The following is a 144,179-nucleotide window of genomic DNA, read 5'->3' as shown; positions in this document are numbered from 1 at the left end:
AGGACCTTCAAAGTGACTGATGAGAGCTAGGGGCATAAATACGAGCCCCTATCGCCACTACAACATCACTTTTACAGACGTTGTGGTGGTGATAGGGACTGCGCCTTATGTGCAAGGCAGGGTTAAGCCACTTAACGTGGCTTAACGCTGCCTTGTACATAAGGCCCCCTTTCACGCTATGGTTAGCCTGAAAGGGGAGGGCAGTGGGAGTTGTGGTGGGCGTTCCACCGTAACACCCATTGTATTTGACATAGCCCCCTATGTACAAGGGTGGCATACATAGGAGACAGCGCCAAAATTAAGACCAGGAAAACCCTGGGCTTAAGTTGAGAACTTGACTTTCTATTATTGTTCTGAAAAATGGGAAAACCTTCCTGTTGTATCATTGATCCTGTGTTGATGTTGAGTGCCTCAGGTGCCAAAAATCATCCAGTGGCAAGAAGGCGCATGTGGTGTTAGTAATGTGCACCTTGCAAGATTTAGTAAAATAAGGTACTACTTCAACTAAGTTTATCTTTTTTCAATCTCGCTGATTAGACAGACCACTGTACTTCTTAAGTCTTAGTAGTTAAAAAACCAAGGAAACTAGTGAAATTATTTTATTAGTTTATAGAAAAGTAAGTGCCGAACCTTTCAATTCCAAGACCTTCACTGAAAGTTGATTGAAAGCTCGGTCTTTCGACCCACCTTGAACTGCTTCTAGTGAAGTATAGAGCTAGACAGCACTACTGTCATGTCTAAATATACTATTCTCTCATTTTATTTTATTAATCTGGATGAAAAGGCTCTTGTTCAGGACTCCATTCTTTTGTTTATTTGAATTGTTGATCCAATAGTGAAACAATGACTCATTGCCTTGTCTACCAACACGTGTTCCACCCATGTGCCAGTACAGCTTGGGTTTTTTCAAGGCAAAGGCTGCTTAATTGCACATACAACCAGGGCTTTAAGTGGATGAAAAAACTGAGGGGTTTCTCAAAGGGGTGTGGCCATTATAATTAATGGCGTGGCTTAACAACACAATAAGCTAAAAATCTATACTTAGCATAGTGTGCTGCCCGATTTGTATTTTGCTGTTTCTCTCGTTGTAGCCAGAAATATAATACAACAAGTAACATCATACCTACAATAACTCAGGACTATTCGCTTTGTCAGTGGTTGTTAGTAGCATAAGATAAATAGGCAGCAACTATGGCTTGTATATAATATTGAAACAGCTTCCACTTAAAGCCCTGGTGACACCACGAAAATGTTGCTGCTCCTGAGTTTCAAAAAGAGAAGGGAAATCCAGAGAGCAAATTACTATCTTTAAAGGATTTCCCTTCCCCTACAACGCTCACCTGGCATGACGTCATGCCGTAACTTCTCCACTAGTGAGAAATGAGCAGTGTGAGTATGAGCGTATCAATGTGCCTGCTGTCACTGCAGTCCGGAAAAAAACGCATCGCCTGTGACAGGGCACAAAATGGAGCCCGATAGAGTACAGTTTCGAGCCACCCTTTAATAAACTGCCGGTGCTCAGCACCGGTGAGACCCAGCCCACTTAAAGCCCTGCATACAACGTATACATTTTGTGAATAAAAAAGTATTACATTGTTGTTATAAAAACATAACCCCAGTAAGCCCTGGAAAAGGAGTGAGTACACATGACAAATAATTTAGGTACGCAAATCATGTTGGGTAAAGTCTCACATCAAAAATAAGGGGCATATCTATCAAATATTCACGCAGCGCAATGCAGCAAACCTCCTTTTTGCTCTGTGTGAAAAGGAGAGATAAGGAATGTGTCATACTACTGCCTAGAATCAAAGCAGGTACACTTGCACCATGATGCAAGGGTGACTTCACTGTAGCCAGGATTGTTTTTGTAGAGGAAGGGACTCCTTCCTTCATAAAAACAATCCTCTGAGGAATTTATCTCTTTCTACGTGTACTGCAGAGGGCACTGCACATAGAAAGAGGAAAAATAAGCCAATTTCTCCTAGTTAAGCCTCTCTGGGGAGGCGTACCATTTTCACGCATTCCCATGTTCACCACTAATGGTAAATCTGAGAAAGCACCAAAATCCATGGATGGAGGCATGGGAACACCCATGCTCCACCCATGGGAGGCCTCTCTGGGGTGTAGTAATGCAAGACAGCGACTGGCGTTGTATTGCATTACTCCACATTTACTAAGCCATGCAGGGCTATGCAAGGTAGCCTTGAGTGGCTTGACAAATGTTGTTCTAGGTTTTGAGTCACCCTTGCATACCCTTGCGTGGCACAAGGGCAATGCAAAACCATGATAATTATGGCCCTTAGCCTCTCAGGTGGCTAAAACTCGTATTATTAATTACTGAATCTCCTCGTTCTAAGACTAAAACCTCAAACAAAGCCATATCATAAAGATGAGGGTCAGACATCAGGGAAGTATTTTAGTTGCTGCATGTTTACATCTTTTATTGAAGCATGATTTGGACTTGCAAGATCTTTTTCAATGTTACAACATTTTTGTTTGCTGTTTTGTTACCCACACACACACATGGTATGTATCTGAAAAGTATGAAGGCGCAGCGCCAACATCAGCCATGAAAGCGATTTCGGCATTGTCCTTGTTCTTTACCAAGCACTTGTATGTGGGTGAAATGATGCCCATAGAGGAAAGGAATGATTTAACCTGGCCAGTCTCATCTGATCATGACTGTGGCCTTTAACTCCCACATCTTGTAGATAAGTTATCTACAAATGTTCTCTCTAGGAATGCAATATTAATCGTCATTTTAAAGGATGTTTTTTCTTATATTGAGACACTTGGGCTAAATGGTTGTTTCCATAATGTGGGATTTATAGTTCTATTATTCATCTGCTCATTTCCTGTGGTAAATATTGTGTAGGATTTTCCTGGCTACCTAGAGAGCAAAAAGGGACACTAAACCATCATTCCTGGCAACCACACCATCCACGCTGCCTTGACATATTAAACCATCATTCCTGGCAACCACACCATCCACGCTGCCTTGACATACTAAACCATCATTCCTGGCAACCACACCATCCACGCTGCCTTGACATATTAAACCATCATTCCTGACAACTACACCATCCACGATGTCTTGACATATTAAACCATCATTCTGACAACTACACCATCCACGATGTCTTGACATATTAAACCATCATTCCTGACAACTACACCTTTCCCTGCAACATCTTGTTATAAATACAACGTGCATTTGTAAAGTGAGCATTCACTGCAAAGGGTATCTTGGTGCTCAATAACAGACATTTATTATTAACCAACTCAATGGTACTCATTTTATTGATCTCAGAAAGATGATCGGCTGAGTGGACCTGCAAGAATTTGTACCTGTGACCATGAGGTCAAGCCAGGACCAAACAGTGGATGCATTATTCCACTAAGCCACTAGACTCAGCCTATCCCCACATACCCCATATACTCAGGAATACTCTTCCAAACACACTATTTGAAAGCACTTCCCTATTTCATTGTTGTTAGAAGTTGGGTTGTTGGTTGACTGTTGTGTGAGCCCTTGTCAAGGAACAGCCACAAGCCTTTGCAGAGTGACCAACAAAAAGTCACTAAATTAACCTATGCTTAACCCTGGGTTGTTTTGCACAAAAAGTAGTCAGGCTTAATTTAGAGAAAATGCGTAAAGTATTTATGCAACACACAAACAGTAATAAAGTGAAAACACAACACAAGAAAAAACCCAAACCATTTTAGAGTAAATTCTAATTTCTTAAGGTCTTTTTGAAATTTTGTGACCTTTGCTTGCATCAGTGAATCCTTGTATTAATAAGGAGCTTACTGAATACAAGGATTCACTGATGCAAGCAAAAGTCACAAAATTTCAAAAAGACCTTAAGAAATTTGAATACAAACAAGTGTATCCCTACTCAGATCCGGACTACACTGCTCCACGCAGAGATGCTAATAGATCAGACGATTCAGATAGTAACTTCTCAAACAGCAGTACATCTAGCAACTATGGCCGAAAACAGAGAGGGCGACGAGGAGGCAGAGGTAGATCAAACTACCAAAATCAACAACAGAGATGGCCACAATATGGGGCACCCAACAATGGCCCTCCTCCCCCCTTTTCTTCCAACCACAGCCACAATTTCCAATGATGGGCTGGAACCCATTTATGCAGCCCCAATATCCCCAAAATCAACATCAAATGCCTTTTATAGAGAGAGGCGGGAGGGGAAGAGGAAGGAGAAGAGGCAACAGCCAAGTAACCTGGGAAGTGGAGGATCCTGTGGGGAACCATACCAGGAGCAAGTCATCAGCACCGGGCACGAGTGCGCAGGGAGTCTAATAACCAATCTCTCTGACAAAACCCTGAGCCTGTCGCAAACCAAGGTACTAGAGAAAGGCCTAGGATTCGTACCAACTGCGAGACCTGATAAGTTCAAACTCCATTGTGAACTATCAGAGTTCTTCAGGAAATTAAAACTCAAGGCTTTCTTTGAGTCTACTGTGGACTCAACAAATGACATTACACCTAGCGCAGATACCAACTTAAGATTGAAATCAACGTTTTTTCCACCTCCACACACAGTCCCTGCCAAAATAACAGCATTTAAACAGGCAGTATTCAATGACATGGAAACTTTAACCACACCTACTCCATTTAGGAATTTCTCAACTTCTGAGTACCAGGCACTCGAAGACCTTAAAAATGACAAATCAATAACAATTAAACCAGCGGATAAGGGCGGTGGCTTGGTGATCCAGAACACCCAGGATTATGACAAAATGTGTCGGGATCTCCTGGATAATAGAACAAACTACACCCCGCTCTCTATAGACCCTACCCCAGAACTGAAAGAACGCATCCATAACATGGTCAAGGATGCAGAAGAGAATGACCAGATTTCCAGACACGAGGCAGCATATCTCACGGCAGGAGGCAGTACAATCCCATATTTCTATACTCTGGCCAAAACGCACAAAAACGAAACTCCTCCACCGGGCAGACCTATTGTGTCGGGTATCGGCTCTGTGCTCGAACCTCTTTCCACTTTTTGTGATCACTACCTTAAACCACTCATACAAAATACATCCACGTACCTGAGAGACACAAAAAACCTCCTACAATTACTAGAACAAATCACCTTCCCTGAAGGTTCCATCACCCTGGCTACTCTTGACATCGAGAGCCTTTACACGAGTATCCCACAGGACGACACCTTTAGAGTCATAGGAACAGCTTTAGACTCTATCCCCTGGGAATACCAAACGCCCAAAGAATTCATACTGCAATGTGCGACCATGGCTCTGAAAGAAAATTACTTCGAGTACCAAGGAAAGCTTTTTCTTCAGTCTACTGGAACTTCCATGGGCAGTATCTTTGCTCCTAGTGTAGCGGGGCTGTATGTCTACAATTTTGAGACTAAACATATACTGCCCACTAATAATCCCTTTATCTCCTCCATAGGATTATGGAGGAGGTATATCGATGACATCATCCTTATCTGGAAAGGGGACGAGAGAGAACTCGAAGAGTTCTTCAGGTGGATCAATACCCTTGATCCTTACCTGAAATTTACACCCTGCTCAAGTAAACAGTCAGTGGTATTTTTGGATGTGGTGATCACAGTACAAGGAACGCTTCTAACAACTAGAACTCATTATAAACCATCTGCAAAGAACAACCTCCTTGAGTTCTCCAGTCATCACCCCAGACCCCTCAGAGAAAACCTGCCCTACGGGCAGTACCTTCGGATACGCAGGAACTGTAGCGACATCAAAGACTACAAAATACAAGCTGGGGATCTTACAAACAAACTCAGAGCAAGAGGCTATCCCAATAAAATCCTGGAGAAAGGAAATAAACGTGCCAGGAACCAACCACGTGAAGCACTTCTGGAGGATAACATCAGGGAACCAGCAGAGATTCCCCTTACCTGTGTGACAACTTATAGTTGTTTATCTGACGCCATGAAAAAGTCCATCAACAAACACTGGAAGATAGTGACAAGCAACAAGAGGACCTGGGAAAAACCTCTCTTTTCGTTAAAAAAAGGCAGAAGTCTAAAAGACTCCTTGGTGCACACGCGTCCGAAAGGACCAGTGTCAAACTCTCACGTTGAAAGATCCGTCACAAACGTGTGGGGTCTACCACCTATTGTCGGGCACTATCCCTGTTCCAACTGCAGTGTGTGTCACTTGACCACACACACTAAAGAACTCTCCTTAGAACCAGGCAAGACTTGGACACAAAGGACACACACTAACTGTAATTCCACCAACGTTGTTTACTTGATCACGTGCCCCTGTCTAAAAAGATATGTGGGCATGACCACTCGCAAGGTAAAACAACGAATCTGCGAGCATCGCAGCAACATCAGATGTCGCAAGATCACAACAAGTATGAGTGAGCATTTTCTCCAAAATAATCACCCTACAAATGATTTACATTGGACCATCATAGAACAAAAGGAACAACGCTGGGTCTATATATTGGGTACCCATCGCGATAGCCTTAACGATCAAATTCCCTGGAGCTCGGTACTGAAGCGGTAACAATTGTGATGGGCTACACAACCACCTCGCTTGCCCTTCTTTGTTACAGAGGGAATTTTACAAAACACTGAACGCTTTGCCCTGCAATTTGCTAATCAGTAACATTGCTTACCTTTGCCTATTATTGGGACATCCTTACTCAAGACTGAAAATTTCGTTTTTAATATTTGAATTACTTTTTTGCCAGTTCCACTTTTTGCTCCTGTAGTATGGCGCTGTGTAATTCCACCTTTACCAGTCAAAAGCATCTAATTATATCGCTCTCCCGATCCAAAAAAACTGATCACAAAAACCAATGTAGTTTATTTCGATTAAATAAAGTTAATGAAGTTCATTTCCATCCTGAGTTCCAAGCCTCTTCTTGGCCGGACTCTCTGATAGGTCCCTATGACTCACATGCTCACTATCCAAGCCTCACAGTGATGCTGTAACCTGATTGGCTGCCTCTCCCAAGCCTCACTTTCAGTCCTTCCAGGGATTGGCTATTAGGTAATGAAGTTCATTTCCATCCTGAGTTCCAAGCCTCTACTTGGCCGGACTCTCTGATAGGTCCCTATGACTCACATGCTCACTATCCAAGCCTCACAGTGATGCTGTAACCTGATTGGCTGCCTCTCCCAAGCCTCACTTGCAGTCCTTCCAGGGAGTGCCTATTCCGCCTAGGTCAGCAGCCGCCGCCCCTGTCAGCACCACACTTTAGCTTTCTTCCACCACTGCCCCATATCCGCGGGGTCCGGTAGCAGGAGACGTTAGGTGCAAAACGGGTGGCAAGCGTTGCGGGCGTAAGATCTCCAGACCACCCTCACTTCCAATCAGATAAGTAATCTGCGCACACTCTTTCCTTTGTTTTAACTCAGTTTTTCGCCTTTCTTGTTATCCCTCCACAGGGTGTGCCATTGTCGCTCCCCCCCCCTTCCCGAGACCCATAGGGTGTGGATCTTGTGCATTACAAGTGAGAACCCTGTCCAGTATTTGTCAATTAATTCTTTTTTGACGCCATACTTTACATCACCTTTTGCCCCATTTTCGGGGTAGTTTGATCGCCTAACCACGAGTGTTGTGTTACCGGCCGATCTGTCCAACGGCCATTTCTACGTGACATAGTGCATGTTTCTACGCTGTTCCCACCTATAGGACGGCGTTTTCTTGCACTAAAATAGCGTTTATGGCACCATGATCACCTTCTCAGTAGTCTCAAGCACGTCCACACAGAGTTTTTATGCTGCAAAAAACCCTTGAGATAGATCGCACTAACTGTGTGTTGTTTGTCTTTTGTGTACGTATGTCCTTTTCTTTCAGACAGTACAGGGACCTCAAATTGAAGGTTTCCCATCACTTTTGTTTGTTTTTTGCACTTTATTTTACACACTTGTTTTTAACTTTCACGTCCTATGGTAAGGGTGGGCCTTAGCGCGCCCATACCGCCGAGGTACACCACCTGACGGTCCTGATGAAAGCCCAGTAAATGACACATAGACGGGCAGAAACATGTTGACCCCACTTTAAGTGGAAACAACCGAGTCATTAACTGGTAAGTTTCCCACACATATTTTACTTATGTCAAACTGACTCTTTTGTTGTTTTACAAGATTTAACAGGGGGACCAAGAGTGCCCTTTTCCCTCTCTCTCAATTTGTTATTACTGGAGGCAGGATTAGCAGAGCTCATGAAACAAAATACCCTGGTGTGGGGCGGGCCAATGGGGAGAATGTTGGAGTGGATGTGACAGTGACCTGTACCACCCAACTGCTGTTGTTCTTTAACATGAAGGAGCTGGGCCTCGGGGGGCGCTAAAGGGAGCACTGCGGAATGGCTGGCTGACTAGGCAGCTCTGCCAGACGGCTCCTTTATTTACATAAATAGCGCACATTCAGCTACGGATTCTTATGCCAGAGCAGAAATTACAGTACCGGAAGATGAACGGCACACAATGATGTAACTATCTACGCCGTCAGTAAAGCGGAACGGGAGGATTCTGCCCGTAAAGATTGCCGTTGATCACGACCGGAGCAGGCAAGATGGCGACTACCCGGGAACAGGCGGAGTAAGCGGCGATTAGAACTCCCGGTCAACTCCCTACAGAGACGCACAGATGCACGGACACAGTTCTGTGAGTAACCGCGAGGTTGAAATGCGGGAGCAAAAGCCACATTAGACAGTACGGACTGGACTACGCCGAGAGAGATAATCGCAAGTGCGCTGTAAGTTACTGGCGGCTCTCCTGTGGCTTGTTTGTACACGTCCTGTTTCTGTATAATAATCCTGGCACCCGATCAGCGATCACTATACGACTGTGTTTAGAAATACCATGATTGGTGAAGAAACTATATTGATGGCTGTACTAGCGCAGAGCAGTTCTAGCTAAACGCGACAATATATGTGTAAAGGCGCGAAGAAGGATCGCTAAGATGGCGGCGCCCAGAACAGTACAGTACGATGGCGTTGCGATCTACATGTGTACGAGGCATACTGATGCGCCACGGAAGTGTCTGCTGGTAATGTTTGGAGTGTTATGCAATTTCTGGACAGCCCCCGACACTCGTCGTGGATCTGTTGTGGGCTGAAAATCAAGGCTAGCTGGACACAGGGGCCTGAATGGCCGACGGCATACGCACTAACTGCGATACAACACAATTCATGAGGTGTCACTGCCGCTACAGGCTATATATCACCAGCTTCAAGGCAATAACAGCTCTACAACCCCGTCCGCCATTGTGTCTGTGTCGGATCAAGGTCACGCGGAAAAACGTATAGTCTGCAACGGCGCGGGAACATGGCGGCACCCGCTGATTGACACTACGAACGCAAATAGCGCTTTGTCATGACATGTACAAACGCTATACCTAGAGCATAGCTGTAACGTGGAATGATAGACTAATCTGTGTTGTTGGATGTTGCTCTGTAGCGCACAACGCCTCTGAGACCCGCAACTTGCACAACCGACAAGTAGTGGCGGCCATTTCGGTACCCACAGGTCATACATGCAGGCAGTCGCCACATATTCAAATGTCAACAACTGTAGAGCACACAGCCAGTTCACTACGGAAATATACGTGGCAGCAACAACCCATGCACTGAACGCCCAAGCACCATCGACACGAGTACATCCTATGCGTGGCAAAACCTAACGATCACAAATGCAAAATGTCTTCCGGAAATTGACTGCACAAATCGATCACAACTTTAGGTGCCGTGGAACCTGTGATACTCACGACACCTACCACTGCGCTATAATCCAGTACAGCACCATACGGCACGCCATATACACCAACATAGGTGTCAGGAAATATTTGCGGACACCACCGACACAGCACTGTAGAGGGTAAAGCTCCAAGACCACAGGAAACCCTGACAGGCAACAACTAGAACTTAACTTTGAGCGACGACGACCAACTGGAGGGGTGCACTAAAAATCACAGCACCACCCACTTTTATATACCCCAGAGCAGCGCCACAAAGCGCGATACCTACACCAACTTGCAGTCAGGGAGTACTAGCAGTCACGACCGACGCGGCGCTGTAAGAGGCAAAGCTACAACAGCATGGGGAAACCTGACAAGCAACAACAAAAGCTTAACTTTGAGCAGCGACGCACGACTAGAGGGTTGCACCCGCATTCGAAACCGAAACTGAGCATACACCACCCAAAGGCATGGAAGCTATGCTGAAGGCAATACAAGATAGTCTGCAAGATATGCATGGTAAAATGGACCATTTAACGACACGCATGGACACCATGGCGGCGAAAGTGGATAGACATGGCGAACGCCTAGACGAAGCCGAGACCCGGATTTCAGCAGTGGAGGATGAATCACGTGCAAGCACATCTAAATGCACGGGCTTCTAGAAGATTCTAGAAGTAATAAAGTCTAAATCTGAAGATTTGGAAGCGAGATCACGTCGCAATAACGTACGCATAGCGGGCGTGCCGGAGTCGACGAACATAGGAAACATGGAGGCATATGTGGAGGAAATGTGGCTCGCCCTATTTGGCAAAGACAAGCTGTCCCACGTATTCATTGTGGAAAGAGCACATAGAACACTATCACCACGACCGCCACCGGGAACGCCACCAAGGCCGATAGTGGCCCGCATATTGAACTACCGAGACAGAGATGCGATATTGCGAATGGCGAGAGAGCAGAAAGATCTTCACTTCCAGAACAATAAGCTTGAATTCTATCCTGACTACACACAAGCAGTCCAGCAAGCTCGTTAAGAATTCAACGGAGCAAAGGCAAAACTACGTGAACTGCAAGTGGAATATGCCATGCTATACCCGGCGAGGCTGAAAGTGTCCTGGGAAGGTAAACCCACTTTACTCACCACTCCTAAAGCAGCGAACGACTTCATAAAGAAAATTATAAAGCATCGCAAAGACTGTCAACGTCCACAGCAGGGCCAAGAGGAAGACGAACAATAAGTGGTATATAAATTCCACCTCTAGCAGCATCTGGGGTAAGAAAATACTGACTAAATATCGCCAACACCCCTTCCCACGGTGTGTAGTGAGACGCAGACAATTTCCATGTGGGTAAGTTCTGGCTGTCTTTCTACATTGACTATCACTGAGCGTGTCGACCGCACTGTTGAGATAAATGAGATGCTCGAACTAACTAGTACACGCAACCTGTTATGGATCAAGTTCATGTTACGATCCAGTCACAATGTCGGACCTCTGACGTAATGGGGCACACTGTCCAAATGCTCTAAAATGCACTGTTATGATATGTGATGCAAATAGTATATATCAAGGTCAATGGCGTTTTACCTACCTAATGAGTCGTCCCTAACGATCAATGCTCAATGGTCGATAAAGGAGAGGAAAATGATGATGTTGGCTAACGGTGATGCACACCTAGCACCCTTACGAACTATGTATACAAAAAGCACCCGGGTACTTCTTTCATGATAACGGTCCCGTGCACTAATTGTTTTATAACCGAGGCACAATGGGTTGGACACTACAACATTATACTTACTGAAGGAGCATACTCCTCTTCTTATTGAGTAATGAGACTGCCTCGAGAACTACATGTACATCGCAGAAGGTGCAGTATAGCACACTACACACTATTGTTATATCAATGTAAATATCTGCACAGACACATGGCTTCGGTTTTCAGTTAAAACTGTGTACGACATCACTGTTGAGAGCGGGTATGGTACAAATTGTCCTACGACATCACTGACTTTCAGAGTTGGTGAAATCATTACACACAGAAGAGATATACAAGGCTGGAATTTAGTGGCTGTATAAGACAAAATAGCCGTCCACATCCGCTAGTTCGGATGGTGACGTGCAGTCCAGGCGGACCCCCCATGGGTGTTCTCCGACACAGTTTTTATGCAATTGGGATGTTCACTGAGGGTATGGCATCAGCAGGATTGGGCTGCTGTTGTGGGGTGGGGGGGAAGGGGGGATTGTTACTGTTATTTATAGATCAGACTACTTGAGATGCATTGCCTACATCCAATCAAGACACTATTATCAGAATGTAAGCAGAAACCTACTGCACTGTGACCGTAATGTACCGTGGACCCTCCAGTATCTGGGTGTGTTGACACTTCTACATGTTTGTGGCACTGTCTATGACTAGTCCTGTACTTCCGAATGTCCTGTCATGGAACGTGAGAGGTTTCACAAACCCCATAAAAATGTGTCACATATTCGCTTGTCTAGACAGATGGCACATCGACATTGTCATGTTTCAGGAAACACATGAATCCCCGCACTCATATGCACAAGTGGGGAGACGGTGGGCTGAATCGATGCATTGCTCCAAATATTCATCCTATGCCAGGGGAGTTTCCATATTGGTTAAAAAGGGCACGAATTTCAGAGTAGACACAACATTACTGGACACTAATGGAAGATATGTGTTAGTGAGGGGTAAAATCCGAGGCAGGCAGATAACAATGGTGAACACATATGGACCAAACACAGACTCACCAGAATTCTTCCAGGACATCTGGCAACACTTAAGCACTGATGCTGATCACATACTACTATGGGGAGGCGATTTTAATATTGCACTAGACGACACAGTTGACAGGTCAGGAAACACGATAGAACGCCACACGCGTGCAAGAACCAAGCTACTGGATATCATGCGCGACCTGGCCCTAAAGGACCTCTGGAGAGCGCGATACCCAGAGGTCAGCGAAGCTACACATACATCAGTACAACACGGTAGCTGGTCAAGAATAGATTACTGGCTAGGTTCAGAAGACGTTTTGCTATGGACACACGCCATAAAACACATGCCCAAAACATTATCAGACCACAACCCCATCAAACTGTCATTAAACATCCCGGAGTATATACCACCACCATACAGTTGGTGTTTCAATACCACTGCAATCACAGATCCCCTATATGTGGACACCATTGGCAAAGCGATTAAGGAATACTTCCGACTTAATGCTGCAACCACGGAAGACACAGGGCTCCTATGGGAAGCATTCAAGGCAACAATACGGGGGGTTTGCATTAGCACAACTGCTGGTATTTTAAAAGACATAAGAACGCAAATCTCACATTGCGAATCCTCACTCCGCAACTTGGAACGTCAATATGAACTGACCCCGACTCCAGCCATACTGAGTGACATTAGAAACGGGCTCACGGAACATCAAATATTTGCAGCAGACGAAATCAAGTATTTAAGCAAAAGACATGTGGCTAGATCATACGGAGAAGGAGGCAGACCAGGCAGAGCTCTAGCCACTAAAATATGCACTGGACACAAGCAACACATAATCACACAGACTGTTGAGACAGACGGAGTAATACACACGGATCAGGCGGGCATACTACGGAGCTTTGTGCATACCTATCAGGACTTATACACATCGCGCCCAGTTGCCACACAACGAGAAACACTACAATACCTAGATGATATCGCTATCGCCTGGTTGTCTGATAATCAGCGGAAGTATCTAGCCCTACCACTAACGGTGGAGGAGGTTACAGACGTCATAAAATCACTGCCGAACGGTAAAGCTCCGGGTCCAGACGGATTCACGTGTGAATTCTATAAAACTTTCAGTGACTTGCTGTCGCCGTATCTGGTTGACATGTTCGGGGAGGCGCTCGAAGCGCAGATACTTCCACCCACACTGCGAGAAGCGATGATAATAGCATTACTTAAACCGGGTAAAGATCCGGACGCCTGCAACTCCTATCGCCCTTTATCCCTGATAAATGTAGATTCAAAAATTTTGGCTAAAGTCCTTGCTACCCGTTTGCAACCGCTCATGACCTCACTAGTCCTTCCCGACCAATCAGGATTCATCCCATCTCGAAACACCACACACAATACAAGAACGCTCTTTGCCACAGCGCATTACCTCTCACCGACTACGAAAGCAGCAGCGATTATGCTAGACGCTGCGAAAGCGTTCGACTCCATTGAATGGTCATATTTGATAACGATTTTGCACAGAATGGGCTTTCCTAGGATATTTATTCAGTGGGTGCAATTACTTTACACCAAGCCATTGGCTAGAATTAAAATAAATGGGTACGTATCAGAATCAATTAATATAGAGAGAGGGACAAGGCAGGGTTGCCCCCTTTCTCCCCTACTGTTCGCACTGGCACTGGAGCCGCTAGCCTGCATAGTGCGACAGAAACATCACCACCTAGCAATTCAATTCCCTAGCAGACCATTGCACATCTCGCTGTATGCAGATGACATGCTCTTATACGTCAAAGACCCGGCTGTTAACCTGGACCCACTCCTAAGAGTATACATCAAATATGGGGGGCCTACAAATCAACTGGGACAAATCCTCTATATTTCCACTAACTGCCTCCACGCGACAACACCCGTCGGAATATCCGCTAGAATGGCAGACAGACCCTATAAGACATCTGGGCATTTGGTTTCACCGCGACCCTGAAGTGGTTATCAGAACCAACTATGGCAGCACGATTGATGCTCTCGAAGACAAAGTCAAAAGATGGATCCAACTCCCGCTGTCACTAGCAGATAGGATGGCGATTGTAAAAATGGTGATACTCCCTAAACTCCTCTACCTTTTTAATATTATTCCGATTCAGCCCCCGAGGGAGGTATTCAAACGCATTACGACCATGGTCCTGAAGCTGATATGGGCAGGCAAGAAAGCGCGCATAAAATTGGACACATTAACACTGCCCGTTCACAAAGGGGGTTGGGGTGTGCCAGACTTTTGGTTATATTATCTATGCGCTCAAGCCCAATACGCAACACACTTGTACCACAGCACTCCATATCTAACACATGTGGCGGTGGAGGAAGGTGACGCTGCTCCAGTCCCACTGGATGCCATAATCACGCATATCAGACCCCCACTTCATAATAATGACATAAACACAATTGACACTACAAACTCAGCTTGGAGAACACTGGGCCAAATGATGCACAAACTGCCTCTCTATGCTCCGGCACTACCCCTTCATCACCACCCAAATCTGTCTGTCACGAGTGAAGAAGTGGGCATGAAAATTTTAAAACAAGTAGGTTTATGTACAATGGGTGATATCTATAAAGACGGTGCCTTTATTACTGACTAAGACTTAACCTTTATACATAACCCGACAATGCTTTTCCGCTTTACACTCCACAGACTTAAGGGGGCGTTAAAACAGCACTACCCGACCTTCCCAGAAGAGCCACCGACTATAGACACCCTGCAGCTATTGATCACCTCCCCGAATACATCACATTTGGTTTCACGTTTATATGTACAAGCACAGACGGAATTAGATCATAGAGCGACTAAGGCGCTAGACAGGTGGAACGGAATACTTGCCACACCTCTCACGGAAAAAGAATGGGAAACAACATGCACACTCACGAAAATGCTCACGCCAAACGGCAATCTGCGCATAATCCACTTCAAATACCTACACCAGGTATATTACACACCAGCCCAGCTATATAAATACGGCTTACGTGAGGAGGCACGTTGCAAGAGATGCGGTCATGACCAAGCAGATTTTATCCACCTGGCCTGGAACTGCGAGGAAGATACAGGCCTATTGGGTAGAAATAGTGGCGAAGCTGACCACAATGGTAGGTGTACCACTGGAATGCACGATTACGAACTGTCTTCTGGGAATACTGCATAATGTAAAGGCCGCAAAACGCAAATTCAGTGTCATAGCATTATTATTGGCCAAAGGCAGAGTCTCTATATGCTGGGACAGCCCAAACACACCCCATGTTAAACAATGGTTGACGGACATGTCATATTGCCAAGACACCCTTAGGACATACGAGGAGTCACTTCCCACTAGATCCAGGCCCAAGGACTACTGGGCATATTTCACGAATTATTTGAACACACAATTGGAAGATTGAGAGACACAAGGGCCACATGACTTAAATTGTAAAATAACCTATTTGCAGATGTATAGAGGTTTCGACTACAACACGGCTCTGATTTGTGGGTTTGGGTGTGGAATGCGGTAGTGGGCTGATCTGGTTATGTTATATAAATGTTATTTAAAAAAAAAACAGTCAAAACTGAGACCAAAGGATATTGTAAACGCGGCCAGCCCACAGTGGTTGTAGGCGACTTGCTGTGTAACCCACCAACTGTTGGTTGTAATATTGGCGTTTTCTTTTTTTTCTTTTATTCTTGCTTTCTTGAACGCAATGACACGCTGCCGGCCTATTTCAGGTTGTGGGCGCTAAGCTGTGTATCTTATGCAAATACCAACAATAAAGGTCTTGGAACAAAAAAACAAAAAAACAAAAAAAAAGGAGCTGGGCCTCAGGGAGGAGTCTTACAGCTTCCTTACACATTAAGGAAGCTGCAAGAGTAGGCAGGAAAGGCCTCTGCGGCCTGTACTTACATTGCCTGTGCCTTGCCCCTGCCCGGAGTCCCTGGGCACTGCGTCACGTTCGAAATTGATGCCATCAGTGAAGAAATAAGTAAATTACTGGGAAGAACAGAATGCATGGATGTTAACTTCAAAAGTTAGTGGTGAGACCTGACCATGGGACATTGGGGAAGGGTATTTATGCAAAGTGGCTGTTAGTGCCTTCGTTTCAACAGCCTTCAATGCATCTTGGTCACAATTGCATTTAATGAATTTTTCTAAAAGGCATAAATTATGACTAAGGAATAGAGGTATTAAAGGCTGCTGAAATTGGTGCAGGCTCTCATGGCAAGTGGACTCTGGTACTTTGAGGGCAGGCAGGATGGAAAGAGCAAGGAGATTTGTTTTGGGAGGAATGATGTCTTTGTTTCCTAAATCGTAGTAGGGGGTGCTCTGGCGTGAGGCGCCAGGGATTGTTGACCCAGGGTTGGGGGTGTATCGGTGTGGTGCGAGGGTTGGTGGCTGAGGCAGGCACTTCTTTTGATGTCTGGAGGGTTTTAGTGGAATATTTCTGGGGGGCTTGGTTAAAATTTGAATAGGGGTGGGTGAGGATCCGAGGCACACAGGAATGTGTGAACTTGCTGAAAAAAATACTCCGGGGCCACACATGATGCAGAAGACCCTGCCCCCACACCCCAACCACTTTCCTTCTTATGCCTCTTGAGCATCTGATTGACACTGACTAGGTCATCTGATTTTGTTCTGACACTGATGTTATGGCACAAAGGCATCTGATTGCGCACTGACTGACAGTGCATTGCGGAAGGAGAACTGAGGTCACTGGAAAAGCATGGTATGGATTGTGGGCAACTCAGCCATTGCATGTACATTGTGCTCCACCACTAGTGCACTTGCACTTTTCCACTTACAAGTTGTGCGTGGATGATGGCACAGGGCATCTGATTGTGCACTGAATCTCCCTGGCGTAAGGTGAGCACAATGCCTGAAGGAAAAGTAGTGATATCTTCACTGAGAGTGGAATCAGAGTGAACAAACACAATGTACAATTGTGTTTACGCAGACACATTTCACAGGGCTGCAGAATGGAACAGTCATGCGGGCCTATTTGTGTACTTACACTTTTTATTTATTGATGATGTATTTTCTTAGGTGTTGCTGTTGCCCATTGGTTAATTTGAAGCACTAATTGCTGAGCATAGTAGGCACTTTCTTAATTGCATGAAGGAATATAATAGACTGCACGGGGTGTGGAGACTAGGAGTGCAAGATGCTGATAGTGACAGCAGAGAGTGCAGGTGGCATAACTGGACACGGTCATTAATTGGGTACTGGCACTGGGATCAAAGGGCATATTTGCAAGGGGATTGCAGCACCAGAACATCGCTTTTTTTTACATTGCATTGGTCTGCCAGCCAAAACAAAATGGTGGTCATTGACATTTGAACAAAAAATTTGAATTTCCAAGACCCAGTGACTTTTGCATGGGACTTTTTCCATTGATACTAACCAGTGCAGGGTTTAAGGCTAAGCCCATATGCTCTCCTGGATATGTGGACAAACAGTAGATGAGAAGGAAGAATAGCTACTTGACAGGGTTGATCAGAAAGGAAAGAGCATACTCTTGTGAGAAACCTCAACGAGATTGAGTGCCATGCGTAATGCTGCCAAGACAAGCAGTACCTAAGCAATGGTGACATTTGTCTATTTATTTATTTAGAGTCTTGTAAAGCACCCGAATCACCCTCTAAAGGGTATATCCGCTATAGAGGGCCAGGGAATGAGATCAGAAAAGTGTGGTTCTCCTAATATGTGAAGTGGAGAACGATTCAGTACTGTGACTTGATATGAAACTTGCCCGGCGAGGGTGCAGAATGTTATGCTCTTCGACAGGGCAATAACGTTAGATGGTACAAGTCAAGTCATAATTTATTGTTTGATTAAATAAAATCATTACAATTCCCCCCATATAAATAAAAAACATACAAAGAAATATCATTAGATGGTACCGACTGTCCCAACAGCTTGCTATAAATTTCAGTTTGCAAATTAGAGCAATAAATGCTTCTTTCTGATGGGTTGACATATGTTTTTCAGAAGTGGTGAGAAAACAAGTATGAAGCTTGCGGCAAAGGATCATTTAATACATTTATCCATAATCCAAAAGAGGGTAATACAAGTAACTCTTTAAGTATTTAAATATTTATGGGTTAGAAGTTCTATGGGGGACGAGCATGGATGGATCCCTTTCAATTCTAAATAAGTGCAGTGGTCTCTTCACAGAAGAGTGGTATAAAATGCTTTGGTTCTTGGGTTGGCCACAAAAAGGCTAACCAGATAACTGCTGGGTGGAGAGACGAATATCATTGGGTCGATTGCTATCAATGCTCACTTGGCGGCAGGCGATCTTCTATCAAGATAATATCACAGTGATGTGCTTAATTGAGCAAAGGAACCGAGGCTAACATCTTTTGGGCGCTGCAGTTCTCATAAAAGATGGGCAATACTTCCTTAGTGATAACAGAGGCAATAGTGTACCTTGTGGCAAAACATATTTTATGGTAGTTTATTATATTGTGATTACGGACCCTATGCTCTTTCACCTGGGCTATGTAAGCAGAAAGATTTTCTGCAGTATGGCCAACATGCAACGACTAGATTTTTAGGAACTGATTTGATTTAGGTCCAAGCTAGTATTTCTTCACTGTTTATGACAGAGCACTGTCTGAAGCCGAGGTCTCGCAGTTATTCAACAATTGCAATCGGGCCAAGGGTGAAGAAATGAGCACTAATGGCTATTTTGAAACAAAGGTGACAGACATCTATTTTACAGTGTCATATTAGAACTTCGCTCTGGAGTATTTAACTTCTCAGTGACTTTTAATTTTATAACACACTTTTTTTGTTTAATTCTATAAAAGTTGAAGCTTTATCAGAAGAGCCTGCAAATAAAATATTATTTTGGCAGAAGAAGCTGGTGCTCCCTCCTTTGTGCGAGGATAAACATTCACTGTCGCTGACATCGTCACAAGGTGTGTTCCTTTTCCAGACTCTGTTATTTTGTGTGAGGTATCCCCGTGACGGCTTCTTGGCAGCAATGACAGCGCTAGTTACCGTAACCATTGCAGTCCCGCCTCAGTAGGAACAGGGCCCACCGCGTGCTCGTGGAAGCGTCACTGGGTGTAGTTAGACAGGGATGGACAGCTTTCAGTGAGTCGGGAAGGAGATTTTCAGTCAGAACTATAATTTTTGTGCATGGACCGATGCTTATGACTCAACCGTTAATTATCATGAAAAGAAGCTGAGGACGCGCGCATTATGAAGTGAGGTAGAGAGCTTGGTGTTTTTGTAGACAGCTCGTTAAATGTTAACCAGACATTCTTCCGTGATGAGCCTCTTTGAAGGTGATCATTGACTACCGTGTAGTACGGGTGAAACGTGATGCTCTTTCCCAATATCCTGCAGACAGCGGTCGAAGTGCGCATAGAAAAGTATGGAAGCTGTAATCCTGAGTGCAGTGGGGGGAGGGGTCAGTGAGTGTGGGGTGGGTTCAAAGATGTCGCTAGAAAGAGCAAAATAGGGGCAGATGTACTACTTCTGGCGCATCTCCGCTAATCAGCAGGTATGCGCCAGAAGACCTGCGACGCATCTGCCCACCCGTGCACCACCACCGATGCTCTGCATTTAGAATGCGGCGCACCGTGGCGCACGGATTGGCAGATGCGTGTCGCATTCCCCCACTGGAAAGGCGGCGCATTGCTGGAGTTGCATCGCAAGCGCGATGCAGCTCCAGCAAGGCTCGGGGTGCCCCTATGGCTAACATGCTGCTTCAATCCTTACGATTTGACGCAGCATGGCCATAAAAGTGACTGAGTGAAATCTTGTAGATTTCATTCAGCCACTTTTGCGAGGCGTTCCTGCGCCGGAACGCCCCCCCTTTGCTGGCACAACAACATGTGGCTCAGGGCTTTACAACGTGACGCATCTCCCTAGATGTGTCACGTTGTAAATATCCCGCAGCATGGCGCTGCCTTTGCGCCGCCGCTGGGTCACAAAAGTGACGCAACAGTGGCGCAAATGTGGCGTGAGGGGCTTGTAAATCTCCCCCCATGTCTCTATTTTGCTGGCCTTTTGCCAAAGGTGACTGCATATAAAATATAATGCACAAACCTTAAATGAAAAATAAATGCAACTTAAATGTATCTGTGGGAAAGGCACTTTTCTGGTAGGAAAGCTCATTGGATAATGCTATCACTTCAGATGTCTGTCAGTGTGACAGAATGGTCACCGATTTGAGTCCTAGTCGGAGCACTGGCGAAATAGTGATGCATGCATAGTGTTAAAACGTCCAAGCCTGTAACAGATCGCACTGTGACTATGTGCCATTAGTTTAAAAAAACATAGTACACACTGTACAAGGTTGCACACAGTAGAAATAGAATTTCGAAAAATTTACAAAATGATTGCTAGCTTCACTTTTGACCAGTTTGTCTCCCATAGATTGTGCCCTCCTAAATGTTATCTGTGGCCTCCTTGAAGTGGTGAAGACAAAACGTTTGGGAGAAGTCCCACCCTAAGGCTGACAGGTCTAACAGCTGGACTCTTGCGCTATTTTCGCCCTATGAATTGTCCGGACATACTTAACTTTTTAACCTGATTCTTGACCACCCGGTTATACCAAAGGGGATGATGGACGGAGCGTTTGAGCAAATCAAACACTCACCCCCAGTCAATTGATCTGGGTTTAATCCATCATCATTCTTTAGCTCACTCCACCACCCCAGTTCAGACATGGCCCTATGCAAATCAGTCTGACCCTGCGCCTCATGGGAACAGTCCAGCCTGAACTGCCAAGCCATGTCTTCCCTGGACCGGAAACAAGCATCCTTGGACCGGTTTCGGGTTCATAACCCTGATCAGCCAGGCTATTTTGAATCCAGTGGCAAAGTGAGCAAGGGACCCACGTCTGGGCATACCCTGCCACACTTAGGGCGAACAAAGCAATACCAAAGGGGATGATGGACAGAGCGTTTGAGCAAATCAAACACTCACCCCCAGTCAACTGATCTGGGTTTAATCCATCATCATTCTTTAGCTCACTCCACCACCCCAGTTCAGACATGGCCATATGCAAATCAGTCTGACCCTGCGCCTCATGGGAACAGTCCAGCCTAAACTGCCAAGCCATGTCTTCCCTGGACTGGAAACAAGCATCCTTGGACCGGTTTCGGGTTCATAACCCTGATCAGCCAGGCTATTTTGAATCCAGTGGCAAAGTGAGCAAGGGACCCACGTCTGGGCATACCCTGCCAACTTAGGGCGAACAAAGCAATAACAAAGGGGATGATGGGCGGAGCGTTTGAGCAAATCAAACACTCACCCCCAGTCAAGTAATCTGGGTTTAATCCATCATCATTCTTTAGCTCACTCATGACCACCCCGAGCACCTTTTTAAACACCTATTTTTTTTAAAATGGCTGAACGGATTTACACCAAATAATGAAAAGCACAAATTCCGTGTAAAGATGTAACTTTCTGCTTTGGTATACTTTTGTACGGCCATTTTTTTCTGCGGCTGTGATATAACTTTCCTCTAGGTATTACCTTGGGAAATCAAATCTTTTGGACCAATCCTCTCATGTTGTACACTGCTTGACAAATCACCCCGAACCTTTCCAGGAAGCTGAAGTGAATGAACTTTGAGAACATTTGTGAAAGGGTCCCAAAGTTAATAGCGAAACAAAAAACACTCTTCCTATGGGAACACTGACCTAACTATAACGACACAGTAGAGACCTCCACCACTGTATAATATATAATTACGCAATAGAGGGAGCCACAGCACCTCTGTAGTTATTTTTAAATCAGACTTTCTATTGAAAAAGCATTTTTGTTTTCCTAACAAGACTGGCCTGTTAGACAAATTAGAACTCTGGTTTCTTCTTGGCCGGTTTTGTGCAGATTAGTGAAGTGGGTTATTACACCATACTTGCCAGTAAAATAGCTCTTTATTCAAGGAAGTACTTCTACATGGATTGATGTAAACCCTTTCAGTAGTTTGTTAGAAAATTTGTGTTGAAAAAATATTGCAGTCCAGACATAAAGAAGTTAGAGTTTAGAGCTTTTTGAACTATTCATTGGAGGATCATCCACAAATTTGCAAATGTATTAAGGATTCACAAATACGATTTTAAAAAAAAGGCACACTATTAGAGGAAGGAGTGTTTTTTCTTCTCCCATCCTCGAATTTGGCTGCTGATTTATGATTCTGCTGTTCTCAAACTGCCTGGCCTTCCTAAAAAAATGTGTTGTGGCCACCATTACCCAACATGGTGGACCGGGCACTGTGCTGGGAAAAAGAAAAAAAAGGACATAAGGGGACAAGATTAACCTAATCTAACTCCCAGGCCAAGGTATAGTGAGGCATCTTCCCTGAAATAAAATAATTGTTTTAAAAAATGATTTTCTGGGAGGATTTAAGTCTCCTAAAAATATTAGTGAATTCGGGACTTTACCTGGGTCCCACTGACTGTCCTGGGCCTCAGGATTCATGAATGTTGCAGAGAATCACCAACTCTGTTAAAAATAAAACATAGTATTCAGTGCATTGCAGCTGTGCTTGGCCAATGGCCACACATAGGGGTTGGCCACACATGGTGGGGTGGAAGTGGGGCCTGAGTACAGTATAAGCCCTGTGGCTGTGCGCTGGGGTGGAGAGGTGGGCACAAGGCCTAGCCAGACCCTGGGCTAATGTCCAGCTCAATTGCACACAGCCACATGCAATGCACTGTGTGTGTTGCCACCCGTAGAGGGTTAGGAAGAGCGACTGCAGGAGTTGAAGACTTATGGCCAATCCTTTAATGCAAATGGCTAAAAGCCATGCACAGTAGTTAGCCTCCCGCTGCTTCCCACAGAGGGTTGGGCTCTGTCCCTGTGGCCAAATCTCAGCCACCTGCTGCGCCAACCCCCCTGCACAACCAAAGAATGTTCTCTGCAAAAGTTGACTGATAGTGGAGGGTTGTGTTACAAAAGAGGGGTTAACCCAATAAAGTCACTGGGACCTGGGTGCTAGATAGTACATACAAAAGGGGGTCCCAGTATACAATGTCAAAGTCACACCAAATATATATACAATCAAATAAGACAACATGAAAGGAATAGATTAACACATTGTTGTTTAATCACAATGTGTCTTAGATTTCATATATTGTTAATACAATTGTATTAGTGCCCCAAAGGAAGGGAGAGTGGGGGGGTGTAAAGTGAAAAGGAAGGAGTGTGCAAAATCGATCATTTATACATGACATAAAATCAGAACATGAAAATACAAGGAAACCACATCATTCTGGCTTCAAACTAGAGCCAGTGTACGAAATACAGCAATCAATGTTGTATATTATTTCGGCAACCATGCTATGAGCGCACTTATTAATAATGAAAATGCTGGTAGCGTATGCTGGTTAGGGGTTATATATGTCGACGTTTCGTCCCCAACGTGACAAGTTAGGTACAGATGCGACCTTAAAATCAGGTCTTCATCAGGACAAAGGGATGATGCGGGGCAATTGATTCTGAAAGTGAAGTGAAATCTATGTAAAAAAAGTGAACACTTTGGAAATCAAATTAAAAAGGCGCACACAGCGCTGTAAAGTCAAAAGCCAATTACCATGGACAATTGGGCCAGCCGGCTCACAATTCGAATTGGAGAGCAGTAGGAAACCTGTAGAGATCAGGGTGAGATCATGATTACTCACTAGAACCAAGTGCTTGATAAACAAACCACAATTGACTCTGCATTAGGATAGCCAAAGACTTACTTCAAAATATCTCACAATACCGTCAAAGACGTGATGATAACTTCATACCAGATGCCATCAAGGTCATCTCATTTCTGAAAACAAATTGCGTGTGGTTCAGTGATAAAATACTGCTCTAGTTGCTAAAGGGTTGCTGGAGGGTTGGGCACACGAACTCCTGGATGCAGTGTATGATAAAAGAAAACCAGTATTCACTTAAAAAACAAAAGTGAAAGTGAAGTTTTGGTTAGCTACAGTTATATAACATCAACGTATGTTTAGAAAAACAGGCTCACGTTTTGGTTAGGTGCACAATTCATACACCACGCAGCAGCATTGCACACCAAAAATCGCACACCGCATGCAATGCTTATGAACTCACAATCTTTTAACCAATCAATACCAATACCTAAAAGCAAAATATAGTTAAACAACAACACATAATGAAACCAGATAACAATGCTACATTAAAACCCATCTTATTCTAAGAGGTATGGGCAATGTGATATATCATCTCATCTGTAAGTTGACTTACAACATTTTTGATTGCATCAGTTTTATTAGAGGTCTGGTATTGAGCATTGCTTTTAGTGTGTGTGTTATTTTTTTGTATGGCTGTTGTATTTCGATTTTGCTTAAATACCCTTTAAAACAAATAAATAACATGGTATTACAAATATATATGGATGCACACAGGGAAATATGCTATTTTCTACCAAGGATGAGGGGAATTATGGCACACTCAAGGTTTCGTCTCTCCTTAGTCAACGCCCCTTCTAACACTCATAAAACGTAATCCTTAAAAACACTAGAGATTCTCTGAAAACTGACCCATGGTTCTGGCTCAAATATGCAAAACCACTGAAATTCACCTTTGAATGCTATAACTCCCATTGTCCACTATGTTTAACTGTTGTTTATCTTATTTGAGCCTGAACCATAACTTAGTGCCTAATTTAGAGTTTCGGTGGATGGGTTACTCTGCTACAAGTGTATTGGATAGCATATCTGCCTTATTACAATTGCATTTTATTCAAAGGCACTTACAACGCGGACTGGAAAATCCTCTGTTTTTATATGTGGTTTTTAAAGTTGCTATATATGTGTGTGTGTGTAAATATATATATATGTGTGTGTGTGTGTGCATGTATATATATATATATATATATATATATATATATATATACATATATATATATATATATATATATATATATATATATATATATATAGATTGCCAAATTGAATAAAGAGTTGGAGGAAATGGGTGAACCAGAAACATTGGAAAATTTAGGGATTTACTTGAAAAAAAGACTGAAGAAGGAAGAAGATGTAATCCGGGAACGGAAGGCGTTCAAATTCCACTGAGATAGGTGCGATCATAAGTGCGGCAGGATTTTTATTTTCGCGCGCAAATATGAAAACATGAAATCAGGCAAAACAGGATCAAAAGCTGCAAACAAAACAGACATGGCCATGTCAGGAATGCAAGTAGAGCTAACATCAGCCTCAGTTGCAAGTTCGGCTGCTGAAAGTGAGCATGAACAAGACAGCCAAAGAACAAACAGAAAGGGGGCAGCCAGAAGATTTTCACTAAGAGAGGAGGTGGATTTTTTTATGTCAGGAGCGCCTGCAGACACTACGGCCCCGGAAAAACATGCCAATCGTGCGCCAATGCAAGCAGCAAACGCAGGGAGAGACGGAAAGCCAGCAGGCGCAGAAAACAACAGCAATCAGAGACAGCCAAAGCGTCAACAGAAATTCTTTGGGCGCAAATAAGTCCGGATGCCACTGAATTACCTCCGAAGACAGTGATAAACTTAACAGAGGTGGTGCTTAACAAGGCAGAAGAGCAGTTGTTAGCTCTAGGGCTGTCCTTTTGTCCTGAGAGCTCTTTCAATTACGCAGCAATCAGGGTGGATATTTATAAAGGAGTGTGGAAATTGAAACTCCAGAAGTTCTTTAAATTTATTTATTTATTTATTTATTTATTTTTACAATTTATAGAGCGCAACGAATGCCCGTGGGCGTCTTGGCGCTATTAAACAAAGCAACACAAAAGAGAACACAAAGGCATCGTGTGGCAAGGACAATATGACTTCACAATCCGAGGCGGAATGCGCAGGAGTGCCAAATACAAGTGAGCAGCAATTGTCAAGTGTACTTGAATCACTTTTGGAGGAAGGGGATGTGTCTCTTTCTGTGCAAGATTTACCACCTTCACCGACTTTGGTAAAATCTGGGATCCAAACTCCGTTCAAACCTGGGATCCAAACTCCGTTCAAACCTCCCTCCACCTTTTATCCAATCATGTTGAAAGACACAATTGACAGCTTCCAGGAACAAGTGGTGCAAGATCTGAAAAATCTAAACAAAAAAATTCAAAGCACCATAGATGGTAATACTAAGAAAAGGAAAGATACCAGGGAACTCCAATATTATCAATTAATGACTAAACTCAGCAAGAATCATGAAATAGTCGGATAAAGGTGGCAATGTGGTTTTATGGAAGCGCGAAAACTATGTCCACGAAGCAATGACTCAGTTAAATGACATTGATTGTTACAGTCAGAGTTGCAAACAAAATCTGGTGGCAACCCATGGGAACTATAATCTTAAATTATCAGCCTGGAGAAATACAGGATTATTATCTATGGATGAGTACAAATATTTGAAAAACAATAGTCCTGTAACCCCTATTTTGTACTTCATCCCGAAGATCCATAAGGATGTGATAAATCCCCCAGGTAGGCCGATAATTTCGGCTAGAAACAGCATCTTTGAACGTACCTCAATGTATCTAGACTTCTTTCTTCAACCTCATGTTCAATCCTTGAAGTCCTATATTTGTGACACAGGAGATTTTATACAAAAAATATTGAATTTTAATTGGTGTGAAGATTTTTTGTTAATTACCCTTGATGTTACATCTTTATATACGTCAATTAGATATAAGAACGGCCTTAGAGCCGTAGGATATTACCTGGCAAGTAGGGGCCCTGAATACAGCAATCATATTAACATGTTGGTAAGTATGATAGAGAGCTGCTTAACCAACAACATTTTTATGTTCCAGAATAATTACTACTAACAGGCAAGAGGTGTTGCCATGGGAGCCAGCTTCTCTCCCAGTTATGCTTGCCTGCATATGGGCTGGTGGGAGGAGCTGGTTCTCATTAAACACCAGAACACAGTGGTCCAACATGTAAGGGCCTGGTGGAGGTTTATTGACAATCTCTTTTTAGTTTGGCAAAGTACAAGAGATGAGGCAGAAAGATTTATTGAAAACATTAACACAAATGATCTCAATCTCAATTTCAGTGCCTGCATTAGTGAAAAAGAGGTCAATATTCTGGACATGGAGATATTCATTGAACAGGGCAAACTAGAAACCTGGGTACATCGAAAACCGACTGCAGGGAACTCTGTTCTTCATGCCAGTAGTGTTCATCCAGGGCACCTAATCCAAAGCATCCCCTACTGGGAGCTATTACGATTAAAACGTATCTGTAGTAGTGAACAGACCTTACAAGTAGCCCAGGAACAATGCATAAAGGGATTTCAACAAAGAGGGTACAGCAAGAAATGTCAAGATAAGGCCCTTTCCAAAAGTAACTTAGTTCCCAGAAATGAACAAGTAACATCAAAACTGAGAGATGGAACAACGAATAAACCTGATGACAATTTTAGATTCATCCTAAGATTTAATAAACAAGAAGGTGTGGTTCGAAAGATTATAAAAAAGAATTGGCACCTGGTTAAACAGGATCCATTCATAGGCAAGACGGTTCCCCCACACCCGGCAATAACATCCCGCCGTGGAAAATCCATGAAGGACACTCTAGTTAAAAATGACCCTTGTGGTCCATTAATCAAAAATACATGGCTGTCACAACGAACAGGCTTCATTAAATGCAAGACCTTTAAGGCATGCCAACACGGGGTGTCTACGACCAAATACAAAACACCATTTAGTGAAAGGGAGTTTGCTATTGACAAGGCATTAAATTGCAAAACAGACCATGTAATTTACATACTGGAGTGTCCTTGCAATCTAAAATATGTTGGGAGTACTGTCTTACAAGGCCACAAAAGAGTGTTACAGCATATACGAGCAATCAAAAATAATGACCCTTCATATCCAGTGGTGTGCCACTTTATTGAAATACACAAGGGTGATACCAAGGACCTGCGATATTATTTAATAGATTCCGTCCCTATTTCTAAAAGGGGTGGGGATCGAATGAAAGCCCTTAGGAAATTGGAAATGCAGTACATTCTTAATTTAGATACCAAGCACCCGGGGGGCTTGAACGCCACCGAGGAGTTATGGTCCAGCCTTGAAACATAAATGTACTTAAGTTGGGTGGCAATAGACCTTAGGATGAAACTGTATCATTAATTAGTTGGTCAAATAGAATAGTAAAGGTGACATTTGTATAGGTGCTACAATTTTATATAGTTAACATTTTGGGTGTTTATAGGTGTATATTTAGTCTGATATTTATGTCTTTATTTATTAAATGAACTTTGATAATAGATATCCATATACATATATATTAATTATTTATAAATTTATATATTGATATATTTATATATTTATTATACTGTACAGTGTACATATGTCAGTTAGTTTGCTTGGTTCTTGACCATAGGTCTGGTTTTACCAAAGAACAATACATTGAACTCCTTCTTAAATAATTGATGAAATGAACCAAATGAACTCTTTATTGGTATATAGAAACTTGATATATTTTAGGCGAGTATGAAAAGCCTATGTTTTGATAGTTTCTTTTTCTTCTCTTTACTTTCTTCTCTTTTTTTCTTTTTCCCCTTAGATCTTTAAATTAATTTTGGAACTTGAATATAAACAGAGCGGCTGCTCCATTTCCCAGCATTTTTTTAATTTTTAATTTTTAATTTTTATCTCACACGATGGTTCACAAAGTTGGTTTTTTATGTTATATATATTTTTTTGGGTAAAGACAAATGTGTGTACATTTGATTGCAGCTTTGAAATGCTTAAATTCAATTGGGGTATTTAATGAATTGACCGTTATCATGTACCCCTATTGGCCTCCAGCGTCTTATCGATGATTTCACACTTTTTATTAATGACAGGAAACTTTGAATTAATAAATCCAACACATTTGTAATGTCATGTGGAAATACAGCAATTAAAACTAGAAAGGTTTTTCATCTGGAAGGAACTAAAATAGAATCAGTGAAATCTTTCTGCTACCTTGGTGTAACATTTGCAGGAAATGGGAAATGGTCACACGAATATGCTAATATTCATCACAAAATGAGCAGAAACACCAACAGTATTTTTAGATTTTCTGAAAAAGTGGGAGCACTAAGAGTCAAAGATATGGTGACTATATATAATGCTAGATGTGTATCTTCTGCACTTTCCGGTGCAGGAGTTTGGGGCCACCACCATGAGCAGTCACTGCAACAAGACGAAAACAAATTTCTTAAACGCTTGCTGAGTGCCCCACCATCGGCTTCCACAGAATTAATACACCAGGAAGTAGGTTAAAATTATATTTCCGATTTTGCTGCACTTCGTCCCCTCTCCTTATGGCGCTCTATTTGGGCAAAAGACGAAACTTTATTTATACAATGCATTATCAAAGACTGCCTGAAGCTCGATCACTGCTTACGTCTTCCCTGGTTAATCGACATTCACCACTGTTTCAGTTCTTTATTTAATTGCAATATTTTCACTGAACCAGAACACGCAGTCTCAATTGCTAAAAAAGAGCTAAAAGAAACCTTTTTGACCCATAAAAGAGAGATAAGAGGGAGACTAATTAGGTTGCAACCTACCGTTATATTTTATCAGCAACTGAATCTTAAGACAGGTTTTCAGCCATACCTAGATGATGTAACAATAACCTCCCACCGTTTTGTTTTGATACGCTTAAGGTTAGGGATTGTTCACCATCTAGTGGCATTTCCGACTATGAAAAGAAGTACCAGTTTATTATGTCCATGCGACAATATGTCTAAGCAAAGTTCCTGCCATTTTTTAATGTTTTGTAAATTTTATCACTTCCTAAGGAAATTTTATCTGAAACCGTTGTTTTTAAAATATTATGTTCGATCCACCAAAAATGCTATGAGGTTAGTATCCTCATTGGAAAGTTCGGATGTTTGCTTTCATGTGGTATCTTATATTTTAAAATGCATTGCTGCTAGGAAATCAATTGTTCCTTAAAGTCTATATGACTTGGACGTTCCTTTTTAAAGGCATTCTGCACTTTATGCTTAATTTGCACAAAAAAGAAATTGAGTCGATAGATGATACCTTATAGTGCGACTTGCACACAAAAATACATGTTGTAGGGGGGCGTGGCCAACTGCCGAACATGGTGGCAGCTTGAAGCGGGAGCTCCTCCAGGCACACCGGCCCGCATCAAATATCCGACCTCTGATCCGATTTTTCACCCGCTCGAAGGAGCGACAGCGGCTCAGGGACCCGAGCGGCACTCACGGCTCTGACCCCGGTGAAGAACGGCCTCCGGGAACTGCTCCGATCTCCGGCGGCAAGCTGGGGCCTGCACCGGCATAGCCGCACCGACCTAAAGTGACTGGTAGGACCCGGGCGGAAGTCCATCCTTCTCGGCCCGGGCGCCGTGAAGTCAGCCGGCCATTGCTGCACTCTGCTGCGGGGGAGCGCGAACGCACCACCTGTACAGCGTCTGACCCTGTGTGGACTGAGGGAGTTATCTAGACCGGAGCCTGCCGAGGACACCGTGCAAGAGGAATGATACTAGCGACAGGGGTGAGGGCCTCCCTGGGTCACGGACGGCGCCATATTGGGCGAAACGGGCGGCCAGACGCGCCGTTTTCGCACTAGAGTAAAGCGGTCAGCATTGGGGGGCCCTGCCGTCACCCTGCGCTGTTGCAGATCCAAGATACACCCCTCATTGGCGGGGGGCCACGTCGGCGCCCCACTATCCTGGCAAGGAGATGACCTCGAGTGGCGCCGGGTCTTAGTAGATAGCCCCGCGTTGGCGAGGCTATAGAGTGGCGCAGGGGGGGAGTTGGGCGCACTCCACGGGGGGCCCCCAGCGGGAACCTACTGAAGACACGCCGAAGCACCGAGTTTGGTGGCGCTACAAGGCACTCACGAAACGGGGACAGCCGAGCAGTGGACCGCGCTAAAAATCCTCAAAGGGCGGAGTGCCGGTCACCACGACCACCGGCTGCGGAGCGACTGAACCCTGTGGGGGATACCCGGCACCCCCCTTGTAACCGGTGAAACGCACGATTGGACCGCCCGGGGCACGGGGGCACTGCACGGCTCAGAGGGCAAAAACTAACCCAGCAACCGCATACGCACATCCCCGTCATCACCACGACAACATGGCCGGCAAGGGCACAAGGAGTACGTCGACTCAGGCGAAGCTCGACAAATTTGCGTACAACCAACATGGACAATCCCAGACTGGCGGCCGCCACTCTGCTGGAGCAACTCCGGAAGCGGGTGGTGCTCCCAAGGTGACCTTGGAGGACGTTATGAAAACCCTCACCGAGGTCAAAATGACAGTGGGCTCCATCTCCTCCGAGGTCACTCTGCTCCGGGCGGACTTCAAGAAAATGGCGGAGAGAGTGTCTCAAGTGGAGGTTGTGACGAAATCACTCGTCGAGGACACATCAGACCTGCAAGTAGCCATGGAACGTATGGAGAGAGTCACGAAACAATTACAAGAGAAGCTCGACGATCAGGAAGGAACAACGTCCGCATCCTAGGCCTGCCGGAATCGGAAGGTAAAGCTGCAATGGACTTGTACGTCGAGGATCTCATCAAAACCCAGCTGAAACCTAAAGGTCTGTCTCACTTCTTTTCTGTTGAAAGAGCGCACCGTGTTCCCGGTGGAACGGCCAAACCAGGCGCAAATCCACGGCCTGTACTGGCCAGGTTGTTCAATTTTAGGGACAGGGACGCAATCCTACAGGCGGCGAGAGTCTCCCCACCTGTAAAAATTCAGAACTCAACACTGGCATTCTTTCCAGACTACACGGCGGAGGTGGCTAGGCGCAGGAAATCTTTCATGGATGTGAAAAAAGCACTACGAGACAGAGGCCTGGCGTACTCCTTGCTTTTCCCCGCCAAATTGCGCATTGTAGCCGAGGGAAAAACGTGGTTCTTTGACTCACCGGAGGTGGCTAGGGATTGGCTTGATGGGTGGAGACAGGTGGGCCAACCTCAACGCCCACACGGGGACCGACAGCGCCGCCGCAGCGGAGGACCGGAGGATCACCCGTCGAGAAGCCCCACGAATGAGGAAGGAGCAGCGGCACTGGATTCGGATCTTGAAAGGGACCCCCTTGACTCTGGACAACCGGTTAGGGGTTGATTTGATTGGGCTGCATGAGGGACAACGAATTGTAGCCCTTGGGTCCTTGGTGCTACTGGAGCTGAGTAGGGCGGGCATCGGCCGGTGCCTGTAGGGGTCTCACCAACCCCACGAGCAAGTAAGATGGACGGGGTTGGGATTAAGCACTCTGCCAAGTTGGGGAAGCGGGCGGGTTTTCGTCCGTGGTGCAGGGGAGCAGGGAGGGGGTGGGGGGGGATTGTTCTAATGTTATGGTTATTGTTCTTAGTCATCACCTCTTCATTAAGGAACGTGGCCGCACTACAGGCCGTACACTTATGGTACCCTAACACACGTCATTGCATATATGTTGCACTACGATTCCGCGCGACCCTGCTGCAGGCTGTACACTCATGGTACCCTAGCACAAGTCATTGCATATGTGTTACACTCCGATTCCACACGTCAATAGCACTGATCATACTCCCGAATGGCCCGGCAAGCTAGTGACACACCCGCAGACAGTGGCCCGCCGATGACAGTGGTGTCCCCCTTAAAACTACTTACATGGAATGTTAGAGGCCTGGGGGACAAGATTAAACGAGGGTTAGTCCTCCAAACCGTCAAACGCCACGGACCTGACCTGGTGATGTTGCAAGAAACGCACCTGGCTGGGTCTACCTGCAAAGCACTCAACAGACGGGGTTATGCCATGGAGGTACATGCGGAGTTCACTACGGGGTCCAGGGGCACCGGGATACTCCTTAAGAAAAACTCCACATTTATGGTCGAAAGCCGCAAGAGGGATGACCAGGGTAGGTTTGCGGCGCTATATGGCCAGTGGGAAGGGAGACCCCTCAACATAGTGTCCGTATACATCCCACCAGCGCTACACTCTACGGCACTGCCGGCGCTGGGTCAATTTCTACTTGACCTCCCAGAGGGCGACATGATTATTGGGGGAGACTTCAATGCCATAACTGACCCGCAGTTAGACACCTTTCCCGTACGAGACCGCCCGAGGGGGACGGCCGCGCTACCTGGTTTTCTGACCGCGCTAGGCCTCACTGATGTTTGGCGTCAATTGAACCCCACAGCGACTCATTACATGCACTACTCAGCTACACACAACAGTCTCTCACGTATTGATTACCTTTTCTTTTTGGGGATGGGACTGGGATCGGTGGACAAACTAGAGATCCTGCCTAGAGGTATATCTGATCACTCCCCAATATCCCTCCACATTACGACTAAAGAAAGGAAGCGCGCCAGGGTTTATCCAATATACCACAATTACTTACAAATCCCTGGTATTAGAAAAAAGCTTAAATTGGCCACATCACACTATTTTACAGAAAATGTAGGCACAGTTTCCTCACCCTCGGTGCTCTGGGAGGCGTACAAAACAGTCTTGCGCGGCGCAGCAATAGCGGCTATCACAGGGCACAAACGAGACTCCAGAAGTGACCTCGCGCAATTGGAATTGGCACTACATGCCGCGAACGCAGGCACGTGGCCGACCCCACCCCTGCCACTGCACATGCGCTACACCTCAGTCAACAGCAGCACTTGGCCCATCTTACAACGGTTACCAGGGGACACTTGGCGAACACCGCACACAGGGTATATGACTTAGGCGATAAAGCCGGGAAAATGCTGGCATGGTTAGACAAAAGGAGTGGCTGTAACAAAGGTATTCAGAGACTATACGCACAGGATGGCCAGCTGCAGACACACCCTGAGCAAATAGTTCACACCCTGGCACGACATTATCAGGAAATATACACACCGGCTCGGGCTGTCACAGAACGGGAGGCGTTAGCGTCGCTCGATCACATTGCTGTCCCCGAGCTTTCGCAGGACGCGCGACAGGAACTGGACACTGACTTAACCGAAGATGAAATCCAATTGGCAATACAGTCGTTGCGATCCGGAAAGGCGCTGGGACCTAACGGGATACCCGTGGAATGGTACAAAGCGTCGGCTCCCCTGTTGAGCAAACCCCTGCTAGATATGTATGTAGAGAGTTTAGCCATGGCTGAACTCCCTCTGGACCAACGCACAGCCACGATAGTCGCCATTCCTAAGCCGGACAAGCCGCAGACGGCATGCTCCTCGTACCGACCTATCTCCTTGCTCAACGTGGAAGCCAAGATCCTAGCGAAACTCCTGGCTAGTCGCCTGATTACGCATCTACAGACTCTAATACACCCCGACCAGTCAGGTTTCATGCCGCACAGAAGCACGGCACTGAATTTGCGGAGAGTACATGGAGTCCTGGCGCGAGCACATCTCCTCCCAGAACAGGCAGTCATTTTATCTCTAGACGCCAAAATGGCCTTCGATCTGGTGGAATGGGAGTATCTATTTGCGGTCCTTGCTCGTATGGGCTTCGGCCCGAATTTTATAGCATGGATACGGCTGCTATATAGGTCGCCCATGGCACAGGTGGTGGCGAATGGTCACATTTCACGGACCTTCCCCCTGGGACGAGGGACTAGACAGGGGTGCCCACTGTCCCCCTTACTCTTTGCGCTGGTGCTGGAGCCACTAGCTATACTGCTCAGAGCAACACCACTGTTTCGGGGCATCGCCTGGGAGGACGGGTGGGAAGATAAAGTATCCTTATATGCGGATGACATGCTGATCTATATGACCAATCCCAATGAGGGGGTTCCTGCCCTATTGGCTCTGTGCGATGAGCATGGGAAGGCATCCGGTTACACCCTGAACTGGTCCAAATCCATAATATTCGTCCTTAAAGGCCAGGAGCCGTTATTGCGGAATGACTGCCCCCTGCAATTAGCGACCGGCTCATTTAAATACCTGGGCATTTTCATCACCACTAATGCGGCGGACTTCTACACTGCAAACTTAGTGCCACCTCTGACACGTCTACGTGCGGACGTTAAATATTGGGCTACCCTTCCGCTGACCCTCCTTGGGCGAGCAGCGTTATATAAAATAATGGCTCTCCCTAGATTTCTCTATGTGTTAGAAAACACCCCACATGTAGTGGCTCCACGCTACTTCCAACGAGTCGCTGCGCTGGTATCTGCTCTGTTGTGGGGCAATGGCCCAGCCCGTATAGCACATGACAAGCTAATCAAAGGCTGGTATGACGGAGGGATCGCACTACCCAACCTTCAACTATATTATTGGGCGTCCCATTTTAAGGTAATTAATTATTGGATCCATGTCCCGCGGGATGACCCCGCTTTTAAAGCGGACTGGTCGCAGCTGGGGACGGACGGCATGCTATCAGTGTTGTACAACCACTCACAGGTTCGAAAATTGCTTGGACCAACGTTACATACGGCTACCTTATGGCATACAGCGCAATCTCGACTGGGGTGGAAGGGAAAGATCACTAGAATGACGCCGTTATGGGACGCGAAATCATTAGGAAACTTGAGGTTCAGTAAGGGCTTCACACGCTGGGATCAAATTGGGATTTCGGTGGTGGGAGATCTTTGGGATAAGGGCTCGGTGGTTGCATTCTCACAGTTACAGCAGCAGTATGGTATGGGCCCCAATGAAACATTCAGGTATGTGCAAATCCGTCACGCCCTACTCCAAGCCATTCCACCTGACACCACACTCCCGGAATCGTCACCACTAGAAGACAGGTTTTTAACGGAATTTATGGAGCAGAAGGCGACCTCTCTTACATACAAAAAACTGGTTAACAACCTGACAAACCCCACACAGAAACTTAGAGAGAGGTGGGTTGGAGACATAGGGGACATGGATGACACAGAGTGGAATGAGGCGCTGGCATCACCGAGGGAGGTGGGCATCTCGGCTAGGTTCAGGTTAGTCCAGCTCAAGATCCTACACCGCACATATGACACCAGGACACTTCTACACAGGATACAAAGAGCTCCGCACCCCTTCTGTCTGAGAGGCTGCGGGGAGGAAGGAACTTTACTCCACACACTATGGGATTGTCCATTGATCCAGGAAGTCTGGAGGCAAATTATGCGCACAGTATCCCAAGTCCTTGAGGTTTCACTCATTCCTGAACCCCGTAAATGCCTGTTAAACATTTGGGACCCTACTGACCTGAATAGATATGGACAATTGTGGGTCACGTTGGCTGTGACAGTGGCCAAAAGAGACATCGCACAGAAATGGGGTGCTCCGGAGGTGCCTACGGTACAGGGCTGGATTAGAAATATGGACCTTCTAATGGTAAAAGAGAGGGCGGTGTATGTGCTGCGGGCCTGTCCCCGTAAATGGAATAAAGTATGGTTGCCATGGAATAAATACAGGGGGGAACCATGTGCGCCCTTGCCGGAGGACGAAGACTTAGAGTCGGAAGAAGAAGACGATTGAGAGGGACGACCTAGTGCATGAAACTCTGAGTTGTGGTGGGATGGAGCGGGATCACGATGGTGCCTTGAACGAGTGTGCGGACTGTGTGCAGTAGATAAAAAATGTCTATGTAAAGATATAACATTCTATTGGGCTGATGACTTTAGTTGGGTTTTTGTAGATGTGATTTTCGTTTTATTAGTTGAACTTGCTGAGCACCAATAGCTGTATCATAAGTGGGCAAATTACGAACTGGAACCGGAAATGATATGTTAATAAGTAAGACTATGTACAGCACAATAGCGTCTATTTCCTTCATATCCATAATAGTAAAGTAGACTCAGACGTCAGAGCGTACTGGGAATTATCCGTCTCTCTGATAAATGTATGTAGTGATGTGAAACTGCTGATCAATGATGTTACTGTAACTGTCCTCTTTGCCTTCTTGACAATAAAGTTTAAAAAAAAAAAATACATGTTGTATGCACTAGCCACTTTACATATTACACTTTATTGCGCAATTTGCACACGATACACAATGTTAATACCTGTTATCTATGATTATATCTGTTCGATATTTTCATAATCTTTAAAGGCTTCATTGTGTAAATTACATATTTGATAAGGTTTAAACATTTCGGGGTATTTATCGCTGGTTATGTACACTGTATATTGCAAGCACAAGTCACTTTATTGTGCAACTTACACACTTTTGAACTTTGACTACTGTTATCTTGCGATTTTGTATGCATTTTTTCTCAGTTCCTTTTGCCAAGTATATTGCCAAAGTATGAAACGGAAGTTGTAATCATTGTATTTCATGTATGCTTATATGGTTGTTATTACACACCGAATAAATCTTGAAATTGATTGAATTGATTGAACAGCGACCCTTGACCCTCCGGGTAGGTCGCTTCCCCACCACTGCAGCGCCACCTGTGCCAGGACCCTCCTCCTCCTGCCTGCCTACCTTCTGCTCTGCTCTGCTATCTGACTCCTCCTGCCTGCGCCGAATCTCCTTCTCGCCTCGCTCCGCTCGTGGCGCCCCCTGGGAGACCTTCCCTGTGTGCCAGTGCCTGCCTGTGCCCCTTCTTCTTTTTTGTGCCCCCGTGTGCCTGTATTGCCCTCTTTTTCCTTCTGTACCCCTGTGTGCGCTGATACCCTTTACCCCATCGCCGCTGCCCCCCGTTTTTTTTTCTGCCGCTGCCCCCCGCCTCCCCGTACCCATTCGCTGACCTGCCCTCCCTCCTCCCAGCCTCCCAGCGGACCCCTCCTCCACACCTCTCCTTAAATGGCAGCCGCTGGCGCGCTGCTGGCATGCCGAAGGCACGCCTAAGGCAAGCCCGTCTGCGCCCGTCCGCGCCTGAAGCGCGCCCAGCCCAGGACCCCTGGCCCTCCCGCCACCAACAGAGCAAGACTCAAATACGACGCCAACACCCTCATTGCGCTCAAAAACGGACGGACGCCTACCTGCCACAAAGCTACCCCCAAGCGCACCCACGGCCTTTTCACCTGCCGAAACTGAACCTTCACCTGCACCAACGACGCCAAAGCACCTACAGAAACGGGACCCAACCGACTGCGCTGCATTCTGCTGAACACCCGCTCCGCATGCAAGCACGCCGTCGAGCTCTGGGACCTACTCACCACCGCATCACCAGACATCGCCTTACTGACTGAGACCTGGCTGAACGAAACCTCCTCCCCAGACATCGCAGTGGTCATTCCCGACGGATAAAAGATCTCCTGCAGAGACCACGCCAACGGAGCCGGTGGAGGAATCGCCATCGTCCACAAGAACACCATCAGCGTCTCCACGAACACCGACGACACCCTCACCACCACCGAACACATGCACTTCAAGATCCACACGGACCCCAAAACCACCCTCAGAGGCACCCTCATCTACAGACCACCCGGCCCACGCCCCCAATTCAGCAACTCCATCGCCGACCTCATCAGCACGCACGCACTGAACTCCGCCAATTACATCCTGCTCGGCGACCTGAACTTCCATTTGGAAAACAAGAATGACAGCAACACCTCCACCCTGGTCGACAACCTCGCCACCCTCAGATTGAAACAGATAGTCACTACCCCTACTCACATCGCCGGCCACACGCTCGATGCCATCTTTTCATCGAGCCCACACGTCGCCTACAGCCACGCCTCTGAGCTCACCTGGACCGATCACCACTGCATCCACTTCACCTTCCAAAAACCCGTCACCCACCACCGCACCCCACAGATTCCCCGCCGACGCTGGGGCAAAGTTATCAAGGAACAGCTGGGAATCCACCTCGCTCTCGACCCCCCGACCAGCCCCACCGACCCAGAGGACGGGACCGGCTCACTCAGGGCCCGATTCACAGAATGAACTTAAGACAAAATCCTAAACTTACTACTATTTGGGATTCACAGAATGCACTTACTACTTTCGGGATTCACAGAGTGAACTTACTACTTTCGGGATTCACAGAATAAACTTACTACTTTCGGTATTCACAGAATTGATTTAAGACTACTAACTCTAAGTCCGAACTGGGCAGAGCTTCCGGCTTGGGGGTGGAGCTTCTGGGCCGGAGGCGGAGCTTGCGGCTTGGAGGCGGAGCTTCCGGCTCGGAGGTGGAGATTTTAGCCATGGCTGAAATCTCCACCTCTGGGCCGCAAGCTCCGACTCCGGGCCGAAAGCTCCGCCTCCGGGCCAGAAGCTCCGCCCCAAGCCGGAAGCTCCGCCGGGCTAGTAGTCTTAAATCAATTCTGTGAATACCGATCAATCAATCAATAAGGGGTTTGTTAAAGCGCGACTACTCACCTGTAAAGGTCTCAAGGCGCTACGGGTGGGTGGGGGGTGCAGGTTCCATTCCATCAAGGAGGGGGTCTGTCGAAGAGCCAGGTTTTGAGGTTTCTTGCGAAGATGGGGAGCGATGTTGTCTGTCTGAGGTGGAGCGGAAGGGCATCCATGCTTTGGCAGCGAGGAAGGAGAAGGAGCGGCCTCCCGATCTGGTCTTTCTGGTGCGGGGAACCACAGCGTAGGAGAGCTGGGCTGATCGTAGGGTCCTTTGGGGTGCGTGGAATTTGAGTCGGCTGTTCAGGTATGCTGGTCCGGTGCCGTGGAGGGCCTTGTGTAAGTAGTAAGTTTATTCTGTGAATCCCGAAAGTAGTAAGTGCATTCTGTGAATCCAAATAGTAGTAAGTTTAGGATTTAGTCTTAAGTTCATTCTGTGAATCGGGCCCTCAGACTCTGGATGGAAAACTGTGCCAACACCATAGCACCAGTACGACAACTCACCGACAGAGACACCAGCTTGAGAGCCAGCTGGTTCACCCCAGAACTCCTGGCCTCCAAACGCACCTGACGAAAACTCGAAAACTCCTGGCGCACAACAGAACACCCGCCAACCACGCAGCCCACAAAGACGCCACCCGCAACCACCACCACCTCATCAGGACCACCAAAAGAGCCTCATTCAAAGACCGCCTGGACAAAAACGCACACAACAGAAAAGAGCTCTTTAGCATCGTGAAAGAACTCTCCAGCCCCAGCTCCTGCACCAATGACATCCCGCCATCGCAAGCCTTGTTCGACGCCCTCGCCACCTTCTTCCACCACAAAATCACCAGCATCCACAACAGCTTCAACCCCCGAATGATCCCGACGTACCCTACCACTACGAACACACCCAACCCCAACGACCACGTCTCTCTGACCACATGGACCAACGTAAGCACCAAGGACATAATCAACACCATGAGCACCATCCACTCAGGCTCCCCTTTGGACCCTCTCCCCCACCACTTTGCCAATAAAGTCAACAGCCTCATCGCACCCCACCTACACAACCGCCACCTTTCCCGAGGCCTGGAAGCACGCCGAGATCAACACCCTACTTAAGAAGCCCAAGGCGGACCCGAGCGACCTCAAGAACTTCCGGCCCATCTCCCTGCTTCCGTTCCCAGCTAAAGTCATCGAAAAAACCGTCAACACCCAACTCACCCGCTACCTAGAAGACAACAACATCCTGGACCCCTCCCAATCTGGTTTCCGCAGCAACCACAGCACCGAGACCTCCCTCATCGTCGCCACAGACGACATCAGAATCCTACTCGACAACGGCGAGACAGCAGCCCTCATCCTCCTCGACCTCTCCACCGCCTTCGACACCATCTGCCACCACACACTTCGCACACGCCTCTACGACGCAGGGATCAGAGACAAGGCCCTGGACTGGACCACCTCCTTCCTCACCGACAGAACCCAGAGAGTCCTCCTCCCCCCGTTCCAATCCGGAACCACCAAAAACATCTGCGGCGTCCCTCAGGGATCATCCTTCAGTCCGACGCTGTTCAACGTCTACATGGCTCCCCTCGCTCACATCGCCAGACTACACGACCTCAACATAGTCTCCTACGCCGATGACACCCAACTCATCCTCTCCCTCAGCAAAGACCCCCTCACTGCCAAATCCAACCTGCACCTGGGAATGAAGGCAGTCGCAGACTGGATGGAAGCAAGCCGGCTCAAGTTGAACACGGACAAGACGGAGATCCTCATCCTTGGGCCCAACCCCTCAGCATGGGACGACTCCTGGTGGCGCCCATCTCTGGGACCCCCCCGGCACCCACCAACCACGCACGGAACCTGGGGGTCATCCTCGACTCCAAGCTCAGCATGACCAGCCAAGTCAACGCAGTCTCCTCTGCCTGATCCACACCCTGCGCATGCTCCGCAAGATCTACAGATGGATCCCGACGAACACTCGGAAAACCGTCACCCACGCCCACATCAGCAGCTGTCTCGACTATGGAAACGCCCTCTACACCGGAGCACCGGCCAAACTCATCAGCAGACTCCAAATAATCCAGAACGCTTCCGCACGACTGGTCCTAGACATCCCACGCAGAGACCACATCACCTCGCACCTCAGAGAACTGCACTGGCTCCCCGTCGACAATAGAATCACTTTCAAACTCATGGTCCACGTACACAAAGCACTCCACAAGACCGGCCCTACCTACCTCAACCGCAGACTCTCCTTCTACGTACCCAACAGGAAACTCCGCTCCGCCGACCTATCCCTGGCCGCTGTCCCACGCATCCACAGAACCACTTCCGGAGGTAGATCCTTCTCCCACCGCGCCGCCAAGAGCTGGAACACTCTCCCCCTCCACCTACGACAGACCACAAACCTCCCGGCACTCAGAAGACTGCTCAAGACCTGGCTCTTCGACCACTAGCTGCAGCCCCTCCTCCCCCCAGCGCCTTGTGACCCTAGCGGGTATGTAGCGCGCTTTACAAATTTCTTTATTGATTGATTGATTGATTGATTAACATAATTGACCGTTATTTAAATCAATTGTATGTATACAAAAGATGAGAATTTTTCTACTATATAGAATTGATCTAAAATGTGCAAACATTAAATGTATATGTGGAAATTTAATACTACAGTAATTTGGATTGGAAAAGTTTAAAGCATTTATGCATCAATTTTGATTTTAACAATTAATGATTATGTAAATAGAGGTGTACACACAATAGAATAATTTATGTTTTATAGTCAGCATTTTGCACTAGCACTTTAAAGGGTTTCAGTCACAAGACACAAGCAGAAAAAAAGTGGAAACACATGCAAGTATTTAAACCAATTGCAGAACTATGAGCGCGTCATGTGATCAAGTTCCCTGCGTGGGACGAAACGCGTCATGGCTGCATCACGAAAAGAACACAAATAAATTTTGCAACTAATTGAGCCTTGGTGGTCCGCGCTCTTTCTTTTTGCAGATGAAGCGAAGTATGGGGAGAGTTTCAAGTTATATATATATATATATATATATATATGTATATATATATATATATATATATATATATATATATTCAAAACAGTCAAGGTTGCCCTTAATTGAGAGAGCCCTCACGGTAACGTAGTCTCATACAATGGGGACTGCAGCAGGTTCTGGCTCTTAAACAAACACTGTGACTTGCTCGACGCGTTTCGGAGATGAATCCTTTTTCTAGAGCACAAAACAGGTACGACAGCAGCAGCTTTGTTTGGAACACCTGCATTTATTTACACGGAGTCCCGCCCTTCCCAGCAGGCTCTCCCGCCTTCTTCGGCGCATGCCGCAAAGCACATTGGTAGAAGCAGTCCAAAAAATTCAATACCGCCCAAGTGGGTGCTGCTGGTGATAACTTGTTGCAAAATAAATCTCAAGTGAGTCAATGCATGTGAAAAGAGCTGTGCCCGCTGCTTGTAAACACAACACCCACTGCTGAGCGTTACTCGTCCCAAATGCGAGCCAGGGGTCTCCTGACTTCGTAGGTCCGTTCTTTTTCGGCGGGGCAGTCTCGCGACTTGGACAAAGCCGCTCACACATTCAAAACAGTCAAGGTTGCCCTTAATTGAGAGAGCCCTCACGGTAACGTAGTCTCATACAATGGGGTCTGCAGCAGGTTCTGGCTCTTAAACAAACACTGTGACTTGCTCGACGCGTTTCAGAGACAAGAGGAGGCCAAAGCGAAGGGGCAAATGACCATAAGGGGGAATAGTAGATCCTCGCTGACCCCCTAGGTTTGATGTGGAGGTTTTAAAAGGGCCCCGCGGGGCAAAAAAAAAAAATAATAATAATAATCGAACGGCTGAATGGATTTGCACGAAACTTGGCAAAATTGTAGGGACTGGTAGCCCGATGTGCCTTTGCTAGGTCTCAATATATGTGCTTCAGTGGATTTTGAGAAATTAACGTTCAAAAAAAGATATATATCTGTAACAGCGCACCGCTTCGCGTACTTTTCGCGTTACGGAGCTTTGCGAGCGAAGCTGATTGGCTCTCCGGTGTCTGTAAACATTCCAAACAGTCCGTAGCGGCCGCCATCTTGTCTCTCGGTAGGATCGAGAGACAAGAGGAGGCCAAAGCGAAGGGGCAAATGACCATAAGGGGGCATAGTAGATCCTCGCTGACCCCCTAGGTTTGATGTGGAGGTTTTAAAAGGGCCCCGCGGGGCAAAAAAAAAAAATAATAATAATAATCGAACGGCTGAATGGATTTGCACGAAACTTGGTAAAATATTAGGGACTGGTAGCCCGATGTGCCTTTGCTAGGTCTCAATATATGTGCTTCAGTGCATTTTGAGAAATTAACGTTCAAAAACAAGATATATATCTGTAACAGCGCTCCGCTTCGCGGAGATAAAATTATATCTGTATTACCTAGCTGTTGCTAACACCAGTTAGCGACGGCTAGTAGGAGATAGCGACCATCTTGGGCCCCACTTTGCATGTGAGTGATATTTATCACTAATGACATGCAAAGTGGGCATGCCAAGATGTTAGCGACTGGAAACAGTCGCTAACATCGCTATCTCCTATTATCAACTTTTGGAAATATTCGAGATAAGCGCGAATATCTCCAAAAAGTAACAGCTGCCCTGAGCAGTTCTTAGCCATGTTATCCAATGGGAGGTGGATAACATGGCTAAGAGCATTAGCTCGGTAATGCATGAATATCGCTGAGTTTTCAGCGATATTAATGCATTGCGGTCGTTTTTTATCGTATTTGCGATAAACCTTGATAATAGCAAGGTTTATCTGCGATAATTTCTGACGGTAAAAAAATCTTTGCAATGCATCGTTAGGGATAAATATCGCTTAACTTTGGTAATATGCCCCAACGTCTGTTAACGTTCGATTCGAAGGAAATCAGGAAGTGTTGAAAAACCATTGTCTGCGCCATCTTGTCTTTTTTCAAATGCCACACTTTTGTCGTGCACGGCAGCCATTTTAGATGCCTTGACCAGACCCACTCTGTGCACGCTGTCGATCCTTAGCATGGCTCCCCACCCTCGCAAGCATCTCACCCAGGCAGTGGTCACCCCCGCTCTCTGTCTTATGCATGGGTAATAAACCTCCCCCCATCTGCGCTGCTCTTCCCTGAGAATCACACCCTGTGCCCGCCCGACACCTCCCTTTCGCCCTATTCACTACCGCACCCTCTGACACTCCTTTTCCTCTGTGTCCGATTGTCCAGGCCGGTCCTAGGCTATCAGCTAGCCCTGCAGATGTAGTTTATGGCCACAGCTGTAAAGAATCACCCCTCTTCAAAGGAGTTATAGTAGATCAAGGCCCACACTCGATGAGATCTGTCACAGCAGAAGCGTTGCTATTATCTGAAAACCATCCTGTATTGTGATTGGGGAGGGGACCGAGCGTGAATCGGAAGATTCCAGGAATGACTCTTTGTACATCAAAGTTTTTACAATTATGTGTCACATTAAAAATATATAGCACTCCAACAAAGTAGTAAGATTATAAAACTTTAATAATTTATAAATATATACAAGAAAACAAAAATAGTAATAACATATAAACATTTTTAGGGAAAAACAACGAAGTAGCGGTCGGCTGTGCGAATAGTCCCAACGCAGCACAACGTCCAGATTTCCGGCGTGGGGCGTCGCGGGGGGTGGGTCATCAGTAGCAAACTGTTGTGCGAATAGTTCCAAGGCAGCAGAACGCGCCGAAATCTAGATGACACGAAAGTGATGTCTAGTAAGTTGCCACCCAGCAAATAACGGCGTGGGGCGTCGCGGGGGGTGGGTCATCAGTAGCAAACTGTTGTGCGAATAGTTCCAAGGCAGCAGAACGATGGCACCAAGGTGATGTCCAGTAAGTTGCCGCACTGGTTTTGGTATCCTACATTGCTGCTCCGAATAACGGCGTGGGGCGCCCCGGGGGAGGCGGCGTGAACGGGCCTCTCCAGGTGGAGTGTCATCTGTTGTAGTGGGGCGCCCCTTTACCGTTTCAGTTGCCATTCCGTCCGTTTTTGGTCCACTGTGTCAAAAGCCGCAATTCAGCTGAGTTGCGCCCACTCTTGCGGTGCAGCGATAGGCGGCTGTCACAGGACTCTCAAAATGGCGGCAGGCTCTTTCCTTTTTGGGCCTGGTCCACTGAAATGGCCCTGGGACACCTTGGAAATCGGACGCTTGTCTGCTAGGTCTTGGACCCCATTCTCGAAAGCGTCCCCTCCGCCTTGAGAATTCATCAAAAGTTTTGGGGGCCCGACTCCTGCAGGCTTCTGGTGGGGAGTGGCTGCCATGATTGCTCGCGGAATGACCACGACGGAGCTACGAGATGGTGGTGCTCTCATGCTGACGCCAGTTTAGTCTGAAACATCCAGAAACAAGGTGGGGCTTTCATCGTTTGGGAAAAAAAAAAAGTTTTCATCCAATGAAAAGTGTTGTTTTTAGGTCATATGATCAAGCCTTCCATCATTAGGAAACCAAAAGTAAAATGAACCAATGAAAAGTTTTATAAACAAGTCACATGACCTGTTATGCGGCATAGGGTATAAAATGCGGAGAAAATACGTTGGCACGTGAGGCGGCGTCAGTAGCGGACCGATGTGCGAATAGGCCGAAGGCAATACAACGCGCCAAGATCCGGATGGCACCGAGGTGGTGTCCAGCAAGTTGCAGCACTGGTGTGGCCATCCTACAATGCTGAAAGTCGGCGTGGGGCGCCCCGTTGGCCTGTGAGTTTGCGTCAGTAGCGGACCGATGTGCGAATAGGCCGAAGGCAGCACAACGCGCCAAGATCCGGATGGCACCGAGGTGGTGTCTAGTAAGTTGCCGCACTGGTGTGGCCATCCAACAATGCTGAAAGTCGGCGTGGGGCGCCCCGTTGGCCTGTGAGTTTGCGTCAGTAGCGGACCGATGTGCGAATAGGCCGAAGGCAGCACAACGCGCCAAGATCCGGATGGCACCGAGGTGGTGTCTAGTAAGTTGCCGCACTGGTGTGGCCATCCTACAATGCTGAAAGTCGGCGTGGGGCGCCCCGTTGGCCTGTGAGATGGCGTCAGTAGCGGACCGATGTGTGAATGGGGCCGAAGGCAGTGCAACAATATTTTCGGAATAGAAGACACCACTAGGCGCTGAGATGCCAAGATCCGGATGGCACCGAGGTGGTGTGTAGCAAGTTGCCGCACTGGTGTGGCCATCCTACAATGCTGAAAGTCGGCGTGGGGCGCCCCGTTGGCCTGTGAGTTTGCGTCAGTAGCGGACCGATGTGCGAATGGGGCCAAAGGCAGCGCAACAATAGTTTCTGACTGACACCACAAGGCGCTGAGATGCCAAGATCCGGATGGCACCGAGGTGGTGTCATAGTTGAGAGTTCTGAGCAGCGGTTGTAACACTGTCTGAAGCTTATTTGCAGCTGCTGCAGCTTCACTACGCGTCAAGATCCGGATGGCACCGAGGTGGTGTCTAGTAAGGTGCACTGGTGTGGCCATCCTACAATGCTGAAAGTCGGCGTGGGGCGCCCCGTTGGCCTGTGAGTTTGCGTCAGTAGCGGACCGATGTGCGAATAGGCCGAAGGCAGCACAACGCGCCAAGATCCGGATGGCACCGAGGTGGTGTCTAGTAAGTTGTCGCACTTCTGTGGCCATCCTACAATGTTGAAAGTCGGCGTGGGGCGCCCCGTTGGCCTGTGAGATGGCGTCAGTAGCGGACCGATGTGCGAATGGGGCCAAAGGCAGCGCAACAATATTTTCTGATTTGAAGACACCACAAGGCGCTGAGATGCCAAGATCCGGATGGCACCGAGGTGGTGTCTAGCAAGTTGTGGCACTGGTGTGGCCATCGTACAATGGTAAAAGTCGGCGTGGGGCGCCCTGTTGGCCTGTGAGATGGTGTCAGTAGCGGACTGATGTGCGAATGGGGCCAAAGGCAGCGCAACAATATTTTCTGACTGACACCACAAGGCGCTGAGATGCCAAGATCCGGATGGCACCGAGGTGATGTCTAAGTTGCGGACTGATGTGCGAATGGGGCCAAAGGCAGCGTAACAATATTTTTTGTATGGAAGATACCACTAGGCGTTGAGATGCCAAGATTCGGATGGCACCGAGGTGATGTCTAGCAAGTTGCTGTACTGGTGTGGTCATCCTACAATGCTGAAACTCGGCGTGGGTCGCCCCATTAGCCTGTGAGATGGCGTCAGTAGCGGACCGATGTGCGAATAGGCCGAAGGCAGCACAACGCGCCAAGATCCGGATGTCACCGTGGTGGTTTCATAGTTGAGAGGCACTTCATCTGCAGTGGGGCGCCGAGATCCGGATGGCACCGAGGTGATGTCTAGCAAGTTGCTGTACTGGTGTGGTCATTCTACAATGCTGAAAGTCGGCGTGGGGCGCCCCATTAGCCTGTGAGTTTGCGTCAGTAGCGGACTGATGTGCGAATGGGGCCAAAGGCAGCGCAACAATATTTTCTGAAGAGAAGACACCAAAAGGTGCTGACATTCCAAGATCCGGATGGCACCGAGGTGGTGTCTAGCAAGCTATGCAGTTGAGTTGTGTGCGCACTTGCGGCGAATAGGTCGAAGGCAGCATAACAATGTTTTCTGAATAGAAGACACCACAAGGCGTTGAGATTCGGTTACCACCGAGGTGATGTCTAGCAAGTTGCCGCACTGGTGTGGCCATCCTACAATACTGCTCCGAATAACGGCGTGGGGTGCCCGAAGGGGGGGGGAGCCGGCGTGAATGGGCCTTCCTAGGTGGAGGCTCGTCTGCTGTAGTGGGGCGCCCCTTTACCGTTTCAGTTGCCATTCAGCTGAGTTTCGGCTGCTCTTGATGCTACAGCGACAGGCGGCTGCAAGAGGACTCTCAAAATGGCGGCCTGTTCTTTGGATTTGGGCCTGGTCCACTAAAATGGCCCTGGGACACCTTAGAACTCGGACGCTCGATTTTTTTTTCCTTTCCTGTACATGCAAAAAAAGGTAAATGCCCGGTACGTTACACGCTTCATCTGCCACGATGAACTCTCCAGAGGAACCGAAAAAAAATATAGTTGTGGTAACTATACCATGCATCGTCATATGGAGAAGTGGCACCAATTAATTATAGTGCTGCATAAAAGAGAGATTTGGAGGAGAACCCCTGACCTGCTAGTACATTCATCAAAGAAGTGGCACTGAGAGCTTCAGAGGCAAGGGAAACGGTCCCAAATATTTAGAAGAACTTTGGAAAGATTAAAATGACATGTTTAGATTGTGGCAAATTAATTTCATGTGGACAGATGAGTGTTACTCTAATAAATACAGCATATGAACATCATCATAGTCGATGGTTGGTAGAGACATTTTGACTATATCCTGGACCTGCCCGTCCTCGCCCAAAATGGCGCCGGAATAAATGGGACTCGTAACTCCTTGTTGTGTACTGGTTGCAGAACCTTGAAATCACGAGATACGTATGCAGTTTTGAAGCACATGGCGGGCGGGGACGAGAATTGATTGAATATTTCGACATCCCTATTGATATTAAGTTCTGATGTGTTATTGATTACTGTACTGTTGAAAGTTCGAATTAACGTCACCCATGGTACTTGCCCGCAAATGTATATCTAGATAATTTTATTGTAACTGGCCCTGTCGTATTTTAATTATAAAATGTACGTCCACCGATTCCGTAACTGTTAGACACCTTAGTTCTTGCAACCTAATGGCCCGCCCGTTACGTTCCTCTACAGTGTAAATGTCTATTCATCATATACGATTACAGTTTGCTCCGTGGCAGGCCCACGTGGTTATAGGCTCGTATTTGTATAATGAAATTTTCACAATAAAGGTTTTTAAAAGAAAACATGGTAGTAGTATATACATTGGTAAAGTTTTTAATAATAGTGACTGTTTTAGAATCATTAAAAGGCAAGTGAAATAAAGCAGACCAATTACATGAAGGGTAAAAGGTATAATACGAAGGAACGCAGTAAAGATAAATGGTCAAGGGCTGTTGTGTTTTCTATTCCTGCAACATAAAGTGATCGATAAGAATCTCATATTCAGGCGTATCGGCGACTAAGACAGCAGGTCGACCCTCTTTTGCTCAACGGCTCCGTCATGGGACGAAGAAACGCTCTTTTTCTCGAAAAAAGAATATATTTTACTTGCAGGACAGTTGTAAAATTTCCGGGAAAGTACATTAGCCTGGAACATTATAACATATATTTAAGAAAAAATAATGTTCGGAAGTAATGAAAAGCGTAATTTTTAGGTCATATGACCAAGCCTTTCATCATTACAATAAGAAAAGTAAAATGAACCAATGAAAAGTTGTATTAACAAGTCACATGACTTGTTATGCTTACGTTACGCGCTGCGCGCCCCGGATGACTTCCGGATGCGCTAACGCGGCGCGTCATATGACGCATTACGCGACAACGCAGGTACAGAATATAGTCAAAATGTCTCCACCAACCAGCGGTCGGAACACAACCCCTTTCAGCAGGCTAAATAGTTCTGTTAAATGACAACAGAAGGGACAGGCAACAAGAACCATCAGTCAAAGAGGGGAGGGCTAGTTCTTCTCTACCGGGTTACATTGGGGCGCTACCGGAACTGATCGAATTGGTAGTCTACAGTGTTTCTGGATGTTTCAGACTGAAGCTGGGGTTAGCATGAGAGCAGCACCATTTCGTAGCTCCGTCGTGGCCATTCCGCAACCAATCATGGCAGCCGCTCTTTATCGTTATTTTGGGCGGGGTGGGTGGCGGAGCCGAGCTGTTTTGCAGCCATCATTGTGTGGAGTTCAGTTCATCTCACTAGTTTTGTATTTGTCATGAGGGGTTGTTCCTAATGTTTCTATTTTAGCGAGGTCAAAAAGAGATCCCATTAGTGGCCTACTGATTTTGCTCGATTCCTTTTCTTTTTTTTTACACGATTTTTCGTTATCTGCAAAGACTAAACAGAGTATTGCGACTCTGTGTTTGTTTGTAAATAGAGAATGAACCAAAGAGAACTAATTCTAAAACAGTAAATACTTGGATAACAATCAATCAAATGGAGAGAGAAGCAGGCACGACGGATTACAACGGGGCAAAGGCCTGTGTTAACTACCTTTCACTATCTGCAAAGAGAGAGTACTCCTAATAGAAATGAGGGGGGGGCACCATTCAAAGCAGATCAGTGTGCATAAACACGAAAATGTTTTCACTTACCACGTACTTGACATTCGACAGCTTATGATATTTGCTATTAAAAAACCATTGAAATTCACTGAAAAAACCATAGGTTATAGACCATATATAGTTAGGAATTAGCATTTACAAAACCTTGAAAATTCACTGAAAAAACCATAGGTTATAGACCATATATAGTTAGGAATTAGCATTTAAAAAACCTTATTTTACTCACACAAAACCATTGAAATTCCATATATAGTTAGTTGCACTAACTATATATCGCGCACCCGCAATCCACTGCTGATCATGTCACATATTACATCATTCATGACATGGTCAGTGACATCACTGATGACATCACTGATGACATCTCAAATGACATCACTGATGACATCACTGATGACATCTCAAATGACATCACTGATGACATCACTGATGACATCTCAAATGACATCACTGATGACATCTCATTTGACATTACTGATCACATCACTGATGACATCATTCATGTGATAATACGATGAACCTCTTCAGACTCTAATATAACCTTAGATACAGTCAGTGTAAACAGACACTCATAGACTGTCACTCATCCATGGAGTTACTCAGACACTTAGTCAGTCATGCAAAGAATCAATCACACCTCCATTTCCTCAACTATACAGTTATACACACCTTACTTATTCAAACATAAACTAAAACATATTTACTCACTTATACAATCCTGGATACAAGTTCACAATGATCCATACAGCCACTCACACATTCACTGGCTCTTATGCACAGTTATTTATATATGTCAACTCTGACATGTACTGTGTTTTACATATGTACTTACTTTGACATGTAGCACTGAGATATCCATTCACTCACCAATACACTCATGCACACAGTCAACCGCCCATACAGCTGTTTCCACATGCACTTTTGAACCCATACATCTAGTCAATCAACTGCTCACACATCTATGCAGAGAGTCATACACCTCCCAGCCACCCAGACACACACTCAGTCTCCCATACAAATGCTTGGGCAACCAATCAATAACCCATACAGTTAATCATATAGCTAATGATCAACACATGCAGCAGTTTACAGAACAACAGACATAATGATGCACAAATTAAGACAGTTTATTCACTAACCCATGCACTCAGTGAGACACATTTAATCAGTCACTCATACAGTCAGCCATGCCCCTACTAAATCCTTCATCAAGACACTTATACATCCACTCATTCTTCAATATGTAAGACATACTTTCACTTTACAGAATTATACAGTCACTGGATGTAGTCATCAGTGATGTCATTTGAGATGTCATCAGTGATGTCATCAGTGATGTCATTTGAGATGTCATCAGTGATGTCATCAGTGATGTCACTGACCATGTCATGAATGATGTAATATGTGACATGATCAGCAGTGGATTGCGGGTGCGCGATATATAGTTAGTGGAACTAACTATATATGGAATTTCAATGGTTTTGTGTGAGTAAACTAAGGTTTTTTAAATGCTAATTCCTAACTATATATGGTCTATAACCTATGGTTTTTTCAGTGAATATATATATAGTTAGGATTGGCTCCCATAGGAAATCCGCAACATTCTATTGAGAATAACTTTGGCGCCAGTTGAGGAATTTGTGTGTAATTTTCCAAAATTTTGGCCAGCTCCGCTGCGCTCCTCCCCCGAAAGTTTCGGGGAGATTCGTGAAGTGGGGGCTGAGAAAAAAGGGGGGTCCCTAAACGTGTTTTCCCCATGTTCATTTCCATAGGACAGTCTGACAAGTCTACAGCCCGAACCGCTGAACGGAATTACACCAAACTTTGGAAAATTGTAGGGACTGGTACGCAGATGTGCCTTTGCTATGTTTGGTGAAAATTGCTCCAGTGGTTTTTAGGAAAATTAACTTCAAAAACACATATATATCTATAGCAGCTCACCCTAAGCTTACTCGTGAGCTTACCCGTACGCGTACCGTACGCGTACGTACGCGTACGGGACGCGTACGTGTGTGTACCCCTACGTGCACGAGCTGCATGCTGATTGGCGGCCATTGTCTGTCAACACTCTAAAACAGAAATTGTGGGCAGCCATCTTGTGCCTCGGTAGAGTGAGGTACAGGAAAGCAGAAAAACAAATGTGTAGAACTCAAAAAGGGGGCAGGGTAGAAGCACCCTGACACCCTAGGCCTGCTCAGGGGGTCCCACAAGGACCCCCAAGGCAAAAAGAAAAAGTTGCAGGGTACGCGTACTGTACGTGTACCGTACGCGTACGTACGCGCACGGTACGCGTACCCCGCGACTTTAAATTTTTTATTTTTTTTTTACATTTTTGCCTTGGGGGTCCTTGTGGGACCCCCTGAGCAGGCCTAGGGGGTCAGGGTGCTTCTATTCTGGCCCCTTTGCGAGTTTCACACCTTTTTTCACTGGTTTGTTAGAACCAAGGCACAAGATGGCTGCCAACACTTCCTGGTTTGGAGTGTTGACAGACAGTGGCAGCCAATCAGCATGCCTTCCCGAGAAAGCTGCATGGTCATTGGCTGTCAACACTTCTAACCAGGAAGTGTTGGCATCCATCTTGTGCTAGTGTTGACAGATAAGGACAGCCAATCAGAATACCTTCCCGAGAAAGCTGCATGCTCATTGGCTGTCAACACTTCTAACCAGGAAGTGTTGGCATCCATCTTGGGTCTTAGTAGACTGAGGCACAAGAAAGCAGAAAAACAAACGTGTAGAACACAAAAAGGGGGCAGGGTAGAAACACCCTGACCCCTAGGGCTGCTCAGGTGGTCCCACTAGGATATTAATATATTTAAACGTTATCCGCTAATAGAATTAGCATTTAAAAAACCTTGCAAATTCACTGGAAAAACTATAGGTTTAAGGCCTTTTATAGTTAGAAATTAGCATTTAAAAAACCTTTGAAATTCACTGAAAAAAAACATAGGTTTCAGGCCTTATATAGTTAGGAATTAGCATTATAAAAAACGTTTGAATATATAAAAACGTTATCCGTTAATAGAATTAGAATTTAAAAAACCTTGCAAATTAAATGAAAAAAACCATAGGTTTCAGGCCTTATATAGTTAGGAATTAGCATTTAAAAAACCTTTGAAATTCACTGAAAAAACCATAGGTTTCAGGCCTTATATAGTTAGGAATTAGCATTTAAAAAACCTTGCAAATTCACTGAAAAAACCATAGGTTTCAGGCCTTATATAGTTAGGAATTAGCATTTTAAAAACCTTGCAAATTCACTGAAAAAACCATAGGTTTCAGGCCTTATATAATTAGGAATTAGCATTTAAAAAACCTTTGAAATTCACTGAAAAAAACCATAGGTTTCAGGCCTTATATAGTTAGGAATTAGCTTTTAAAAAACCTTTGAAATTCACTCAAAAAACTATAAGTTTTAGGGGTGTTATAGTTAGCTGGACATTTCACTCATACAAAACCATTAAAATTGCTCCTATATAGTTAGTTGTACTAACTATATTTCGTGCACCCGCAATCCACTGCTGATGATGTCACATATTAGATCATTCATGACATGGTCAGTGACATCACTGATGACATCTCAAATGACATCACTGATGACATCACTGATGACATCATCCAGTGAATGTGGTTTGCTTCGTTATTTAAATATGCATTATATATTTAGCAATTTGCATTGAAGAATGAGTGGATATATAAAAATAAATATTTGGATGGAGGATTTAGTAGCAGTGTAATTGACTGTTTACTTGACAAATTTATAGTGTCTCACTAAATATAGTGGATAGTGACTAAACTGTATGAATATCTGTATCACTTTGTCAGTTGTTGTCGTGTAAACTGATTCTACAGTTGGTTACTAGCTATGTGAAAGTCTATATTGGGTCTATAATGGTTTTTTCAGTGAATATATATATATATATATATATTGTTATCGTAAAAGTACCCCCCTCAAATATAAAGCAATGCAGGACCAGCTGTATAACTCACTACTGGCATGGAAAAGTTGTGATTTGCTAACTTGGAGGAATGTACATTTTTAAGAAAAGAACACCCGAAATCTACTTAATACCAAAGGTGCACAAGAATATTGAAAAGCCACCAGGAAGGCCCATCATTTCAGCTTGTAATGGGCCGTTGGAGAATTTGTCAAAATATATAGACGTCTTTTTGCAGGAACACGTCCACAGTTTGGAGTTTTATATTCAAGACACAAGTGACTTCATTCGTAAGATTCACAAAGAGGTTTGGCAAGAGGGATACCAGTTAATTACGTTGGATGTGTCCTCTCTTTATATCTGCATTAGAAAATGTGATGGTATGAAGGTGGTGGAGTCTTTTCTAGCCAGAAGACCTATTGAGTATATGCAGCACAACCAAATGCTAATGGACATGCTAGTTTTTTTGTTTGGAAAACAACAATTTTTTATTAAAAAAACAAATGTTTCAACAGATACAGGGCATTGCCATGGAGGCCAGCTTCTCCTCAAGCTACGCTTGCATGTTTATGGGCTGGTGGGAGGAGCTGGTCCTGAGGAAGCAATATGAAAAAATCTATTGTGGGAAGGTGGTGTCTTGGCTACGATATATTGATGATTTGATCATTGTATGGAATGGCACACAGATGGAAGCCAGGGATTTCATTGCTCGAATCAATGTAAACTGTGTTAATCTAGCATTTACATCTTGTATTAGCAATAGCAGTGGTACATTCCTGAATGTAAAAGTCACAGTAGCAAATGAAATCATAACCACTTCCCTATTCCGTAAAGAGACAAAGGGCAACACCTTGCTTCACGCATCTAGTGCACACCCTCCCCATTTTATTGACAGCATCCCTATGGGGAGATGCTGGGATTACGCAGGATTTGCAGTGACAATAAGGACTTGGAAAGACACCAGTCTGATAGCATGGGACTTTTTCTGCAGCGGGGATATAACAACAAAACCATAGATGTAGCTATTCACAAATCAAGGGCTATGGCGAGGGAAGACTTGCTACAGTATAAGGATCACTCTCTGAAATCCACTGATGATGGCCTAACTGCTTCCACTGAACCAGTAAGACTCAGCCTGACCTTTTTCAGACAGGAACAGCAATTGCGCAAAATCATTCAGCGCAATTGGCCCATAGTCAGGGAAGATCCCATTATAGGCACTACTCTTCCCAGATTTCTCTCAATAACATACTGGAAGTCTGTGTCTATGGCGAACGTTTTAGTGAAGAGCAGTCTAGAGCACAAGGATGGGGAGGGTTGGCTCACCGCAAGAAAGTTTTTTTTTAAGTGATCTAATTTCAAAGCTTGTTTATATGGAAGCAATAGAACATCCTATTTAACCACTTTCAGTGACAAACCACAGATGATTAAATACCACCTTACATGTAGAACTGAATTCGCAGTGTATGTGTTAGAATGCAGCTGTAAACTGGCATACATTGGAAGCACCAAGTTGGCGGCTCACAATAGGGTTCTACAACATATTAGGGCAATCTAAAAAAATACCCCCAATTATCCGGTAGCCCGGCATTTTAAAGAACATCACAAGAGTAACCTAAAACATCTCAGGTACTACGTCATAGATACCGTCCCGCCACAGGGGGGAGACCATGAAGGGAAGCTAAAATGCCTAGAGACTCACTATATCCTTGAGCTAGATACAAAGCAGCCAGGGGGACTTAACATGAGTGAGGACCTTTATACATATTTATAACAAATGCAGCAGATTATCAGCCTAGCTTAATGAACCTGTGTCAAAACAGAAGCTGGTGCGATACCTTAGCTTCCACTTAGAATACTTAGAGTCCCAAGGTCAGGTCTGATGGATCAACTCACAATGATATAAGGGGGATCATCTACTTTTGAGCAGGACGAATTTTTTTTTAATGGGTACTCATGGTTTTTGTATTGGCCTTATTCAACTGACAAGTGACTTTGGTTTGATATTTTGCACATTTCTTCATTGAAACTTTTGATAAAGCGATTTTAGAAAGAAAAACATCCATTTAAGCATTAGCATAGTCTTTTTATCGGGTTTTAAGATGAATGAATTGTATTTATAGAACTATATATGTATTTATTTATTAATTATTTATGTACATATTCATAGATAAATATTTATGATTGTGGGAATCATTTGTCTCAATACTGTCAATCCCCAGGTTTATTTTCCGAAACTCATCTATTTTTGCACCTGCTGTCATTTGCACATGGTTTTGTCGGCCAGAAGAGTAAATCAAGACATAAAATAGAAATACTGAACTATTCAGGGCAATAGATATGGCGTCTTTTATTCAGCACTAGCACTATTTTATTACATTTTCGGCACAGTAGGCACTTGTTGTTATTTAATTACTTGAACTGATACTCACATAGACTGTGATGGAGAGGTAATGATAATATTGCATTTAAGCAAGAAATTTCAAGAATATGAAGAAAACAATGGAATTATGAATTAATACAGTTTTTATCGTTTATGGTTGAAATGGCAAAGATATTATATTTTGTCTAAAATATGGTATTACACCAGTATTGTTAAAAAATTCTGTCCACTCCATGATTGTAATGCAGTAATGTTGAAGGCATGCATTCATGCAGGAAATACATAGTATGTTTTCTATGTTCAGTATCAATTAATTGCACTAGCACTTTAAAAAGAGATTTCACGCAATACAATGCTGTCATGTGATCAAGGCAGTGATCTGCCGAAACGCATCATGGCAACTTGATGGTGTGCTGAGCTAATGAACATCTAGCACCAAACATGGGTCTGTGCTCGTTTGTTCTTGAAGAAGAATGCTGTGGAAGGTTTGTGGTATATATATATATATATATATATATATATATATATATATATATATATATATATATATATATATATATATATATATATATATATATTACCTACTGGCAGTCGACAGTAGGTAGTTATAGTTAGGACCTAGTTTCCATAGGAAATTCACAACATTCTATTTGGAATAACTTTGGCGCTGGTGGACGAATCTTCATGAATTTCTCAAAGAAAATGGCCTGCTTGGTTCCGCTCCTTCCCTGAATGTTTGGAGGTGATTTGTCAAGTAGGGGTCGAGAAAAAAGGGGTCACAAAACGTGTTTTCCCCATGCAATTTTCCATAGGGACCTTTAGCAAGGGCTACAGCCCGAACGGCTGAACGGAATAACACCAAATTTGGCAGAGAGGTAGAGTTCTGTTCGCAGATTGTGCTTTTTGTTAAATGGTGTAAATCCGTTCAATAGTTTCTGAGAAAATTGCAAGTAAAATCATAGCGATATCTAGAGACGGAGTTCAGCACGCGTACGGAAATCTGTTCAATTACGAGTGCGAGCCGCATGCTGATTGGCTGTGAACTGTCTGTCAACACTCGAAACCAGGAAGTGTTGGCAGCCATCTTGTGCCTCGCTAGAACCGAGTCACAAGAAAACAGTAAAACAAAGTTGAGAAATAAGGGAAGGGGGTAGGCTAGAGACATTCTGACCCTCTAGGCTTGCTCAGGGGGTCGTATATCGATGTTTACGATTCTATTTTTTATTTTTGAAAGAAAAATCACGGCGTACGCGTATGGAAATACGTACAATTACGAGCACGAGCTGGATGCTGATTGGCTGTCAATACTCTAAACCAGGAACTGTTGGCAGCCATCTTGTTTGTCGGGAGAGCAGAGTCACAAGAAAACAGTAAAAGAAAGTTGATAAATAAGGAAAGGGGGCAGGGTAGAAACATGCTGACCCTATAGTGTTGGTCAGGTGGTGGTACATGGATCTTTAGGCTCAATTTTAATTTTTTTAAAAATAAAAAATGGCGGGGTACTCGTGCAGTATTTGTACGTGGTGGAAAAGGTGAAAAAAAAGGAGAAGTTTGTTTTATTCATTTGGTCCTGGGGGGGCAAACTACGGGGGCAATGTTTCTGCATAATGGGGGCTTGTAAGGTGCCCCGAGCACTGGGGAACGGCACTCCTCTAGTTTTATTTTGAAGTATGCGGGGGGTTATGGTCCTACTCCCCACAGTCTCGGTGAGCGGCAACCCTCGTGTCTTTTTAAAAAAAAAATGTTTTGAGCTCTCTCTCTCTCCCCGTTCATGTCGCGGGGAACGCCACATTTCTGGGGCAGTGATATGTAAAATGACCTTCTAGATCCGGGTACCGGCATTGTGTGGAGTTTTTTATTACTGTTGGGAGGGTGGGTTTGATAATACGTCCTTGTAAATTCCTATAGAAGCCTATGTTCTGGTGTTAACATGGGCTTCTATGGGAAATAACAAGGCTGTATTATCAAGATCATTATCGCCGTTTTATCGGCAATTTCCTGCCAATAAAACGGTGATAATTTTAACACCGGTCCTTGATAATATGCACCTATGTTTACTGGTCAAAAAAAGAGCAATGGGCCATATTATCAACAAAAGGCGATACATTATCGTCGCTTTTATTGTGAGGAAACTGCAGATAAAGCGGCGATAATGGTCTTGATAATATGCCCTTGTGAATAACCTTAGCAGCCCAGGTTAACATCAGAACTTGGGCTGCTATGGGAATTTACAAGGGCCTATTATGAAGCCCAATATCACCGCTTTATCAGCAGGTACTGGCGATAAAAGCGGCGGTAATGTATCGCCTTTTGTTGATAATATGCCCCTTCATTTTTATGATAGTATGTAAAACTTTCCTTTTTTGTGTGTAGCAGTTGTACTCTCTACGCATGCTCAGCCTCGTTTCGAAGTCGACGTTTTTTTCTTTTTCTTCAAGTTCAACAAACAAAGCTTTCTTTATTTCAGGTATTAAATTTGGGGCTTTGTTTACCGGGTCGTGTGTGTCATCCGCTGTTGTACTTTTGTAATGCATTATTAATCATATTTTATCTACATTTATTTGGACCGTTGTGTCGAGGCACCAAAAGTTGATGAGGTACTCCGTCCACCGCCATTTTAGTAGTTTTTCACCGTTGTTTTTATTATATCTGTTACTTTCATTTTATCGTCCTCCTATTTTCTTTGTGATCAACGAGATTTCGAGGCACAGACACTGCGGTGTTTGTCCTTAAACTCTGATGTTATCAGACTTGGTCACACGTATACCTAAAAACTAATTTGAAGGACGTAAGTCACAGCCATTACAACGCGTGTTCGTCAACACAAAGACATTATTAAGATTATCGCCGCTTCTATCGGCAGGAAAACTGCAAATAAAGCGGCGATAAAGGGCTTGATAATAGGCCCTTGTGAATTCCCATAACAGCCCAAGTTAACACCAGAACCTGGGCTGCTATGGGAATTTCCAAGGCCCTATTATCAAGCCCATTATCGCCGTTTTATCTGAATTTTTCCTGCCGATAAAAACGGCGATAATGTATCGCCTTTTGTTGATAATATGCCACTTCGTTTCGTGTCCTGCATCGCATTTTGCGATGCAGGGCGCAGGATACGAAATTCATTTTATTAATTTAATTGTTTACTTACCTGCAATCATCCACATTCCGCTGTTTTTAACCCCCCATCCTGCCCCTCCCTCACCCCACTTGCCTACCTCACCACAACTCCCTCCACGGGCCGTGGCTAAGTCAGTTACATGTACTTACCTTAAGCATAATAAATAATAAAAAAAAGTATATATTATAAAATTGTCACCTGTGGAAGATAGAAAAAAACACAGTTACTAGATATATTTACAACACAAAATAATTTGTAAAATATTTCATTTGCCTTTTTTGCTGTTCTCATAATATATTGAATTTCACTACAAACAGTGAGTTCAATAGTACTCATCACATAACAGCGGGCAAAAAAAAGACAATCCATAAGGATATCTTAAAAAAATAAACAGTCAACATTCTCAATAACAATATAAAAAAGTAGAAATAAAACATATCTTAAATGTTTTTTTCTAAGAGCAATTTCTTACGTAAATATAACATATCTCAAACAATCATAAAATAACAATATATTCTGATTAATTTTCTTACACTCTAAATAATGTTACTTACAAATAGATGCTGACAAAATACACAGCAAAAAGTCCTTAATGGTTTTGCACACTTTTCCTTATGGCCAAATAGTATGCATCAAGTCCTTTGTTTGGAAGTTGTTCAATAGTAATCCTGAACGTCTGCCTCCCAGCCTTCGGATCCAAAACCACCGACATCATCTACGGGTCCCACAGGACTCATCCATTAGTCCGACGCTGTTCAACATCTACATGGCCACCCTAACACAAGTAGCCCACCATCACAACTTCAACAACATCTCCTACATAAGGAACACCCAGCTCATCCTCTTTCTCACCAAGAAGTCACATACCACCAAAGGTAACCTCCACGACACAATGAAGGACGTCACTAACTACATAAAGAGCAGCACTGTAAACACAAACTGGCAGAAGATGAAGGTACTCATCCTCAGACCCACTCCATCAGCCTCAGACAACTCCTGCTACCTGACTACAGTGTGAAGAGTACCTACATGTACCAACCATGTGCACAACATAGGACTCAACCTCAACTGCTCCCTCTCCATGTGTAAGCAAGTCTACACCGTGTCCTCGTACTGCTACAACACTCTCCACATGCTCTGCCACATTTACAACTGGATCCTAACCAAAAGAAGAAGAACAGTGACACAGGCCCTCATCAGCAGCAGACTACACTGTGGTAAAACACTCTACACATGAATTCTATCCAAACACCTACAACAACTACAACAAATCCAAAAGACCTCTCCGTGACTGATCATCAATGTCCCCGGCTGCACCCACATCACCCACCACCTGATACACCTACACTGCCTCAATATCAACAAAAGGATCACCTTCAAGCTCCTCACCCTCACTTACACAATACTCTACAACACCAGACTAATGTACCTTAACAGCAGTAATCCTAAAGGGCAAATTTTGATCTTAAAATTTTGTCTTTAAAAATATTAGGTAAGAATTTGGTAACTCTTTGGGCAAACGTTGCTTAAAAACTAATTGAGTATCATTATACTGTATCCAACCTTTCAGCCATTTTAAATAAACAATGTAATGTCCAGATGTGGTAGAAGGTCCAGCATGAATAATAATAGCAACAGCTATAAAAGTTCTTCCTGATATTGAACATTGACCAGCTACAACATTTTTTATTAAAGTTTTCAATTTTGTTCCATCAGTTCTACAGCGTTGCAGCATTACAATAACATACTGTCCATATCTTTGTATAAATAATGTGGATGGCATTTCTGATTTACATTGGCTACACTCCATGTTTTGACTTGCTCCTCTAATTAGATTGTTAAAAGACACTGATTCACAGTGAGGTAAAGTCAAATATATGAATCTCTCAGTGTCTATGTCAGTGCTACATGTAAACAAACAATTTTGACAGTCATGATGCCATTCATAACAAAGGCCAAAAAGGTTTTCAACATCTATACCTTCATCTTCCAGTACACCAAGCATAAACATTCCTGACAATCTTGCTGAATATTCTGTGTAAATTGACTAGAAACAGAACATATGTCTAAAACAATTCGAATATCAGAAACACTTTGTATTTTACTTTTATCACTAGTACATTTCTCATAAACAGAATTCAACAATGAACAGAATCTTTTGTCCCGATTTTCTACAATTTGCAGTTGGAAACTTTGAAGAAAAAAAACAACATTAACAACTACATTAGCATAGCAGTTGACACCAGAACTATTTTCAAACCGATAACCAACATTCTCTTCAACACTGTCCTTTGTCTTTTTGCTTTGAGGTGCAACTTCATCTTGTTTTTTTTCTTTCTCTGCAGTTTCAGAACAGATATTCTCAAATCTTCTTTTTCTACCTACCACACGCTTTTCAATCACTGGATATTGACCTAAATTGGGTGCATATTCTCTTCTTAACCTATTATACTCTTTCACACAGTTTGCATCTGCAGAAACCTTTGTCTCATCAAAATCAATCAAGTACAATCCAGATAAAGTTCTGACCCGAGACAAAGCAACATATGCCATCCCTTCTTTAAACACGGTACTTCCAATATTTACTAAAGCACAATCTACACTTAAACCTTGAGACTTATGAATGGTCACTGCATATGCCAAACAAACAGGAAATTGTTTTCTGCAGACATACAAATCTTTTACAAGCAAAAAACAAGCTGCACAATGACTAACTTGTTGTACTTCAGCAATTTCATCAAATTTGATTTTCAAAAATTCAATGTCAGCTCTGTTTACATAATTAACAAAATCAACGATTTTACCCATTGCTCCATTTACAAAACCTTTTTGCACATTCAAATTAAGTCGCAAAAATTACCCTACAATTTACACATGCATACAAATTCTTTTCTTAACCAGCAGTTTTACTTATCGATTTTTCTAAACAATCCAATTTCCTCTTCAAGTTTTCACTCAAAATAATACTGATTCCTTCATGTTCTATTTTATCAATTGCTTCCAATTTTATATTTTCTTCATTTTCCAACTTTAACATTTCTTCATTGAAAATAGAACATTCACGTAGTGTTGGCATTAAGCAGATTACAGATTTGTTTTCTGCAATTCTCATGTATATTTTCTCGGGGACAATATTTGCATTTGGAAACAAATTGGAAAGTAATCGTATCTGTAAAGCTTGTTTGCCATGTTCGGTCAATTTTCCAATTCTTATATCTTGAAGAATAGTTCCATAATCAACATCATTTGCTTGTCGCATATTTGTAGTAAGTTCCTTATACTGAAAATATGACCAAATGTTTACATTGCCAATACTCCCAAATACTTTCTAGTATCTTCATGCACCAGTGTTTTAAACACTGGCTGTCCTTTTAAAGGAGTAAGTTGTAGAAGATCTCCATAAACTATGACGTGTTTTCCTACGAATAATACGTCATACTCTGTTTTAAGAATTTGCTGGATTCTTAAATGCACAAAGGTAAGCATTAAGTTTGAGACCATGCTTACCTCATCAATAATGAGAAGTTTCATTTTCTTCAACACTCTTGAAACTTCATTAGAAGCTTCTCCAGATAGCTTGTGGTATTGTAATTTGCTGTCATGCTCTACTGGTAGCATTAATAAACGATGTAAAGTAATTCCTTTAATATTGTGTGCCGCCAACCCAGTTGGAGCAGTGACAACACAAGACAAATGCGAGTCAGTTCTTTTCTGTAGAAAACTTGTGATTACTTTAATTAAAAAAACGTTTTCCTCTTCCAGCTTGTCCACTCACATACATATGGATAGGTTCAAATGATGAGCAAGAGCAGTCTTTCTTCTCATGAAGAAATCCATGGTCAATCTGTTCTCTCACTTGCTCATATATTTCTTTCTGCTCAAGATTTAGTTGTTCTTCCAAGTTTCCTAAGTTTGTTAGATGTTCTTGACCTTGATACATTACTGTTTCCACCTCTTCCACAGCAGTTGCTGCTTCATTTAGAACAATTGGTTCTCCCAGTGGGTCCTGACTCAACGGAGCAGAAGTTTCACTGTCTTGAGAACTGTCTCTAGCAATCTCAGCTGCAATTGTAGCTTCTTGCACAATTTCGTCATTCAACATTTTGATATAATTAGCAAAAACAGGACATTCTATAGTATCTTTAGTTGCATTGAAGGAATCTTCATAGCTCTCACAATTTCCTAGTAATTCCAATTCTGAACGCCATGGCTTGAAAAGTTGCAAAAGAGCTAAATAGTAAAATTCCCTTTTCTCAGGTATTTCGCAACTCAGTTTACGGTGATTAATTAAATGCCCTTTTCTTTGTTTCACCAGACATCCTTTAGAACCAATAACGGCATATACACCATTATTAATGTTTTCGGTAATATTCCGTTTAAAAATATAGTTTTGCAGCACTTCATAGAGACAAATGTTCTCAAGATGATGACTTCTATTTGGATAATATGTATCCAAAATATTTGTTTTCACAATATCAGTACTTTCTGGCTCTTTTTCAGCTAAATATTCAATTTCTTGTACAGATTTAAGAACTCGGTTTCGTGATGCAGCAAGACCTAGACTCACCCAAATGATTCTTCTAGATTTGGAGTATAGACTTGCAGATGATAAGCGATCCGAGCATTCATACGCTCCAATTTCTCGATGAGATAACATCTTCAAACTGTAACTGTATAATTTCTTACTTAGACTCTTCTCATGGGAAATCTCTTCCCACATTTCCTTCAATTCCGTCTTTTCTGACTTTGTTATGTACGATGTCACATATCGAGCAACAGCAATGGAATTGTCTGCAACATATTGAATATCCATATTAGCATTCTACATAGACAAAATGACTGAGATATAGTCATTTATGTATTTTGACTCTTCATTTCTTCTTAAGTTGTAGGTATTTTTTGGAGACTTTCTTGTGATATTATATCGCAAAGATGTCATAAAACGGTTCACTCTTCCTTTCGATATTACAGGTCGAGGAAATGCAAAACGGCATTTGCTGTAGAATTTGTCCTTAGATTTGTACTTTCAACGACAGTATTTGCCACAACGATGGCTTTAGAATCAGAAGACTTGTTGTCTTAAGTCCTTATCTTGTGTACTTTTGGGTACTTCACATGTAGCATATTCTTCAATGAAAGACAACACAGTATCCTCTGAGTCTGTTCCAAATTTGGGAGCATCTTAGATCCGTAATAGCATATGTATGTGAGGAGCAACTCTCGCTTGATACTCCTTTCTCCAAAAGAAATCCAGAACCTCTCCAAGAGGAGGATTTTTTTATTGGTGATAAAAGACATTATAGCTTCGAATCTATGATTGAAATACCTACATACATTAACAGGATCCAAAGAGCACAATTCTCCAGGTGTCTTATATTCGATATTTGGTATATTTGGATTTGCCTCTCGAAGAAATTGAAGTAAATCATCCCAAGCATATTCAGCACAGCTTAGAGTAAGGAACCATGTAGGAGTTCCTAAGTTCCTTAGCATACATTTAAGTTCGCCATGAAGACGATACCAGTACTCATTAGTACCACGCTGACATGCCATCAGAATAATAAACTTAGTAGGAACGCCATTAACAAGAATAACTAAAGGTTCATCCTCTACATTTTCTACACCAATAGTTTCAATATTTGTCTTTAAATCTAGAGGCAAATATTCAACTCTTCCCTTTAATCCTCTTTGTAATTCAGAAGGAGGCAATTTTCCTCTCTTAGGCTCCATACGAACTATAGCCTGAAATGGATGCACACATTGAATAGGAATAGACTCATAGGTATTTAAATCCATCAGTTCAGAAGGAATATTTACCAACTCAAGATTATTATGCCAAGCTCTAGCAGGCATTTTGTTCTCTTCTAATTTGTTATAACAATATTTACAAATACACTGATCAGAACCCAAATCAAAACAATTCTCTACCAACAAATAAATTGCAAAATCCTTCCACTCGTTAATATTTTCCTTTTCACTTTTTAAATACAGATCAACAGTCCTGGTCTGATTTTTATAATGAATTCAACAACAACAGATACAAGAATATTTTGGCCTTTCACCTGAAATCACCTTAAACTGTATAATTTCTTGCTCAAAATTTTCTACACTGCACTGTCCTACATTCTCTTCCACATTTTCTTCTATTAATCTCTCACTTTCTGCACTGTCTTCCTGAGGACCAAAGTAACTAATCTCAATTTCATCACAAACATTTGTTACTTCTGATTCAGATCCATGCAAAAGAGCACTGTTCAACTTTTTTAACATTAGTGCTGGACTTTTCGCGTAGTACAATGTTCTGACTAATTTCCTCATCTGAGTATGATGAACTGCTAACATCCTGAAATGGTGGAAAACACTTTGACATACTTTTTTAGAAACACAAGGCAGAGAATGACCTTGCAAACCAGTATTTTCTCTCACTCTGCAAGGGTCTAGTCCTTGTAACATCTTAATCTTTTGTTTAACACTTTTCTTGGTATAATTACGTAAGAAATTGCGCAAAAAATCAATAGATTCTTGCCGCACACTGCAAATACTACTACAATTCCAAGTGTACACTGGAGCTTTAGGACGTCTCCCTAAAACTTCACCAGCTAAAACCTCTTCTGCATTTCTAGGAACAATTTTCTCTTTCTCAATAGGACAACCATTTCTAACCTCATAAGCACGACCAGTGGTGTCAACTGCATGCAAAAATCATTACTCTGAGGATAACTTTCTTCATTAAAAAAAGGCTCAGAACTTGAACTATGTTTCCATTCACCCAAAAAAAACTCACAAAAATTACTTCTGTTAATTAGTCTTCTCCACCTACTTTTGCCCTTCATTAAATGGATTGGTTTATATAGTGATCTAATTCTATTGATTACTAAAATAAACAGTTTTCTTTTCAATTCCAAAGCTTTCTCAACTACATTTTCTGTAGCTTTCTTCTTCTTATAAAATACTGTTTTTTTCTTATATACCTTAATTTCTTACATTAAATTTGATACCAATCTATTATAAAACATTTTTTTCCTAATTTCCATAAATTGCTTTTGACTATTCACAGTTTTGTCTGCACTTGATTTTCCATTATTCTTTTCTTTATTAGTAGTTTTTTTTTCGTTGCTGAAGACATTTTTCTGTTTCTGAACACTACTCTTAGTCTTTAGTATTTTCCTCAAAAACGTGCTCCTGCTCTTACCAGGACTTTCTTTCTGTTTTTTAAGACATCTCTCTTCATGTAAATCTTCTTGGTGAGTTCTCTTCAAATACACACTTTTCTTTCGTTGCTTTCTCTTATGGTACTTTGTTGGCATGATGCAGTATTTTTAGTATCAATAAACACAACCTATAATAAAAAAATATATATAACATTACAAAAAAAAAATATCATATATTCTATTATATTACTTACATGAACAGAGGGAGGAGTATGAAGACAAACCTCGGAGTATAAAAATAAGAGGACTTACAATAAAAGAACAAGGAGTATGAAGCAAGAAATATTTAATAAAAAATGAGAGTATAAATAGACAGTACAATGTAACGGAATATAGAAACAGCCGCGGCCAGTGGAGGGAGTTGCGATGGGGCAGGCAGGTGGGGCGGAGGAGGGGCAGGGTGAGGAGTGATAAACAACGGAATCTGGGGGCATATTACCAACAAGTAGGGATATTTATTGCTAAATAGGTTTAGCGATGATTTTTTTTATTGCTGCCTATCGCTGGATATGTTAGCGGAGAAAACATGCTATTAGCAACGTTTTTCTCCATTGTGCTAAAATATCCAGCGATAGCGGCGATATGCGTGAATATCATTGAGAATACAGCAATATTCACGCATTAGAGACGAAATGGTCTTAGCCATGTTATCCACCTGCCATTGGATAACATGGCTAAGAACTGGTCTGGGTAGGTGTTAGTATTTGAAGATATTCGCGGTTAGCGTGAATATTTCCAAGGGTACGCCTGCCTTGCTAATAGGCGATAGCGACGTTAGCGACTGCTTTCAGTCACTAACTGGTTGGGTACGCCCAGTTTGCAAGTCATTAGCGATAAACATCGCTGACATGCAAAGCGGGCCCCAAACTGCTCGCTATCGCCTAAAAGCTGTCGCTAACATCAGTTAGCGACAGGTTGCTAATAGGGCAATAGAATTATCGCAGCTTAGCGGCCGAAACGGACGCTAAATCGGTGATAATTGCCTATCGCCTCCCTTGGTAATATGCCCCCTGCATCATTGCAGGTAAGTAAACAATTAAATTAATAAAATGAATTTCGTGACATATTATCAACAAAAGGCGATAGATTATGGGCCATATTATCATTAAAGGATGATACATTATCGCCGCTTTTATCGATAGGAAACTGCCGGTAAAGCAGTGATAATGTTCTCGATAATATATCCTTCTGAATTCCCATAGAAACACAGGTTATGGTGTTAACCTGGGCTTCTATGGAAATTCACAAGGATATATTATCGAGACCATTATCGCCGCTTTAGTGGCAGTTTCCTGCCCGTAAAAGCGGTGATAATGTATCGCCCTTTACTGATAATATGGCACTGACGGGCATATTATTAAGGACCAGTGTTAAAATTATCGAAGTTTTATGGACAGGAAACTGCCGATAAAATGGCGAAAATGGGCTTGATAATAGGTTCTTGTAAATTGTTATAGAAGCCCAAGTTCTAGTGTTAACCTGGGCTGGTATGGGAATTCTCAAGAGCATATTATCAAGCTCATTATCGTCGCTTTATCGGCATTTTCCTGCCGATAAAAATGACAATAATCCCTTAATGTACAGAGGCACAAAAGGATATTAAAGAAAAAAATATAACAGCATGCATTGTAGCAAAACACATTTACTACTATAAAACGCTAAACAACGGATGAATATAGGAGCATATTATCAATACAGGCGATAACATTTATCAACACTTTATCGGCAGTTTCCTGCCGATAAAGTGGCGATAATTGTATCGCCGAGTCTTGATAATATATCCCATAATTCGTTAATGTACAAAGATACACTGCACACACCCACTCCCATACAACTTTTCAACTCACCTTTCAAATTGAATTCTAGATTAACAAGAATACCACTCACACAGTGGATATTCTTCTACAAAATCTCTAGAGTCAGTGTTTGCAGCACAACCGTCAAATTGAACATTTTCCCTCTCATTTTACGCACACATACATATAAATAACCAATTAATATCCTGTTCACATTAATTCAAAAGAAAACACATATTTCTATTGGTTTACCATTCCAAAGCTTTCGAACTAATAGAACTTTCAACCCTTCCCCCGTTCCAGAATCGGCCAGTTACCATAGAAACACTTCAGGGAACACCTAACTCAGCACACATGTGAAAAGTTCATCATACATTGTTGCAAATTAAAACAGCAAGTGTGCTTGACTGGAAAATATACCAGCTTATCTTATGTAACGTTCTTTTTTATCACCTTTTCTAAACCAATAAAAATAAGGCTTTTAAAAAACAGAAACATGGAACCTAGTTTTCTGTAAAATGTTGTCAAACAACCAATCATTTCTTTTCTTTTTTTGAAAACTGCATGTTGTCCACCATTTTAGAAAAATCTTACTTTTGAAACTAGCATTTCATTTACAGACGCCATCAGAGTGCATCCAGACCTCTCTTCAAAATGCTTACAGTGTGGATTGTGGGACACAGCTATATGTTCTGGAGTCAAAGGTACGCACAACAGAAAAGAATTCACAAGGACCTAGGTTTACCAAATGTAGACATTAAATGGATTAGAAAGAGAGGATTAAAGATGTACCAATTGATGCCATTGGTGAAATCCTTTATGCATCTCGAACACCCTGACCTCATAATTGTGCACTGTGGTGGCAATGACCTAGGCACTTTCAGTGGGGTAGCTCTGGAAATGCTCATGAAGGACACCTTTGCCCAATTGATGACACTGTTCCCCAAAACTGTCTTTGTATATTGTAATATATGCCAAAGGCAGAGATGGAAGCGGTCCACCCATTATTGCCCACAGTTTGAAAAAGCTAGGAAACGTGAATAAATCTGTTTCTGCCTTTCTCCGAGACTACCGAATGGGGTCCATTTACAACAATGATCTGCGTTTCAATATGCATGGCATCTATAGGAGAGATGGTGTATATTTTATAGATGAGGGGAACAGAGTGTTCCTTATAAACTTAAGACTCTGCATCGGTACTTACTTGTAGGTACTAAAATCTCGTAATAAACACAGCGGCTCTTTTTAGAGCCACACAACACATAAACAAATACACTTCATAAATATCTAAAATAATTTTTTGTTTTCTTGCTCACGTACGCTTACGTGACGACTTTCAACATTACAGCTGTATGTCGTCCATACGTGGTTGGCACGCGTACAATACATCTACCACCCCCTGAGCAACACTATAGGTTCAGAATGTTTCTATTGTGCCCCCTTTCCTTATTTGTATTTTGTTTCACTGTTTCCTTGTGACTCGGCTGCCGTGACAAATAAGATGGCTTGCAACACTTCCTGGTTTGGAGAATTGACAGCCAATCAGCATGCAGCTCCTGCTCGCATAATTGTACTCTGCGATTTAAAAAAAAATTAAATAGATCCTAAACATGCATGTACGACCCCCTAACCACGTGTGATCGTCACCACGAAGCCATTAGCATGCATTTCGGGTCATATTATCAACAAAACTAGATGGATTATCGCCACTTTATCAGCACTTTCCTGCTGATAAAAGCGAGGATAATGTGTCGCCTTTTGTTGATATCGCGTTTTGTTGATAATATGGCCTGAAATTCGTTTTATTAATGTAATTGTTTAGTTATCTGCAATCATGCAGATTCCCTTGTTTATCACCCCTCACCCTGCCCCTCCCACACCCGCCCTGCCTGCCCCATCACAAGTCCCTGCACGGGTACCGCGGCTGAGACGCGGTTGCGATCTAGTCATTTACCACAGAGTTGTGGGGAATCCTTGGTGAGGCGCGCGCTTACTAATGAGTGCGCACTTCACCGAAGACGTTTCGGAGTTCAGACCTGTTTTCCGTTGCTCTTTAGACATTCGTGAAGAGAAAGTCGAAATATTTCTGTGAGAGTTAAAGGACGTTGTTTGACAAGTTAATGAGTAAGTAAACTTACCTGACATTATAGACAATATTGAAGGTACTCAGTCGATGTATTTTGTCTAACTTAAAAGGAGAAACGATAAAATTTGTGTTAAGCAAGGTCTTAAGGGAAAAGAACACATTGAGTTAGGAATAGTAGAAAGACTTTTGAATTAAGAAGGAACATTAATGAAAAACACAAGATATTGAAGGATTGACAGAATAGATAACAAGCAACTGCATAAATAAAAGTTAGAAAAACAGAAGGAAATTAATAATATAAAAATTTGACAATAAACTGAGAGGCTTAGGTTAATGAATGTTAGGTAATTATAAGTTAAAAGCAGTGAGAAAAATAAAGAACCGCAAGCTACAAGGTTGCAGATAAATACTAGAGGAGAGGCTAGTTCGAAATTGGAAGGGGTAGGTAATTAGTAGGGTTAGACTGTTATAGATGAGGAATAGAGATAGAGTAAACACATGAAGTATTCAAAAAGTAGTGTGATAATGATGTCTACATATACACAGATACACAGTGTTGTTCAGGAAAATGAATAGTATCTTTTCCATTATAGTAAAACACATTTACTGTTTTCGGAAGGGTAAGGTGAATAGACATAATCTACATTTTTTAGTAATGTATTTTACTATAACAGCCTGAGTCTTTTCCTATAGTCATAAGGAGTGACTGCTTTCAAAATTTAAGAAAAGCTAAGAACAGGATATCCTTATAAGTAATTATAGTTGTATAATTTTGCAAAGGACTAAAAGTCTTCTAATGGAATGTTATTAGATAATGGTATTTATATAGTATTTTTTGTAGGCCAAAATAGGTGAAAACTGTAGTTTTGTATTATATATCACGAAAAGTGATACAATTAACTGTTTATATTTTTATACAAGAAGCAAGAACATAAAGGAAAAATTATGGAAAGAGAACAGCCTCATACTCAGGAGATTTTGGATATTACCTTGAGTGTAATTGAAGAACTAATCGTATCTGTCACAGGCAATGAGCGTGAAGAAGGGGAAATTAGTGCTGCAGACATGAATTGTGATTTTGAAGACGAAAGGTTTGATGCAGATTTCGTTGAAGTTTTAGATTATATTGAAATTTTAGAACACATTAAATCAGAACCTGCTGACGAGGAAATTGATCTGAATGACATATCTGATGAAGTTGTATTGGAATGTCTGTTAAATTATGAGATATTACAAGAATAAATTTATTGTTGAAAAATAATAAAGGTTTGAGCACTATCTACTAATGTATTTATTGTACTAAAAGTGAAGCAGTTATAGATTCAGTTATATATTCTTTAAATGTTTGTATTGATTTAAAAGATGCCAAGTGGGTTTGAGGGTATTGATTGCTTAAAATTTGTATGGAGAATACATCCAGTCTTGTATGCAGGTGCAAACTTGTGTTTTATGCCTTCAATTCCCCAGTCTGTATCCTTAGACTTTCACCAAACACCCTGACACTGCTGTTTTAGTATTGTAGTGAGCCTCTCACCAGTATGTTTGTTTTGATTGTACGGTGGTAAATCTGAATCTGTAAAAATTTAGTGAGGAACTTTCTTTGCAGAAGTGTAATGATCCAGTCAGTATCTAGATACTCGTGGATTAAAAGAGGCCTTAGTGCATAGGCTGTTTCAAACCTCTATGGACTGTGGATGCACTGTTGTATGCACCAGAAAACTTATGTTTTATACGTTCAATTCCACAATGTGTATCCTAATACTTCCAGCAAACATTCTCACACTACTGTTTCAATATTGTAGTGAGCCATTCAGCAGTATGTGTTTATCTGTATACTGTGGTCCTACAGAGGCTGTTATAAATTCAATTAGGTTCTTTCCTTGCAGACTTTTAATCATCCACCCACTATCTAAGTACTCATGCTTTAAAAAAGGCCTTAGGGCATAGACTGCTTCAAAACCCTTATAGAAGATGTATGCAGTCTTCTATGTACTTGCAAATTTGTGTTTTATACGTTCAATTTACTATTTTGTATCGTTACACTTCCAGCAAACACTCTGTCACTGTTGTTTTAGTTTTGTAGTGACTCATTCATCGATATGTAGTAATCCTATCACTACATTAAAACACTAATGGGCACATATACAATAAGTGGCATATCCGCAGGAATATGTCAGTTATTGTGCTCTGTGACACTACCACCATGGATGCGCCGTATTTACAATGCGGTGTACCATGGGACAAAAATGGCACATATATGTGATGTATCTGTGCTGTAAAGGTGGTGCATTGTTTGAGTTATGTTGGAAGTGCAACGTATCTCTAGCAATGGTCTGGGGGCCCTATGCTCAGACTGCTGTGTCAATCCTTGCACCTGCTTCAAGGTAGTGCAGGGTTTTGACACAGCATGAGCGCAAAAGTGACAAAGTGAAATCTTATAGATTTTAGTAAACCACTTTTAGGAGGTGTTCATGCGCCGCAACGCCCCCCCCCCCATGTAGGAATGTCTCCTTCTGGTACAGGGGTTTACAATGTGATGCACCTCCCACATATGTCACATTCTAAATACCACATACCATGGTGCATCTTTTGCCCCACCGGTTCATCAGAAAAGTAATGCAACGGTGGTGTAAAAGAGGCACAAGGGTGTTGTAAATCTGCCCCTAACAAACACTTACCAATTCACCCAGGCAGTTTCACTAGCAGTGCATTCTTTTTTAATTTACTTTTGTTTTTATTTTACATTAAAAATATGAAATGTAACTTTAAAAATAAAATAAATATTTGTATTTATAATAAAAATGTAGGCATTTACTATAAAAAGAAAGAAATATAATAATTAGTATATTTCAAAATTATAATTTACAAAACCTTTGAAATTCACTGAAAAAACCATAGGTTTTACACACGTTATAGTTAGGAATTAGCATTTAAAAAACCTTAGAAATTCACTGAAAAAACCATAGGTTTCACCCATGTTATAGTTAGCTGGACATTTCTCTCATACAAAACATTTGAAATTCCTCCGTTATAGTTAGCTCAGCTAACTATAACTTGCGCGCCCGCAATGCACTGCTGATGACGTCACATATTACATCACTCATGACATGGCCAGTGACATTACAAATCGTGGGGGTACGCGCACCATACAGAGTACAGTAAGCTTACAGTACGCGTACCCCCGCGGTTTTCCGGAGAAAACAAATTGGGCCTGGGGGGGCCTTGTGGGACCCCCTGAGCAGGCCTAGGGGGTCAGGGTACTTCCATCCTGCCCCCTTTGCGTGTTTTGCACCTTTGTTTTACTGCTTTCTAGTGCCTTGGTTCTACCGAGGCACAAGATGGCTGCCAACACTTCCTGGTTTGGAGTGTTGACAGACAGTGGCAGCCAATCAGCATGCCTTTCACAGGAAAGCAGCATGCTCATTGGCTGTCAACACTTCTAACCAGGAAGTGTTGGCATTCATCTTGTGCTAGGTAGACCGAGGCACAAAAGAAGCAGAAAAACAAATGTGTAGAATGCAAAAAGGGGGCAGGGTAGAAACACCCTGACCCCCTAGGGCTGCTCAGGTGGTCCCACAAGAATATTAACATATTTAAATGTTATCCGCTAATAGAATTAGCATTTAAAAAACCTTACAAATTCACTGAAAAAATCATAGGTTTCAGGCCTTATATAGTTGGGAATTAGCATATAAAAAACCCTTGAAATTCACTGAAAAAACCATAGGTTTCAGGCCTTATATAGTTAGGAATTAGCATTTAAAAAACCTTTGAAATTCACTGAAAAAAACATAGGTTCAGGCCTTGTATAGTTAGGAAATGGCATTTTAAAAAACCTTTAAAATTCACTGAAAAAACCATAGGTTTCAGGTCTTATATAGTTAGGAATTAGCATTTAAAAAACCTTTAAAATTCACTCAAAAAACTATAAGTTTTAGAGGTGTTATAGTTAGCTGGACATTTCACTCATACAAAACCATTGAAATTGCTCCTATATAGTTAGTTGTACTAACTATATTTCGTGCACCCGCAATCCACTGCTGATGATGTCACATATTGCATCATTCATGACATGGTCAGTGACATCACTGATGACCTCTCAAATGGCTTCACTGATGACATCATCCAGTGAATGTGGTTTGCTTCGTTTTTTAAATATGCATTATATATATAGCAATTTGCATTGAAGAATGAGTGGATATATAAAAATAAATATTTGGATGGAGGATTTAGTAGCAGTGTAATTGACTGTTTACTTGACCAATTTATAGTGTCTCACTAAATATAGTGGATAGTGACTAAACTGTGTGAATATCTGTATCACTTTGTCAGTTGTTGTGTAAACTGGTTCTCCAGTTGGTTACTAGCTATGTGAAAGTCTATATTAGTTATTGATTAGTTAACTGAATATTTGTATGGGAGAGTGAATGTGTGTGTGGTTCGGTGGGGGGTGTGTGACTGCCCAAAGATGTGTGAATAGTTGATTCACTAGATATATGAAGTTAAAACTACATGCTATAACACTTGTTTGGGTGAGTGAATATCTTTATGGGTGTGAGCAAATATATTTCTCAATGGTACATGTCCAACAAACTAGAAAAATAAAAGGCATTGTATGTGTCAGTTGTTGTATATAAATAAGTATACATAAGACTCAATGATTGTGTGAGTGACTGTATGGATAACTGTATATTTGTAATAATGATTTTATAATTCACTAAGTATGACTTACTATCTAAATGAATAGATGAAGTTGTGTTAGTATAAGTGTGTAGCGAAGTAAATATGTAAGTATGATCCATTGTTTGCATAAGTGAGTAGGATGACTTCATATGTGAATAGGATGTGTACTGGTGTGTAATGTCGATATAGGTGTATAAGTATTTTTCATAGTGTTCTATTGTTCATTGACAGCATGTATGAGTGAATCTACAGGTAAGTGATTAGATGTGTGTATACATCTATGAATCACTGAGTGGGTCTTTAGATACTTTTATTGCTGTGACAATGGATTCAAATATGATACTCTGTATTTTACAAAGACTGATGAAAGATGTACTAGTGTATGAAAAGGTGTATGTGATTGTCACGTGGATGATGTCATCAGTGGTTTCATCAGTGATGTCATTTGAGATATCATCAGTGATGTCACTGACCATGTCATGAATGATGTAATATGTGACATCATCAGCAGTGGATTGCGGGTGCGCGAAATATAGTTAGTACAACTAACTATATAGAGCAATTTCAATGGTTTTGTATGAGTGAAATGTCCAGCTAACTATAACACCTCTAAAACTTATAGTTTTTTGAGTGAATTTTAAAGGTTTTTTAAATGCTAATTCCTAACTATATAAGACCCGAAACCTATGGTTTTTTCAGTGAATTTCAAAGGTTTTTTAAAATGCTAATTCCTAACTATATAAGGCTTGAAACCTATGTTTTTTTCAGTGAATATATATATATTCACTGAAAAAACCATAGGTTATAGACCATATATAGTTAGGAATTAGCATTTAAAAAACCTTTTTTTTACTCACACAAAACCATTGAAATTCCATATATAGTTAGTTGTACTAACTATATATCGCGCACCCGCAATCCACTGCTGATCATGTCACATATTACATCATTCATGACATGGTCAGTGACATCACTGATGACATCACTGATGAAATCTCAAATGACATCACTGATGACATCTCAAATGACATCACTGATGACATCCTGATGACATCTCATTTGACATTACTGATCACATCACTGATGACATCATTCATGTGATAATACGATGAACCTCTTCAGATTCTAATATAACCTTAGATACACTCAGTGTAAACAGACACTCACAGACTGTCACTCATCCATGGAGTTACTCACACACCTAGTCAGTCATGCAAAGAATCAATCACACCTCCATTTCCTCAACTATACAGTTATACACACCTTACTTATTCAAACATATACTAACACATATTTACTCTCTTTTACAATGCCTGATACAAGTTCACAATGATCAATACAGCCACTCACACATTCACTGGCTCTTATGCACAGTTATTTATATATGTCAACTGTCACATGTACTGTGTTTTACATATGTACTTACTTTGACATGTAGCACTGAGATATACATTCACTTCACCAATGCACTCAGTCAACCGCCCATACAGGTGTTTCTACATGCACTTTTGAACCCATACATCTAGTGAATCAACTGCTCACACATCTATGCACAGAGTCATACACCTCCCAGCCACGCACACACACACACTCAGTCTCCCATACAAATACTTGGGCAACCAATCAATAACCCATATACTTACTCATATAGCTACTGATCAACACATGCAGCAGTTTACAGAACAACAGACATAATGATGCACAAATTAAGACAGTTTAGTCACTAACCCATGCACTCAGTGACACACATTTATTCACTCACTCATACAGTCAGTCATGCACCTACTAAATCCTTCATTCAGACACTTATACATCCACTCATTCTTCAATATGTAAGACATATTTTAACTTTACAGAAACATACAGTCACTGGATGTTGTCATCAGTGATGTCATCAGTGATGTCATTTGAGATGTCATCAGTGATGTCATCAGTGATCTCATTTGAGATGTCATCAGTGATGTCATCAGTGATGTCACTGACCATGTCATGAATGATGTAATATGTGACATGATCAGCAGTGGATTGCGGGTGCGCGATATATAGTTAGTACAACTAACTATATATGGAATTTCTATGGTTTTGTGTGAGTAAAAAAAGGTTTTTTAAATGCTAATTCCTAACTATATATGGTCTATAACCTATGGTTTTTTCAGTGAATTTTCAAGGTTTTGTAAATGCTAATTCCTAACTATATATGGTCTATAACCTATGGTTTTTTCAGTGAATTTCATTGGTTTTTTAAAAGCTAATATCAATAGCTGTAAAATGTATTCTTCTTTAAATCAAAAAATATATTTTATATGTTTATTAATAATTTTTTTTATTATTATGTTTTGGTTCGCTCCCGGTTCGCGAACCGGGTAGCTTCCCGTTAGCTCAATTTGGTGCCGCGACTCGGTACGCGAACCGGTAAACGTTCCGTTTGCGCAACTGCCGCGTTAGAAATCAACATCGTGACGCGTCGCGGAAGCGCGACGTATCGCGTTGTCGCGTAATGCGTCTTATGACGCGCCGCGTTAGCGCACCCGGAAGTGCTCCGGTACGCGAACCGCGGCGCGAAGCGCAGCTCCCCAGAAGCGATCCGGGGTGCGTCGCGAAAGCGCGACGTATCGCGTTGCCGCGTAATGCGTCTTATGACGCGCCGCGTTAGCGCACCCGGAAGTGCTCCGGAGCGCGAACCGAGGCGCGAAGCGCAGCTCCCCGGAAGCGATCCGGGGCGCGTCCCGCAGCGCGTAACATAAGCGTAACAGGTCATGTGACTTGTTAATAAAACTTTTCATTGGTTCATTTCACTTTTGGTTTCCTAATGATGTAAGGCTAGGTCATGTGACCTAAAAATAACACTTTTCATTGGTTTAGAACTATTTTTTTTCCAAAATGATGAAAGCCCCCACCTTTTTTCTCACTCTGACTTTCAACTTTGTGAAAGGAAGACCTATTTTGCTGAGTAGAAAATGGCTTCAGTAGTAGCTGCAGCTGGTGCACCCCCACCACCACCACCACCACCATCAAGGAAGAGAGGACCACCTCCACAGTTCCTTCCCAACACAGAGGAGGAAGAGTATGAAGAAGAGGAAGAGGAAATACAGCCAACACAGTTTTTACGTGAGGAGCCCCGGATATCTCACCACAAAAATAGTTTTATTTGGCAGTTTTTTTCTTTTCCTCAAGGACAAAAAAAAGTGAATGCTCGCTATGTGACATGCCTCATAAGCAAAGAAAATTTATCTAGAGGCACAAATAAAAAGTATAGTTTCGGCAACTATACTATGCACCGTCACATGCAGAGGTGGCATGCACTGAATTACAGCAGGGCAGAGATGCGTGACCTGCAAGACAACCCACCAACTCCTGTGGCCAGGACATCGGCACAGGTAACTCTGTCGGGGCCAGAGGCACGGGAAACAGTGCCAAACATTCAAGAAAATTTTGTCTACATGAAGATAGTGTGTATATATTGCGGTAACCTACTCTCATGTGGCAATATGAGTATTAATTTGATAAACAGAGCCTATGAAAACCACAAGTGCTCTAAACGCCCCAAAAAATCTATTTTTTTTTTGCTCCTGTTGAGCCCTTTCTAATACCTGTTTTTCGTTGTTTCCCCCCCAAAAAAACCAAAAAAACATAAAATTGTTCAAAAAATACAAAAAAAACAAAAAATGTTCAGAAAAATACAAAAAATATATAAAACAACAAAAACATTTTAAAAAAAAGTTCTTTTCAGAACTACCTCCCCTTTATAAAAAAATTGCTAGAATGTTTAGCACTCTGGCAACCTCTATTTCTTTTGGTTCGCTTCCCGGTTCGCTCCCCGGTACGCGAACCGGGAGCGGACCAAAAATTTTTTTTTTTTAAAAAGAAGAGTAAGTATAAGGGAAGTAAACAGAGAGTAATGTTAAAAGAAAGACAGCTATAGGGCCTAAACCAGAGATACTGTTTAATAGATTTATTTACCGAAGAAAAGATGGAAGAGGATATAATTGTGAAAAACAAAATAGATAAGGAAGTGAAAGAAAAAAAGGAGAGTAGAAGAATAACAAAGAAGAGTTTCTTAGAGAATATGAGTGAATGTTCAAAATAAGATTAAAACATGTGGAATAACAGAGAGAAAAAACAGAAAGCAGAAAAGAAGAAGTAACAGAAAAAGAATAATTGAAACAGCAAAGAAATCTAAATAACATAGGGTCATATTATCAACATAGGCAATAAAAGTTTTGCAGCTTTTATCGGCAGAAATGTGTCGCTAAAGCCGCTTTTGCGGCAGGAAACTGCCGCTAAAACCGCTTTTGCAGCAGTTTTCTGCCGATAAAAACAGCAATAATTTTATTGGCTGTGTTCATAATATGCCCCTTATTGTTCTTCAACTACACAGAGAAAGCATAATGAACAAGTAGTGAAAGAGTGATCAGTCAGAGACACTAAGAGTAATAGAGACGGAGTGAGTGAACAAGAGTGAGGAACTATGAGAAGAGAGGGACTTAGAAAAGGAGTGGAAGTAGTAGAGTAAGTAAGTAATAGAGAAAGGAATGAGGGAAGTAGCAAAGGCAGGAAAGTGAGGGTTAAAGAAATGAAGCAGTGGAACTAATAGTAGTTAAATGTGATAGAAATGTAATGAAAAGAGTACAAAACATTTACCTTATAATTGTCATTAACTTAGTCACTTGTTATTTTTATACTTTCAATCTGTGAAAGAGAGAACAAACATTTGAAAAATATTAAAACATGTATTTAAAAATTAGAAAAGACAAGGGAAAAGATTGAAGGACAAACAGTTTTTCAAAAACTTTGACACTTACAGAAGCTTCTGCTTCTCCAGGCCCCCTACACAGTCCTAAAGATATACATTTTAAACTAACAGTATCTTGATGCAGATGAAGTGAGGCCTATCTTGGAACATGGTGCATCTTTTGCACTGCTGTTGTCTCACAAAAGTGACGCAATGGCAGCGCAAAAGAGGTGCACAATCATCATAAAACTGTTCCTAACATTTTAAATGATTGTTTCAGGATGGCAATAAAGTGTGTCCTATCCAGACGTTTGTTTCAGGTGAGGCCTACTCAGGGTTGCAGATGAAATTTACGCTTGTTGAAGAGTACAGAGGAGATAATACATGTGAAGGCCTACCAATAAAGTTCAGACCTCCTCTGTTTCCCTGGACAGGCCTAAACTTCATCTGCACAATGTGATTCGTAATGTTAGGAAACACAGGTAATGTATTTGAACAACGTGCAATTTCTTTTGCTCATTTCACAATCACATCACTTGTGTTTCCTTTGGTTAGGTATCTTATTGTGCAGATGTAGTCCAGCATATGAAAGAGTACGCACTGCATGCAACAACTTTGACACTTACTGAAGCCTCAGCTTCTCCATGCCCCCTACACAGTCCTAATTATATACATTTTAAACTGACGGTATCTTGCTGGAAATGAACTGAGGCCTATCTTGCAACATGGTGCATCTTTTACACAAAAGTGACGGAACAGCGGCGCAAAAGAGGCACACAGCCTTCATAAAACTGCCCTTAACATTTTAAATTATTGTTTCTAGATGCTGATAAGGTGTAACCTATCCACAGATTTGTTTCAGGTAAGTCCTACTCAGGGTTGCAGATGAAATTTAGGCTTGTTGAAGAGTATAGAGGAGATAACACATGTGCAGGCCTACCAACGAAGTGAGTCATGTCCACTGCACTCTTGAACAAATGTCAGACCTCCTCTGTCTCCTGGAACAGGCCTAAACCTCATCTACACAATGTGATGTGTAATGTTAGGAAACACAGGTAATGTAATTGAAAAACGTGCAATTTTTTTTGCTCATTCCACAATCACATCACCTGTGTTTCCTTTGCTTAGGTATCTCATTGTGGAAATGTAGTCTATCATATGAAAGACTACGTAGAATGTGAGCACTGTATGCAACAACTTTGACACTTACAGAAGCCTCAGCTTCTCCATACCTCCTACACAGTTCTAAATGTACATCATAAATACAAAAAGTACAGAATTAATTATACATGTTAAATGGTTTATTTTTGCTGTTCTCAGAATGTATCAAATTTCACTAAAAACAGTGACTTGAAGGTATTCATCATATAACAGCGGGGAAAAAAAAACACAATCAAAATGATTGTGTTTAAAAAACCCATATAACATAACCAATCAGAAATCAGAACTCCTCAAAAGTAACTTACTTTCCATGACGTCGAAGGATGTCCTATGAACAGCTTACACTCTGTTGTGCTGTTTTTATTTTCAGCCCGCCACTTTCTGAAAGAAAACCTCCATCGTTTTGAAAAATATGTTACATACAATAAATGACTTCTCACTCTCTACCACACGTTTCCACAAGGCCAAATCATGTAAGAGCCATTTATAACTCTTGGAATTCTTGTAAGCAAATCCCGTCATTTTGTATTTCCGCAACTTTCAGAAAGAAAACGTTCAATATCACTTTCACAATCCTGGACTAGTAATATCTTACCCTTCTTGCTCACTCATGTTCTACATTTCCTATGACACTGATACTGCTTACTATGAAGCAGACTTACACTACCTCTATGACTACTACAATTATTTAATTCTCTACATCACTTTTAATCACAAAGCAATATAAAACAGTAGATACAATTATATCAACCCCTAGAATCATTATAGGCCAGTTACCTACCCTAAATTCTGTCTTCTGAAAACAGAAAGTAAGAATATTTTTAAGTTAAAAGGCAACATTTTTCATAGTCAAATGTGAATCATTTCCGAAACACCAGCTTTTTTTACATTTTAAGCTGTGTAATAAGCGGATGTTGTCAAAGGACCATCATGTCATATAATAGATGCAGTTACAAATGTTCTTCCTAAAATCAACGACTGTGTAGCCACAACATTTGTAATTAAAGTTGAAGACTTACTTTCATCAGGTTTATATAGTTGGAATTTTAAAATGACATTATAACCAAAAGTTTGGTCAAATAATCTAGACAGCATTGCAGACTTACATTACCTCTACTCCATGTTTTTATTGGCTGCTTGAATTAGCTTATAAAAAGAAACAGTTTTTCTGAACTCATTCAAAGTGCAGTTATTTTTCCATGACGTCAAGTGTTATGGTAAGAACACCGTTTGCTTTGGGAAATACTCTGTTGTCCTTTAACTAATCCGTGCCCACCACTTTCTGTAAGAAAACCTTCTTTTTTTCCAGGAACTATTTAAAACTCAAAAATAACTTTTGACTCTGTACTACACTTATCCTCAAGGCCAAATTGTGTAGGAGCCATTAGAACCTCTTGAAATTCCTCAGAGCAAATCCTGAGATTCCTTCCCTAAAATTTTGGTTTTAAAAACACCAGGTAAGAATTTTTAAGGTCAAAAGGCAATTTTTTTTTAAAAGTTAAAACAGAATCATTGCAGAATGACCAGCCATTTCTAGACTTTAAATAAGCTGTGTAATGTCCTGATGTTATTGAAGGACCGTCATGATATATAATTGCTGCAGTTACAAAAGTCCTTCCTGATATTGACAACTGCGAAGCCACAACATTTTTAATTAAAGTTGTCAATTTTGTTCCATCAGGCCTACATCGTTGGAACATTAAAATGACATACTGGCCATATGTTCGTATAAATAATGTTGACATCATTTCAGATTTACATTGGCTACACTCCATGTTGTGATCAGCTGCTTTTACTAGCTTATTAAAGGACACTGATTTACTGTCTGGCAAAGTTAAATATATAAATCTTTCTGAGTCTACACTAGTAGTACTTGATACCCTACAGTTCTCGCAGTCATGCTGCCATTGGTAAGAAAGCCCAAACAGGTGATCTACATCTACACCTTCAGCATGCAATACATCAAGCATATACATTAAAAACTCCTGACAATCTTGCTGAATATTTTGAGAGAATTGTGTTTGACCTGAACATCTGTCTAACAGATTTCGAATTTCAGACAAACTTTCTATTTTTGTTCTATCAGTGCTACATTTCTCTAACAGAGAATTCAACAAACTGCAAAATCTCTGATCCGAATTGACCACAATCTCTTCTTTTACATTTTCTAGAGAAAACAAAACATTAACCACTACATTAGCATAGCAGTTGACACCAGTACTGTTTTCAAATTGAAAACCAACAACATCTTCAACAGAATCCTTTTTCTTTCTGCTTATAATTTCAGGTTCATCGACTTTTCGTCTTTTTGCTACAACCTCCCTAGTATTGGTCACATTTCTTCGTTTCCGGCCTACCACACGTTTCTCAAACAAAGGATATTGAGGCAAATGTGGCGCATACTCTCTTCTTAACCTATTGTATTCCTTAACACAATCTAGATCCGCACAAATGTTTGTGACATCACACTCAATCAAGTACAATCCCGATAAAGTTCTAACTCGTGACAATGCCACATATGCCATACCCTCCTTGAACACAGAACTGCCAATATTCACCAATGCACTGTCTACACTTAAACCTTGCGATTTATGGATTGTCACCGCATATGCCAAGCAAACAGGAAACTGCTTACGGCGAACATATAAGTCTTTTACAAGCAAAAATCTAGCAGAACAACGACCAATTAGCTGTACTTCCTCAATGCCATCAAATTTAATTTTTAAAAATTCAATTCCATCTCTATTTCTGTATTTCACAAAATCAACAACATTACCCATTGATCCATTTACCAGACCTCTTTCAACATGTAAATTCCTTCTTAAAATTATATGGCAATTTAAGCACACATTCAGAGTCTTTTCAAAACCTGCAGTTTTAGATATAGTCTTCTCTAATGAATCCAATTTTGTTTTCAAATTCTCAGACAAAATAATTGTTGATCCCATATGCTCTACTCTGTCAATAGCTTCCAGTTTCACAATCTCTTGGTTTTCTAAATACAACATTTTGTTGTTGAAGATGGCACATTCTGCAAGAGTTGGCATCAAACATATTCCAGATTTCTTCTCAGTAATTTTCTGAAAAATATTCTCAGGCACAACGTCTTGTTCTGGATATAAATTTGACAGTAATCGTGCATGTAAAGCTTCTTTCCCATGCTCGGTCACTTTTCCAATTCTAACATCTTGTAGAATATTCTTGTAATCTTCATCCTTCGCCTGACGCATATTTTCATGCAGTTCAGCATAATTGAAGTTTAACCATATATTGACGTTGCCAATGCTCCCTAGGCACTTCCTGGTATCTTCATGCGTGAGCATTTTGAACACAGGTTGTCCTTTCACTGGTGTCAGCTGCAGAAGATCTCCGAAAACAATGATGTGTTTGCCACCAAATAACACATCATACTCTGTTTTAAGAACTTCTTGCATTCTCAAATGCACAAAGGCAAGCACGACATTGGAAACCATGCTTACTTCGTCAATGATAAGAAGTTTCATTTTCCTCAAGACTCTTGAAACTTCACAACAAGCATCTCCAGATAACTTGTGGTATTGTAATTTGTTATCATGCTCCACTGGAAGCATCAGTAGACGATGCAAAGTAATACCTTTAATGTTATGTGCTGCCAGTCCAGTTGGAGCGGTGACAACACAAGACAGCGATGACTCAGTCCTTATCTGCAAATAACTTGAAATTGCTTTAATGAGGAAACTTTTTCCAGTTCCCGCTTCTCCACTCACGTACAGTCGGACAGGCTTCAACGACGTACATGAGCACTCTTTCTTCTCATGACTTAATCCATGATCAATTTGGTTGGTAACCTCATCATATATTTTCCTTTGCTCAACGTTGAGTTGTCTTTCTAAGTCTTCTAAGTTAACCGCATCCTCCTGAGCATGTGCCATGGCTCTTTTCACTTCATTCATGGCAGTGGCAGCTTCATTTTCGATAACAGGTCCTCCTAGTGGATCCTGACTCAATGAAACAGAACTCTGACTGTCCTGAGAACTGTCTCTGGCAATCTCGGCTGCAATCGTTGCTTCCTGCTCGATTTCCGCATTCAACATTTCTAGATATTTGGGAAAAACAGGACATTCTATGGTCTCCTTGGCGGCAGTGAAAGAGTCTTCGTAACAGAGGAAATCTCCAAGCAGTTCCTCTTGTGCACGCCAAGGCTTAAAAAGTTGCAAAAGTGCTAAATAGAAAAACTCCTTTTTTTCAGGAGATTCGCCACTCAATTTTTGATGGTTTACCAAGTGGCATTTTCTTTGCTTGACCAGACATCCCTCACTTCCAATTACAGCATACACTCCTTTATCAATATCTTCTTTGATGTTCCTCTTGAATATGTAATTTTGTAGAACCTCATACAGACAAACATTCTCGAGGTGACTGCTTCGATTTGGATAATATGTATCCAACATGTTGGTCTTCAAAATATCTGTACTGTTCGGCTCCTTTTCTGCCAAATACTCAATTTCCCGCACAGGTTTCAGAACTCGATTACGCGTTGCAGCAAGACCAAGACTCGCCCAAACGATACTCCTGGATTTGGCATAGAGACTTGCTGAAGACAACCGGTCAGAACATTCGTAAGCTCCGATTTCTCGATGTGACAACATCTTCAGACTGAAACTGTACAACTTCTTGCTGAGGCTCTTTTCATGGGAAATGTCCTCCCACATATCCTTCAATTCTGTCTTTTCTTTTTTGGTGATGTAAGATGTCACATACCGAGCCACAGCCATACAGTTATCAGCCACAAACTGTATATCCATGTTAGCATTCCACATGGACAAAATCACTGGGTTATGGTCGTTGATGTACTTGGACTCTTCGTTCCTTTTCAAATTGTATGTGTTTTTAGGTGATTTCTTCATCACATTATGTCGCAGCGAAGACATCAAACTGTTTACTCTTCCTTTAGAAATCACCGGTCGTGGAAAGCCAAAACGACATTTGGTGTAGAACTTGTGCTTGTTTCTGAATTTACGACGACAGTACTTTCCACAACGATGGCTTTGGAAACGTAGAACTTGTTCTCTTAGGCTTTTCTTCTCCTTTGCGTTTGGAACAGCACACGTAGAATACTGTTGTATGAAACTCATCACTAAGTCTTCTGGATCTGTTCCAAATTTAGGTGCATCCTTGATCCACAGCAGCATATGTATATGAGGAGCACCTCTTGCTTGGTACTCCTTTCTCCAGAAGAAATCCAACACCTCTCCAAGAGGTGGATTCTTCTTATTCATGATGAAAGACATCATAGCTTCAAATCTATGATTGAAGTACCTGCATACATTCACTGGATCCAAAGAGCACAGTTCTCCGGGTGTCTTGAATTCGATATTTTCAATGTTTCCCTTTGCCTCTCGTAGAAATTCAAGTAAGTCTTCCCAGCCATACTCGGCACAGCTCAGAGTGAGGAACCATGTGGGAGTTCCTAAGTTCCTCAGCATACATTTTAAATCACCATGACGACGGTACCAGTACTCATTAGTACCACGCTGACACGCCATGAGATTAATCAGGTGACAATCCAAAATACTGTCTTGCACATTGAATTTATCCATAAAGTCACTTGCAGAGATGTTTTGCATCTGTATACCACTTTTCAAGATGTGGTCCACTGCATATGACAGTCCAGACAGATCGCTTTCAAACAGGAGATGAAACAAATAGGGAATGCATTGTCGAAACCTAGCATCTTCTGCATACAATCGTAAAGTCCAGTATTCAGAAGCAGGAATTTGATGAGGTCGCTCATCATATCTTCCTCCTTGACCTGTTGGAAATAGTTGTGGGAAACACCGAGCTTCCAAACTTTCCTCCCAAACACTAATGGGACTCCCTTTGGCTGGTTTCATTTGAAAAATCTCAATAGCATTCCCCATGACTTCCTTGGAATGCAAAGGATGAACACTATAATGTTCATATATTTCTTCACTTTTAGAGGGTTCTACTTTCTCAATTTGATCAGCACACAAATCGCTATCCTCTTCTTCACTTACTTCCTCTTCTGCAACATATACATTCTTATAGTACTTATTGTTTTTTTTCAAATACAATGTTGCCTTTTTGACTTTCCTAACATCCACTAAATCTTGCCATATTTTCTTACTCTTTGTCGGAACCCCATTAACTAAGATAACCAGAGGTTTCTCTTCCACTTTTTCTACTCCAATTGTATTAATGTTTTTCTTCAAATCTAGAGGCAAATAAACAACTCTTCCCTTTAATCCTCTCTGTAAATCTGATGGAGGCAATTTCCCTGTCTTTGGCTCCATTCTTACAATAGCCTGAAAGGGATGGATACTTTGAATCAAAATAGATTCATAAGTATTTAAATCCTTCAATTCAGAAGGAATCTCAACCAATTCCAGATTATTATGAACCGCTCTAGCAGGCATCTGGTTTTGATTTAATTTGTTACAACAATAAGTACACACACGTTGATCCAATCCCAAATCAAAACAATTTTCTACCATCAAGTATATTGCGAAATCCTTCCATTCACTATTATTTTCCCTTTCACTTTTTGCATATAAATCCACTAACTTAGGGGCTCATTAGGATGGCGGACGGACACCCTAGAGGAGGAGGGACCGTCCGCAGGGGCAGCGGCGGTCCCTCCTTGCTAATTAGGATGTGACCGCCACCCTGGCGGTCACATCCTGTATTTTTATCATTGCGACGGGTGCTGCTTGAAGCAGCACCCGCCGCAATGTTAAAAAAGTAAGTTGTGCATTTGCATGCACAAAGCGGTGCCTGCCGCTTTGTGCAGGCAAATGCAGGGGGGTACCATAGGTACCCCCCATGTGCACCCCCTACCCCCCTTCACCCCTGGGGGCCCGCAACGGGCCCCCAAACACAAATCCGTATGCCTTTACACGGCAGAAATGCCGCCGTGTAAAGGCATCTTTCCGCTGTCATCCTAATATGGCTGGCGGTGTCTGATAGACACCGCCAGCCATGTTAATGCTTTTCCGCCGCGGGCGCAATCCGCCTGCGGCGGAAAGGCGGCGGACAGATAGGAAGACCCACCAGCCATCCTAATATGGCGGTGGGTCTTGCAGGGCTCCGGTGGATGCGGGAAATCCGCCATCATAATCGGCCCCTTAGTCTGATTCTTATAATAAGTGCGTCGACAACACACACAAGTGAAATTAGGCCTCTCACTTGATTTCACCTGAAACATGGCAATTTCCTTCTGAAAATTATCTGTACTGGAAACCTGTACACTATCTTCCACATTACCCTCTTCTTCTGGGTCAATTTCAACATTCTCCTCTTTACTTCCAAAGTAACAAAACTCAATTTCTTCACAAATATTCTTCACATCTATTTCAGAACCATGCAAAAGAGCAGTGCATAATTGTTTAAGCATAACTGCTGGACTCTTAGCATAATACAACATTCTAACTAATTTCCTCACTTTATTATGATGCACTGCTAGCATCCTGAAATGATGAAAAACACTCTGGCATACTCTCCTGGAAAGACAAGCCAGTGAATGACCATGCAAACCTGTCACTTCTCTCACTCTGCAAGGATCTAATTCTTGCAACAACTTCATTTTCTGCTTCAAACTTTTCTTATTAAATGTCCGTACAAAATCACAAAGCAAATTGATGGAATCCTGTCGCACACGGCAAATACTACTACACTTCCAGGTGTACACAGGTCCCTTAGGACGTCTTCCTAAAACCTCATTACCTAACACCTCTTCTGCCTCTGTTGTCACAAGTTTTTCTTTTTCAACTGGACAACCATCTTTCACCTCATAAGCTCGACCACTGATGTCAACTGCATGCACCAAATCATTATCCTGGAAATAACTCTCCTCATTAAAAAATGCCTCACAACTTGAACTATGCATCCATTCTCCTGGAAAAACTTCACAAAAATTACTACGATTAACTGTTCTCTTCCATCTACTATTTCTTTTGAAATCATAAATTGCCTTGTTTAGCTTCCTAATTCTATTGATTATCCAAATAAATAACTTTCGCTTAATTTCAAATGCCTGATCAATAACTTTCTCAATTTTTTTTTTCTCTTATAAAAAACCACTTTCTGCTGACCTTTCTTAATATTTTTTAACAAATTGCCAATTATCCTGTTGCGGAACATTCGTCTACGAATGTCCCTAAACTGATTTTTCCTTCTACTACCATGCACAGAGTTATCTCCTACTCTAGCAGTAACATTTTTGATTGGCCTTCCCTTTCCGTTTAAATTGCTTCTCTTTTTCTGGACTAAAACATTTTCTGTAGTACTACTTTTTTTTCTACAAATATTTCTTATGAAGGATTTCTTTATCTTACCCGGACCTTTCTTGGTGACTTGACAATTTTTTATTGTAGAGGTCTGCTGCAATATTTTTTGGAGCTGCTGTCTTTGATGTTTGGTAGACTTTCGCCTTCTGTCCTTCGAAGGCATTCTTTAATTTTGAAATGATCTGCAGTTGAATCTGTGGTAAAATATAATAAAAAATGTTATTAACCACTATTAGCAAACAGTAAATCAATAACAGTCATCAAAAACTTAACACACTACTTGTTATTTTTACATAGAATAATTTTTAGTGCATTGGCAAATTTAGAAATCACAAATAGTAGCAAAGAAATGGAATGCTTCTACATTTTACCTGTTCTGTTTTATATGTAAATCTGATCTAATTTTATGAGCATATTTTACTATTTCATTAAAGACACTACACATAACCTGTTTTTGAAGTTGTGTTTAATTTTAAATGAAACAGTTTACATTTTACTTTTCATTTCAAGTACATTTTAAAAATAAATGTTTATAGTTCCATAGGCTCGAGCAGGTCAGCTTCCCACCCTATGTCATACAATTCTGACAAATCGGCATTCTCATCATGTTCTTCATCATCCTCAGGATTTAAATCATCCAAGGGATCTACTTCCACTGATGTTTCAATCACAATTTCAATGATAATATCGAGATCAACAGATTGCTCATTATCACTCATGCTTGATGTTGTTGTTATCTTTAAAGAAAGAGAACAACAATGAGATGTTGCAGAGTAAGAGACAAATCTCTGAGATTATAATAGTGAAATTGTTTAACAAAAGTAACATTTTGCAGCTATTATTTAGCCATGTCCAGCGATGCTGAGGAGGTGAGGCCTATGTCTAAGTTTTCAGTGAACAGGACTCATCTCTTCTTAGCCTTGGATAAGCCTCACCGACTCTGTGTCCCCTGCTCATACTTAAATGTAAAGGGGAAGATTTATGTTAACTGGTGCATCCCCTTGGATGCACCAGTTAATGTGCACCGCTGCTCTGCCACCCATGGTGTGCCGCATTTACAATGTGGAGCACCATTGAGCAAAAACAGCACAGATGCGTCACGCATCTGTGCTGCAAAAGCAGCACATTGCAGGAATCACGTCGTAAGCGCGACATGTCTACTGCAATGCACAGGAGGAAGCCTCACATTGCATGGTGCATCACTCCTTATGCCTGTTTCAAACAGGCGTAAGGATTTGATTCAGCAATGCTATAAAGCTGACTCAGTGAAATCTTCTAAATTTCACTGTGTTAGTTTTACAGGTCTTTCATGCAAATAAATGCATACCCTGCAACAAAACACCTATATGAAATCTGACGCAGGTTTCATGTGGCACAGGACTTTACAGCATGACACATCTGCCTAGATGCATCAAGTTGTAAATATGTCACAACATAGCAAATCTTTTACACCGCCGTTGCATCACAAAAGTGACGCACAGCAGCGGAAAAGAGGCACACACCTATCATAAATCTGTCCCTAACATATTAAATGATTGATTCAGGATGCCGATAAGGTGTGGCCTATCCAGAGGTTTGTTTGAGGTGAGGCCTACTCAGGGTTGCAGATGAAATTTAGGTTTGTTGAAGAATACAGAGGAGATAATACATGTCCAGGCCTACCAATGAAGTGAGTCATGTCCACTTCACTCTTGAACAAAGGCCAGACCTCTTCTCTGTCTGTGGACAGGCCTAAAGCTCATCTGCAGAATGTCATTCGTAAAGTTAGAAAACACAGGTGATGTAATTGAAAAATGTGGAGTTTCTTACCTCATTTCACAATCATATCACCTGTGTTTCCTTTGGTTAGGTATCTCATAGTGCACATGGAGTCTAGCATATGAAAGAGTACACAGAAGTTCAGCAGTGTATACAACAATTTTGACATTTACAGAAGATTCAGCTTCTTATCTTGTTGGAGATGAAGTGAGGCCTGTCTTGCAACATGGTGCATCTTTTGCATCACTGCTGCATCGGTTTCATGTGGCACGGGACTTTACAGCATGACACATCTGCCTAGATGCATCAAGTTGTAAATATGTCACCACATAGCAATTCTTTTGCACCGCCGCTGCGTCACAAAAGTGACGCACAGTGACGCAAAAGAGGCATACACCTATCATAAATCTGTCCCTAACATTTTAAATGATTGATTCAGGATGACGATAAGGTGTGGCCTATCCAGAGGTGTGTTTAAGGTGAGCCCTACTCAGGGTTGCACATGAAATTTATGCTTGTTGAAGAGTACAGAGGAGATAATACATGTGAAGGCCTACCAATGAAGCAAGTCATGTCCACTTCACTCTTGAACAAAGGCCAGACCTCTTCTGTGTCCGTGGACAGGCCCAAAGCTCATCTGCACAATGCCATTCGTAAACTTAGGAAACACAGGTGATGTAATTGAAAAATGTGGAGTTTCTTTTCCTCATTTCACAATCACATCACCTGTGTTTCCTTTGCTTAGGTATCTCATAGTGCAGATGGAGTCTAGCATATCAAAGAGTACACAGAAGTTCAGCAGTGTATACAACAATTTTGACATTTACAGAAGATTCAACTTCTTATCTTGTTGGAGATGAAGTGAGGCATGTCTTGCAACATGGTGCATCTTTTGCATCACTGCTGCATCGGTTTCATGTGGCACGGGACTTTACAGCATGACACATCTGCCTAGATGCATCAAGTTGTAAATATGTCGCCACATAGCAAATCTTTTGCACCGCCGCTGCATCACAAAAGTGACGCACAGTGAAGCAAAAGAGGCATACACCTATCATAAATCTGTCCCTAACATTTTAAATGATTGATTCAGGATGACGATAAGGTGTGGCCTATCCAGAGGTTTGTTTAAGGTGAGCCCTACTCAGGGTTGCACATGAAATTTACGCTTGTTGAAGAGTACAGAGGAGATAATACACGTGAAGGCCTACCAATGAAGTAAGTCATGTCCACTTCACTCTTGAACAAAGGCCAGACCTCTTCTGTGTCCGTGGACAGGCCTAAACCTCATCTGCACAATGTCATTCGTAAACTTAGGAAACACAGGTGATGTAATTGAAAAATGTGGAGTTTCTTTTCCTCATTTCACAATCACATCACCTGTGTTTCCTTTGCTTAGGTATCTCATAGTGCAGATGGAGTCTAGCATATCAAAGAGTACACAGAAGTTCAGCAGTGTATACAACAATTTTGACATTTACAGAAGATTCAGCTTCTTATCTTGTTGGAGATGAAGTGAGGCCTGTCTTACAACATGGTGCATCTTTTGCATCACTGCTGCATCGGTTTCATGTGGCACGGAACTTTACAGCATGACACATCTGCCTAGATGCATCAAGTTGTAAATATGTCGCCACATAGCAAATCCTTTGCACCGCCGCTGCGTCACAAAAGTGACGCACAGTGACGCAAAAGAGGCATACATCTATCATAAATCTGTCCCTAACATTTTAAATGATTGATTCAGGATGACGATAAGGGGTGGCCTATCCAGAGGTTTGTTTAAGGTGAGGCCTACTCAGGGTTGCAGATGAAATTTACGCTTGTTGAAGAGTACATAGGAGATAATACATGTGAAGGCCTACCAATGAAGTAAGTAATGTCCACTTCACTCTTGAACAAAGGCCAGACCTCTTCTGTGTCCGTGGACAGGCCTAAACCTCATCTGCACAATGTCATTCGTAAACTTAGGAAACACAGGTGATGTAATTGAAAAATGTGGAGATTCTTTTCCTCATTTCACAATCACATCACCTGTGTTTCCTTTGCTTAGGTATCTCATAGTGCAGATGGAGTCTAGCATATGAAAGACTACGCAGAAGGTGAGAACTGTATGGAACATGGCTATATAAGTCAAATAATCAAAATCTAAATTTGCCAAGCACACATGGGGGTGTATTTACAAGGACCTTCCACCACGGGGAAATGTCTTTAATTAAAATGGGAAAAATAACATCAAAGGGACTCAAATGCCTTTTAAATATACCCCAAGCAACCTATGAAACTCTAGCACTACATATCAAGAAACCTAATTGATTTCAAAAATCGTTTTAAAACACATCATCTAAATCAATTATATACCTACATTCATCGGGAAGTGACTTAAAATGCCCTAAGACACATGAAAGCGTTTTTTTTAAGCCCTTGCTCCATTTTTGGATCACTTTTAACATGGCTATGTAAGTCAAATAATCAAGATCTAAATTTGCCAAGCACAGATGGGGGCGTATTTACAAGGACCTTGCACCACAGGGAAAGGTCTTAAATTAAAATGGGAAAAATAACATCAGAGAGACTCAAAGGCCTTATAAATATGCCCCAAGCAACCTATGAAGCTCTAGCAGTACATATCAAGAAACCTAATTGTTTTCAAAAATCGTTTTTAAACACATCATCTAAATCAATTATATACCTAAATTCAAGGGAAAATGACTTAAAATGGCCTAAGACACATGAAAGCGTTTTTTTTAAGGCCCTTGCAACATTTTTGGGTCACTTTTAACATGGCTATGTTAGTCAAAGAATTAAAATCTAAATTTGCCAAGCACAGATGGTGGCATATTTACAAGGACCTTGCACCACGGGGAAAGGTCTTAAATTAAAATGGGAAAAATTACATCAAAGGAACTCAAAAGCCTTGAAAATATGCCCTAAGCAACATATGAAACTCTAGCAGTACATATCAAGAAACCTAATTGATTTCAAAAACGTTTTTAAACACATCTTGTAAAGCAATTATATTCATACATTCATGGGGAAGTGAGTTAAAATACCCTAAGACACATGAAAGCATTTTTGTAAGACCCTTGCACTTTTTTTGCATCACTTTTAACATGGCTATGTAACACAAAGAAACAAAATCTATTTGTAAAACACTTGACACAAAGCAACATTTTAAATACACAACTTTCTTCATAATTTTCTCCCTAAACCATACTATTCTCTATCTAAATTAAATGAATCTTTTCTCACCTTAGCAAATACTTTATGAGTTTCAAAACAGTCTCAGAAACACACCAAATTGTCTTTAGCAGAGCAAAAGGTATGCACTCCAGAGTCTGCAGCTATAAAAAGCACATAAAAGCTGTAATTCATCACACATATCTCTCATGTCACCCAATCAAAACTCTTCCCTCACTTTTTTCAAATCAACACCCTTCCCCCCTCTGGCCTTTCTGCCTTTTTTGCATAGCAACCACCTCCTGAAAGACCTCTCATGTTTGCAAGTTCACACAACAATGTTTCAATTGAACTCTGAACTCTCAGTACACCTGCATATCCAGTGCAATCTTTCATAAAATGATTTTGTTTTGACCATTCAAATTACATCTTTCAAAGAACTCATCCATGCACCCTAACTTTCTGTTTTCAGCAATCAAAATCCACCAATCACTCCTACTGCTTCATTAGCACAGAAACTCCACCGTTTTTTTCATTTTAAACTCTTATTTTTTCAACTCCCATTTCATTGCCAAACTTCATCTGACTGCAGCAGAACCTCCTCTCACCATGTTTTCTGTCTGGATTGTTGGACATAGTTATATCCACTGGGCTCAAAGGTTTGCTGATAACAGAAATGTACCTAACCTCAATTTACAAAATGTGGAAATCAAGTGGATTGCCCACAGAGGATTAAAATGTCACCAATTGATACCATTGGTGAAAACCTTTTTGCATTTGCCAAAACCTGACCTGTTAATTGTGCACTGTGGAGGAAATGACTTGGGCACTTTGACTGGGGTAGGTCTGGAAATGCTTTTAAAGGACACCTTTGAGCAATTGATGGGACTTTTTCCTCAAACTGCCTTGGTATATTCAAATATATGCCAAAGACAGAAATGGAGGTGGTCAAACCAATTTTGTCCACAAATTGAGAAATCGAGGAAGCATGTAAATAAGTCTGTTTCAGCTTACATGAGAGACCATGGAATGGGCTCCATCTACAACAATAACTTGCGTTACTACATGCAAGATATCTACAGAGGAGATGGAGTTCACTTCTCAGATGAGGGGAACAGAATTTTCATCCTCAATTTAAGACTGTGCATTGGTACCTACTTGTAGGTACCTACATCAGCCACAGGACCCAAAAGCTCTTTTCAGAGCTACCCTACATCTGATCACTCACAATTATTATTTTACTCTAACTTTTTTCACTAATTTTCACCAAAGTATGCTCCCCGGAGCGCTACCCGGTACGCGCACCGGACGCTAACCGTGCAAATTTTTTTTAAAAAATGTTTTTTTTCCGCACATATGGGCCTCCTCAGCCACCCTCAGAAAACCTAGGGGGTCAAGATACGTCTACCGTGCCCCCTTCTACCCATTCTGAACATTATTTGCCCTCCATCTTGTATCTTAATTCGACCGAAACACAAAATGGTGGACTCCCGTAACGCTGCCGGTTCGCGTACCGGGGCGCTCACCGGGAAGCGCTCCATTAAAAAAGGTGGGAAAGTAATTTACAGAAGAAACCCTGGAGACAATGTCACCAAATATAGATTAACTCATACTACATACCAATCCCTACCATTTTCACAAATTTGGTTGGAATTCCATTTAGCCATTTAGCCTGTAGACCTCTCTAAATACCCTGAGGTAAATTACTTCACAAAACACATATGAAGTGTTGGAATTGACAACCAATTAAAATGTTACTTTCATTTTCTACTTTTTTTACCTGACATTTGATTGGTTATGTACCTGAAAATATATAAAAAAAGAGAGAGAAACACAGCCATTTTCACTACTACTTCCTGAACTACATTGCAAGATCATTTTCACTCACAACTTAAACTTGTTTTTAAAAGGTATGATATTATTTTATAAATTTGAAAACATTTTCAGATAGTTATATACTATCCCTCTGTAAGAGTTAGACGTTGAGAAAGGCTTGTTTATTATAATTATGGATTGATTTAGGTTTCTGTGGTAAAATTATGAATTTACATAGGCTTTTTCACAGGCACTTTTTAATAGTACTACTTCATGCCTCAAAAGTACCTGTCTGAACTTAAACCCAACAGTGCCCTATCTCTACTGATATATTTATTTTTTATTCAAATTTCAGCACAAAAATGCAAGGAGAACAGAACGTTTCCTTTGAAATTGTCCTAGACATGAACAATGAGGAAATAATTGAACCCATTGACTTGGAATTCATGGATGAATCACGAGACCATGAACTTCTACAATGTGTAGAATCTATGGATTGTTTACTTCATTATGATGACGGTCAAATGTGGGAAGTTATGTTCACTCAACAAGAGGACATATCGGACAGTCAAATGTTAGACGTTCTATTAAATTTTGAAAAACAATCCGAAAAATAAAATTATATTTAATATTAAAAAATTGTTTGAGTCTTTAATCATTTTTATATGTAATTCATAAACTAGTACCAAATTGATTATAATGTAAAGTCAGACTTATAGTATACTGTGCACAATTCCAAAAATACATTTATATTTAATAATCATTAATACTGCTACTTAAATAAATTTAAAAAAAACAACAAAAAGAACAATCAATAAACATACAATATTTCAAAATATCATAGTCTATCATTCTTTTTTCCTTATAGTACGCTCCCCGGACCGCTTCCCGGTGCGCGTACTGGGCGCTCCCCACGCAAAAAAAACCAATTTTTTTTTGTTTGTTTTTGCCCCGTGGGGCCCTTTTAAAGCCTCCACATCAAACCTAGGGTGTCAGGGAGGATCTACTATGCCCCCTTATGGTCATTTCCCCCTTTGTTTTGGCCTCCTCTTGTCTCTCGATCATACCGAGAGACAAGATGGCGGCCGCTCCGGACTGTTTAGAATGTTGACAGACACCGGAGAGCCAATCAGCTTCGCTTCGCGAAGTTCCGTTACGCGTCAGGTACGCGAACCGGGGCGCTGCCCGGAGCGCGCTTACAGATATATATATTTTTTTGAACGTTAATTTCTCAAAATCCACTGGAGCACATATATTGAGACATAGCAAAGGCACATCGGGCTACCAGTCCCTACAATTTTGCCAAGTTTCGTGCAAATCCATTCAGCCGTTCGGGCTAAAAGTGAGGCCAACCGCCCTATGGAAATTAACATGGGAAAAACGCGTTTTGGGACCCACCTTTTTTCTCGGCCCCCCCTTGACGACCCCCCCCAAAATTTCAGTGGCTGCTCAGAAACAAAATGTTCAATTTTTCTGAAATTTTCAGCCAATTCCGTCCACAAACGCCAAAGTTATTAGACATAGAATTTTCAAAAATCCCATAGAGAAAAAATCCTAACTATATATACCTACTGGCGACCGCCAGTAGGTAATATATATGAGTCAAATATATATATTTATGCATTTGTATAGATAGATGGACAGATAGATAAATATTCACCAAATTACACCTTGATATATTCAATAATTATAGCAAAACAGTATTTATAGTAATAAGTAAACACACCTAAAAGCATAAACATATTACATGACAAAACATACTCAAACCAATAAATAATACTACATACATAGTTTTTTATAGTGCCAATGATAATTATAGGTGGAATATCACCACACGTACGGATATGCAACAAACGTGGGGAATTATGCTGTGATTTCCCATTTACCAGTTCATTTATGGACATGCAGGCCTGACTAGGATTGATAAGCTCCAGGTGGATGCATGGCACTCACCAATCACACTACTGGCACACAAAAGGTTCAAAAGGCTAGCATGATACAGTAAGAACAAAGTGTGGCATTAGAGATCATTGGTTTTTCTTCTGTTCAATAGTGCTACATTGTACAAAATAATTGTACTTAACTAGCTACAAAATACACTCTATTATGTCTTAGATTATCTTTTTTTCCGGAAAACAGAGGCAGCGATCCATACTTTGCTATGGACATACACCTACCCCTCCCCAGAGTTGCCCCAGATGTCTGAGTGGAGTCTATAATTTTGATATTGTACTACCTGATTTGAGGAAGTACTAGTCGTCATACTAGTGGGCGTCACAGTCCATATTGGTAAAGGAGTGGGAATTCTCATCCCAAGAGGAGCCATTACTGTGAGTTGACAGACAGGGGCTTAGCTTGGTCAATAAGATTGGGGGGGGGGTGAGCTTTAGACTTCGAAACAATCATGCTGGCATATCATGGTAAAATACACTATCTGAGAAGCAGAACATGAGGGGGGCCTAAGCGGCATTAGAAAGTGAGAGCAGTGTGGATTGTTAGTGGTTCTTAAAACAAAATATTTTGCAAAATAACCAACATTTTTTAGGAACATCTAAACAGAAGGGAGCCAGAGAGCATGTGTGTGTGTTTTAGTTTGGCTGTGGATGTAAAAATCTTAATCGAAATCTGACACCTCACCATACCCGACTAAAAGCACCTGCACCCAACTATTTACTAGAGAATACATTTATTAGGGGTGTATAGCACACAAACACCCCCCCCCCTCCTGAAGCTACACCCTAGTTGGCAGGCATGTACCCATGCTCCTAGCTAGTGGCACTCATTTTTGAGGACCTGCGCCTATTTTTCCTGATTTCCTGATTGGACATTTTCCAAAGGAGAAGAAAGAAAAACACACGAAGGGGAAAGGGGGAAGAAGAGAAAGACGGAAAACCCATCACAAAGAGAGAAAGCAGGAACCTGGAAGAGTGAGTTAACTGGAAGGTGTGTCCCGTAGTGGATTAAAGAGGCATGAAGTGGATTGAAGAATACACAGCCGAAGTATTCGGTGTGCTGACATTATTTCACGCTGGCCGCAGGCTTCATAGCAGAGATTTGGACACAAGCACTCTTTTTCTAACAAATTAAGCACTGGCCGTTTCTCAGATCAAACTATCACCTAACCACACAGCATATTAGGGCATAGAAGGTTGTCCCGAAGAAACTGTGAAGAGAGCCAGTCTGAAAGCGTCATGTAGTGAACAAAAGGAAATGAGGCGATTACAGTAATTAAGCCATTAGGATACAATACAAATCCCCACACTACGTGATATAAAGGGAAACCTTTGAGCAGCCGAGAACGGAATATTATCTCTTTCATGCAAAATACTCCATTATCAGCAAAAGCAAGATGTTTCAGCTTTAGAGCATAGGGTGTTATGAAAGGCTTTGACAAAATAGGTGGTTTTTCTGATTTACAAGACTGTGAATAACCATCATCAATAATTGTATTTCGGCCACCAGGGCCATAAAAGTACAAATACAAACACAGCTAAATAATCAATGCATTAAAACGTTTAAACAGTTCCAGTAGAGAACAGTGAGTCCTGGCCATTCCCCATTAGAAGACACGATAAAAACATATAAAATAGACCACAAAATGTATAGTAGATAAGATACAGATCACAAAGTAAAAATCACTAAAGTTTAAACAGGAGGCAAGAGCTTCCTTTGCAGTATCCACACAGCCCAGAGAAACTTAGCTAGGGGTATGGCAAATGTTAAACAGCAATCAGACCTCCGTATACGGAGTGCTACTCTGGCAAAGACGTCTGCATATAGGAGCTAACCAACATTTGTGGGGACGAGCATAAGGAAAACTTATGGTGCACTCTTCACCTGGGACATACAAATAGGACAGGTATCAATAGCACCAGCAGTCTAAGTCTTAGTGAAAACTTTCTGCAGGAGAGGCCCCATTCTAAATTGGAAGTACAGCTTCCTATCACTGGGTACTGTGATTAGCAATACCCCAAGCCAGTGCTTAATGTGCACAAGAATAAGTGCTGTGCCCCAAAGTTTTTTTTGTACGCAGCGCAAGGCCAGTTTCATGGAAGGTTGGTGCATTGAATTCCAAGGCTGCATAGTCTTGATTCCACCTCATGCCTCTTAAATTCACTTAGAGACGCTCCCCGCCTCTTTATTTAACTCTGGCAGTTTCCTGTTTTTCAACATAGTCACTGTTTTTCAGTCTTTCTCTTCCTCCTTCTTTACCTCTTTCAGATGTTTCTCTCTCTTGCTTTGGATCAAAGTTCATTAAGGCAAATAGTGCCTGTACCCAAATATGAGTGTCGCTGGGCCCAATCAGCAACCACCGACTCAAGTTAAGGAGCCTTTCAATTTGTAAATAGACTACATTAAACCTGGAAGTTGTTCCTGAGGATGGGAAAGAGAACTAATCTTTGTCTTTGGAATCCAATAGGTGACTTCTTCCACAGTATGTGGTTGTGCCCAGGTCTTATAGTGGGAAAAAGACTGGGGTGTCTCAAAGAGGTGTGACCGATGTAATTAAGGGTGTTGCTTAAAAACACCTAAGGTAAAAATCTGTGCTCAGCATAGTATGCCACCCGTCTGCTATTTTGCTGCTTCTGTCATGGCATCCAGATATATAACACAACAAGTAACATCACACCTACAACAAACCGGGACTCTTGGCTTTGTCAATGGCTGCTAGTTGCATAAGATAATTAAGCCACAACCATGGCTTTGTTGTATATACTATTGAAAAGGCTTCATTCTGAAATGATGAGACTGTGAAAGAACGAGTCTCTTTAAAGGTACCTCAAAGGCAGTAAAGAGTGGTATTGCTGCAGAGTTAAGATTTTTTTTAAGGGCAAAAATTGAGAGCCTAATTGGGGCGCGTCTCAGGTCCTGCTTTTTACAACTGTGAATGCTGAGCACCAGCAGGACCCAGCCTACTTAAATCCCTGGTTGTGCCACGGATTGATGTAGTTTTGGATCCGCTCGGCGCTTGGCTCAAATTCAATAATGAGGGGGACACAAATTGCTGTTGGGCATATGGAGTCATGATCCACGGACACAAAATGCTGTGCTAACAGTCTCGAATATGGAGGCATTTGAATTATGTCCGGTGTGCATGATTGCTGAAAAGCACATCTATGAAAGAAGGTGTTCCTCAAAAAAATCCAAGAAATGCTGAGGGCACTGTGGCTGAAATATATAAATTTGCCCAAGGATGAAACAGAAACGTGTGTAAAAGGACCAAACAAATACAGAGTAAGGGTGCATGGAAGATGGGTGCTACATATAGAGAGTGTGTTGAAACTGTTGTATAACATTTTAGGACCCTATTGTAATTTTCCCGATTCATGCCCTTATATAGGTATAAATCACCATATCCTTATATAGGCATAAGAATCATAACCATATTTAGACATAGCTAATTCAGTCCAAATACGGCAGGGCTACTTCCACTAGTTCCAAAAATCTAGAACCATTTCTTGGAAAACTCGGCTTCAGCAGCTAGGGACTTCCCCTTGCTGGAACACTGACTTGTCCAAGAACTCCTGGAGTTTTCAAAGTACTGAGACTCTTTCATGACGTTATTATGTCCAACTTTACGTCAAACTCTGTACCTTCAAGGTATAAATATGCCCACACTTGCCATAGCAAACACACAGTGGTTTGGAGCAGTTCGACTATCTACTTGCCCGACGCGCCCTGCTACTGCAAGTGCCTAAGGAAGCCGACCCTCCAGCAGACGCACTGAGAGAGAAGCTGTCTTTTCTCTTGCAGAGCAATCCAGCTCCAGTGTTTCAAAGCTACCCTTGCAGGTTGCTGGGAAATTGAGTCCTGAGATTGACCTTCTTCATTCTAAACCAAGGTACAGAGCTCTTCACGCTGTTTCTGAAACAAGGACGCGAGAAGGAAGACTTCACTAGAAGAGACAACCATCTGTGCCCAAATCGGCACTTGACAGCGACACAGCTACTGTTACAGTCACCCTTTTGACCCAAGAAGTAAGGACACCCATGATATAGAAGGGAAACATTTCCAATAACAAAAGTCCACTAAACAAGAAAGTGGGTGACCGCACGGTCAGGGGACATTCACCTTTCCAGGAGTTGAAATCAGCGAGGATTCCTCGTTTGGAGAAATCACGTCCCAGTTCCAAGACACAAAAATAAGCCCTGAAGAAGCCGGTGTTGGGCGAAACGTGTAGGCTGTGGATTATTTGCAACACAATAAAAGCATTTGAAAATAACGCCATCTGTTTGGAGATCCATTACTCCTGTCATTCATTTATATGTTATGTACGGCATTTGAAGCCAAAATTTGCATTGTACACGTTGCCTCTCCACATATGTGTAAAAAGTTTGGAAGTATAGTTAAGACCAACATAGGTGGCTAGTTTTAGGAGGTGGGCAATAGTGCGTATTGTGGCTGGAACCAAGGAACGGTTCTCAAAAACTGAAAGGTAGTGCGGCAATAATCCCCGCCACCAGGTTCTGTGTTGTACCCACAGAGCTGATTAGACCATAAGAGAAATCTTGGATAGACTCTTAGCAAAGAATACTAAATTTATGCTACACCTCACTTACTTCTTCCCTCGTGCTAAGCTTAGGTTAGGTACACCGGGGTAGGGGTGTTTTAGAAGCACCAGTTGAGTACTTTTTAGCCTTTGTTATTTATGTATGTATTTATCTATGGTCTAGGAACCATACAATGCTCTTACAGTATTATTTTATTCTACTCTTTTTACTGTATGCATTATATTTTGCAACCAGTTTTATGATTGTAGCAGTTCATTTCTTATGCTTGAGAAAGAAGACTGTTCAATAAATTCTTTTATTGAAAACGCATGTCTATCTTTTTCTCTGCACCTCTGTTGAAACGAAGCATGCACGATTGACTGAGTGAAATATCCATCTATTGTTTCCACGACACTGAAGATCAGTTATATCTTGGGGAAACAAAGTTGTCATGTTTATGCGGTTGTCAGAAACTAAATCCCTTCTTGTGAACTCGAGAACGTTTCTAGTGACCTCTGAGCTAGCTGGCTCTCAAAATTAAGTCTAATATATTGGATAGCGACCTAGTAGACTTAAGTCCTACGTCACATATATAGGATATATTATTCCAATGCGCAGAGCCTATTGGGAATATAGGAACTACACTCCAAAACCTAAGGTTTCAAAATGCTGTATTTTTGTCAAGTCGCTTCAACCAATAATTTTTAAGTCGAGCCTAACGGCAGTGCACATGCGCTGCTCGCTCTGCGAGCCTGCTGTAGTAGAGTATGGGAGAGAAGCTGCGCCAACTCTCCTCCCATATTTTTCATTGGCTTGTGTCCTTGTCTTTCGTAAATGCTGCCTTCGGATTCGTTAATAGGCTTGTTAGTCCCTCCTTAGTACAGCCTTGTCTTCATTTGTACACTCCCGTGGCAAATGGCCCTTTTACTTCAGTTGTTACACTGGACCTGTTATTTAGTCTGTAAGCACTATTTACTTTATTGAGTTTGTCTTACTGCAGGCTGGACATGCACTGCTTCAGCTAAAACTGCTTGTGTTTTTTTAAGCAGCACAGCCGTCCCGTAACCCAGGCGCCTGCTTTCAATCACTTTAACCCGAAATGTTCTCGTGTCTGTTTCAAACCCCCAAGGACAATGGATTTAGAAATGATTAGCAAATTAAGTCATGTGAATTCCAGGTAGCACATAATCCTGTGCAATGGGCTGAAGCTGACAACAGCACATCTGTGTTGCATGTCATCTGCACTAAAGCCACCTGATGGGTTGTTGAAAAAGTGATTTTAATCAACTCAACACCACCACCAATACCACCACCACCAATACCATCACCACCAATACCACCACCACCAATACCACCACCAATACTACCACCAATACCACCACCACTGCCAATACCACCACTACTACCAATACCACGACCACTTCCACCAATACCACCACCACCTTCAACACCACCAATAGCATCACCAATCACTACTACCACCACCACCAATACCACCACAAATACCACCACCAACACCACTACCACCAATATCATCACTAATACCACCACCAATACCACCACCAATAACACCAACAACAACAACACTATCACCACCAATACCACCACCAATACCACCACCACCACCACTAAAACCACTAATACCACTACCACCAATTCCACCACTACCACCAATTCCACCACCACTAATACCATCACCAATACCACCACCAATAGCACCACCTACACCACCAATACCACCACCACCACTCCACCACTGAAACCACCACCAATACCACCAACACCACCAATACCCCCACCACCAATACCACCATGACCACCAATACCACCACCATCACCAATACCACCACCATCAATACCACCACCACCACCAATACCACCACCAATACCACCACCAATACCGCCACCATGACCACCAACAACACCGCCACCAATATCGCCACCAATACCACCACCGCCAATATCACCACCACCAATACCACCAATATCAATACCAACACCAATAGCACCACTACCAATGCCACCACCATCAATACCACCAATACCACCAATACCACCACCACCAATACCACCAACAATAACACCACCACCAATACCACCACTAGTACCACCACAACCACCAATACCATCACCAATACCACCACCAGCAGTATCACCACCACCAATACCACCACCACTACCACCACCAATACCACCATCACCATTACCACCACAACCAATACCACCAACACCACCACCAATACCACCAACAATACCACCACCATCCATACCACCAATACCACCACCAATATCACCACGACCACAATACCACCATCAATACCACTACCACCAATACCACCACCACCACCAATACCACCAATACTACCACCAACATTACCACCAACACCAATACCACTGCCACCAGTACCAATACCAATACCACCACTAATACCAATACCACCACCAATACCGATACTATCACCAATTCCACTACCACCACCAATACCACCACCATTACCACAATCATCAACACCACCACCACCAATACCCCATCACCAATACCATCACCACCACCACCAATACCACCACTACTGCCAACACCACTAATACCACCAATACCACCAAAACCACCACCACCAATACCAGTACCACAGCCACCAATACCACCACCAATACCACCACAACCGGTACCAATACTACCACCACCAATACCAATACCACCACCACCAATACTACCACCAATACCACCACCACCAATACGACCACCACCAATCCAATACCACCAATCCCAATAACACTGCCAATACCAGCACCACCACCACCAATACTACCACCACAAGTACCAGCAATATAACCACCACCAATACCACCACCACTACCACCACCAATACCACCATCACCATTACCACCCCCACCAATACCACCAACACCACCACCAATACCACCAACAATACCACCAACAATACCACCACCACCCATACCACCAATACCACCACCAATATCACCACGACCACCAATACCACCATCAATACCACTACCACCACCAATACCACCAATACTACCACCGACAATACCACCAACACCAATACCACTGCCACCAGTACCAATACCAATACCACCACTAATACCAATACCACCACCAATACCAATACTATCACCAATTCCACTACCACCACCAATAGCACCACCAATACCACAATCACCAACACCACCACCACCAATACCCCACCACCAATACCATCACCACCACCGCCAATACCACCACTACTGCCAACACCACTAATACCACCAATACCACCAGCACCAATACGACCACCACCAATCCAATACCACCAATCCCAATACCATTGCCAATACCACCACCACCACCACCACCACCACCACCAATACTACCACCACAAGTACAAGCAATATCACCACCTCCAATACCACCACCACTACCACCACCAATACCACCATCACCATTACCACCACCACCAATACCACCAACACCACCACCAATACCACCAACACCACCACCAATACCACCACCAATACCACCATCACCATTACCACCACCACCAATACCACCAACACCACCACCAATACCACCATCAATACCACTACCACCAATACCACCACCACCACCAATACCACCAATACTACCACCGACAATACCACCAACACCAATACCACTGCCACCAGTACCAATATCAATACCACCACTAATACCAATACCACCACCAATACCAATACTATCACCAATTCCACTACCACCACCAATACCACAATCACCAACACCACCACCACCAATACCCCACCACCAATACCATCACCACAGCCACCAATACCACCACCAATACCACCACCACCAGTACCAATACTACCACCACCAATACCAATACCGCCACCACCAATACTACCACCAATACCACCACCACCAATACGACCACCACCAATCCAATACCACCAATCCCAATACCACTGCCAATACCACCACCACCAATACTACCACCACAAGTACCGCCACCACCAATACCATTACCACTACCACGATTAATACAACCACCAATATCACCACCACCACCAATACCCCCACCACCACCAATATCACCACTAATCCACCACCATCACCACTAATACCACCACCAATATCACCACCAATACTGCCACCAATATCACCAACACCACCAATATCACCAGCACCAATACCACCAATACCACCACCACTAATATCACCACCAATACCACCAGCACCAATACCACCAATACCACCACCATCAATACCACCACCTCCAATACCACCACCACCAATACCACCACCACCAATACCACCACCTATACCACCACCACCAATACCGCCACCACCCCAATACCCCACCACCAATACTACCACCACCACCAATACCACCACTACCAATACCACCAATACCACTACCACCAATACCAATACTACCACAAATACCAATACCAGTACCACCATCACCAAAACCAATACCACCTCCAATATCAATACTGCCACCACCAGTACCAGTACCACCACCACCAATACCTATACCACCACCACCAATACCAATACCACCACCACCAATAGCAATACCTCTACCACCAATACCATCACCACCAATACCAGTACCACCACCATCACCACCAATACCACCACCACCAATACCACCAATAAGTGCACCACCAATACCACCACCACCACCAATACCACCCCAACAATACCAATACCACCACCACGTCTACCACCACCTCAGTGCCTCTTGCTCACTAGTAATAGCAGAGGCACTTCACGAGGCCAGAGATGCAGCCAAGACCATCCATCCCTTCCTCCATGCATGCCATAAAGTATAGCCAAACCTGCACCAGGAGGTGAAGCCAGGGCCCTGCTACAGCTGGAGTGTTTTTTATTAGGCCAAATATAGCAATGCCATTATACAATGCCACACTGCACACTTAAATCATGGAGAGGGCAGGAAATAGCCCCCCTCCCGCTCTTCCTCCTGAGCTGCGACAGTGTAATGACAGAGCCAAAAGTGTTGAAGCACTTTGTTAGTAGTTATAGCTCGAATCATATGTTACTCCCACTTCACACTTTGTGTCTGTGTAATTTACAACTCTTACACATCTTTTTCACTGCACTATTAATCACTACTTTGAAGACGTCACAGGCCGGTCTCTTCCTCTGAAATTTACAATCTAACAAGAGGTTGAGAAGGCCCTTTATTGCAATGCAATAGGTCTCGCATTTGTGAGAGTTTAAGCTATTAGTACTGTTAATAACAATGCCTTTTATTTATGTTTTAAAACCCAAAATATAAATAAAAGGCACTGTCATTGACAATGCCAATAGCTCAAACTTGCGTGAATGCAAGACCTATTTCATTGCAAATGCTCGTTTAATTAAGATTTCTGTTTTTCGGTATCATTGAGAATTATGTGATTTAGTTGTTTTGTGTTTCAAAGAGTGAGCCAAAAATTCTGCCCCATTTAATATACCTTTAAACCTGTGTTCGAGGAGGACTACCAGGAGACGCCAGATGAGAAGCATCAAATATCCTGCCCTCGTCTCCTACTGAAAGAGCAAACAACCAAAGCAGATTTGATATAAATTAGGTTGAACGTGAACTGAGAAACAAATAATCAGTCGTAACACTAATGCAAACATTCAGAAATCCGCACTAATACCTTGAGAATCTGAACTGGCAAAGTCAAGTCTTTTGAATTTCTTTTTTAATTTGGCAATAAGAGACAGTAAAAGAGCAAAACCCGAGAAGGGGATTGCCAGTGGGGAATCTTGGATTAGAACATAAGGAGAATGTGAAGGGAGCATTGAATACCACATTTTTTAAAAGTATTTTCTTCCAAAACACTGGAAGAGAACATGCAACACAATTGTTTGCTACTTTCTTTCTTCCAACTATTATCCTTTTGTATAAGGAATTGAACCATTTACTGTAGCTTGGTATCAAAGTGAAATCCTGACCCTAATTACATTTGGAATCTAGGTGCTGAGATGTCCACGCCAGCAGTTTCCACCCGTTCCTATGGCAGAAAACTCTGTACAGATGGTATTTTCCATTTTCTGGGGCAGACATCCACCTAGTAGTCGTGTCCCCTGTAGTGTGGCACATTCAAGGGGTCAGGAGTGTGATGTTTTACACTTTACAACCCCCCATCACAGGCATCACAGATCATGTGACCCTGCTAATAAAAGGGGCTGGGCGTACTTGCCCTGGTCCAGTTCTTCAGTATCATACTACTTTGTGTGCATACATATAAGTATGTGGACCTAACGACTGCTACTTCACACCCACACCGCTTTGCAGGTGGAGAGGGGGCCATACTACATACGTACTACAATTTAACTTTATAACTGTATTTCAGGCAGTAAGCAGATGTCCCCAAGCTTTCCGCCCACGCTATGGAGAACTAAACATTGGAGTCAATAGGGAAGAATCATTCACCTCAGCGAAATCTCACAAAACATACATGACAATTAATGACACTGCAAGCAAATAAACACAAACCACATCATAACCACATCATAGACTTTATCCTTCCCACCTGAACAGTACAAAACAGCCCCAACATACAGGATGCAGCCCACCCCCTCAAGAAGACCACCATTGAGGAGGTGAAAGGCCTTTTAGTGACTTTTTTTTACCATTCCACATAACTACTTGTTATGTCATCATACAACCCTCAGTGGAGCAGGAAATGCAGCCATGTGACAGGAGCTCACAATAATCTGTGATTGCATTGAGGGAGGAGCTAGGAACATTGGGTACTTGAAAAAGTGGCAGGGCGAGAGCATGTGAGTGAAACAGTAGTTTCCCAGGATAAAGACACCAAAGGTTTCTCTTTGAGTGGGACCAGGATTCTGTCTCAATGTTTGCACAAGAATAAGTGCCGTGGAGCAAGATGGCCACAACTTAGAAGGCTCTGCCAAGCCGATCCCGAGATTCCCCCTACAAATTGGTACACTATCCATTATGGGGCAATAGTCTGTACAAGCAGGAACCTGAGACCCTCCATTGCACAGCCACTCTGAAGAGATACTTCACCCAGCACAATTGGTCGGCATAGTGGAAGCATCAAGAACAGGCCAGATGCCACGGACTCTGGTAGTGGGCCCCAGCACTGCACATCGGACGCTGAAGAGTGGAGTCGATGTGACTGGAGGCGTGAAACACCACAGAAGTCTGCAAGCTACAGCTGTGATCTGCGTGAGGTGAGTGCCACTGGAGGTAGGCACGTCAGGACATGACCAGGCAAGACCGGGCTGACGCGATCCTGGAACAAGGAGCCGGGACTGGCAAATCGGAGGCCCGAGCACTATAGAGGCTGAAAGGAAAGGGACGGGCCACTAGATCCGGGGCCCATCAAAGGATGGCGGGCCTGGCCAGAGGAGGCACCACCCTAAAGCCGCGAGGTGGAGCATGGTTAGATGAGGAAAAAGCAGTCATAATTTTGTGAAGGTGGTGAGAATGAGGGAAGCTTAAAAGTGACCAGCTTTCCCTCAGAGAGGATTCCCATGACCAGATCCGGGGCCCCTTGCAATCCACTGAGCTCTAGACTGGGAGACACATCCAGCCAGACCAACCAGAGCAGGGGGCTTCCTGGGGGGTCGCCTGTAGGAACCCCAACAAGCTGCCAGGCAAGTGGAGCAGCCTGGGCAGGCTCAGGGAGTCCTGCTGGGGGGGCTCCTGGGAGGCTCCTCCCTTGCATCTGTGGGAAGAGTACACCTATACTGCAAGAGACGGAACCATGACGGGTGGAAATGGGCCTGAAGCAGTTATCAGATGAAACTGGACAGATGCACACTGGCCAAGGAGACTGCGGGCAGTCAGGTGGCGGAGGCAGACCCAGATCTCGCTTCATCGCCACTCGTAACAGCGGCAGAGCTCACCCTAAACAACATAATGTGGGCACTACAAGGAGTGAGATTGGATCTTGCTGGGAAAATAGATACTGTGACTACATAAGTCATGTTGATCAGAGCGCACCTAAGTAACATGAGCTCCCGAGTGAAAGAGGTGGAGGAAGTTATAAATACACTAGTGGGTGACACAAAGACGCTACAGAAAAATGTACAATACCTTACTGCCACAACCAAACTTCTAGAGGCAAAGCTGGAAGATCAAGAGGGCCTCTCCCGCCCCAACAACGTTCATATTATCAGGGTCCTGGAAAGGGCAGATGGGCCAACAGTGGAGCTACAAGTAGAGGATCTCATATTAAACTTGCTTAAACCAGAGGAACTGTCCAAATACTTCTCAGTGGAGAGAGCCCACAGAATCCCGCCACTCCACCAAAGCGGGGGCCCCACCGCGTCTCATCATTGCCTAGATCTCAAACTACCAGGACAGGGATATAATCCTGCAGGCCCCTCACAATGCAGTTATCACCTTCTTCCCAGACTTCACCATAGAGGGACAGTAGGCACGGCAAACCTTCCTTCACGTCAAAAAAGCTTTGAGAGCTGTGGAGATAAAGTACTCTATGCTTTTCCCATCAACGCTCTGAGTAACAACGGAGGGAAAAGTGTGGAGATTCTCTACCCCGGAAGAAACCTGGGAATGGCTTGATGGGTGGCGAATGGTGGGAAGGCAACGGCACACACACAGAAGTAACTACGGGGAGATGAACCAAGCGACACATGTGCCAGCTGATGGGGGTCAGCAGTCCTCTCAACATGGTGACTCTCTGGCAAGGCCAGATGACTGACGATGATGGAAGGAACAGTGCTGAGCAATTTGGAGCCACAGAGTGGCTCCCGGAAACTCATAGAACTGGTGAACAACTCAAGTATAAGAGACTTGCACAGTGGATGGACTCTAGAGACACAGATAAGCACATAATTTGTACTTTCCATCAATACAAATACTGCAGATTTTACGTGAAGAGATGGGCCATACCTCTGTAAGTTCAATAGTAAGCCCTAAAGTCCCATTAAGGGGAATTGGGACTGGCTCGTGGTTTAAGCCCAACCAATGTTAGATAGTTTAGTTTTGGGGAAACAGGCACTCTGCAATTGGGGGGCGGCAATCTAGGTCCGAGCCCACCATACATGGTAGCAGAGAGGGGCGAGTTTGAAAATAGGGGATTCAAAGTTTTTATGTTTATTTCTCAATACAGCACATATACAGACTTGAAGCACAGGAAGAGATGGGGTGGGGAAGGGGGGAAATGGTACCACTCCTCAAACCACTATCAGTACAACAACAGCAGCTCACCTAAGAGAAACAAATGTACTCAAAGACCTCTAATATGTACCGACCAACGCCATCCACTAGACCCAGCCCCATAGCGAGCAACCTGGTGATCAAGACTTGAAATGTTAACTACTTAGGGAATAAAATCAAACGTACAATTGTGATGCAATATATTCATCGACATTCCCCAGACATAGTCCTGTTACAAGAAACACACTTGATGGTAAACACATGCAATGCCCTAGATAGATTTGGACACAAACTAGTGATGCATGCCGGATTCACCACTTGGTCTCGGGAGAGGGAATATTGATTAGAACAGCATTACCTATTAAACCCTGAAGAATATGGCAGGACCACCTAGGCAGGTACGTGGCCATCACTGGGAAGATCCTTACGTTCTTCCTCCGCATGCCTTGTTTGTGTTCCTCACATTAAGAAAATGCGTACAGGAGGTAGAGCTTTTAGCTTTACTGCCTCCAAACTTTAGAACGCTCTTCCCCTGAGGCTCAGGCAGTTGAACACCATGTCTAGATTTAGGAAGGAACTGAAAACCATCCTGTTCCCTAGAGATTAGATCTGCCCTCTCTTCACTCCCCGCTGTTTTGTCATCTAAAGCGCCAGCATACCCTTTGGGTGACAGCCGCGCTATACAAGTACACCTTACATTATATTACATTACATATGGGAGGGTCAGGTCATCATCTGTCCTCAGTATACGTGCCACCTAGGATACATCCGAACACATTTCCAGACTTAAGCACGGATGTATGACGTTACAACGCATACTTTTACAACGCATACCTTTACAATGAAATTTTTACAACGCAAAAACCATTACAACGCATGTATTTACAACGCATGTTTTTACAACGCAGGTACCTTTACAACGCATACTATTACAACGTAAGTATTGGTAAGTATATAATAATTTTTCAAATGTAAATTAATTGAAATTAATATAATTTAATTTAATTTAATTTAATTTAATTTAATTTAATTTAATTTAATTTCATTTAATTAATTTAATTTAAATTTAATTTTATTGTATTTCTACCCTGTACCCCTGTACCCCAAAAACCCAAAACTGACACTGAACCCTAAAAATACCCCTTTACCCAAAAACCCAAAACTGACCCTGAACCCTAAAAATACCCCTTTACCCAAAAACCCAAAACTGACCCTGTACCCTAAAAATACCCCTTTACCCAAAAACCCAAAACTGACCCTGAACCCTAAAAATACCCCTTTACCCAAAAACCCAAAACTGACCCTGAACCCTAAAAATACCCCTTTACCCAAAAACCCAAAACTGACCCTGAACCCTAAAAATACCCCTTTACCCAAAAACCCAAAACTGACCCTGAACCCTAAAAATACCCCTTTACCCAAAAACCCCAAACTGACCCTGAACCCTAAAAATAACCCTTTACCCAAAAACCCAAAACTGACCCTGAACCCTAAAAATACCCCTTAAAAAAAAAAAAACATATAACATTTTAAATATAATTATATACTTACCAATACTTACGTTGTAATGGTATGCGTTGTGAAGGTACCTACGTTGTAAAAACATGTGTTGTAAATACATGCGTTGTAATGGTTTTTGCGTTGTAAAAGTTTCGTTGTAATGGTAGTGCGTTGTAAAAGTTGCGTTGTAAAGGTTGTTTCCCGTTAAGCACACTACTCTTAGAACTCTCTTATGGAGTGTTGGTACTAGGTGGAGACCTCAATGCAGTAATGGACCCCTCCAGGGATAGACTGGCAAGTACAGGGAGAGATAGGGCAAACAACGTCCAGAAGACATTTGTAGAAGCTATAAGACTGGTGGACCTCTGGCGTGAACACAATCCCCTAGCCAAACAATACACCTTCTTCTATTCATCACACAGAGGGTGCCCACAGCTCAACTATATATTAACACACTTTGTCATGGCTGGCAGTTTCGGGGGGACAGTGCACAGGGCAAGAGGCATATCAGACCATTCCCCAGTCGAGGTGCAAATGGTAGGATCAATTAAAACCAATATTCTGCCACCACACATAGACCCTTGGCTGCTCAAAGATAAAAAGATGATGGATACATTTCGAGAACAGACTGAACAGTATTTCCAGGAGAATCAGGGGACTGTAGATTCACCCTGCATGCTATGGGAAACGTATAAAACGGTCATAAGGGGACATGCACAGGCACTAGCAGAGGGTCAGAGGAAAGGCTGGCAACTCCAATATGAAGCGCTCAAAATAGAAATCACTAGACTGGAGGCAGCAGCCAGGGATTCCGGAGAAATAGACCCACAAACGAATTACTCACTTCGCCTTAAACAACATGAGATGCACAATATTGCAGAAGGACGGGCTATGGATATGCCAGAGCATCTCAGAGGAGACTCTATGAAATAGGTGACAAAGCCACCAAGTTAATCTCGTGGCTATAGAACAGGGACAAGGCAAGAAACAGGGTGTTAAAGATCAACGACCCAGGCAGAGCAACCTGTGAGATGGGTGACGATATCGACGAAGCCTTTGCAAGATACTACGAGCAGTTATATCAATTCTCCTTGACAAGAACTAAAACAGACTGTATGGAAATTCTCAGATAGGCAAATCTCCCAGAGCTTTCACAAGAAGACAGAGATGACCTAGATGAGGAAGTCACCACAGAAGAAATATGTGGGGCAATTAGGGCTCTGCAATCAGGCAAGGTGGCCAGTCTCAACGGTATAATGTTCAAACTCTATAACGTGATAGTGACACTGATAGCTCTCCACATGTTAGATATGTTCAAAAAGTTGCAGGACCGAAGCGAATTACTGGAAGATTAAATATTGGCCACGATAGTAGTGATCCCAAAACAGGGCAAACCACCAGAAGATTGTTCCTCCTAGAGGCCAATCTCATTATTAGACGTTGAAGCAAAGGTGCTAGACAAAGTCCTGGTAACCAGACTCACCAAATTAATAGCCGTCTTAATCCACCCTGACCAATCCGGCTTTATGTCACATCGGAGCATCAGACTGAACTTGCGGCAACTCTATGGAGTCCTCCAGGCGGCCAAAAATGAGCCAAATAATAATGCCCTGCTGGTGTCTCAGGACCCCTGTAAGGCATTTAACAGTATAGAATTGCAATATCTCTTCATGGTACTGCAACAGTTTGGCTTTGGCCTCAAATTCTGCACCTCGGTACTGCTGCTATATGCAGGACCGCTAGCCAGAGTGAGGGTGAATTGGGTGGTTTTGAGGCAGGTCACACTGCTTTAGGGTACAAGCAGTGATGCCCGCTCTCGCCCTGCTCTTCGCGTTAGCACTAGAGCCCCTAGCAGCATGGGTCAGAAGGGATCCACTAATAGGAGACAAACCAATGGATGGTGAATGAGAGAAAAAAATCGCATTGTATGCCGATGATATAATCCTATACGCCATCAAGCCCAGATCTATAATTCACCATACACTTCATATATTTCAGCTGTTTGGGAGCTACTCAGGCTACCAGATCAACTGGGACAAAAGCCTTGCTTTCACACTGGCAGGAGAAACTCCGACCATGCCTCCCAGTGGGAGTGCAATAAAGGTCAGGGATAATATTAAATATCTGGGTATTATGATATCCCTTACAGAAGATGAATTTTTAGAGGACAATCTATTCCCCCAACAATATAGATTACAGAAGGACGTCACACACTGGAGGAAGCTGCTGCTCTCACTAGTGGGAGGTGCAGCCCTTTTTAATATGATGGCGCTACCGTGACTTCTTCTATATATCCTCCAAAACACCCCATACAAAACCCCTAAAGAGTTTTTTCATAAAGAAGAATCGCAGGTGAGACACTTGCTATAGGATGAGGGGAATTCCAGAATCTCGCTACACAAGCTACAGCGAGGAGTCTGCGATATGGGTCTGGCAGTTCCTGATATCCAAAAGTATTACTGGCCTGCACAAGTTGTTGCCATTAAAGACTGGGTCTTCACGGGAAAGATGCAGCCGGCATATCCAATGGATCACTACTCGATGGAATAGAAAAGATACCTAGATGCACTGTATAGCAAGGAACTGATGAACAGCATGCGGAAACACACACAAAAAACTATACAAATTTGGAGGGAGGCAACTAAATTCCTTGGATGGGAAGGCAACCTAACGAAACCAACACCCATGGGGAACAGTGACCTCCTGTGAGAGGTACGTGGGCTACGGGGATTTCATGCATGGTCACTACTAGCAACAATTTTGATATATACAATTGAAGCATGCCATTAAAACACATATCACAATGGGAGATCAAATACCCGAATGTGCGCCACTAGAAGGTAGAATACTACTTGACCCAATAACTGAAAAAGCCACTTCCCTCATATATAAAAAGATTATGAATAACACGCCTGACCCACTGGTGACCCTGAGAGAGGCATGAGAGAGATGTAGGGATTCTGGAGGATGACGATTGGGAGGAAGCCATACAGAGCCCCAGAGTGGAAGCCATGAGAGCATGATTCCACCTCATACAACTTTGAATTCTTCATAGGTCATACACAACAAGAACAAGGCTATACAAGATGGGTAAATGTAACTCAAACAGGTGCACGAGGGAATGCCGGGAAGAGGGTACCTTCTACCATATGCTGTGGAGCTGCACCGGGCTGTAGAGGTACTGAAACAGGATCACACAGATGATGTCTGCAGTTATGGGGCAATCAGTTCCACTAGATGCCACATACTATGTATTACTGGGGAGACCAAAGGGCCGCAGAATACTATGTTGTGGTTATTGCTGGCAGCTGTAATTGCCAAAAGAAATATAGCAAGGGCATGGTGGCAGTACTTCCCCCCAGAGTTACAATCTGGGAGGAGGACCTTGACTGGTGTGGAGCAGCGGAAAAAGTAGTCTATCAAAACCGGCGATGCCCTGAGAAGTGGGGTAAAATGTGGAGCTGGCGGATGGAGTATAGAGGACTTGAAATGTTGTAATGATTTAAACTAAGTCAGACATGTAGAAATGATGATGTGGTATTAGAGCCTACCTAAATTGAATTACTCAACAAAGTAAAGCCGAAGGGAGAAAAGGAGGAGCACATGAGTTGCAGGCTACCATGCTATTGCTTCCAAAAATTCTCAGTTATCTGGTTGAATTATACAAACATCCATGTGAATATACTTCTTGTCACTTTGTGAAGCTCTGAAGAAGTCTCTTTGAGAGATGAATCGCGTCGGCTCTGACCTTCTGCTTTTATGAATATATGAAATAAAGAGAAATCCTTTTAAGAAATTCACACTTGGGATTTGGATATCTTACCGTGTGCTCACTGTCTCTTGAACACTGATGTTGGATTGTTGCAATTTGTTGTACAGTGCTGAACCCTTTTGTGTTTATAATCTAATATTTTATTTATCTTTGCTAAAGTGTCATCTGTGCTTTAAAGATATTGTACAACATGGCTGCATTTGGCCTCCCAGCACTCTTTATTGTCTTATTAACACATTCAGGGGACAAGTCTATTTACACTGTCCTGTGAGGATAGTAAAAAACAGAAGCAAGTTGACCAAAAAAAGTAAAAAATCCATCCCAAATTAAATTCAGTAATTTCCAAAGTCAAACATACATTTAAGGCCATTTCCCCAACCCATATGGCAGTGGTTCCCAAACTGTGCGCCGCGGCTCCCCGGTGCGCCATTCGAACATACCAGGGGCGCCGCGCACGCACATCTTGGGAACCTGGAAAAAGTAGTATGTTCTGAATAAGATTTGATACGCGAAGTTTGTAAATTAACTATTTGCAGGCCCGAGTAACACATTTGGCAGTGTCATGTGTGGGAGTTACGGAATCCCCACCTGTCGGTGTCTGCATCATGGTTTGGCCGAGCGCGTAACATGTGTCAATGCAATAAAAGAGACTTCACTTTTACGGAACTGCTTCTCGTTTCCAGTGCTGACAGATAGAATTCCACATTGATTGGTGTCAGGGTACATCCGCCCAAACGGGAATGCTTAAGGGCTACACGAGGAACTGAAACAAACTTGAGTGCGTGACGTATTGCTAACCAGAGTCAAAATTACATTTATCACGGACATCACACTGCACATATAGTGATTGAAACCTCCCCAAACCCTGCCTGGTCCTTCAAGGTGTAATGAAATAAAATACTTTCACCTACCTTCTGACAGGGCTACTCCGTCAAAGCATCCTCGCCCATTATGCACGTGTTAACTTCATGATCTGGGCGGTTTCATATATTAAAGATGAAATACGTTTTACAAATGTGTGGGTAATTGACGCTGCTTCCCTGTCCACTCACAACCCCCGTGTCCTCTCTCTCCAGAGTTTTCTGTGTTCCTTTTCACTTCTGAACCCCTGTGTGCGCCCTCTCACTTATGTGTACCACTCAGATAGAGGACTTTTTCAACAGAGCGATAAAACTTATGTGTTATACTTATTTTAAATAACTCCGGGGTATATTACCAACAACTAGCGATAATTTTTGTCTCTAACTTGTTTAGAGACAAAAATTATCGCCGCACATCGGCGATTTTTATCACAGATAAACCTTGCTATTAGCAAGGTTTATCGCAAATGCCTATTTGAAGCCACCATCATTGCTAACTGCTTCTAGAGAACTCTCCTACTACTACTGTAATTAAGTATTTGCTAGTCTTCCTGCATTATGAGTCCACACTCTCCAAAGACCTCAAAATGCTGTTGTCCATTTGCTCTCAGGAGGAAGAGACCATGTTATGGAGGGCCAGAATAGTTTGCCATTTCTTTAAATGTATTCACTGGCTTTCCTCATGCTATATAACTCAGACAGTATCTAAGGAGCAAAAATAAACTCCCTAACCCTCCCTGGATGGAACTCGATTCAAAAGTCAAAAAATCTGCTTTCCCAGAATTTCCTACCCAGAAACATCTGAGAAATCTCCTTCCTTGGCTCCTTCAAAAAAAGGAACTACATATGGCTCTTTACTAGGGTAACTTAAATATCTGCTCCAAGAGATCCTAAGGTAATGAGCCGAGGCTGGCTTATATCCCACACACCCGAATAAAATTAAAATGACATAAGGGGGAGCCACGGCCAAAGGCCAATAAGTCAAGGGAGCCGCAGGTCGAAAAAGTTTGGGAACCACTGCCATATGGTGTGCTGTGAAAGGCTTCTCTGGGTTAAGGGCTTTATTCCTGGCCACGCTCTAGTTCTGACATGAGTAATCCCTGGGTAGTTGTAGGGACAGAGAGGGAACACTTACTGAAAGACAATGAGAAAGAAATGAAAGATGGCGAGTTGATGAGTCTCTAGATGACAGGATATTTCTGCCACCCAGGAGGACAGGAGGCATCAGAGCTCTCTATGCTGGTCAGTTTGCACTTCTTGCAAGGATTTCACTGTTGATGAAACCTCTTACTGCCCAAAAGAGTGGGGCTGGCCATGACCAGCAATCAACTGCATCATGGCCTCTTGAGGCTGTGTTACAATAAGTGCCCCGGGGGCGCAACAGGAATTTGCGCCCGCTGTGCAAACTCCCTGGGCACTTTGGTATTTTAGAAGGGGGTGCAGATGCTTGTGGGTCCCCTTCTATAATACCATTAGAGTTGGCGCACTTAAAGCGCCAGCGCTATCAACAGAAGGCACTCTCTCATTTGCATAGGGGTGTGTCCTATGCAAATGAGGAATTACTTTGACTCTGCGCCCGCGCCATGTTATAGAGGTAAGCTCAGAGTCAAGGAAGCCGTCAGTGCACCATTTGAAAGGTGGCCCACTGTTAGTGTGCCTCCTGACAGCAGCCCTCTGCAGGGGTTAAAGGGGGTCTCATGGACCTCCCAGACATCCCCATGCAGGCTGGTGCAATCACTGACTGCACCCGCCTGCAAGGGGATCTCTAATCCTTTTTGAAAGTGCAGGCGGGTGCCACCTGCACTCTGAAAACACGGAGCAGCTGGTCCGTGTTTTCACATGAATGCGCTGCCCTGGGGGCAGCGCGAGTTCGCGGCTGCCCCTAGGGAAGCGTATTCACATTAATGGGGTGCATTGCGATTGTTTGCACCTGGTGCACCTATTAAAAGGTGCGCCGGGTGCAAACAATCACAATGCATAATGCAACTCCTGAAAAGCAGCAACTGTGAAATACTGAGGGGAACAGTGAGGTTAAATATGAAGGTTCTGGTGTATCAAACATTACCTCTGATCTTGAAGGGAGGCACTTAAAAGGCAAGGAGTCAGAGCATGGGGATGCAGCTGAAAGGCCCATAATTATGAGAACCTTTTAGTGAAGGAGGGGGCAGCTTGAGGCTCCAAGAACAAAGGGCTCTGCTCTTGGAACACTACACAAGGAACCCCATTATGTGTGGCATGTGGTGTGCAGCTTAAGAACCACTTTACTGGATTCCACAGCCTTCACCCGTACTCTCTTAGAATGTGGTCTAGGCAAGATCCTTGTAACCATACCCTCTCCTTTTCCCCTCTCCTATATTGTCATGTCCTTTGGTGTCTGCCTAGTGGCTGCGGCCCTTCCTCTCCCTCACCCCTGCCCATAATGTACCCACTTCCTTCTTTGCTGCCCTTTAAAAAGGAAAGGTGAAAAAAGAATAGACTTATGAGTGCATATGTCCACTACCTCATGTACATATGAATACTGATTTATATTAGATTGTCATATACCACACTACTCTGTCCCATGCCAAGGTTGATATTCCCAGGGCCACTTTTAACCGTGGGTGATTTTGTTCCGCAAAGGTCCAGTTGAAGCGTGTTACTTTCTCTGCAAATCTAATCCTTTGCCTAAAACATATTTTAAAAAGCTGTACCTTAGCACATAAGATGCCTTGGCTTACATTTTCAATATCACAATATCATCATCGCTTTACTACCAAACCAATACAGCAAGTCTGCAAACAAGGCAGATTAGCCTAATAAACACACGCTGTGTTTTGAAACTTGCTGTATTGTTCTGATAGTAAAGAAAGCGAGGCTGCGGGGGAGATTGAGTGCTTTTGTTTAAATATCCATGTTAATCGCAGCTGTGAAGGGGCTGCAATTAACATGGATTCCTAAATAAAAGCAGACAATCTCCCCCGCAGCCTTGCGTTACTAAGCAAACATTACAGCAAACAGTGCATGCGCTTCAGGACAATAGAAAAAGCACACGCAAGTGGCCACATCTAAACACTTAGCTCCGCAATCTGGAAATGCCCGTTTTTCACTGCGCTCGCATTTTAAAAGCGGCAGCGGCGCAAATACTCTCGCAGGATGTGCCCTCTGTGCGCGTTCCACACATGGCACTGTGCGCTCGGGGGTAGAGAAGTGTGCGCGTGCAAGGCCGCGCGGCTTATTGGGAACAGTGCTTGTAACCATAACCTCTCCTTTTCCCCTCTCCTATATTGTCATGTCCTTTGGTGTCTGCCTAGTGGCTGCAGCCCTTCCTCTCCCTCACCCCTGGCCATGATGTACCCACTTCCTTCTTTGCTGCCCTTTAAAAAGGAAAGGTGAAAAAAGAATAGACTTATTAGTGCATATGTCCACTACCTCATGTACATACGAATACTGATTTATATTAGATTGTCGTATACCACACTACTCTGTCCCATGCCAAGGTTGATATTCCCAGGGCCACTTTTCACCGTGGGTGATTTTTGTTCCCCAAAGGTACACTTGAAGCGTGTTACTTCCTCATATTTTAAAAAGCTGTACCTTAGCACATGATATGCCTTGGCTTACTTTTTCAATATCACAATTATATTCCCTCCTAGCAGCAAACCGGAATGTAGGTATGAGTCTGATGTCAACAGCATCATTCAGGTACCCTAAGTGTGTGGATAGCTCTGTAGTGCTTGGCACGGGGCCTTTCGACTTACAAAGTGCACATTCCCTTACCCCCCAGTCACACCATTACAGGGCACTTTACTGTGGATCAATTACAACCTGGTATGAGCATTCCATTGATGTAGTGGGGGATTTGTTTCAGAATGACCACTTGCTCACATTTGATCAGATAGGTCAGGAATATAGCATCCTCCAACTGAAGTTCTACTACATGAGCAGTTATTAGGAGCACTCAGGATGATGTGGGTGTGATGGATACAAAACCACCAACACATGCAGTGATGCATGCACTACACCTCTTGGGAACAGGTCGACATCTAATGATGTGGTTTTACAGAGCCATTAAGGATCACACTGGGATCTCTCTGAGCCAACTCCATCAGGAATGGGAGGAGGATTTAGCGCGCCCCCTTCATGGCACTGAATGTGCACTTGCACTTGAATCTCCTCATGCTATCTCTAGTAATGCGTGATTTAATAACATTCAATTTATGATTCTTCATTGGGCTTACCTCATATCTTCTTGAATAAACCGTATGTTCTCATTGGCTGAATCTGCCTACCCCAGATGCCAATCACTGTCGACTGACCTTAGGAACATGCTTTGAGAGTGTCCGGATATTGCCAGTTTCTGGCATTCGGTACACACCCTCATAGCCACAGAACTAACAACACTCAACACATGGGAAGCTACAGAGCTGGGTATTTTTCCAAGGAGGAAAAGCTTTAATGTGCGAAAATGCTTTGCTAATCTTGCACTTCTTTTAGCTAAGTGCTTACTAACTATATGTTGGCATGCACAGCAGTCACCATCCTTTTTTTAGTGTCATAGAGCTTCACTCCATTGGAGTGAAGCAGAAAGTTCTGCGCAGCATTGGGAGAAAGCCCGAAGAATAAGGAAATGTCTCATAGCAGCAGCCTGGGACACCATGCTAACACAGTTTAACAAGCATATAGCAGTGTATCCCTCTATCACCTAGCATCAGTCTACTCCTCCTGTGTACTCTTTTGATAAGGAGTAACAAGGGATACAGTGGTTCTAGCCCAACACTAGGATCTGGCCTCACACTACTTACTCACGGCCCCCTAAATAGTAACTCCTCTTTCGCTGATTTGCCTAATCGTGCTTTCCGCTGGTATATTCCTGTTTGCTCTACCATTTCCAAGTTGGACTTCCCCAAAATATTTTTCTTTTCTTATCTCTATAAATTTCCACTTGCTCCATGAAGGAGGACTGAAATATTCGCTGTCACAGTCATTGTGCCACAGCTGACAAACCCAACTACTTAATACTAAACGTTTTTTTCAGATGATAAATGAATCTCTCTTAATGTATGTAGTGCAAACAAGCTTGTTTTTTGTATTACTGTAGTGAATAATTTAAAAGACTAATAAAAATAATTGAACCTCCACCAAGAGATGACTGATGAATGAGTGCAGAGATTTGGCCAAACTCTTCTCTATGCCTTTCCGGTGCATTGATGAGACCGAAGGGTACTGCAAATGGGGCTAGGTGGATACCCCAAGCATGTGATATGCTTTTTGCCTGGCTGAGCACTAGAGGTCCACCATCACTTAAAGCACTTCCTGACTTTATGGGTGTAAAAGCCACTTCACTAGAGCACTGCGCAATACCCTGCCAGATTTTCCAGGTGTGCTGAATTGCTCAACTGTGTGACAGCTCTGCCGTACTGCTGAGAATATTATTGGAGCACCCTCTCCCTTATCACCTCAATTCCTGCTAGGAGAAACTGGGGCTGTTTTTTCCTTTGCTTGGCTGGAAAAACCGCCTCGGCGAAGTAGTCCTTTGCCTCTGCAATGAACTTCTCTGTCCACATAGCAGAGGTAGAGAAATCCATCATGTATATAAGTCCAAAGAAAAGTAAAGAGAACTGCCCGACTGGGGTCTAGGTTCCACCTTTGTGGTATCTAGCAACAATTTGCAGTCACATGAAATTGATGCCGAATTTATTAGTAAAACGTGTAAACTAAGGTATGTCAGCACACTCTTACATGTAAAAGGTACCATTATCTGCATACTACTTGGGTTATCTTAATCTGAGAGGCTATTGTAATTGTGAGAGAATGGGGTATGTAGGTTTTTGAATGTGTGATGTGTTTGTGGATGCATATTGCATTTAGAATGGCAAATTTAGTTGTGGCATCATGGTGATGCATTAGAGGTATCTCAGAATGGTATATGTGGATGGTGTCATAGTTCACCGTTCATCATTGACTCATCATTGTCCAACCACTTTGATGCAGCAACCAAGCAAGCAGCTCAGGTGAAATGTGAGGCCACTAGTTAGTCACACTGCTGCAAACCCTAACTTCTGTTCTTTTTGATTTCAAATAATTTCTATTGGAATTTATAGAGATACAGCAAATCAAAGAAACAAAATAAACATAGCATACAGTGGTGGGATAAAGTAAAACAGGAAAGCATTTTATTAAATCTTTATATGAGTGGTTATGATCATAGAGCGCGCAGGTCACCCGACCAACAATTTCACTATATACACACTTGGGCCCATAAATTCAATTTACCATATTTATTAATCGGCTAACCTACACTCTACTACCAGTAACCCAGTTTATTCCTATTTATTTCCAATGTACCTGACTTACCAATCCTTGTCACAGGTACCTATGATCACAGTGGATCAGGGAGCTAGCTGAAAAAATAAGCAGTTACCAAAATACAATAACATTTATAATATTTGCACTCTTTATAATAACCACAGACTCAGGAAGTTTTGAAAACCTTTATCTGGTTCTCATCACTGTCAGCAAGCTTTAGATTTACAGTAAGCAAACTATCGATAACCAAAATCATGAAGAGCGTATAACCATGTAGAAAATAGATTATGCCAACCATTTAGAACTGGAAAGGGAAGGTAAAACAGGGAACATACTAGTATGAAATTTTCCAGAAATCAGACTTGAATATGGTGTGTCTAAAGGACGGGAAAGATAAGGAACATGCTAGAATATCACAGTTTGAGTACCCCTAGAAGGTGGGTAAGGCAAAAGAACTTTATTTAGTACTGAAGAATTAGAAATAACCATGTAGCTAAATGGGTAGGGAAAAATGGAACACACTAATAATTCAGAGCAACCAATTATATTCAGCTAAAAAGACGGGTAGAGAAAGGGAACATCTATATTTCATGAGCAGTATTTCACCATTGACTTAAAGGATAGGAAGAAAAATGGAACATGCTAGTAAACCAGCAAAATGTTGAACTTTATTGTTGGTCAGCACAGGGAGGGTAAGAAAAGGAACTATGTGCAAATAAGACTTTAGTAGTTTCAGAAAGCAAGAAAAGAACTAGAGTGTATTTACCGCACAGATTTATATTTACCTAGAACAGTGTGGAGACCAACCCTGGCCACAGGTCAGTTAAGGACAGTAGGAACCCAAGGAATGCAGTCGCCAGTAGGCCAGCAGTTGCAGAATGGAAACCCAGGACAGGAAAACCAGATTAGGATCAGGACAGGACCACCAAGGTAAGACCAGCACCCGCAGTTCAGTTGCAACGCCTGCGCTACACCCTCTCTGCAGCTATCAGTCAAAACCCCAATTGGGTTCTCGAATTCCACAGCAAAGTGCTTCGCCAGCACTTAAGGTTCTCAAAACCCCGATTGGGTCTGTGAGTTTGTCGGACAGAGTGCTCCACAGCATCTCTGTTTCAATCAGCTATTGAGTGCGTAATGTCAGTGACAGGTCAGCTATTCGGACAAGTCGGACAAATTCTCTAACTAACATAGGCTAGTTATACTGTTTTCAGGTCAGTGTTCCACCCCCCATATGTTGCAAGTGTAAGGATCCCCAATTTCGATTGAGCAAAAGAGAGGACAGGGCTTCACACCCTCTAGGATTTGACTTTCTCCAGCTTATAATTTGCATCTTCCGAGACCGCCCCTTTGCATTTCGGGTTCCCATGACATGTTCCTTACACATAACAATGGTGAATTTAACATTTTATACATTGTAATACATTTAGTACAATTCGGCTTCTTCAACTAGGTGAAGGTGCCTCGTCCCAGGCGCATTTTGGCTTGGACTTCTGTGTTGGCTCGGGTTCAATGTCACAGAGTACATCCTCTGGCTGTGGACTGTCATGCGCGGAAAGGATTTTCAAAATGGAGTATTCCCGTCCCGTTAGTTGACCCAATTTGATAGGTAATGAAGGGCAAATCGGTTTTATGGGAGTAAATATGCTTAGCTCTATGTTGTCTAGGCCCATATCTTTTTGTAGTTTAGAGAAGGTTTTGGGGGAGGTATCATCATAGATGTCTTTGATCATATTAATACCTCTTTTTGATCATTCCTGCCATGCCAAAATGTAAGTTGGCCATCTATTTTTAGTCTCTGGTTGTACCAGAGTGCAGCCATTTCGAGTTGCATAGTTTAATGTGTGAGTGTACATATAGACATAGCAGTGCTTGTTTTGTGTTCTGGATAAAATACCTAGAGTGCAGAAGTAGTGAAGTATGCATTGTCATGACAGCGGGACGGGGGATATTATTTGATAGGCTTTTTCCCACTTCTAGCCATATTGGAAGATACTCTAAGTCTTCGATGAACCTTAAAGCTCCTTGTGTGCAGAGGAGGGCCATTTGATAGTTTCTAAAACTAGGTAGACCTACACATCCTCTATCCTTGGGTAATTGGAGTGTCATGAGAGAAATTCTGGGTTTCTTCCCCTGCCATTAAAAGGTATTAAAGGTTTTATCAAACTTTTTCAAAAAGTGCTCCGATTAGGTCATAGGAAGCATACTAATGAGATAATTGATTAATGGTGTGATCATCATGTTTAGGGTTTCTACCCTACCCCCAGCATGATAAGATTAATGTGGGGGTGGCAGTGCTGAGGGTGGCTGCTCTGCGTAATTAAGCTGAACAGTAGTCTGTGTAACTGAAGCATGTAGCAGGACCCAACAAGCAGGAGGCCTCATCTGTTCAGGTGAGAGCATGTGCACTACATGCTGAAGTAGGTGTGCCTATTTGAGCATTATCCATCATATGTAACTGCACACTTGGGCCAGAATGTGCTGCAGTTACTCGTGCAGGGGCAAGCAAGCAACGCAGGGTAGCTCTAACTCACTGGCCACATATGGTACACTAGAGAAAAAAATATCTTTATTGTTTGGTTAATTAAAACCTTTACAATGACATGAAACATTTGCATAGCAGCTAGTGTTTAAAATCGCATAGCAAATAAAAACGATACACTAAGAGCAAGGGTAAAACATGTAAAATTGGCAGTGGTGATGTTGTTGGTCAACTTAAGTACAAGGGCCTACTTAAATCACCATCTGGGGGCTTAGGCCAAACCGATTAGTATTGTGAGTCACTTTGTGAGCCCTCATCGATAGCCTTTGGTGAGCTGTCTGATTCTATGTGGCCAGCTTAGGCACCCCAACAACTCTGCTCGAAGTATGGCCCCTGGTCTGATTGAGCCTTGTGCACTTTTGAATGACTTGAGGGGATACAAATTCCTGGTCATTGCTGATGTGCCATTGAAGCCTAGTTGAATATTGTTTTACGTTTAGATTCCTTTCCATGTGACACTTTGGCTCTATCAGACCACTCGCTCTCCTACCGTGTTTATAGCTGTTTGTTTACTGATTGAAGGAAATGTGTTGCCCTGCAAGCCAGCTGCAGCGACTGGCTATTCAAAAGTGTCATCAAGGCCGGTCGACAGGATTTTATCTGAAGAGACCGGTGGGCTGTTAATAACAATTGCCGTCTCAGCTGGCCAACCGCGGGGCAGATGCACAGGAGATGTAGTATGGTTTCTTCGGAAATGACACATAGTCGGCAAAGGAGGTTTGGCCAGGTTTGTTTCCACAATGGGACCTGGTCTTTTGATAAAAAAGCTCCTAGACGAATAGGAAGAAGAGAATGCTTTACTGATGGGGATATATGACTTATGAGATAGGATTGTGGCCCCAACTCGCATATGATTGCAATACCATCCATGCATTTTCTTTCTCGGCCATTTCAGCTTTATCGATTGACCAGGCTTGGATTTTGATGCTTTGTTGGCAATATTTTTAAAGGCTGAAAAAGCTGATGTTGAGGTCCGATGCTTCACTCAGTTTGAGAGAGGTTAGTGCCTGATGGAGCACTGTTAGCCAGTCGTTTATTTCTGTCCAGCATAGGGCAGCCAATGATTCTGGCTGTGCCGCTCTCTATCTCCTAAGAAAAAGAGAAAATGCCAACCCACCTTGTTTTGTTTGCTCTGAATTTTAAGCAACAAATCAATATTATTTTGATATGTTAGGTATATTTATTTTTACCTTTTCTTTGAATTCTATTTTTTTGAAAAAAATCATTGGTTTATGTCAAAAAGATGACACTACACATATATCACATATATACAACAACTTATACAATACATTCACCGAAAAACATTAATACATAAATATATACATTCACTATACACAACATAGCTTATTCTTAACTGTTCCAAGGGCAAATATCAACTCTTTGCCTTATTAACCATCAGTGATTACAATAATAAGAACAGTAGTGAACAAAGTCACAATCAACCAGAGATATTAAACAATAATTCACAAGTCAATAGTTATAAATAATTCAAGTTTTTATCTCCGTTCTGCCGACGCGTTTCGAACACCATACATCAATTATGGGTTCTCCTCAGGGCCTTGTCACTTCTATCTGCATGTGTGTAAGAAGAGAAAAAGCACCAAAAAATATTTTAGTGTTATTTCTCATAGCCTCCTGTTTTTGCTTCCATTATAATATATGATAAATCCATATTACCTTTCCTGTAGCCGTTATTCTCCTATATCTGAATCTGGGTCTTTGAGCTGCAATCTACAGGATATCAATGAATCCTGTTAGAGTCACACTCAGTTTTTACATTGCGGTTACTTTCACAAGAACACTGCATGACATACCTTTTTATTTCTGTATCTGGGCGTGCCCCTGCAGCTCGACTCCCTTTTGACCTAAGGGCAATACAGGGCTGGTTAGCTACTTGTGGGCTTATGTGAGAACTCAAGTGTACTAAAAACGCTCTCAAATTCCTTCATACCTTTGTGGGTCCACCGTTAGCTTGGGGGCGTCTCACTTCATATACACGACGTTTTATGCATGCGGGTAATCTGTCAAAATATAACGTTATACCGATTCTTAATTTAAATGTTTAAATGAAAGTAGCTGTGTACAATTCACAGCACGTCCGTACTGACCTTGTTTAAATCGGTCTACCGGACTCCCGCTATGCGCGCCACGTTGTACCCTTCGGGTTGCTCTCGCATTCACGCACTGTTGAGAAAAACGGAGCACGTTTTTAATCCCCAATTGTTTTTCAATTCCCGTGGGGTACCATCCAAGTCCCCTCCAGACGCTCCTTACCTATTTTCGACTCGCTACAGCGTCTCGCTCGCCTCACTGTGGGTGACGGCGGCCATGTCACCTGATTACTTAAAGCGATCATGTGACATTTGCATTTCTGGGAAATGTAGTTTTACACTTCTGCTTGCTCTAGCGACAGTTGTGTGGGATCTATATACATTATTATCCAAGTCACGGTCGTGTGTATTTATATGTATTGTGTTGCCCGCATTTTGCCTCACCAGTAGTTTACCGCTTTTGAAGAAGGAATCAACAGTTTCACATGGAGCCCCATGTAACTTCTAGCATTTTACATTACAACCTCGATACCTCAGAAAGCGTATTTAGTCCGTTTTGCGTGCTGTTAAATTTAAGGATCAAATATGCTTCTTTTCTAAGCAAGGTTTCGTCGATATCAACGGGACCTTTATTTCCTGATTGCACTATGGTAATCAATATAGTCCACCGAAAGTCAGTTTCAGCATGATTTGAATCCAAAAAATGTTGGACCATTGGTGCACTCAACACCTTCTTTTTAATTCTAGACCTATGTTGGGTAATCCTACTGTTAGCCTGCTGTGTAGTTTTGCCTATGTAAATTTTTCCACAAGCACAAACAACTGCATACACCACATTGCGTGTCCTGCAATTCGAAAAGCCATTCTTTTTCCACTTTATCCCCCTGTGTTCGAATTCAACTCCCTCTATTGTTGAATCGCACGATATGCAATTCCCACATTTGTGGTGACCCTCAATGGGTTTAAGACCCCATTTTGAGAGTAAATCACTTTTTGGTTTGGGGATTAGTACATCAGCTCTTATGACACATTGGCCTATGCTCTTGTTTTTTTTATAGGCGAATATAGGCCGTGGGAAAGCACATTCAAGCTCTTCCAACAAATGCCAATTTTTAAGGACCATTTGTCGTACTCTATGAGTGTCCGGTCCAAATGTGGTTACACATACTAGCCTATCCAGGTCGCGTTTTACTTTTCGATCAAGTAGGCACTCCCGTGAGGTGTAGTGTGTCCTTTTCCCCGAATGACTTAACAGTTTTTTCGGGTACCCTCGATCCTTCATCTCTCCACAAAACCTTGTTGCATGTTTTTCATATTCAGTCACATCAGAGCAGTTTCTTCGAATCCGAAGTAGCTGCCCATATGGCAAATTGTCTTTTAAGCTTCTGGGATGTGCACTTTGATGGTGAAGGATCGTATTTTTATCCGTCTTCTTTTTAAAAAGGGATGACCTTAAGCAACCATCTGTGCAAGTTATTTCAATATCAAGAAATGTCATTTTTTCATTACTGGACTCCAAGAAAAATTTGATGTCCTGGTGCCTTCTATTGATCCACAGGTGAAAGTCCATCAACTCCGCGAGGCTCCCCTGCCACAGGAGCCACACGTCATCGATGTACCTCAACCACTGTTTGATGTGTTTACTGAAGGGGTTATTAGAATAAACAAATCTGTTTTCATACTCAGCCATATACAGTATGGCCATTTCTGGCGCATAGGGACAGCCCATAGCCGTACCTTTGATCTGCATATAAAATTTGTCGTTGAACCTGAAATAATTTTTCTTTAGTGTTACTTCTGCCAATTGCAGAATAAACGAGGTTGGGACTCGGTGTGGTCTTTCCCTGCTTTCGAGGTATAGTTCTAATACCTCAAGCGCCTCATCCTGCGGGATTTGGGTATATAGGGACGTAACGTCCATAGTCACCATCATTTCTCTCGACGGATCAAACTCCATTCCTTCAATTTTTAACAAGAAATCGGTCGTGTCCTTCAAATATGATTTTACAGTGCCAACAAACGGTTTAAGAAAGAAGTCTATGTACTTCGAGAGTGGCTCTAGACAAGAGTCGCACCCTGAAACGATGGGTCGTCCTGGGGGCTCATCCAAGTTTTTGTGAATCTTTGGTAAGAAATATAAGATGGGTGTTCTAGGAAATTTCTTTATCAAGAATTCACTTTCTTTCTGGCCCACAAGCCCATTCCCCAGTCCAGTTTGTATGATTCCCAAAATCTGGCCCTATATTGCTCTGACTGGGTCCTCAGGAAGTTCTCTATACCAATCGGAATTGTTGACCTGTGTTGCCCCTTCTTTGAGATATTTATCTCGTGACCAGATTACCACTGCTCCGCCTTTATCTGCGGGTTTGATGACAACCGACTGGTCATCCTTCAAGTCTTTTAGGGCTGCACGTTGACCTTTTGTAATATTTTGTTTTACATATTTCTTATTTTTCTCCAATTTGTTTATTGATGATAACATAATCTGTTCAAACGCAACAACCTGCTTGGGGATATTTTGATATGGGATAAACGTGGACTTATTCCTCAAACCTGTTGTTTCCATATCACCCACTGGTGGTTTGTTAGCAAAAAAGGCTCTCAAACAAATTTTTCGACAAAAGGCAATTGTCTCCATTTTGAGTTTGGTGAAATCAGTTTGCTGACTGGGAACAAATTTCAAACCTAGATTGAGGACAGATTCCTCATCCCTGGTCAATACTTTCGTAGATAAATTGACTACTGTCGATGGTGGGATTTCTATGATTTGTAGAAGTTTCTGCGCGTTCGCATTTCCCACGGAGTTTTGTATCGTGTTTTGGCCTGTTGACTTTTCTCTAAAAAAGCCACCTTTTTATTGGAGTTATTGCCCCTATCCTCTGAGCTTGACGAGTTTGAAGAGGAAGATGTATCAGAGAAGGTTTTAAAACGATTTTTCGATCGACCATGAAAATTATATAGGGCTCCACGTGATGCCGTCTGAGTATAGTTATCCTCCTTCAGGAACGGATAGGCCCTCTCTAGGGTAAATGCTTTTGAATCCCTCTCGTACTGTGCAGATTTGCCTCTTTACTCTCTCTTTCTTTCTCTCTCTCGTGCTTGCTACCACCGAGCACTTCACATGTAAAGCCCAAGTAATACCAATGTATACAATGTATATGCGAAACTTACTTTACTCAAATCAATAAAAAAAAATTGAAATATAAAAAAAAAAAAAAAAATGGTAATATCTTTGAATGTTAGGATGTCTTTCTCAATTTTTTCTAGCAGTGTTTTTGCATCGGTAACTGCAGGACTCTCTCGAAGGCTTTTTGTTAAAGTCTCAATTTCTTCTAGTTCTTTCATACAGAGTCTCTGGGCTGTCTCGATCGTATGGACCATCAGATCCCGGCTACATTTGGTATTTATACCACTAAATCCTTTCTTATATTCTATGTCCTCCGTGAATATGACAGGGACATTCTTAACCTGAAGACCCCATGGGATGGTACCACCCCTGAGGTGCTTCAGGAGAAAATGCCCGTGGAGCTCCGTTCGAATATGCTTCTTCTTAAGTCTGATTAATTTATCTGACTCATTTTGTTGTTGTGCGGAGGTACTCAACGTGATGTTATCAAAAGCAGATGAGGCTATTAAACTTTGAATGTGTGATTCTGAAAAAGACAGTGTGTCTTTTTCCGACATTACCTCGGAGGGACCGAAGGACCCTCCGCGTTTCTGATGATAAGTAGTTAGGGTACACTATTCCGTGCCAGTGTTCAACTCTCGCGGGTATGCACCCGCCCTAGACTATTTAAAGTGAAGGAGTTAGGTCCTTAAAGTGTGGGAATTGCTGGACCTTATAACATACTAAGAAAAAGAGAAAATGCCAACCCACCTTGTTTTGTTTGCTCTGAATTTTAAGCAACAAATCAATATTATTTTGATATGTTAGGTATATTTATTTTTACCTTTTCTTTGAATTCTATTTTTTGAAAAAAATCATTGGTTTATTTCAAAAAGACAACACTACACATATATCACATATATACAACAACCTATACAATACATTCACCGAAAAACATTAATACATAAATATATACATTCACTATACACAACATAGCTTATTCTTAACTGTTCCAAGGGCAAATATCAACTCTTTGCCTTATTAACCATCAGTGATTACAATAATAGGAACAGTAGTGAACAAAGTCACAATCAACCAGAGATATTAAACAATAATTCACAAGTCAATAGTTATAAATAATTCAAGTTTTTATCTCCGTTCTGCCGACGCGTTTCGAACACCATACATCAATTATGGGTTCTCCTCAGGGCCTTGTCACTTCTATCTGCATGTGTGTAAGAAGAGAAAAAGCACCAAAAATATTTTAGTATTATTTCTCATAGCCTCCTGTTTTTGCTTCCATTATAATATATGATAAATCCATATTACCTTTCCTGTAGCCGTTATTCTCCTATATCTGAATCTGGGTCTTTGAGCTGCAATCTACAGGATATCAATGAATCCTGTTAGAGTCACACTCAGTTTTTACATTGCGGTTACTTTCACAAGAACACTGCATGACATACCTTTTTATTTCTGTATCTGGGCGTGCCCCTGCAGCTCGACTCCCTTTTGACCTAAGGGCAATACAGGGCTGGTTAGCTACTTGTGGGCTTATGTGAGAACTCAAGTGTACTAAAAACGCTCTCAAATTCCTTCATACCTTTGTGGGTCCACCGTTAGCTTGGGGGCGTCTCACTTCATATACACGACGTTTTATGCATGCGGGTAATCTGTCAAAATATAACGTTATACCGATTCTTAATTTAAATGTTTAAATGAAAGTAGCTGTGTACAATTCACAGCACGTCCGTACTGACCTTGTTTAAATCGGTCTACCGGACTCCCGCTATGCGCGCCACGTTGTACCCTTTGGGTTGCTCTCGCATTCACGCACTGTTGAGAAAAACGGAGCACGGTTTTAATCCCCAATTGTTTCTCAATTCCCGTGGGGTACCATCCAAGTCCCCTCCAGACGCTCCTTACCTATTTTCGACTCGCTACTGCGTCTCGCTCGCCTCACTGTGGGTGACGGCGGCCATGTCACCTGATTACTTAAAGCGATCATGTGACATTTGCGGGCAACACAATACATATAAATACACACGACCCTGACTTGGATAATAATGTATATAGATCCCACACAACTGTCGCTAGAGCGAGCAGAAGTGTAAAACTGCATTTCCCAGAAATGCAAATGTCACATGATCGCTTTAAGTAATCAGGTGACATGGCCGCCGTCACCCACAGTGAGGCGAGCGAGACGCTGTAGCGAGTCGAAAATAGGTAAGGAGCATCTGGAGGGGACTTGGATGGTACCCCACGGGAATTGAGAAACAATTGGGGATTAAAACCGTGCTCCGTTTTTCTCAACAGTGCGTGAATGCGAGAGCAACCCGAAGGGTACAACGTGGCGCGCATAGCGGGAGTCCGGTAGACCGATTTAAACAAGGTCAGTACGGACGTGCTGTGAATTGTACACAGCTACTTTCATTTAAACACTTAAATTAAGAATCGGTATAACGTTATATTTTGACAGATTACCCGCATGCATAAAACGTTGTGTATATGAAGTGAGACGCCCCCAAGCTAACGGTGGACCCACAAAGGTATGAAGGAATTTGAGAGCGTTTTTAGTACACTTGAGTTCTCACATAAGCCCACAAGTAGCTAACCAGCCCTGTATTGCCCTTAGGTCAAAAGGGAGTCGAGCTGCAGGGGCACGCCCAGATACAGAAATAAAAAGATATGTCATGCAGTGTTCTTGTGAAAGTAACCGCAATGTAAAAACTGAGTGTGACTCTAACAGGATTCATTGATATCCTGTAGATTGCAGCTCAAAGACCCAGATTCAGATATAGGAGAATAACGGCTACAGGAAAGGTAATATGGATTTATCATATATTATAATGGAAGCAAAAACAGGAGGCTATGAGAAATAACACTAAAATATTTTTTGGTGCTTTTTCTCTTCTTACACACATGCAGATAGAAGTGACAAGGCCCTGAGGAGAACCCATAATTGATGTATGGTGTTCGAAACGCGTCGGCAGAACGGAGATAAAAACTTGAATTATTTATAACTATTGACTTGTGAACTATTGTTTAATATCTCTGGTTGATTGTGACTTTGTTCACTACTGTTCTTATTATTGTAATCACTGATGGTTAATAAGGCAAAGAGTTGATATTTGCCCTTGGAACAGTTAAGAATAAGCTATGTTGTGTATAGTGAATGTATATATTTATGTATTAATGTTTTTCGGTGAATGTATTGTATAAGTTGTTGTATATATGTGATATATGTGTAGTGTTGTCTTTTTGACATAAACCAATGATTTTTTTCAAAAAATAGAATTCAAAGAAAAGGTAAAAATAAATATACCTAACATATCAAAATAATATTGATTTGTTGCTTAAAATTCAGAGCAAACAAAACAAGGTGGGTTGGCATTTTCTCTTTTTCTTAGTATGTTATAAGGTCCAGCCATTCCCACACTTTAAGGACCTAACTCCTTCGCTCTCAATCTCCAGCACAGTTTGATAAGCGGGGCTGCCCTAGCCGGGAATTGGTGGAATAAGCCAAATTCCAATTTCACCTGTGCCTGAGAGATGAATCGCCGAGGTGGAAGTTACATTTAAATAGAGTGGATTGCTGTTGATTCAGTGTAGTCGCGCCATTCCCTTTAAAAGTTCTGGACCGTATGTAAGTGTGGGTAGAAACATGGCTGCAATTTCTTGTAAAAGGTGAGCATGGGACAGGCACCCAACTTTGTTTGGAGAGTATTATGTGCGGATCGAAGTGTCTTTGCCAAGGCCCGTCTGTGGACTAGATGTTCTTTATATTTTAATATAGGATCCAGGATCACCCCTAGATATCTGTACAATCCAACCAGATCTAATTTGTTCCCTGCTACCATCCACTTGAATTTCACATTGTGAGTGTGCCCATTTGCAGAAAAACAGATTGCCTTTGTTTTATTTTAGTTTAATTTCAAACTATGCTCCTTCGTATATTCGTATAATTTATGTATCAGGAGCTGGAGATCAATTGGTGTCTAGCTGCATAGGAATATGTCATCTGAATATTGTAAGCATCTGACCGGACGATTTGCTAGCTTGAGCGGATTGCTTTGAGCTTCCGACAACCAATCATCTAGTTCCTCCATGTATATAATAAATAGACTCAGCAGGAAAATACAGCCTTGCTTTAGACCTGTGTATGTAGGGATCTTCCCCATTGTCCTGTTGCCTTTGCCTAGTTTGACGCGGACCCATGTTTCTGAGTTAAGATTAACTATGACTTCGAGTAGCTTGGTGGAATGCCCCATTTGACCATCTATAGATGCTCTCTTGGAATCATGTCAAAAGCCGCCTTTAAATCGACGAAGCAAGTATAACATTTGATGGCTGTGTGGAAAGCTTTTTGGATAAGAATTTCGGAGACCAACCATCTAGTAGCAAGGTGATTTTTTGATAGAGGATACTTTTGTTCATCTCCATTGTGGTAATGAGATTGTTAGACAACTTGAAGCTGAAATATTTTATGGCCCTGAGTTGTGTCCCGATTATCTCCTTCTTACCAAGGTTGTTGAGTAGTTTGACCTCTGTTTTTACCTTATTGAGCATGTATCCTGAGACCTCGGAGAAATCATGTATTGAGTTCACTATTGCTGGAATGGCCACATCTGCATTCTCAGAGACAATCAGGATATCACCTGCATACACTGCTACATTGAAGGTGGTATTACCAAATTTGATACCAGGTAAATCTTGGTTCTCTCTCAGGTGTTGTGGAAATGGTTTGAAAGCTAGAAGAAAAAGTGATGGGCAGAGGGCAGCCCTGTCTGGTTCCTTATCTTAATGTTAATGTTGCGGAGATAGTGCCGCCATGTCTGACTTTTGCTTTTGAATTATGATATAGGGCCATGATCAAACGGATACGTTTCTCCCCGAGGTCAAACTTTTCTAAATCAGCTCTTAAGTATGTCTAGTCAACCTTGTCAAACTCTTTTTCCGCATCTAGGGTGATTACAACAGTGGGCGACTTTGTTAATTTTGCCTTTTTGATAGCGTAACACAATATCCTAGTATTGTCATTAGAGAGTCTGTGTTTCAGAAAACCCAATTGAGATGGGTGGATTAAATCAGTGATGTGTTTTTGTAGGCGGGTCGCTAATATCCTGGCATAGATTTTGCAGTCTAAATTTATTAGCGAAATCGGTCTCTAATTCTTTGGAAAAAGGGGGCCTTTACCTTCCTTAGGAATGACCGTTATGATGACTTCTGCTGGTGTGCCAGATACTTGGCCTGTCGATGCAAAATTAATATAAAGATTAAAGAGCGGTTGGGTTAAGGAAGGGTAAAATATTTTAAAGAAGGTAGCGTTGTAGCCGTTGGGGCCTGAGGCTTTGCCAGATTTCAATTTCTTAATGGTGTTCTATATTTCCTGTTTATTTCCTGTTTATTTATAAGACCGTTCATGGAGGTCATTTCTTGATCAGATAATGCGTTGAGGGGTACCATGTCTAAATACTTTCTATTTTTCAAGTAGTTTAGGTTGGGATTACAACAAATAGTTTTTGATAGAATTCTTTGAATAAGTCTGCTATTTTGCTTGGGTTAGGGTCGGCCGTACCGTGTTCATCTTTGATTGCCCTGCTAGTGTGTTTTTGTAGCTTGAATTTGAGATAGAATGCAAGTGATTTTTCGGCTTTATTGGATTCCAATACACATTAGCTTTTTTGTTTACAATTGATTGAATGATTGATTGATATATTGATTGTTTGTTACTCCAGACACCAGCTCTGGTGCTAACTATGGGGCATATTACCAACGTTAAGCGATATTTATCGCTAACGATGCTTAGCAACAAATTTTTTAAGGCTAAGCATCGTCAGAAATTATCGCAGATAAACCTTGCTATTATCAAGGTTTATCGCAAATGTGATAAAAAACGGCCGCAATGCATGAATATCGCTGAAAAGTCAGCGGTATTCATGCATTACCGAGCTAATGCTCTTAGCCATGTTATCCACCTCCCATTGGATAACATGGCTAAGAACTGCTCAGGGCAGGTGTTAGTTTTTGGAGATATTCGCGCTTAGCGCGAATATCTCCAAAAGTTGGTAATAGGAGATAGCGATGTTAGCGACTGTTTCCAGTCGCTAACATCTTGGCACGCCCAGTTTGCATGTCATTAGTGATAAATATCACTGACATGCAAAGTGGGGCCCAAGATGGTCGCTATCTCCTACTAGCTGTCGCTAACTGGTGTTAGCGACAGCTAGGTAATAGGGAGATAATTTTATCTCCGCTTTCTTGGCTTTTAAAGCCAAAAAAGCGGAGATAAACCCCCTTGATAATATGCCCCTATATTTTTCCACTCATATTTTTTGGGCAATATTTTATTTAGCATTTGAGGTCATTCCTGGAAAGGTCTAGCTTTTCTAGATCTGAGATATCCTTCTCTAGTGTTATTAGTTTTCAGTTAGTTTCTTTATTCATATTTTTAATATTACTCCACCTTATTGTTGTTTTCAGCGCCTCCCATCTTATAAGTTCAGGTGTATCATTTTCATTGTTTTCTAGCAGAAAATGATTAATCGCTTTCTCAATTCGTTGATTGTTTTGTGGGGTGGAACGGATTTCATCATTAAATCTCCAAAGGGGTTGCTTTAAGGGTGGTGTTGAGTCAGTGATCGATAGAGTAATGTAAGAGTGGTCCGAGATAACTTTTGGTTCTATCGTGGTTCGGTCAATTTTGCTGGTGGATTTACCTGCTATCAGAAAATAGTCGATACATTGGGAAAATTAAAGTCACCAGCACGAATGAGTGTGGCGGTGTCGGGTATCAATTTAATCTGGTTGGTTAGGTCATCCCAAAATTTGAGATCCTCGTTAGTGAGTGCGTATATGTGAGCCACATAGAACTCCGAGTTGTGTTTTGCTAGCTTAGAGACAGCCCATTTCCCATGTTTATCAGCACTGCTTGAGACTAATTCTGTTATGGGCTTCTTAGAGATTAAAGTAAAAAAACATGTTTTCTGCTCAATGTTGTGGAGTAGGATACGTCTAAAAATTGGTGGTTTCGCCATAGTGTAGTCAATTTTGGTTTCTTGCAGAAGGGTGATGTCTGTTTTATGCTTGTGTTAATAGTAAAATATCTTCTTCCTCTTAGGATATTTAGGTCCTTAGCAGTCAATGAGATTATTTTTATATTTTTCTGGGATTGTTGCATCATATTAGATAGTGTAGAGATGAATGAGTAGCATCCTCAACAGTGAAAATGAATAGGATTTTAATGAGTGCAAAAAGAACAGATGATGGGCGGAATGCTGACTTAATCAAACATTCACCTCCAGTCTCAGATCTTGGTAAATTCCATAGTGTTTTGCACGCTACACCATTCCAGTTTAGACCCAGGCATATGCAAATGAGTCTTGACCCTGTCCCCCATAGGAACAGTCCAGACCGAACTGCCAGGCCAGGTCTTCCCTGAACCAGAAACAGACATCCTGGGACCACTGTCAGGATAACACCCCTAATCAGCCAGGCTAGCTTGAATCTGGTGTCGTAGTGAACTCACGACTCACGTCTGGGCATACCCTTCCCACTTAGGGCAATAAATGCAAAAAGAACAGATGATGGACGGAATGCTGAATTAGTCGAACATTTACCCCCAGTCACAGATCTGCGTTGAATCCATAGTTCTTTGCACGCTACGTCATTCCAGTTTAGACCAAGCCATATGCAAATCAGTCTTGACCCTGTGCCCTATGGGAACAGTCCAGCCCGAACTGCCAGGCCAGGCCCTCCCTGAACCAGAAACAAGTATCTTGGGACCAGTTTCGAGGTAACACCCCTCATCAGTCAGGCTAGCCTGAATGTAGTGGTGTAGCGAGCTCAGGTTCCACGTCTGGATTTTAATATGGGCATGCTATGCTCCAAACTGTTAACTAGTATCAGTGAGTGGCATGTAATTGAATGTTATTTTGAAGAACAGAGTGACTTGGAGATTGCCTGAGAATGAATTGTTGTAGTGATGTTCGGTAGATTCAAGGCCAGTTGAAACAAAGAGCCATGGTCAGGCAAGACACGCAGATCGTTGGAGAAGAGGTAACAGTAATCACTACATGGTGATTGGACCATATTTCACTTCTTCTAAATCTAATAAGTGGTTGCGGTCACATTACTTCTTTCCTCGAAGCCTTTAGGTGCCTGTCATGTTCTCCAATGTAAAACCAAAGGGGATGATGGACGGAGTGTTGAACAGTGCAATCACTCACCCCCAGTCAACTGATCTCGGTTTAATCCATCATCATTCTTTAGCCACTCCACCACCCCAGTTGAGACATGACCATATGCCAATCAGTCTGACCCTGTGCCTCATGGGAACAGTCCAGCCCGAACTGCCAAGCCATGTCTTCCCTGGACTAGAAACAAGCATCCTGGGACGGGTTTCGGGTTCATAACCCTCATCAGCCAGGCTATCTAGAATCTAGTGGTTCTACATTGTACACTGAGATTGTCAGTTGTGGACGGTGTGAGAACTGATGCCTGCCCACAAGTCCCGTATTTAGCTTGGCTGCTATTTTATTTAGGTGCAAGTGGGATGTTTAGTGGAGTCTTCTTAGGCTCTTCTTAAACACATCAGTGTTCGGTCTTTGGGCTGCCTTGTATATGTGACCAAGACTTTCTGTAGGCAAAAATCTTCAGATTTAATTGTCTCTACGGTTCGGAGTTGCAGGATCAAGCCGCCATCTTCCTTGCGCTCCAAACCTTAACTTCTGTTCTATGTCCCACTCCAGAAATATGAATAGGGCCTTAGCTCAGGGGTACCATCTACATGCACGCCAAAACACATGGTGATGTGGGGCAACCAAGAACAGGCTAAACAGGCTTATACGCTACTTCTGTCGAGTACTATAGCACCTGCATGGAAATGTTTTTTTTCGTTTAATACAATGGTATCTTTGACACTGTGTTTATAGTGGTGACTAGCACACAAATGTATAGGAGCGGTGGGGATATAATTTACATATTTCCGTTTTTTAGGCAGGAACTTATCATGGTCTCTCCACCGGATATCCTAATTGATGGTCCGACTGATGTACGCTTCTTATTGTTGGATAAGACTATCACTATTCACACCCACAATACAATGCACATAAGTTTAAGTAATCATATCTTGAACCTGCTGCCTATGAACTTATTTCTCGATAGTGATAGCACTAGAATGAAGACTCACCTGTTTTTAATTTCAAGTGACTAATTAAGTTTGGACCAGCGACTTCTTTCATGGTCCATAGGTGAGATCACCATCATTATAACACGGTCCTTTAAAACTGGCTATGTATGTATTAACAGCTTTCTCTCCTTCTTTGGTATTTTAGCCTGATGAGATATGCTGTAGCTGTTCACTGTAGAAGATCACATAACACTGTAGCTTGGACCACAGGTTGGTTCCATTATCATCAGAGATCTTTTTTGCAATATATTTTCTGCAAACTTTAGGGGGATAGTTACTTCGTGTGCTATCTATCATCCCCACCACTATGCTGACAGGGGCTTTCTATTTCTACTTTTTATCAGACCCCATCTTCAACGCAACATTTGTTTTCTGTCCCTAGTAACAGAAGATGCAAGAACTGACCCACAGGACTCCTTGATGGATGGGTGCATCACCTCATACGCTATTGTAAGTTACATCACACATTTTATGGAATGTATTAAGAATGTATTAACTTTGATCATTACCGCTCAATCTATAATAACTTAGTTTCATTATTCTTCAGGTTACAATCAGCTTTCTAGATTCTCGATCTCCAGATCTATCTACTTGTGAATCATCTAACTTCATATCTTTACTTACCGAGTTCAGTACGTTTTCTCCCTCCTGTCCTACTGTGTTTAACGTATCCCTATTGGTTCAATTGGTGCATACTAGCATTTACAGTATCATTTGTGGGGTATTATTCTAAAACTCCACACTTTGCACTTTCCGCACACTTTTTCGTATCACTCCTATGACTATTCATACTCACTTTTGGATCTCCATAGGACTAACTAAAGCTTGTTCATTACACTATGGGACACCACTGCAACTTTTTGTACTCTGCTTTTGCAATTTACTTATCTTGTCTGAACACAGGTTCTGGAATTTCTTTCTTTCTTGGGCACCTAATTGAAATGCAATTTTGGTTTTGTAATTTTGTTTCATAATCTGTTTACATATTATCTGACTGATCACATGTCTATATATTGCTTACAACCTTGAACAAGTCACTATGTGAAGCAACACATCAGCTGTTTCTGCTGTTTTTCAATATGCATGTGCAGATGATCACAGGTACCTGATTACTTTCAACAATAAACTACAGATTTGAAACATCTACAAGAATGCATGCTTTAAGGATTGACTTTTGAAGTTTTGGACTTCTATTAAGGGCCTTGATATCTTTGTTTATAGAGTGCTGTACATGGATGTTTTGTTGGAAAATGGCCCTCTCTGAAGGGTCACCCCAAACTATTTACCTTCCTCCTCCTCTTTTTCTCACCTTGTTTTTGTTGGCTTCAGGACTCTGAGCACTTTACCACTGCTGACCAGTGCTAAAGTGCACGAGCTTTCACATCTAAACAGGATCTCATTACCTCACACATAACTGGTATATTTAATGTATCTGTAAGTCCCTAGTAGCATGCACTTCCTATGCCCAGGGCCTATAAACTAAATGCTACCAGTGGGCCTTCAGCAGTTATTGCGTCACCCACACAAGCAGCCCCTTAAAACATGTCTCAAGCCTGCCACTGCAGTGCTTGTCTATGCAGTTTTACCACCACTTCAACTTGGCATTTTAAACTGTGATGTGATGTACAGGATGTAGATTTCGAAGTATTTAATATCTGTATTAAAAGGTCTCATCCAGATACATCCACTGAAACCAAGGTGGGTCACCACCAACTGCATCCAGCCTCCCACATTCCTTTACCTCATAGTTCACCAAGATTTCATGGGGGTGAGATGACAGCGGTGCTGTGCCACACACACATGGTGTATCCCACTGTTATGTATATATTACACATCCCCCTTTTCAATAACAACAATGGGATGAACAAAACTAGTCACAAATATGATACACATAACTATGACATAGCAATGGAAGCAAATGAAAACATAACTGAATAATACAATATAATGACAATATGATCTAATCTTCCAATATGCAAAGCACTGGACACATTAAGTGAGATTCATCTTATGTATTCTTTTAGATAACCTGGAGCTTTAAGATCTCTACAAGATCTCACCCTTGATTCAATGGTAAGATCTCTGTGAGATCTTACCCTTGATTCAAACTTATTCTCAGGTTTGTAGCTACTATCTGACATTTCTCCTCGAGATAATTTACCTTTTTAGGTCACAACTCTATTCAAATTCCATAATCGATCATCCTCCATCTTCATCACATTGTTGAATATTTTTATGACCTTCATATGTTTAGAGAGTTCATGGCATTCCTCTTTTCCCATTGGTGTCCTTATCATGACCCAATCACCAATAGTCACACT

Source organism: Lissotriton helveticus, chromosome 2_1, assembly GCF_964261635.1.
Source record: "Lissotriton helveticus chromosome 2_1, aLisHel1.1, whole genome shotgun sequence".
In the NCBI taxonomy this organism is placed as follows: domain Eukaryota; kingdom Metazoa; phylum Chordata; class Amphibia; order Caudata; family Salamandridae; genus Lissotriton; species Lissotriton helveticus.
Note: the sequence above shows the minus strand (reverse complement) of the source record.